The sequence below is a fragment of the Crinia signifera genome, chromosome 3 (assembly GCF_055691185.1).
Source record: "Crinia signifera chromosome 3, ASM5569118v1, whole genome shotgun sequence".
Lineage (NCBI taxonomy): Eukaryota > Metazoa > Chordata > Amphibia > Anura > Myobatrachidae > Crinia > Crinia signifera.
Genome location: NC_139219.1, coordinates 14,671,707 through 14,815,885, shown reverse-complemented (window position 1 = coordinate 14,815,885; position 144,179 = coordinate 14,671,707). Strand labels below are relative to the sequence as shown.

At 47.1% G+C, this 144,179-nt stretch overlaps 4 protein-coding genes across 11 annotated transcripts; 2 read left to right on the top strand and 2 right to left on the bottom strand.

The window, feature by feature from the left end:
• Positions 1-10,515: 10,515 nt before the first annotated feature.
• PEX6 (peroxisomal biogenesis factor 6) lies at positions 10,516-58,253 on the bottom strand. Its single transcript, XM_083175325.1, has 17 exons — positions 56,871-58,253; positions 48,458-48,609; positions 46,433-46,516; positions 44,228-44,330; positions 43,814-43,950; positions 39,349-39,460; positions 36,172-36,380; positions 34,329-34,524; positions 33,086-33,162; positions 31,050-31,173; positions 22,190-22,395; positions 21,931-21,992; positions 21,605-21,713; positions 17,574-17,690; positions 15,028-15,105; positions 13,395-13,534; positions 10,516-11,266 (listed from the first exon to the last, which is right to left on the bottom strand). Exons 1-17 carry the CDS (start codon positions 58,224-58,226, stop codon positions 11,118-11,120), a joined length of 3,411 nt encoding a protein of 1,136 aa, XP_083031451.1. The 5' UTR covers positions 58,227-58,253; the 3' UTR covers positions 10,516-11,117.
• Positions 58,254-65,406: 7,153 nt separating this feature from the next.
• On the top strand, positions 65,407-107,890 carry PPP2R5D (protein phosphatase 2 regulatory subunit B'delta). Of its 4 annotated transcripts, none has more exons than XM_083175321.1 (16): positions 65,409-65,639; positions 69,449-69,520; positions 81,944-82,115; positions 82,245-82,447; positions 82,697-82,807; positions 83,966-84,058; positions 84,659-84,789; positions 85,810-85,869; positions 86,261-86,369; positions 87,726-87,779; positions 89,935-90,105; positions 94,348-94,475; positions 100,335-100,436; positions 101,963-102,059; positions 102,274-102,390; positions 107,020-107,890. In XM_083175321.1, exons 1-16 carry the CDS (start codon positions 65,613-65,615, stop codon positions 107,155-107,157), a joined length of 1,785 nt encoding a protein of 594 aa, XP_083031447.1. In that variant the 5' UTR covers positions 65,409-65,612; the 3' UTR covers positions 107,158-107,890. The 4 variants fall into 4 exon arrangements, with proteins under 4 accessions (XP_083031450.1, XP_083031449.1, XP_083031447.1 ...); XM_083175322.1 differs by having other exon boundaries at positions 65,411-65,639; positions 101,963-102,035; XM_083175324.1 differs by lacking the exon at positions 102,274-102,390 and having other exon boundaries at positions 65,407-65,639; positions 101,963-102,035.
• A 4,066-nt stretch (positions 107,891-111,956) lies between these two features.
• Positions 111,957-124,516, bottom strand: MEA1 (male-enhanced antigen 1). 2 transcript variants are annotated; one of them, XM_083175318.1, is made up of 5 exons: positions 124,286-124,516; positions 122,754-123,029; positions 115,311-115,500; positions 114,461-114,551; positions 111,957-112,222 (listed from the first exon to the last, which is right to left on the bottom strand). In XM_083175318.1, exons 2-5 carry the CDS (start codon positions 122,807-122,809, stop codon positions 112,065-112,067), a joined length of 495 nt encoding a protein of 164 aa, XP_083031444.1. In that variant the 5' UTR covers positions 122,810-123,029; positions 124,286-124,516; the 3' UTR covers positions 111,957-112,064. The 2 variants fall into 2 exon arrangements, with proteins under 2 accessions (XP_083031444.1, XP_083031445.1); XM_083175319.1 differs by lacking the exon at positions 122,754-123,029 and having other exon boundaries at positions 124,286-124,507.
• Positions 124,517-124,662: 146 nt separating this feature from the next.
• Positions 124,663-143,934, top strand: KLHDC3 (kelch domain containing 3). 4 transcript variants are annotated; one of them, XM_083175315.1, is made up of 12 exons: positions 124,727-124,815; positions 128,886-128,989; positions 132,292-132,498; positions 132,582-132,746; positions 132,822-132,937; positions 133,621-133,692; positions 134,398-134,611; positions 134,973-135,059; positions 138,185-138,293; positions 138,541-138,614; positions 143,420-143,498; positions 143,603-143,934. In XM_083175315.1, exons 3-12 carry the CDS (start codon positions 132,345-132,347, stop codon positions 143,667-143,669), a joined length of 1,137 nt encoding a protein of 378 aa, XP_083031441.1. In that variant the 5' UTR covers positions 124,727-124,815; positions 128,886-128,989; positions 132,292-132,344; the 3' UTR covers positions 143,670-143,934. The 4 variants fall into 4 exon arrangements, with proteins under 4 accessions (XP_083031440.1, XP_083031441.1, XP_083031439.1 ...); XM_083175314.1 differs by lacking the exon at positions 128,886-128,989 and having other exon boundaries at positions 124,663-124,815; XM_083175313.1 differs by lacking the exon at positions 128,886-128,989 and having other exon boundaries at positions 124,759-124,913.
• The last annotated feature ends 245 nt before the right edge of the window (positions 143,935-144,179 follow it).

Below are 144,179 nucleotides of genomic sequence, written 5' to 3'. Positions count from 1 at the left end.
TTTTACACCGGCTGCTGGCACTAGCATCATTAGCCTATGCACTTGCATCAGCGCCATGATTAGTGCAAGAGATCCGTCCTCACTTCCCTGCAGGCCCATCCCAGAATTGCACAGAGCTTTTGATTCACACCCACTTCCATGACACTCCCACAAGTCAGGGTGGTCCCATGCCATTGCATTGCCACCTCCCAGTAGTTGCCAGGTAATGTCTATTCACAGAAAGATCTGGACAATTTTTTCCAAACGCCGAACAGAGTGGGCGTACACAAAAGTGCGCAAATTCACTTATTCCGATGCACTGTATAAAAAAAACTTGTTTGCGTCCTGGTAACTAGATCCCTATGACCCAGAATCATTCCCTACGTATTTAATACTGTTACACAGTGCTGACCTGTTTCACATTAATCTTAATTTATAAAATAGCGTAGAAATAAGCAAATAGTTGATATAGACAATGACTGATGAGGTGAGAGCTACAGCAAGCAGTAAGATAGCAATTATTGTGTTGTGGAGAAGTCAGATATAGAGGTCAATGTGAATGGGAGACCAAACCAATGAGTCATATACAGCAAATATTGCCAGCGGGACAGGTCTACCCTCGGCCTCCGATCTACTATGTGTGGATGAAGACATTATGTTTCCACTTAGTCTATAAATCAGTGATTTTCAACCTTCTTTTTTTTTTTTTTACTTGTGGCACACCAAACAAGATTTTAAAATTTCCCAAGGCACATCATCAGACCCCACAGGGAAAAATACAAAGGCTCCCACAGTAAAAAAAACAAACAAAAAACGATGAGCCCCCATATGAAAAAACAATCACACTTTTCCCCACAGGTAACAAAATAATAGACATTGGATATTACATGAAAACAAGAGACCAATGAATAACAGCTGAACTGGTGGTGGTGGCTGTAAATTGGTGTGGACATCTCTAGCTATGGTGGCACACATGAGAACAGCTCAAGGCCCACTAGTGGTTGATAAACGGCTGTTATAAATTTAAATTATGTTTTCGATTGTTAATTAAAAGTTTCATGAACTGGTCTTTTGAGTGTGTAGGTCTGTGGGTATTTTTCATCTATCTGGTATTCACTAAACATTGGGAGACAAATTAGTCGTAATAGCTTAGATTTATCAGCTTGGAAAGAAATAAAAAAGAATCAGCCAATCAACTGCTGTCATTTTCAAACATAGGGGCAGATGTATTAAGCCTGGAGAAGAGATAAACTGGAGATAAAGTGGAAGGAGAATCAGCCAATCAACTCCCAACTGTTATATTTCAAACACAGTTGATTGGCCGGTGCGTTATCTTCTTCCACTTTATTTCTTTGTCTTAATACATCTTTCAGTACTTGTATAGTTTCTTGGCGGCACTGCCCGCGGATCACATTGTATGCAAATCGCTTGTGATTTGCATATGATTTAGCACATCCCCACTATCCACATCAGCCCGAAGCATGGCGAGCACACGCGGTACGCGTCCTTTGGACCTGTTCTTACCCCCACTATCCACGTCGGCGTGGAGTTGATTATATAAAGCGTGGTGAGCGCAGCGAGCCCGAAGCGTGGCGAGCGGACGCGGAAAATGAGCCCAAAGCATGGCGAGCACAGCGAGCCCCGCTAGGGGACACGGAATACACGTCAAGTAATACACGTTAAGTAATCCACGTCCACTCGCCACGCTTCAGGCTTGTTTTCCGCGTCCGCTCGCCACGCTTGGGGCTCGGCGCACTTTATAATATCAACTCCACGCCAACGTATATAGTGGGGGTATGAACAGGTTGGGAGGACGCGTACCGCGTCCCCTCGCTGGACACGCCACTCTTTGGGCTGACATGGATAGTGGGGGTGTGCTAAATCGCATCGCATGCAATTCGTATGCAAATTTGCTATCCGTGGGCAGTGCCGCCATGAAACTACACAAGTACCCATCTTTCTAAGCTCTGATAAGTCACCGCCTTTGTTTAGTATCTAATGAGTAACGTATTCCAGTCTTGTCTGATAACACCATCTGTCTCTTCAGAGTGAGCGCCCGATCCCCCCATTTTCTGGAGGACGCGTCGGTCAGGCCTCATGGAGATGTCTGCAGCTGGCACCAGTACAGAAGAAGAGAAGACTGAAGGAAGTGGCGTGAGACAGTCTGCAGTGTGGACTGTTGTAACTGCCCGGCCTGCGTGTAAACCAACAATACAGTCCTATTCTATGTACGCACAGCCTGAGAGGAGTCATTACTGCGCCCAGAACGGGGTGGGGGGGGGGGGGGGGGGGCAACAGTGGGAGGCAATGAGGCGAATATACTGTGATATCACATGGGCGGCAAGACGAGGAATGTCTGGAGTAGGGGGGGGACTCTGGATTAGGGTAGGGAAGAGTTGAGAAGATGGAATGGTTGCATTTAATCATAGGGTGGTGGGGGCTTGAATGGGATAGGGTGTATGGCAGAATTGGAAGCACTATTATAGAAGGGTAGTCAAGACACGAACATACCTCCCAACATGAACCATTCCAGGAGGGACAAGGTGCTCTGTTCCTGGACTTCCCAGCCAGAGCTGCAGCACAGTCCAAAATTCAGATAGGGGAGCCCCACCAACTGCCACCCCAAACACCACAGTCCAGGACTCACTGGCAGGTGTGGCTCCCCTATTTGAATGTTGGACAGTGGTGCAGTCCCACCTCTGCAACTGCCACTGGCAAGGAAGTCCAGGAGCAGAGCATTTTTGTTCCTCCTGGAATGGGTCATGTTGGGGGTATGTAAGGGGTAGATTTACGAAAGCTTACAAAAAAATGTAAAAAGGGGATGTAGCCCATTGCAACCAATCAGATTCTATCTATGATTACTTTATTGCATGCTACAACAGGATAGACAGATTCTGATAGGTTGCTATGGGACAAATCAAAGGGGTAGATTCACAAAAACTTCTAAAACCGAGGAGTGGCCCCTAGCGAACAAAAACATTCTATCATTTTCACAACAGAGGCATAGAAGCTACCTTCTGATTCGGTTTCTACAGGCAAAACCACCGCTATTAATGCTGAGAATCGTTAGTAAATCTGTCTCTACTTAATGATATTAAACACCAAAACATAATCTGTCATTGAATTATTCATAAAATAAAAATGGGGTTGAAAGGCGGAACCTTTAATACTGTAACGAGAGGAGCCAGGAACTTATCCCGTCAATGGGAATGACGTTGCTAGACCAAGGCAAGAATTGGAGATTCATAAGACATCTACTGGTAGAGTGGGAAAAGTGAATTAAATTGGGGTTGGTAAATGGAATGGCCAATCCTGACAATCAATGGGAAATTATAGACGTAGGCCAACTGTAGAGTGGGTACTAGAGCAAGATGGGGGGGGGGGGGGAGAGAGTGTTGTGTGCGTGTGTAGGGAGGTCATGAATACAGTTATGAAAGAGATTATCTCCTCAGCTTTGTGATGATTCAACAAAAATTGTCTACACCGGACTGGTGAAGTAAGACTATATCAAGGTCAGGGCCAAAGAATCTACCCTGAGGAAGATACCAATTGTATACAGCAAAATGGACCATTATTCTTGGACCCAAATGAGCAACCATGGTAAATAGAGGAAGTAAAGATTAAAGAGTTTCATCAACTCAAGAAATATATCTTTAAGGATAAATGTGGTCCTGCGACAACAAGAGTTGGCCTAGAATCCTAGATACTGCTATTTTTGGTTAGTGCAAGGATGTTGCAATTAATAATAGTAATAATAATTGTATTTATATAGCGCTCTTTCTCCAATAGGACTCAAGACGCTTAACAGATAAAATGAATGTAATACAGTACAGGAACAATGAAGTACAGAAAAGCTTTTCATAAATGATACTTAAGAGAATAATGTAAATGCTTGAATAAACAGGAAAGTCTTGAGTCTGATTTTGAAGGATTCTAGAGTGGGGGTCTCTTGAACTGTGCGGGGAAGTGAGTTCCATAAAGTAGGAGCCGCATGACCAAAAGCTTAACCCCCAGATGAATTATGGGAGATCCTAGGTACTGCTAAAAGTCCTTCATCTACAGACCTCAGTAATCGGGTGGGACAGTATGGAATCAGAAGCTGCTTCAGGTGCCTTGGTCATGTAGGACTATGGTACTCAATAAGCTGATCTTGAAAATGATTTCCCATGTTATATGCAACCAGTGGAGGGAGTAGAGAATGGGAGTTATGTGGCTAGAACGGGGCTGGTTGGTTAACAGCCGGGCAGCTGTGTTTTGTACCAGCTGTAATCGGTGCAGTTCTTTTGCTGGTAGACCAAGGTAGAGAGCATTGCAGTAATCCAAACGAGATGATACAAATGCATGTATGACTTTTGCCAGATCTTCAGAGGGGATTAAGTGCTTGATTCTGGCTATGTTCCTCAGATGAAAGAATGAGGTTTTGATTGTGGCTGACACCTGATGTTTAAGTGTCAGTCCACCATCCAGTACCACGCCAAGATACCGCACATGATCAGAGTTGTGTAATTCGGTACCCCCCAATTGCAAACATTGACTGTAAGGACTCATATAAGATGAACCTGTGCACATGGTAGACCTGACACTAGGGAATTTGGAAGAGACGGACAGTAACAGATATTGAAGGTATTTTTAAGTGGCCAACATTTCAAATGAAGTGTCTGTTGTTGATGTAAAGAATTGGTCAGGAAAACAAAATGGAAGTCAATGGAAGAAAACTCCTGCACAGAAAGAATGATCCCTTACACCACTGGAATAGCCATAGAGTGGGATAGGTAAGTAAAGTGTAAACTCAGGAATCCAGTAACACAAGGTGGATGAGCCTCCTCCGCGCAATACAAAACAACCCATCAGTAACCCAAGCTTGTGTTTCTAGAAGCAAAGAAATCTATGGCTAAAGAGTTCACCTGGCTAAGATCCTATAACAGAGTAATTTCAAGATCCGGCTACAGGTCCACTCCAAGACCATGCTACAGGTCCACTCCAAGACCATGCTACAGGGCCACTCCAAGACCATGCTACAGGGCCACTCCAAGGTCCTACTACAGGGCCACTCCAAGGTCCTACTACAGGGCCACTCCAAGGTCCTACTACAGGGCCACTCCAAGGTCCTACTACAGGGCCACTCCAAGGTCCTACTACAGGGCCACTCCAAGGTCCTACTACAGGGCCACTCCAAGGTCCTACTACAGGGCCACTCCAAGGTCCTACTACAGGGCCACTCCAAGGTCCTAAAACAGGGCCACTCCAAGGTCCTAAAACAGGGCCACTCCAAGGTCCTAAAACAGGGCCACTCCAAGGTCCTACTACAGGACTACTTCAATGTGTTACTACAATAAGACCATTATATCCTACTACATAGCACAACGGTGCTCCTACAGAACCACTTCAAGATCCTACTACAGAACTACTGCAAGGTCTTACCACAAAAAGACCATGATATACAACTACATAACAACTCCAAGGTCCTCCTACGGAAACACTCCAAGGTCCTTCTACAGTACTGCTCCAAGGTCCTTCTATGGAACCCCTCCAAGGTCCTCCTACAGAAAAACTCCAAGATCCTCCTACGGAACCCCTCCAAGGTCCTACTACGGAACCCCTCCAAGGTCCTACTAAGGAACCACTACAAGGTCCTACTACAGAACCAATCCAAGGTCATACTAAAGAATGATGGCAAGGACCAACTATAAAATGACAAGGTACTACTAAAGAACAACTATAAGGATCAACTACAAAACATCTACAAATTCTTACTTCCATTGGGGATAGAACTCGCTTAATTAAGAATGACATATTATATATATATACCGCATAGGTATTAAGCCTCAGGAAATTCCCCCCCAGTCACTCTTTGTGAATTGTTGACTACTGTTGGGCTACTGAGAGTCAGAATTCTGTTGTCGGCGAAACGACCGTCACCAATAACCACGCCAAATGTAATAATGATCAGTTAACAAGTGCTAACTTTGATTTATAAAGCGTTACAAAGTACCACCGTACAGAATAGACATTGAAACAAGTAGCAGGGTATCAGAGCATAATACATTATGCAATACACAATGGCAGATCATAGTATAAGTACATAGAATACGTACCAAATATCACATCACTGGCTGGACAGGACAGATAACAGAGGAAGGAGTAGGATAACTTACTGGAGGTAATGTAATGGAGCTTAATGTCATTGAGGGTGCTAGGGTAGAATAAGAAGGCACGTGCCCGTAAGTGTTGCATACTTAAGGGAAGGGGTGAACAGTTGGAGGGTAGCTGGGAAGGATATATAGTGAGTGATGGAGTGTACACAAATCCACAGCATTGCAAGTGGTAATAGGTGGATTCATGAAACAACACAACTGGTAAAACAACAGGCTAGGAAATCATTCAACCGATTCCCGTCTTTGTCTCAGGATTTAAATCCGAGAATATCTGCATGATAATTGCCTCACAATTAAAAATCAACTGCTTTACTTTTATTGCAGTTTTATTTCCCAGGGTCTTCATTGACCTCACAGGCATCTATACCAATAAACACAAGAGGGCGTCGGTTATGTGTTCATCTCAATGGCAGTGTTGTAGTTCTGTAGGGTGTGGATCATTGGAAAGACACCAACTTGGGTAACAAGCATTAGGTCAATACCACTTAGTCGACATGCATGAAGGTCAACATGACTGAAGGTTGACATGACTGTAGGTCAACATGGGTTAGGTCGACAGAAGCATTATGTCGACATGGGAAAGGTCGGCAGTCAAATGGTCAACATGGGATTTTTGACTCCCCCTCCAAATGTCTACACCGTCGACATGGACACTGAAACGTAGCACCGCGTCCACTCGCCATGCTCCGGGCACACTATTTTATTCTCCCAAATACCACGTCAGCACATGTCGGCTCAAAAAAAGAAGTGAAAAACCCCATGTCGACCTTTTGACTGTCGAGCTTCCCCATGTCAATCTAATGCTTATGTCGACCTTCAGGCATGTCAACCTAATGACCATATCCCGTTCTGTGACACCAATAGGTCTACAAGAGTAATGCAGCAATGAGAGGCGCCTGGACAGAATAGTAAGAGACACTATAGACTGAGTTACAGTAGAACGTCGGACTGAAGGATCTGTGATGGGAGGACCTGGGTGAGGAGGAGTAACGGAACAAAGGAGGACACAGGGTTCAAAATAAGTGCAGCTGTGACACATTTAAGAGGCAGCTTAGGAAAATGTTTGGAGGAGTGGGAGGGGTCATGATCAAAGTGGGAGGAGCTGTGACAAATTCAAGAAATTAGGATGAACAGAAAAATGAGGATGCCTAGAAGCGGTACGTGGTCATTAGGTTGAACACTATTGGTCGACAAAAGTTCGACACAGGAAAAAGGTTGACATGGAAAAAGGACGACCTATTGCGTGACAACCAATAGTGGTCGACCTACGCACTGTTCACCTAACGATCCATACAAGCAAAAGATACAGGGGTACTAGTAGCAGTAGTGAGCAGTTTTTAGAGGTGGGAGGAGCTGTGATAGAAGTAGGAGGGTCTGTAATAGAAGTGGTAGGAGGTGTGATTATAAGTGGGAGGGACTGTGATAGAAGTAGGCGTGGCTGTGAGAGAAATGGAAGGGTATGTGATTATAAGTGGGTGGGGCTGTGATAGAAGTGGTAGAAAGAGGACAATAAGAATATTCCAGTGGGGGGGAATAAGCACCTTATGAGCAAGTAAAATACGCTTTTACAATGAGATTTCTGGAGGACCTCCCCTTCTCTTATTGGTTGGGTCCTAATCATTTGATTGGCTCCTCACTTGTCACATGCTTTGATCAGGGTATAATTAAGACCAACATGAGCCTGTGTCTGATTGATCAATTGCCTGTTGTGAGAAGTGGAGGTGTGACCAGTGCTGTGTGGGTGTGGCTAGTGAGGTGTGGGTGTGGCCAGCACCACCCACTAAACTATTACCCTCAATGTCTCCCAAAAATACAAAAGTAGAAATTGCATCATTTTGAGAGGAAGATAATTCAATTTAAATATCACTTATGGCCGACTGACCGACCATGTGACCAGCATGTTGTGATGTTTTAGCTGTAGACCCATTCCCCCCATTGTTAATCTGGCTGTGATGGGCTGTTTACAGAATTCCAGTATTGTGACAATACAGCTAGAGCAAGGAAAGGGAACATTCGGTCCTTCAACAGTTTTGTTATATGGCCATGGTAAAACTGTTGCAGTGCATACTGGGCTGTGCAGTTCAACAACAGCTGGAGGGCAAAATGTTCCCCATCCCTGTGCTAGAGTCTAAAAATTGCCTGTTGAGCCAGAGGCTAATATAAGTGCCCCAATAAAATAAAAGGAATTGGTACCACCACCCAATCTGCACAGACACATTTGATAAATAATACCAAAGATACTGTTCACTAACAAGATAGAACCTTCTTATATAGACAACACAGCGGCCTCCAAAACGTGGCTAGCTTCTTAAAAGAACAAACACACTTCAAAAAGTGATAACGTGGAGAGTGATAAACAGCCAGCCAATCAGCTCCCAACTGTCATTTTTCAAACCCAGCCTGTAATATGGGAATTAGGAGCGGATTGGCTGGGGGTTTATCACTCTCCAATTTATCACTTTTCAAGTACATCTGGCCCTAAAATAGAATGTACGAGGCGCCTGATTAATAACCACAGTAATGCTGCGTAGATGTCGGTGTTACGGTTACTAGGAGACACAAACACTTTACAGTTTACGTAATACAATGCAGACAGTTGTGGATGAAACCTTGTTACAAGCAGGAAAACACAGATCACACTCCAGAGAGAGAACAGACACAAAACACTGTCTTTATCCCTCCGCGAAGGGTTCCCATTCAGGTATGCAGTACCAGCATGCCCGTCAGGGGACTATCAGGGACCATCTCCAGGAAGAAAGAGCACAGACTTTCCATGAGTGGGAAACCTCCAATTACTCCATTACTTGGTAATTGGAGCCGGAATGTCTGCAGAAGATCTGTAAAGTGTAATTATACCCTTTGATAAGCAATAAACACTGCAGGAGAGATTCTGCTTTAGGTGTCTGTAATATAACATCTAACAGGTATTTTTATGACTTCCTTTAACTCCTGTTTGAACAATCAACGTTCCCACATTCCTGTTGTGATACCTTGTGGCCACATGCGGTACTGCGTTATTTGGAGTTTGGCTATCTAGTCTTGTGGTAGTCAGTAGAAATCTTTCAGTAGCTTTTGTTAGTTAAGCTGAGTACACACTAGACCTGGGGTAGCCAACCCTAGTCCTCGAGAGCTACCAACAGTGCATGTTTTGCAGGTCTCCTCACAGAATCACAAGTGAGCTAATTAGCTCCATCTGTGGATCTTTTAAAATGTGTCAGTGATTAATGAGTGCAGCAGCTAGGTTGTCTGGAAAATGTGAACTGTTGGTAGCTCTCGAGGGCTAGGGTTGGCTACCACTGCACTAGACCGTCCACGATTTCCCGTGAACTCCAGATGACGGCTGGGTGGTGTACGGGGGCTCGGGGCAGCCCAGCAGCTTACCTTGGTGCTGGGCTGCCCCCAGCATGGCGATTGGTGTATCCGGCGGGAATCACCGTGGTCCCGGCGTTTGGAGATTATGTCATCTCCAAGCGCCACCTCCATCTACACTGCGGGTGGGCACCGCAGTGTAAATGGAGTAAATCCCGGATCCTTCTTCCAAATGCCGGGTCGGATCCAGGATTTTGGTGTAAAAGGAGTATAAGATGCAACTTAGGCCAGGCATGTCCAAACTATGGCCCTCCAGCTGTTGAGAAACTACAATTCCCATCATGCCTTGCCACAGTGTTGCTATTAGGGAATGCTAAATCTATGGCAAGGCATGCTGGGATGTGTAGTTTTACCACAGCTGAAGGGCCACAGTTTGGACATGCCTGACTTAGGCAATATAGAGTTCCACAGGACTTGTCCGCTCACTCGCACCAGACATCTCGCGCTGTGCGGCATATTAAGGTTAGACGTATGAGGACACATCTGTGGATTCTAGTACGTTGGACCTGGCATTTCTGGGTCTCAGCCGTTGGGCCCAGTATTGCTGTTTCGTTTCCCTACTGAGTAAGTTATAGGGAATGGGATCATTGGGTCGACAAGCATTAGGTCGACACCACAAGGTCGACATGCATGAATGTCGACATGGGGTTAGGTCGACAGGGCCATTAGGTCTACATGGGGTTTTTCACGTTTTTTTGTACCCGAATATCGACACTGACGACATGGACACTAAGAAAGTGCACCACGTCCCCTCGCCGTATTTTATTCTCCCCACACGCCCTAGTGGATGGTAGGGCATGAAATACCGCCTGTCGGCTCCCCCCCCCCCCCAAAAGTGAAAAAACCCCATGTCGACCTTTTGACCGTGGACTTTACCCATGTCGACCTAATGACCCTGTTGACCTAACCCCATGTCAACCTTCAGTCATGTCGAACTTGTGGTTTGTCGACCTAATGCTTTTCTATCTAGTGACCGTATCCCAGTAATAGACAGATTAAGAGAAATGCAGATATCGATCTATCTATCTATATTTATTAGCAGTTTCTTATATAGCGCATACATATACCGCAGCGCTTTACAGAGTATAGTTGAACATTCACATCAGTCCCTGCCCCAGTGGAGCTTACAATCTATGTTCCCTACCACATGTACACGCACACACAGACATTCTAGGGTTAATTTTGTTTTGTGGGAGGAAACCGGAGTACCCGGAGGAAACCCACGCAAGCACGGGGAGAATATACAAACTCCGCACAGTTAGAGCCATGATGGGAATCGAACCCATGACCTCAGCGCTGTGAGGCCATAATGCTATAACCATTACACCGTCAGTTTATCTTTCTACAAAAGTGCTTCTACTGATGACATCACTTCTCACTGTATATACAGATGTTTATTACAGGTATATATACAGATATGAACGTTCGGCTAGGCAGATGCTCAGACATTGTGCCCGACATCGGCACCACAGCCATGGAATGTAAAACAACTGCAGTTCCTGCTGCTAACCAGCTGTGGTTCCGTCTTATATGTTGGCAATAACGGTTTTTCTGAAAACTATCGCTGCATGACACTAGAACCTTTCGCCATCCGGGCGCTGTACAAAGCCACTGTTATATATTGGGGGATGCTGCAGAAAACTGCTTGTGGACCTTCTCATATCGTTCCAGTTCCTGCTGCGACACGGACGGGCGAAGACGCTCCGCGGCCTGAACCAGATGTTCCATGCGGAGCAGCAATTCTGCACCGGGGTCATCCAATCCTGGGAAGACACGAGCAGACGGCATTGCATGAACAACAGTAACGTCAGCCAATGGGCACTCGTAGCTTCTGTTTGAAATACCTAGCACGTACGGGAGTGTGTGTTATTAAAGGACAGCCCCAACTGCCAGAAAGGGAGCCTAAGGTTCTCTAAAGCAGAGGTTCTCAAACATGGTCCTCAGGGACCCGCACAGGTCATGTTTTCCAGGTCTCCCTGTGGATTTTTAAAATATGGCAGTTGGCAAAACACAGTGCACCTGCCGCGAGACCTGGAAAACGTGTGGGGTCCTGAGGACCGAGTTTGAGAGTCATTGCTCTTTAGTGACGAATGAAAATTCATATTCAATGAAAATCAGAAAACACAAGTTGTGAAGATGAAGCAACACACAGGAAATTCCACAACTGTTAGGTTGCCGGCAAACTGGCCACATGGGCATTAAATGCTGAGAAAAAAGGATATGCTGGGTCATATGCTACTTGGGTAAAGAATACCATTGATGAAGCATTGCCAGTAGAACCTTAGGCAGAGGTCCAAGATAATGCCCTGTAGAAGACATTGAGGTCCCAGTGCCAGACCTAGGCGTTTAAACAGTGCCCGCATGTGAACTCTTCCCTTGAATAAACGGTAAAACGATGACGGAACATATGGTGCTGCCTTGATGGTTTAAAGAGTTGACCATTGCAATCCTGAAGATTTTATAGATCAACATGAGTTTCCAGCTCAGAACACATCGAGTCTGCGAGACAGACACTCATGGTGACCACAGGTATCCAGATGGCTGATAGACAATGGGGGTTATTCTGGTTGAGTCGTTCAGATGCGAATTCGCATCCTTGCAAACCAACCAAACTCCCGCCTTGCAAATGGTTGGCTGCCACCACCCATTTACATGCGCAACGCGCTCGCAGGACATGCGAATGGATGTTACCAAGGGGGAAACGCCCACATCTTTCGATGATTGCCGACCACTGAAAGATGTGGTGCGTGCATGAATATGTAAGGTTGCTCTGAGACAGACCGGTCTCCATAGGGATTGAATACTGAACTGACGATATTACTACTGTTGGACATATTGACAGAGACTGAATACCCTCTTAGGGGTATATTCAATCGATGTCGGATCCATTATGAAATTCTTTTGACGGAATGGATCCAACAGCCATTATTCAATGTAGGGGCCAAATCCGGATGCTCACCCGGCCGGTGCGGGGACCGGGTGAGGACAACGGCGACAGCGGAAGCCGAAACAGGGCTGAGTGAGCTGCTCTCACTCGGCCTGGCGGAGGGACAGGTGAGCGTGGCGGGTGGGTATGGGAGGCGGCGGGAGGGTACGGGAGGTGGCAGGAGGCTTCGGGAGACAGCGGACCGGAGGAAGGCGCCGTGTAAGCTGCTGCTGCCCACCCGGCGCAATCCTCCCTGCCTCAATCCGACATCTTTTCATGTCAGATTGAGATTGCCGGAAACGTGGCCAAAACCTTTTGGCTTTAGCTGTGTTTCCGTCAAAAGCAGGTGGATTTGCGGCTATTCCGCCAATCCACCTGAATTCTGGCAGGTCGGAACATAAAAAAAAAAAAAACAGCTAGCATTGAATAGGTCGGAACCCCTTCTGACCTATTAATGTCGAAAACTGCCGTCTTTTCGGCAAGACAGAGTTTCAACATCAATTGAATATATGCCTTTGTCTGTATTACCTTGTTATTCACACTGGTCTATGTACAGTACATCATGAGAACCTCTAGTACGGATGTGGCCTAACAGAGAAACTACGTGGTTAATATTTGATGACCATGTGATTTGTATGGACCGAGCTGCTGTGATTGGTCAATTGGGTAAGGTACTTAGACACTGAATGCTGAAAGCTACAAGCTAGACGTTTGTGGCTCCGTACCCTGGTCATATACCTCAAACTGGTGCTGGCTGCTTCAAATACAGCTTCCAACAAAGTCTAGTGACCTCAATGAACCAACGACACTAGAGGATATCCCAGCAACTAAGCAGGGTCTCCGGTTTGCTCCATTCCTATAATTACGGAACTCCATCCACGGAGTGACCACTTCAGGTTCCATCCTGCATCTAACCATACAGCTCGGTTCCACCTTCTACCCTTTACAGAGTCCCAGGTACTCACCTTCTTGCAGACGACTGATCTTCTCCTTAACGGCGCTCATCATCGCGTCGGCACACAGAGCGTAGAGGTCAGCACCGGTCAGGGCAGCCGGACAGTATTCTAATACCAGGGAAAGTTCCACAGCGGGGTCCAGGGAGAATCTACAAGATAAGGAGACTCTGCATTCATCTAAGGGTCACTGAAATAGTCCAAGACAGTACAGCAAGGAGCATTCAGCCCATAGGGGCAAATGTATCTGCCCCAAAATGACAAGAAGCCGGATGGAGAACATTCTATTTTGGGAACCGAGCTTACCTCTTTCTCTGTCTGCTATTAACCAATCTCCTCCATATTGTACCGCACAATGGAATATGTTGGCGCTCCGTAAGTGTTTATTAATAATAACAATAATAATGATATATCGTAGTATGTCATACAAATAATAAAGTGAAACACGACTCATATTTGGACACTTGGCCCAATACAATTTAGAACCAATGTTCACAATAGTGTCGCACCTATCGCACGTTGTGCACCCACAAATCACTACAGCATTATACAATACACCAAAAGGTGTATATATTAGTAATGATATCACAGGTGTTTCCAGGACCTGTTACATTGTAACACAAATCTTTTGTGATGCAGATATTGTTGTTCACAGTCCGATCCCTTCATCTGTACAGGTTGTAGGGTGTTGACGTTTTGATTGTAGATATTTAAAAAGTGGACAATCTGACAGCTCTCCCAGAATTCTTGCCTCCCTTACACCATGGCTGTATTATAGTGGGTACACATGGCTAGATGTGGTTTGATTTGACTTCGATTCGATATGCCGGTCGATATCTACTATATAGTCTTGCCAGGTAAGACTATTTTTGTTTTCGGGATCGAATCTGCATCAAATGTGGAAAAACCGTTCGATTCTGCTTCTATAAGCAAAATCGAATAGAAAGATAGTGTGAATCTCACCGTGTGTACCCACCATAGGCACAATGCGTCTCCAGCTGTGATAAATTGGGGTAGGTCTACACTGAAGTGACAAATCTTTTCCCAGTTGCAACCGGTAATTAGAACTTTATTAGGAATCAAGTTGGATTGTTACAGGAAATCTCCCGTAAATCCACCCGGATCCATACAGTTTCCATAGTAGTTAAATTCCTGCATCAAACTTACATTGTCCAATAGAATATAAAGGTATATACGGGAACGTGGTGCACTTTTTGGTGTCCATTTCGAGTGTGTCGACATTTGGGGGAGAAAAAAAAAGGGAAAATTCCACGTCGACCTTTTGACTGTCGACATTCCCATTGTCGACCTAATGTGTGTCGATCTTTTGACTGTTGACCTAACACCGTGTTGATTTTTTGACTGTTGGCCTTCCCAATGTTGTCCTAATGCGCATGTCAACCTTTTTTCATGTGTGGACATAAGACCAGTCGACCTTCAGTGGTCGATCTAATGATCCACACCTGAATATAATTGTGAATACGGCATTGTATTACCAATTATATTCTTGTGGACAATATATCCCGGGTTACCAGAAGCCACAACCATGGACATAAGACTAGCACAGTGCACACAACATTCCCAATCGTACAGCATTACAGCAATGGCCCGTTACAACACGCACACGCAACACGCGGATACTCACTTGCGTGTTATGGCCTCTAGGACTCTCAGCTGTGACTCGCGATCCTCATTAATCCCGACATACACCAGTTTGTCAAACCTGGGGAAACATGGAAACCACAACTGTGTCAGGAATAAAGACTGGCTGTAAATCATCGCCCAGAGGCGGCCATTCAGGGCTAGAACAGAACTGTCTGCAATCTATCATCACACATTTATAGAGGATTTCCCGAATACTACCATCAGTGTGACATTGGCACCATATACTACAGGGATGTATTACAGACTGAATGGTAGATGCATCGATTAAAGGGAAGGAGAATCTAAAGCTACCAATCAGCTGCTGTCATTTATCTAGCGTAGTACAGCCTATCACATGACAGTTAGAAGCTGATTGGCTGAAGGAGATGATGGGATAAGTGAGGGACTGGACAGCACGTAAGGGAAGAGGGCCCTGCTCATAAGTGCTGTGGATACCACGCTGAACGGGACAAATACAATCACATGTAGACCTAAAACTGCCATGGTATAGAATAGTGATTAGAACCTAAAATTGTCATATTTAATGTCTATTATTAAAGAAAAAAGATTGATATACATGTAAATACAATATTATAAAGCATATTTACTATATATGTAGAATGCAGGAGATAACCTGGGACCGGTGTATTAAAACGGTGTAAAACCGGTAAAATTAAGATGATAGGATTTTGCTTTGGCTTGTCTGTTTATAGGTGCACTAGTTAAAAGCCGGGGCAAAATTAAGACTTCTGCAAATGTACTTTTTGTTTGAGCTGTGACGTTTTTTTACTTTCACTTTGAGCGGTGACGGTTTTTTACTTTCACTTTGAACTGCAACAGTTTTTAGCCCACATACTCTCCATCCCAACCCCAGCCCGCAAAGGGCTTAGTTGCGCTCACCATGCTGTCTGAGTCCGGGCAGTCTGGATCCCGACGTCGGACTAATGACTGTGGGGGTCCCGACTGTCGGAACCCTATAACACACCCGGATAATGCAGGCAGTGCAGGATAATGCAGGCAGTGCAGGATAATGCAGGTAGTGTAAGATAATGCAGGTAGTGTAAGATAATGCATGTAGTGCAAGATAATGCAGGTAGTGAAGGATAATGAAGGGTAGTGCAGTATAATGCAGGTAGTGTAAGATAATGTGGGTAGTGCAAGATAATGCAGGTAGGGCAGGATAATGCAGGTAGGGCAGGATAATGCAGGCAGTGCAGGATAATGCAGGTAGTGTAAGATAATGCAGGTAGTGTAAGATAATGCAGGTAGTGCAGGATAATGCAGGTAGTGCAGGATAATGCAGGTAGTGCAGGATAATGTAGTTAGTGCAGGATAATGCAGGTAGTGCAGTATAATGCAGGTAGTGTAAGATAATATGGGTAGTGCAAGATAATGCAGGTAGTGCAGGATAATGCAGGTAGTGCAGGATAATGCGGGTAGTGCAGGATAATGCGGGTAGTGCAGGATAATGCGGGTAGTGCATGATAATGCAAGTAGGGCAGGATAATGCAGGTAGGGCAGGATAATGCAGGCATTGTAGGATAATGCAGGCAGTGCAGGATAATGCAGGTAGTGTAAGATAATGCAGGTAGTGCAGGATAGTGCCAGTAGTGCAGGGTAATGCCGGTAGTGCAGGGTAGTGCAGGATAATGCCGGTAGTGCAGGATAATGCCGGTAGTGTAAGATAATGTAGGTAGTGCAAGATAATGCAGGTAGTGTAAGATAATGCCGGTAGTGCAGGATAGTGCCGGTAGTGCAGGATAACGCCGGTAGTGCAGGATAATGCAGGATAATACAGGTAGTGTAGGATAATGCAGGTAGTGCAGGATAATGCAGGTAGTGTAAGATAATGCAGGTAGTGTAAGATATGCAGGAAGTGTAAGATAATGCAGGTAGTGCAGGATAGTGCAGGATAATGTAGGTAGTGCAGGATATTGCAGGTAGTGCAGTATAATGCAGGTAGTGTAAGATAATATGGGTAGCGCAAGATAATGCAGGTAGTGTAGGATAATGCAGGTAGTGCAGAATAATGCAGGTAGTGCAGGATAATGCAGGTAGTGCAGAATAATGCGGGTAGTTCAGGATAAATGCGGGTAGTGCAGGATAATATGGGTAGTGCATGATAATGCAAGTAGGGCAGGATAATGCAGGTAGGGCAGGATAATGCAGGCATTGTAGGATAATGCAGGTAGTGTAAGATAGTGCCAGTAGTGCAGGGTAGTGCAGGATAATGCTGGTAGTGCAGGATAATGCCGGTAGTGTAAGATAATGTAGGTAGTGCAGGATAATGCAGGTAGTGTAAGATAATGCCGGTAGTGCAGGATAATGCCGGTAGTGCAGGATAATGCAGCATAATACAGGTAGTGTAGGATAATGCAGGTAGTGCAGGATAATGCAGGTAGTGCAGGATAATGCTGGTAGAGCAGGATAATGCCGGTAGTGTAGGATAATGCAGGATAATGCCGGTAGTGAAGGATAATGCCGGTAGTGCAGGATAATGTTGGTAGTGTGGTAAATCTTGAACAGCTAAAGGAAAATGTCATCTACCTCCCAGGTCGTAGCAAAGCCGAATCCAACAGATCTGGGCGATTTGTGGCTCCAATCACAAAGACATCGTTTGACGAGTGTAGTCCGTCCATCTCCGCCAACAGCTGAGACACCACCCTGTATACACAAAGACAGGCATTTACCAGTGGGCAATTCTCTATACTACCCCACTAATGGAGCCATACTGGTTTACACTCCCGGAACCACCGCAACCCCTGAAGAGTAGCCACCTCTCCCGCACCCTGCCCGCTTCCTTGTGGATTGGACAGAATTGGGATATCCCCCGCAGGAATGCGAATGGAGGAACGGATGTTTCGCATAAACATCCATTTGAAGCCTTGCATGCAGGGACAAAATCATTCGATGGTCGCTGACCATCGAATGATTTTGCAAGCGCTCGCAGATTTGATTGCTCAGACCTGTAGGCGCCCTGTGCGGGAAGCGGGCGGGCAGCTGACATCCGCTGTCGTCAGCTGCCCACTCCCCTCACCATCGGGGAATTACCATGAGAACACCCAGCATTTTCAGGGGAATGCTTATGAAATGCTCGGTGTTCCCATGGGCGAATCCCCCAGTCCACCTACCCCCCCCCCCCCCCCCCATCTGTGCCATTGTTTGCGACCACCCGGCGAAATAAATTAGAATCGCCCCCCATGGTGTAAAGAGGCAGAATTGCAACGAAACGCGTAGGTTGAGTGACAGTGGGTTGAATATCCGGTACACTTGTCCGTCTCCGCAATATAAAGGGATATTCGGGGTTACATCTAACCATTTTGTGGAACCGGTGACATTAGTTATCTCGCGGTACAGAAAGATATAGAAGATACCTTTATGTGCCTGAGCGCACGTATGATCACTGGTTTCAGCATTGTTAATCACTAATTGTAATGCCGGTGTCACATTGTGCTGTCTCGCTGATTTTCCTATACGTGACCGTTTCCCACACTCTCAGACACACCTTTAGTCTCAGAATGTAATATGTCTAACAGGTTTCCTGTTGCGTTGTTGGTAGGAGAATGATACTAATGAAGGCTATGAGTGTGTAGGTGCCGGAGGATAGAACAAGAGTGACATTGATCTATAGAGGTATAGTTGCAGGGGCTGGCAGTGTCTGTATACTGAGCGGAGAATCGCCTATTGTCTCACCGCAGAGCACAGCGGAATAGTAGTGTCTCTGTATGGAAACTCAGCAATGCCACTGGTACGTCATCTAGGAACGCTCCATAAAAGGTGTGACTGTATTCCACACCTGTACCCCAACAATTAGCGATCACGTGCACTCGCACTAAACTAAAGGCCCACATACATTAACGCGACTTGTCTGAAGGGCAAGTCGCATCCAGATTCTCTTGTACTTCCCCGGCAGCTCCCTGGAAGTCCTTGTATCTGATTTGGCACATGATGTGCCATTTTTACATGCAATTTATCGCACAGCAGGACTCCCTGGGCACCACTCCTGGGGGGTTCAAGGGAAATCAGATGTGACCAATCAGATTAAGCTGCAATGCGCACTGGCGGCTGCGATTCTGAATTATCTTATGTGCAGGAGGTTCAATCTCCGGATCTGAACGCATGGATCTGATATCAATGCACATGCGATTTGGCCCCCGTTTTACCATATTTCTTGGGCTGATCCGTCTGAATCCGGTGAAATCGGCCAAAATCGCATAAGTGATAAGTGTATGTATAGCCTCCTTAAGTATGCTGATTGGGGCAGTTCCTCCAAAGGAAAGCTAGTCCATGAATCAAAAGTGGCCCTTCGTGTCGATGCCACATGTGGTTGGTTTATTTTCTGTGGAAGCTTCCAATTGGTTGCCATGGGAGATGCAGAACAACGTAGTTGCAGATGCCTGCAATTTGTGAGGATTTGTCCAGGTGGCAAATAGAGTGTGTGGTGGGGATAGGGGGCAGCCAAATTGGGCATGATGTAATTGCACTGACACCAGCGGCCATGTTCAGTGGGTTGTTCTGTCCCTCCACATTGCTGGTGCAATGTCCCTTTGTGCGTCTTTATGTATAAAAAGCGGCAGATTAGCACATTGTTCTGTCTCAGTAGGCTGGCCATTGGCTACGGCAGTGGTTCCCAAACTGTGTGCCGTGGCTCCCTGGGGTGCCTCGGGACACATGCTGGGGTGCCGCGGCTTGGTGGTCCAGGACCAACTCAAACTATTAATGGTTAATTATTTAGGAGCAAAGCCAGTGCTGGTGGCTGCCAATCATAGAATGTGTACAAACAGAAGCAAATCCTGCCCTTTACCACATAACTGCCTCTAAGAATCGCATATAAACCCAATCTAATTATTTTTTTTTGGACCTAGGGGTGCCGTGAAAAAAATTCTGATTCTCTAGGGTGCCGTGAATCAAAAAAGATTGGGAACCTCTGGGCTACGGCATTAGCATAAAGGTGCAGCAACAGCATATCAGGCACCAAGGGTGAGATGCAATAGGGTGAGAGATTCAGAAAAACAGGGTTTTTTTTTTTTTTTAAAGCGGCAATCATTTACACTGCAAAATCAAACTGATTTTGCAGTGTAAATGATTGCCGCTAAAAAAAACAAAAAAAAAACAGTAGATGTCTTACCAAATCTCTCACTTTCTGATTCTCTCATCCTATAACATTTCCCCCCTAGTCTGCTATTGTTTAGGGTTCTGTTGTATTCTGCACAATGTGGTACAGTATGTGCCTGTAGGCTTACCGTATGTTAAATGATGCCTGTGTACAAAGCCATTATATCAGGCATGTCCAAACTGTGGCCCTCCAGCTGTTGTGAAACTACACATCCCAGCATGCCTTCATATAGTTTTAGCATTCTCTAATAGCAAATCTTTGGCAAGGCATGATGGGACTTGTAGTTTCACAACAGCTGGAGGGCCATAGTTTGGACATGCTTGCATTATATGGTACAAGATATGTAAGCTAGTACTGCAGTATGCCGTAGCTACCTGGTGTTACCTAGCAACCATGTGCTTTTGATGAATGAGCGTTCCAGCCTCCTATCTAACTGCCTGAGCACTGCCTCTGACACCCCTCAACAGACTCACTCAGCAAGAGTAGGGATGGCCATAGACCATCGATGATTAGATAAGTAAAAACATCGATGGTCATTCATTACATAGCAATGCACTATCGATGGTCAGTTGCACTTTTGCCATCAATGGTAGCCATCGATGGCAAAGGTAACAATGGCCATCCGTAAGCAAGAGTATAGGGCAGTACAGGCCAACCTGTGGCTCTCCAGATGTTCTGAAACTACAAATCCCAGCATGCCTTGCCACAGTTTTAACACTCCTTCATAGCAAAACTGTGGCAAGGCATGATGGGATTTGTAGTTTGACAACATCTGAAGAGCCACATGTTGGCCCGGCCTGGTATAGGGTGTTATATTTAGCCACCACTAGAGGCATCCATTTTCTGATAAACAGAATGTTAGAACGGCCACGGGCATGGTCAGCCTATTCCTTCTGAGGAATCTATAATCCAGTTCTACACCGGTGTCCTGCATACCACCCATGTGCCTTCTCCATTGCTGGGGTATGCTTTTTTTTTTATTTTAAAAACAACTTTATTAGGAATTAACACAGCAAAGTATACCATGTAGTATGTGGGAGCCTGGGACCTCATTTACAAAGTGCGCAGGAAAGCACCCAGGTTATACATCAGTCTGTTTCCCCTGTATGATCGCCCATTCACACCACATCAGGGGACGTCTCCATAAACTGAAACACACGTGTGGAACTATCGGAGAAAAGGGCACCTCTCATTACATTAACTATGTCTGTGGGTACTGTGGCACTTTGTGGGGTGCAGATCACTGGGCCAAACATCAAGGGACAAAACACGCCACCTCCCAGCCCAATATCTGCTAATCACGCTCCATCAGTGTAAGAATGTTCCTGTAATGCATGTAATCGTTTTTCACTTCAGTCTCCTCTTAGCTGCGCGTACGGTGAGAAATGACAGCGCAGCGAGGCAGGAACATGTTAAATCTTGAGTCGCAATGTTATGTGTCTGATACGAGACATCACCTCACCTGTCCATGACGCCTCCGGAATCTCCACTCCTCCCGCGATTAGGAGCCAGCGAGTCCAGCTCATCAAAGAAGATAATGCACGGGGCAGCTGCCCGGCCGCGAGAGAAGACTGCAGGGAGAGAACAATGAGGTCGTAAATAAAACAATGACGCGCAGAGAACAGAGCAGAAAGTAACCGGACAGGAGGCGGAGTTATGAGGAAAAGGTGTGGAGTAGATGGGAAAAGAGTGTGAGGGGAGAGCAGGTACAGAACAGAATTCAGACCTGCACGTTGTGTGATAGATAGAGCAGTGCACATAGATATGTGTGTGTGTGTGGGCACATACCTTCTCTAACGTTTTCCTCACTCTGTCCCACGTACATGTTAATTAATTCCGGTCCTTTAACACTGTAAGAAAGAATATAAGCTGTCGTCACACCCCCCATGTTCCGGACTGCTCATTTCTAACGATCCCATCCCAACTTTCCAGGCCCTCATCGTATACCAGCGGTATCCACCAACCTGCGCCCCCTGCCCCCAGTCTCACGTGCCTTCCCCTATTTAAATGCATGGATATGAATGATTACTTCAAGGCAACGTGTCACCTGAGGAACGTCATGTCACATTCCGTGGCCACAGCTTTAGCGAGCAGAGTTTTTCCAGTCCCTGGGGGTCCATATAGTAAGATCCCAGACCTCCGGAGCCCTAAGGACAGCATTTCAGGATGCTCCAAGGGAAGCTGCACTGTGTCCAAGAGCTGACGCTTCGCATCCTGTAGTCCGCCAATATCCTTCCAGCGCACACAGGGCACCTGGCAACATAGAGACAGAAGAGCTGGGATAAGCGCACACACAGCGAGACCTCTGCACACGGTCATTGTGGGAGACAGAACAGAGTCCACATCTAATGAATGCCAAGGACAATGGCCCTTATTCAGATCTGATCGCAGTACAAATTTGTTCTCAAAATGGACAAAACCATGTGCACTGCAGGTGGGGCAGATGTAACATGTGCAGAGAGAGTTAGATTTTAAGTGGGGTGTGTTGAAACTGAAATCTAAATTGCAGTGGTAAAATAATACAGTCAGTATTTACCCTGCACAGAAACAAAATAACTCACCCAAATCTAACTCTCCCTGCACGTTACATCTGCCCCGTGCAGTGCAGCATGGTTTTACCCATTTTGAGAACAAATTTGTAATGCGATCAGATCTGAAAAAGGGACCTATTCTTCTATGACAATATATTATTAACACCTTTCATTAAAATCAATACATTACAGCATTCATATATTCGTGCCATCACAACACAACCACAGATAATTTAGTGGTTCGCCCTAATCAGGGGCACTGCGTGGTTGGAGCGGGGGGGTGGAGTTTATCAATGATGGGAGAAGACCCCGCCTTTTCTACACTACAACGTTATGGTTTGCTTGGTTTTTAACCCTTTGAGTGCCAAGCGAATTTGTATCCATCATAATGATCTGTAATGTCTACCTTATATGGGAAATATCTTCTGTTTTTACACAACAGTTTTTTTTATTTGAATTTATATAACAAATGTGAGCGAGGCCGGTATTTTTTTTTTTTAATATCATCTTTATTGAAAGTTTTGTAAAACAGCAATACATATTACACAAACATAGACAAAGTTACAATACATTCCACATACATATACCCGTGTGCATCTTATACAATTTAATCGCTATGCTACATTCCAAATACTCAATCTATATTTGTCCTTGCGGACTTCAGTATCTTTTGTTTTTGTTGTTATATGAAAGACAGACAGAAAATAGGTTGATTGGATTAACAATCTAATTTTATGAGACGCATGGAAGCGATAGAAAAGAGAGTATCGAAGAAGAAAAGAGTTAAGAAAAAGATATAAGGGGGGGGGACTGAGAATGGAAAAGGGGGGCTTGTATTTTTTTTTTTTTTTTTTTTAATTCTTAACTATATTTTTGTGTGTGATGACAGCTACATTTTTCACCGCCCTCACAGCTATCCATAACTTCATAGCCTACGATCTGAAGGTGCCGAAGTGCGTGACGCATTCTTTGTATTTAGCTTCAAGTGAATAGTATTATCAAGTAGGTGCAATGTAACTACTATAATACTTTTTATAAACATGCATAAAAGGTGTAAGATTATTGTGCCTAACTTCATATTCTGTCGGTGACTCATTTACGTGGGTGAGATCGTGAACCGTCAATAAATTTACGGGTGTTGTGATACTTTATTATACGTTGTGTTAACATTTCTCAGTGTGTCACAGTGTCTATAGCCATACAGAATTTCTCCAAATTCTAATTAGTGGAATTTTTAAAGTGCTAAATTTCCATCTTCTACAAAAGTTACATCTCATTCTGCCACACTGGTCATTAATCACCAGTCCATCCATAATCTTTCTCGTCTAGTTATTTGACCAGTTAGTGAATAGAGGGAGGAAGATAACATTTAATATTGTTAGTGATTATATTACTTAGTGATTATAATACTTTGAATAGTACCATGCCCCCCAAATATCATAGAATTTATCAATTGACTTATTTAAAAGATATAAATATTTCTCATGCTCCATATTACAATTGACCAGGCTAATCCATTCCTGTACCCGTGGGCCACTTTTTGCCATCCATGAGCGAGCAATTACCATTTTTGCAATGGCACAAAGGTTAATCGCCAACTGTCTGTCTCCACGAGACATATTACTGGATGGCCAAACCCCGAGAATCAGCCCCAAGGGTGATAGACTTTGACATGGGACCCCTAGTGCCACAAGTATTTTTCCAACCCCTTTCCAGAATACTTGCAATTTTTTGCACTCCCAAAGGAGATGCCAAAAGTTGCATCCTATTTCATCGCATTTCGGGCAACGGTTACGGCTACCTTGAGAAAATTTGCTAATCCTTTCTGGGGTTATATACGTTCGATATAAGATATTTAATTGTACCTGCTGGATTCTTAACGAATTTGTTGCTAAACTAGGGGCCTCAAGAACAATTCTCCAATTTCCCGCATTCACTTCTGGGATGTTAATATTCCATTTTTGGACCAAACCATCCATTTCCTCACCTTGAGTATTTGCTGAGAGAAATTTATAACATTTTGATAAGCGTTTATTATTTCCCAATGTTTTAATGAATTTTTTAATTGGGGATTCAGCAAGATTAATCTGTTTTATCCGATTGCGTTGTGTCACTGCACTCCTCAATTGCAGATATCTATAAAACATGGTTTTAGGGAGGGAAAATTCAATTTGTAGTTGGGAAAATGATTTTAAACCATTATTAACAAGAACCTGACCAATAGAGTTAATTCCAAAGTGTCCCCATATCCTCCCACCTTGGTGTAGTTTTAATTTGTCAATTGGGTTCAGCGAAAATAGGTGAGTATCTGGATCTATTTCAGCGAAGTCCATTTTTTTACTTATCCATTGCCATATTTTCCTGGCTTGTTTAAGTATTGGAGGGAGATTGTGATGGTTCTCCTTCATCAGGATTGCCTGCAATGGGGAGTGCCCGGGAATAGTTCTAGATATAAATCTGGCTATTTCCCCGATATATTTATCCCCTTTAATCCAACCTATTAAATGAACCATTTGGGCTGCGTAATAGTATAATTTAAAGTTGGGCATAGCCGCACCCCCATCTCCGCGCTCTCTCGTTAGGAAGGGCATTTTAATTCTCGGAATTTTATTCCGCCATACAAAGGATGAAATTACACCGTTGATTTTCTTGAACACCTCTTCCTTAATGAGGATGGGAGAGTGTAAGAATACATATATGAGCTTTGGTAAAATAGTCATTTTTACTAAGTTAACCCGACCAATTACTGTTAGTGGGAGTCTCAGCCAACTTTTACATCTGATTCTGATCTCATCTATTATGGGGTCAAGATTTTGTTTGACGTACTCTCCTGGGTTGTTCGATACAATAATCCCCAAATACTTGAATCTCTCAACCCTTGGGAGAAGGGAGGCCCTTTCGGGTATACCATCCCCTTCGGCTTTAGTTATGAGAAGCTGTGATTTCCCATAATTTATCGTTAGACCAGAATACTGTCCGAATACCCTCATGTTATCTATTACTACTGGCAATTGGTTGACATAATCAGCCATTCCCACCAACAGATCATCGGCATATAAGGAGATGATATTGCTATTTAGATTCTCCCTCTCATCCCCGCATCTCAGAATTGCCCTTAATTTGCACGCAATGGGCTCAATAGCCACCGCGAAGAGTAGGGGTGAGAGGGGGCACCCTTGACGGGTACCCCTAAACAGCGGAAATGAGTCAGTTATATAGCCGTTGACTGAGATCCTCGCACTTGGAGACTGGTATAACAAGAAGATCCAATTTATAAACCTAGGACCCAATCCCATTGCAGACAGTACATGCCTTAAATAAAGCCATTCGACCGAGTCGAACGCTTTATTTGCATCGAATGATGCAATTGCAATATTTTTACCTGACATATCTGCCATCTGAAGATACATAAATACTCTGCGCAGATTAATTGCTGTGGACTTTCCACTCATAAATCCGGTTTGGTCCGGGTGGACTATCTTCCTGATCACGCTGTTCAATCTGATCGCCAGAATCTTAGCGTAGATCTTGGCGTCAGTCGTGATCAGGGAGATTGGCCGGTACGAGTCTACCAGTGTGGGGTCCTTACCGCTTTTAGGAATTACAGTGATAATGGCCTCAGTCATTGATTTTGATAGATTACCTTCCTGTTCCATCTCCTGAAAATACTGTAACAATTTTGGGGCTAAAATCTCCCCAAATTTTTTATAGAGCTCACCCGGAAGCCCATCTATCCCCGGGGCTTTACCTGCTGCTAGGGACTTGATCGCCACTTCAACCTCCTCGGCAGAGAAGGGAGAGTCTAGTAATCTCCTCTCTTCCTGAGAGATGGAGGGAAGGTTGATGCTACTAAGATATCTTTCGATTTTATGGCTCGCATGAGTGAGTTTGGATTTATACACTTCGCTGAAATGATCCCGAAAAACCTCTGCAATTTCCGGAGCAGTTACCCGCATGACCCCTGTACCCGAGTAGATTTTAGTTACAATGTTCGATGGTTTATCTAGCTTAGAGAGGTAGGCGGTATACTTCCCAGCTTTGTCGATGTTCAAGTAAAATTGATGTGAATTTTTTACTAATCTATGATTCGTCATAATTTGTAGATGCTCCACCCATCCTCTCTGAGCCGCCAACCATTCTATTCTGGCTGCTTCCGTTTGTTCCCGCAAGAATCTCTGTTCCAATTCGATCGTATTGTTTTCTAATAGCAGAGCAGCTTCACGGCAATTACTTTTGGCTTGTGCTATTTTTTTCATTAATATACCTCGAGTAAAAGCCTTGAAGGTATCCCAGACCACAGTTGAGCTTGCTGAGTCGATGTTCTCCCCAAAGAAGCCGTCTACCATTACCCGCATTTCCTCCCTATCATCAATCTGGGTAAGCCATGAGGGATGAAATCTCCAATATCTAAAACCCGCTTGAGAATCTGCGTTTGTTAACATCAACACCGGTGAATGATCAGAGATCCCACGGGCCTTGTAGTCTATCATAGAAATATTCTGTAACAAATTTCTAGAAACAAAAATGATGTCGATTCTCGAGAAGGTTTTATGCGAGGGAGAATAGCATGAATATTGATTCTTACTGGGATGCCTTTCTCTCCAGACATCCCACCAGTCAACCTCGGATGTGAATTCGGCCAAACCAGTTTTATTATTTATACTTCCCCCTTTACTGTTCCACCTATCAATGCTGATATTCATTACTGCATTGAAATCACCCAGACAGACTGTATATATATCAGGGCGAGCAGCCACAAAATCTACTGCCTGCCTCAAGACGTCATATGCAAAGGGGGGGGGGATATATACCGCCATAATACAATATCTAATTGAGTTAACCCTCCCATCCAAAAAAATAAATCTGCCCCTAGGGTCAATTTCAGATGCGAGAAGTTCAAAAACAGTGTTTTTCTTAATAATTATAGAGACTCCTCGAGAGGATGAGGAAAACTGAGAGTGAAAGGACCTACCGATCCAAGGTCGCCTCAAAGCCAGTACTTTCTCTCCATATAAATGGGTTTCCTGGAGACATATTATGTCCGCCTCAGAGGACTTACAATATTTAAGTACTAGGGAGCGCTTGGTCTTCTCATTTAGGCCACGCACGTTCCATGTTAAGAATCCTACCATTCCCAAGTACCTACAATCTCTACCGGATATTCATGTTTTCCGATTGGGGGTGACATATACTGATCACCCTTTATCCAAATTTTCTTATTGCCCACCATCCGTACCGATTGCAAAGAATAGGATGAGATGCAATTTCCCTTTCCCCTAGTTCCTCCCTTTGATTGCTGATTAGATGCATAGACTACACACGGACAAACAACACACAACATATACCCCACCCCCCTCCCCCACCCTGTATCACCTACCCATCTAGGCATACCTATAGAACTACCACCCAGCCAAAATCCCAATACACTCTAGTTCCCCACTTTCGTTGGGGGCAATTAACTATCGGGCACACTATCCTAGGCGTGCCTGGCTCTCCGGCGTCTCCATTTGTCACTTATCATTTGTCCCATCCCTCCCACCCACCCACTTCCCACCTGATTAGTATATATTTAATTAGATACTATTTTTTCACACAGTTGTTACATTATATGAAGATCTACCGTCTAACTTAAAGTCACGTTGTTATAACTTTCCAGACACTACTTATAGCAAGAGAACTATTGCCACACTATGAGCATTGCAAATTTTAATTAATTTGGTGCAAGCTGTTTTTTGCTTGGATGCGTTTTATCAAGCCATGCCGCGGCTTCCCCTGGTGAAAGGAAGAACTTGACCTCATCATTGGCAACAATTCGAAGTTTTGTGGGGTATAACATAGAGTATTTAATACTCAGGTCTCTAAGTCTCGCCTTTACATCACGGAATCTGGTTCTCTCCCTCTGTACATCTTGTGGAAGATCAGGAAAGGCGGAGATTTTCTTGCCGTTATAACTTAAGTCCCCCATATTTCTTGCAAGTCTTAGAATTTTGTCCCGATCTTTAGACTGGAGTATTTTTGCTATTAAGGTACGAGGAGGACCACCGGGAATCGGGGCTCTACCGGGAACTCGATGTGCCCTTTCTACAGCGAACAAAGGGGAAAGAGCTTAATTTCCTAGGCTTTGTTTCAACCAGTCCTCAATAAATTTTTTGGGCGTGTTCCCCTCCACTTTTTCTTCAAAGCCTATGAATCGTATATTATTTCGACGCAGCCGTCCTTCCATATCGGACATTTTGCTGCGCATCTCCACTAATTGGTCCGAGATGGTTTTGACCTGGGTTTGCATAGGCCCTATAGTATCTTCGATCTCTGAGACTCGCGTTTCAACCTCCGTTACTCTTGCACGTATTTTCTGTGCATCATCACGCAGAAGCATAATATCGGATTGAACTTTGTGAATCTGTTCTGATAAGCGAGTTTCGCAAGCAGTAACTGCCTCCAGCACTTGTGACAAAGTAACCTCTTTTTGCTGTGAGCCGTTCCCACTTTTAGTAGGGGTACTCTGTGGGGTGCTTTCCCTTGAGCCACTCGGGACCTGTACCTGGGTACGGGCATATTTTTCCAACCTGGCGGCCGCAGAGTTCTGAGCTGCTTTTGGCATGATAACAATTGAGGTATTTCTCCGTCCGACTCCTGGGCAAGTTTAATACGCAAGCAAGGTATCCCAATAGGATTTGCAGTCTCTAATACTATTAGTGTATAAATAGGCAATTTTTCTTTTCCAATGTGACCTAGTCCACCACCTGTGACCATTTATCTTCACCACAAACACACTTAAGTTTTTGTCATTTATCCGATAACATGGATTTTTGTCGATTGAATCAATAGTATCTCGGTAGGTACTGTAGAGATATAGAACTCGGCTCCAAAATAACGTTAGAGTTATTCCTATTTTTAGCTGACGATGGTCGCCGAGCAATCAATTATTAACTCTAAGTGTGTGTGGACTTACCGGTCCGATGTTTTAGCCCGCCGGCCGCGGCTCCTGGATCTTTCCTCCTAGAAGAAGGATTGCTGGCATCCGCTGGGGGTCACTGCAGCCGATGTACTGTATTCCTCAGGGAAGCTGCTTATATTGAGGTCTATTATCACTTCTTCTGAATGTCCTTGTCCCCTGAGTCCAGGTATTTAGGACACCAGAAATGCACACCAACAACTCAATGGGCAGGGTCCTCTGCCTCAGCAGCAGTGCAAGGCACAAACAGTTCAACCTCCCGCACACCAGCGATAGTAAATGTCCAGCAATGGAGGTTTAATGCAGGAAACCAGTTAGTAATTACTCCTGCTTGATAGCAGCAGTATATGCCCAGCAAACGGAGATTCAGTATAGCTGGCCAGCAGGTGATTGCCTCTGCACCCTGCTTGGTAATATATGTCAGCAATGCAGATTCCGTGCAGGTGTTCAGCAGGTAGGCGCTCCTGCACGTATCTGCCCAGCAAATATGAATTGGAGGGAGGAGGATTGCAGGGGCAGAGCAGGAACCACAACGTTTCCTAACCGGGGCTTCTCCGGTCTCTGTCGAGGAGCACCGGCGATTCACTCACAGGGCAGCAATTCTCTGCCACGGACCTCTCCCCCCTGACAGAGTCTGCTGGTGCTTTCAGCAAACACTCCTTCTGCCCCCCGCTGTACAGTGACCAAAAAGCTGCTCGTGATAGAGGTCGCCAGCGGGTCGTCAGCAGGTTAGCAGCGTGTATTCAGGAGCTCCGGCAATTAGTACACGGGGCCAATAGGTCTCAGCGGCATTGATCTCCCCCGTATCAGCGTCAGCTGGGGCTCTCACGAGCGCTCCTTCCGACTCACTGTCACTCAGCTGTGACGAGGCGGCAGTTCCACAGACGGCGGCCAGCAGAGTTGTCAGCGGGTCAGGCAGCGGGTCGCAGGCAGGTCATCAGCGGGACCATCAGCCACATTCATCCGCCTGGAAGCCAGAACAGGTGGGACGGGTGGGGAAGGGTTTTACCGGCTGGAGATGGAGACGCCGGTCAGCTCAGTCATCCTCCCTCACACGCACGCCGTCGTGACCCCGCCCCCTCAACCAGCGAGGCCGGTATTATTGGCGGATATTTTGCACATATCTCTCATGGAGATGTTGGCAAAGGGTTAAAGTAAAAGTATTTAGGGGGACAAAGGATACAGGAATAAACTTCCATTAGCCCCATCATGTTTACATTGCTACTGTTAGCCCCATCAGGGGGCTATTTCCGTTACCCCCATCAGGGACACATCATTCCCGTTACCCCCATCAGGATTCCCATTACCCCCATCAGGGACACAAAATTCCAAATATTAATAAAATCCTCAGCCTAGACATTACATATAGTAGCATGGGGTATCTCCAGTGGGGCACAGATATAAGGAGACCACGGACTTACCTTGGGAGCACCAATCTCTTGAGAATGAGCCTCCTGCAATTCAGAAAGTGCATTATCCAAATCCAGGGAGGTAATAGGGAAACCAGCGGCCAAGAGTCCCTCCTCGTCTGCCTCTGTGAGAACGCTGTGGTATGGCACAATCAAACAAATATAGTACAGATAGCAGAGGCCGAGCGCAGGAGAGGGGCGAGGCCGAGCGCAGGAGAGGGGCGAGGCCGAGCGCAGGAGAGGGGCGAGGCCGAGCGCAGGAGAGGGGCGAGGCCGAGCGCAGGACAGGGGTGAGGCCGAGCTTAGAGCAGAGAAACTCTACAGGAGAGAAGAGAAGCAGGGCACAGGAAAGAACAGATGTAAAGTAGAGAAGCAGGGCACAGGAGAGGACAGAAGCAGAGAAGAGAAGCAGGGCACAGGAATGAAGAGAAGTAGAGCAGAGAAGCAGGGCACAGGAGAGGAGAGAAGTAGAGCAGAAAAGCAGAGCACAGGAGAGGAGAGAAGCAGAGCACAGGCAAGAACAGAAGTAAAGTAGAGAAGCAAGGCACAGGAGAGGACAGAATCAGAGCAGAGAAGCAAGGCACAGGAATGAAGAGAAGCAGGGCACAGGAGAGGAGAGAAGTAGAGCACAGGAGAGAAGAGAAGCAGGGCACAGGAGAGAAGAGAAGCAGGGCACAGGAGAGGAGAGAAGCAAAGCACAGGAGAGAAAAGAAGTAGGGCAGAGAAGCAGGGCACAGTAGAGGAGAGAAGCAGGGGGCACAGGAGAGAATAGAAGCAGAGCACAGGAGAGAAGAGAAGCAAAGCACAGGAGAACAGAAGTAGAGCAGAGAAGCAGGGCACAGGAGAGGACAGAAGCAGAGCAGAGAAGCAGGGCACAGGAGAGGATAGAAGCAGTGCACAGGAGAGGAGAGAACCAGAGCACAGTAGAGAACAGAAGTAGAGCAGAGAAGCAGGGTACAGTAGAGAAGAGAAGCAGAGCATAGGAGAAAACAGAAGTAGAGCAGAGAAGCAGAGCACAGGAGAGAAGAGAAGTAGAGCAGAGAAGCAGGGCACAGGAGAGGAGAGAAGTAGAGCAGAAAAGCAGAGCACAGGAGAGGAGAGAAGCAGGGCACAGGCAAGAACAGTAGTAAAGTAGAGAAGCAAGGCACAGGAGATGACAGAAGCAGGGCAAAGGAGAGGACAGAAGCAGAGCAGAGAAGCAAGGCACAGGAATGAAGAGAAGCAGGGCACGGGAGAGGAGAGAAGCAGAGCACAGGAGAGAAGAGAAGTAAAGCACAGGAGAACAGAAGTAGAGCAGAGAAGCAGGGCACAGGAGAGGACAGAGGCAGAGCAGAGAAGCAGGGCACAGGAGAGGATAGAAGCAGTGCACAGGAGAGGAGAGAACCAGAGCACAGTAGAGAACAGAAGTAGAGCAGAGAAGCAGGGTACAGGAGAGAAGAGAAGCAGAGCATAGGAGAAAACAGAAGTAGAGCAGAGAAGCAGAGCACAGGAGAGAAGAGAAGTAGAGCAGAGAAGCAGGGCACAGGAGAGAAGAGAGGTAGAGCAGAGAAGCAGGGCACAGGAGAGAACAGAAGCAGGGCAGAGTAGCAGGGCACAGTAGAAAAGAGAAGCAGAGCAGAGAAGCAGGGCACAGGAGAAAAGAGAAGCAGCGCAGAGAAGCAGGGCACAGGAGAAAAGAGAAGCAGAGAAGCAGGGCACAGGATAAAAGAGAAGCAGAGCAGAGAAGCAGGGCACAGGAGAGAAGAGAAGCAGAGTAGAGAAGCAGAGCACAGGAGAGAAGAGAAGCAGAGTAGAGAAGCAGACACAGGAGAGGAGAGAAGCAGAGCACAGGAGAGAAGTAGAGAAGCAGGGCACAGGAGAGCAGAGAAGCAGGGCACAGGAGAGGAGAGAAGCAGGGCACAGGAGAGGAGAGAAGCAGAGCACTGTATAAATGAAGATGAAGGAAGTAAACTACTCAAGAAAAGAGATTTAGGACAGGGTCCAGTAAAATGCAGACTAGATGTAAATATTGGCAGCTGTAATATGCGGAAACGAAGAGGAAATCTTACCATGAATTTCGGACTCTGGCACAAGCAAGATGCCCGGCTTTTGAAAGCAATGCGCAGAGATCCCCCACAACGAAACCCTGATACACAAAGATGCATATAAGGCATTTAAAATACTTTCCCCCTTATTACAGATATTATAATGGTGGAGAAATACTGCGTGAACAGAAATGTATTTGGATGTGTAATGTGCTGAAGAAGACACAGTCAGTAACCGGTGGATCTCGTGACTGTGGGATGAGCTAACAGGTGTCCTACGCGTTCCTGCGTTCAACCCACTGGATAAATGCAGAGATGATTCCAACGTGATTGGAAGTGAGGACAGGAAGATGTGCAGCTATGGAGATGTTTTACAACAATGTCACATAACTGGTTGATAAGTGGACACACTCAGGGGCAGATTTATTAAGCTCAGTGAAGTGATAAAATGTCTGGTTTTTATCACCAGCCAATCAGCTCCTACCTGTGAAGTTACAGGCTTGGTTTGAAAAATGACAGGTAGGAGCTGATTGGCCGGTGATAAAAACCAGACAGCTTATCACTTCACCGAGCTTAATAAATCTACCCCTCTGTTCTGCAGCCAGGCTGAAAGGTAAATCCATGGATTGAAGACTAATGGGCTCCCTGTGTAGGGGCATTGCCATAGTGATGTGTGGCCCCGCGCGTCACTATTGTCCGGTGATTAAGATCCAGCATGATGGATTATTATAGTTAATTGTTGGGGTCAGTGCCAGTGTTCGCTAGGCTGTGAACAATCGCAGCCTAAGCATACAGGTCTGAATCAGGCACATCATGCCCAATGGTGAAGAAAGTGAGCTGCACTCATTGGGAATCCATGTCGACAGGTGTCGTCATTGACACAAAGATCTGTGAAAACCTTACGTTGATCTTTTCAGGTGTCACTCCTAGATTACAACTACAAATGACACTTTATCGACGTCTATCAACATCGGGAATTCATCTGTTCCCCCAGCCCCTAGATCACTATGGGGTCTCCTCTACCCGATACAGACCCCGGTCCCGGAGCCTTGTACAGATATTACTGTCCTACAATATGGAGTCTTTAGTTGAGCCATTGGTAAGAACAGGTCTATGTACGTGTGAGTATCTACAGCACATGTTGTGTTAGTTGTCCCTGAGATCGTCAGTCCCCTCGTTCATGCTTGCTGAACGCACAGCTCTAAGTGACTCTATGACGACAGTATACAGTATGTGCAAAGCCTTTATTATACTGTCCTGTACTCACAGCGGTCCGGCGCGCAAGGTGCGTGAGGCTGACATCTCTGCTGAGTGGAAGAGGGGCGGTCAGTACTGTGAGGAGAGACACGCGCTGCTCTTCTGATGGAGCTCTCAGGGAAATCTCATGGAGAAAGCAGGAGTGCAAGTCCAGGGGAATGTCCTGCGGGCGCGATGACGTAGCTACAACGATTAGTGGCAGATCCCTGCGGATACAGACAGTGAGATCTCAGGAGAGTGTGCTCCCTTCATATACAGACAGTGTGATCTCAGGAGAGAGTGCTCCCTTCATATACAGACAGTGAGATCTCAGGAGAGAGTGCTCCCATCATATACAGACAGTGAGATCTCAGGAGAGCGTGCTCCCTTCATATACAGACAGTAAGATCTGAGGAGAGAGTGCTCCCTTCATATACAGACAGTGAGATCTCAGGAGAGAGTGCTCCCTTCATATACAGACAGTGAGATCTCAGAAGAGAGTGCTGTGCTCCCTTCATATACAGACAGTGAGATCTCAGGAGAGTGTGCTCCCTTCATATACAGGCAGTGAGATCTCAGGAGAGTGTGCTCCCTTCATATACAGACAGTGTGATCTCAGGAGAGAGTGCTCCCTTCACATACAGACAGTATGATCTCAGGAGAGAGTGCTCCCTTCATATACAGACAGCGAGATCTCAGGAGAGAGTGCACGCTTCACTTACAGACAGTGAGATCTCAGGAGAGTGCTCCCTTCATATACAGACAGTATGATCTCAGGAGAGAGTGCTCCCTTCATATACAGACAGTGAGATCTCAGGATAGAGTGCTCCGTGCATATACAGACAGTGTGATCTCAGGAGAGAGTGCTCCCTTCATGTACAGACAGTGTGATCTCAGGAGAGAGTGCTCCCTGCATATACAGACAGTGAGATCTCAGGAGAGAGTGCACGCTTCACTTACAGACAGTGTGATCTCAGGAGAGAGTGCTCCCTGCATATACAGACAGTGAGATCTCAGGAGAGAGTGCACGCTTCAATTACAGACAGTGTGATCTCAGGAGAGTGTTCCCTGCATATGGAGACAGTGTGATCTCAGGAGAGTGTTCCCTTTAGATACAGACAGTGTGACCTATATGCACCCATGTTAAACAATCACATTTAATATAAGGCACTATTTAATCTACCAAACCTCTATGATTCTGCCCACTGTAACCTATGAAGATGGCTGCCTCTCCTGGTACTGTCAAGGGGGCGAAAATGAGCAACACACTGGACAATATATTGTTCCTATAGGGCTGATTTCCATATGGTGCTTATTGTAACCAATGTAGTGCACACAACATGGCTGCCATGCCTGGTGCTCTGTGTGAAATGAAAGATGCAGAGTTTGGTTGAACTTGCAAGGATCTTGCCCAGTATGTCTATATCTCTCATTATGTGTCATACACTGTAGGCATTGCCTATCCTGCCCAGTGTTACCCTCTGCAGTGCACCCAATATGGCTGCCTCACTTGGATACAGCATGGGAAGGAGGAACTGATGACTCAAAATGGCCGCCAAACCCTTTGTCTCTGTATCTCACGCAAAGTTAAAATTCTTTCTTATGTCAATAGTTTCTGTATGTCCATCTATTAAGTGTTATTAGTTTAACACCAAACGGTTGACATGAATTAGGTCAACACATGTTCTTTAGGCCAAATCTTTTATATTTCATTTTACGTGACCCCCACACTTCGGGCAAGTTTACTCCTCCCAAAAGATGTCCACATGGATAGTAATATGAGGAGAAAATGTGTAAAAAACTAAAACACAAAAAGAAATGGTACATTTGAGTTATTATTTAGCCCTTTGTATGACAGAAATTGGATGTAATACCTGTTTGTGGATTTCATCTCTAGCAGGAGACTGCTGAGAGTGGACAGGACTCTGGTGTCCTCTCCAGAACCATCTCTCTCCCTCCCCAAAAGATCCAAATGGCAAAGCAGCAGGACACAGGGTCGGCAGTCCCAAGCACGAGAGAAAAGAGTGCGGAGACGTGTTACAGTGCCAGCACTGCTCTCCCTGCACAGCCTCGCACACTCTACCTGAAATACAAACAGAAGTGTCACACTCCCAGCACTGCTCTCCCTGCACAGCCTCACACACTCTACCTGAAATACAAACAGAAGTGTCACACTAGCAGCACTGCTCTCCCTGCACAGCCTCGCACACTCTACCTGAAATACAAACAGAAGTGTCACACTAGCAGCACTGCTCTCCCTGCACAGCCTCCCACACTCTACCTGAAATACAAACAGAAGTGTCACACTAGCAGCACTGCTCTCCCTGCACAGCCTCGCACTCTCTACCTGAAATACAAACAGAAGTGTCACACTAGCAGCACTGCTCTCCCTGCACAGCTTCGCACTCTCTACCTGAAATACAAACAGAAGTGTCACACTCCCAGCACTGCTATCCCTGCACAGCCTCGCACACTCTACCTGAAATACAAACAGAAGTGTCACACTAGCAGCACTGCTCTCCCTGCACAGCCTCGCACACTCTACCTGAAATACAAACAGAAGTGTCACACTAGCAGCACTGCTGTCCCTGCACAGCCTTGCACACTCTACCTGAAATACAAACATAAGTGTCATACTAGCAGCACTGCTCTCCCTGCACAGCTTCGCACTCTCTACCTGAAATACAAACAGAAGTGTCACACTAGCAGCACTGCTCTCCCTGCACAGGCTCGCACACTCTACCTGAAATACAAACAGAAGTGTCACACTCCCAGCACTGCTCTCACTGCACAGCCTCGCACACTCTACTTGAAATACAAACAGACGTGTCACACTAGCAGCACTGCTCTCCCTGCACAGCCTCGCACACTCTACCTGAAATACAAACAGAAGTGTCACACTAGCAGCACTGCTCTCCCTGCACAGCCTCGCACTCTCTACCTGAAATACAAACAGAAGTGTCCCACTAGCAGCACTGCTCTCCCTGCACAGCCTCGCACACTCTGCCTGAAATACAAACAGAAGTGTCACACTCCCAGCAATGCTATCCCTGCACAGCCTTGCACACTCTACCTGAAATACAAACAGAAGTGTCACACTAGCAGCACTGCTCTCTCTGCACAGCCTCGCACACTCTACCTCAAATACAAACAGAAGTGTCACACTAGCAGCACTGCTCTCCCTGCACACTCTACCTGAAATACAAACAGAAGTGTCACACTAGCAGCACTGCTCTCCCTGCACAGCCTCGCACACTCTGCCTGAAATACAAACAGAAGTGTCACACTCCCAGCACTGCTCTCCCTGCACAGCCTTGCACACTCTACCTGAAATACAAACAGAAGTATCACACTAGCAGCACTGCTCTCCCTGCACAGCCTCGCACACTCTACCTGAAATACAAACAGAAGTGTTACACTAGCAGCACTGCTCTCCCTGTACAGCCTCGCACTCTCTACCTGAAATACAAACAGAAGTGTCACACTAGCAGCACTGCTCTCCCTGCACAGCCTCGCACTCTCTACCTGAAATACAAACAGAAGTGTCACACTAGCAGCACTGCTCTCCCTGAACAGCCTCGCACACTCTACCTGAAATACAAACAGAAGTGTCACACTAGCAGCACTGCTCTCCCTGCACAGCCTTGCGCACACTACCTGAAATACAAACAGAAGTGTCACACTAGCAGCACTGCTCTCCCTGCACAGCTTCGCACTCTCTACCTGAAATACAAACAGAAGTGTCACACTAGCAGCACTGCTCTCCCTGCACAGCCTTGCACACTCTACCTGAAATACAAACGTAAGTGTCATACTAGCAGCACTGCTCTCCCTGCACAGCTTCGCACTCTCTACCTGAAATACAAACAGAAGTGTCACACTCCCAGCACTGCTCTCCCTGCACAGCCTTGCACACTCTACCTGAAATACAAACAGAAGTATCACACTAGCAGCACTGCTCTCCCTGCACAGCCTCGCACACTCTACCTGAAATAAAAACAGAAGTGTTACACTAGCAGCACTGCTCTCCCTGTACAGCCTCGCACTCTCTACCTGAAATACAAACAGAAGTGTCACACTAGCAGCACTGCTCTCCCTGCACAGCCTCGCACTCTCTACCTGAAATACAAACAGAAGTGTCACACTAGCAGCACTGCTCTCCCTGAACAGCCTCGCACACTCTACCTGAAATACAAACAGAAGTGTCACACTAGCAGCACTGCTCTCCCTGCACAGCCTTGCGCACACTACCTGAAATACAAACAGAAGTGTCACACTAGCAGCACTGCTCTCCCTGCACAGCTTCGCACTCTCTACCTGAAATACAAACAGAAGTGTCACACTAGCAGCACTGCTCTCCCTGCACAGCCTTGCACACTCTACCTGAAATACAAACAGAAGTGTCACACTCCCAGCACTGCTCTCCCTGCACAGCCTCGCACACTCTACCTGAAATACAAACAGACGTGTCACACTAGCAGCACTGCTCTCCCTGCACAGCCTCGCACACTCTACCTGAAATACAAACAGAAGTGTCACACTAGCAGCACTGTTCTCCCTGCACAGCCTCGCACTCTCTACCTGAAATACAAACAGAAGTGTCACACTAGCAGCACTGCTCTCCCTGCACAGCCTCGCACTCTCTACCTGAAATACAAACAGAAGTGTCACACTAGCAGCACTGCTCTCCCTGCACAGCCTCGCACTCTCTACCTGAAATACAAACAGAAGTGTCACACTAGTATTCAATCTGGGATTCCAGCTCCGGACCATTCTCATCCAATCCAACAGTAACTCGACAGTTGGAATTTAATGCTCCACGTAAAATCCGTGGATCGGCAAAAACAGCCACGGATTGTCGAAAAACAGCTGTAAATATATCAGCTCCGGTTTCCGACAAAACATATCCAACTTTAAAAAAGGTCGGATCTGACACCCTTCAATGCTGCGGTAATGGCAGCATTGAATATGTGAGTGTCACTATTTCCCATGTGTGCAAATATATTAAATACCCCCCCTAAACCTGCACATTACTAACACTGGACACTCACCTGGTACAGATGTAAGTTAAGCCGACTGCACACTGCACGCACCGCAGTCACTTTACCGCTTCCTTTCGGGCCGCAGAGAAGAACTCGGCCTCCCACCCCGAGCACCTCTCTCCTATGAGAACACAATGATATCACATCCAGGTGTTAGAGGCCTGCACAGTATATAACCCAACTCTAAGAACATCTCCGCTATAAACAGACTATCTCAGAGAATGGTATAGTGCTAACCTGACCTTGGACCCCCCAAGCCATCCTATAAGGCATCTCATAATTAGATAGAAGGATGGCAGAGATCAGAATTATATTGATGACATCATACGGTGCCCTAAGGTCTTGGATAATTGTATAAAGAAACCTCTGACAGAAAGGATTCACTTCAACTACTGTATATCGCAGCCAGAGACAACACAAGGAGGACAATTTATGTCCTAGAAATTATACATAAAAGGAAAACACTGGCTAAGAGCCAATCCCTTTATCCTGAAAAGGCAAAACTGCCGCCACACTGAAAGAGGATCAATAGCATACAGCATGGGCAGGGCCGTAACTAGGGGGGGGCTAGGGGGTCACGCGCACCGGGCGCTGGAGGGTGGGGGCGCTAGTTTGGTGTCCCGGCAGCGTGGTCCCTGGGATGAGCAGCGAGGGTCCGGGGACTGGTGGGTTAACGCCAGGTCCTAGCGGGGTCCCGAGGACTGGTGGGTTAACTCCGGCTCCTAGCGCTGCCGGACGGTGGGCGGGAGGCAGGTTTTGAAAAGACTTGCCGGACGCTGATTGGCTGAATTCAGCCAATCAGCGTCCGGCAAGTCTTTTCAAAGTCATCAGCGCTTCCCGCCGCCAGGCAGATAGTGCTAGGAGACAGAGTGAGTGAAGGCTGAAGCTACACCAGTCCCTGGACCCCTGGACGCTACACACAGGTATGTTGGCAGCGGGGGTCCAGGGACTGGTGTAGCGGCAGCTTTCACATACACAGCCGCTCGCTATTTGCCTGGCGGCGGGGGGGGGGGGGGGGGCGTCCAAATGACTGCCGACCCGGGCGCCGAAACACCTAGTTTCGGCCCTGGCATGGGTCTTCAAACTGCGGCCCTCCAGATGTTGTGAAACTACAAATCCCAGCATGCCTTGCCACAGTTTTGCTATAAGGAAGTGTTAAAACTGTGGCAAGGCATGCTGGGATTTGTAGTTTCACAACATCTGGAGGGTCACAGTTTGAAGACCCATGGCATACAGTATAAGGGGCCCATTTATCGTTCTATACTTGCGGCTAAATCCCTGATTTTTGGGGTTAGCCGCAAATATTAACTGTCCCCCGAATGTATCAGGAATGTATCTCCGATCCCTGCTGTGATCCCTCCTGTATCGCCCCTGGCTACCTCCCCCATAGGTTTTTATGGGGGATGCGAAGCTGCCCGATGTTTCAACATCAGGCAGCAGCGCATCGCATCCCTGGGCCATTCTGAGATGGCGATAGCAGTGCGGTCAGTGGGGGGGGGGGGGAGCGCTAACCCCCTGGCACCGGGCTCAGCACATCGCAGGGACAGGCTCCTTTCGGAGCCCTGTCCCTGTGAGGGGGGGATGATGCATCCCGCCGATAGGATGTATAATATCAGTAATATTCTGAATAGATCACATTGTGAATGCGATCATTGAGAAATGGGCCCCTAAATCTGTTTCAAATCTGATGTATTGGCCTCTTGTCCAATTGTTTGATACATGAATCACACACCAGAGATATGGCTACATCCAACGCCTGGTGGTATCATTTCAGCAAACCTACATATGATTCCTTTGGAAAAAATTGGGATATAGACAAAAAAGGCGCAAAGATGGAGATACTTAAGGATCTGAGTATCGGATTTTCTTCCTTTTCAGGGCGAAGGTGTTCTCTCAAGCCAGGTATGAGTTAGTAAACCATAATGAGACGTGAAACAAAAAATAAAGATATACAAAATTACAATAAATCTTAATGTGTGTGTCACTTATTATAAGACCCCCTATCGGGAGGTTATTTTAGTGTGTGAGATGAATTTGATTCCGCTGGGCGTACCGAAACTCACGTTGGACTGTGATGGTACTCCTCCTATCAAGGTTTCTTTTGGTATGGCATCAGGGGAACCAACTTCTGAACATCAATAGAGGTTTTCTCACATATAGAAGAGTATCACGATAAACTTGCACGTATTCCAAAAAAGAAGGAAAAATGGTGTCTAGAACTGTGAAGTAACTTTATAAAGTGCAAACAGTGGGCAGCTGGACAAAAATAGTGTATTTTGACAGCATACCTCACTTACATCTAAGATAGTGAGGGAACACATATAAGGGTTTCTTTAGTGTTGAGACAAAAGTGGGCGTACCCCTACTCACGATGCGAACTGTGGTTTTCAAACCTATCAAGGTTTCTTTTATCTCCGTGACTGTGAATTTGGAGATCTTAAGGAGTGTCCCACTGTATTCTTATAACTCTGATACACCGTGGATATAAAATATAAAAGTATATGTCTCAGTGTGATGGTTCAAATATGGACCCAAATGTTTAGAGAGCCCAACAATTGGAGGGCATACCTTACTCACCCCTTGTAATAGGGGGCAAAAGCCCGTAGCGTTTTCTTTATGGCTTCTATTGGATACTTTCCACCACAAAATGCCAGGGAACCAGTTTAAGATAAAATGGTATTCCACCAAAATATTTTTAATCCATACAAAAAAGTTTTACAGAAAATCCCATAAGTGACATAGGGACAGAGGGATTTTCAAGCAAAAAACAAGTCCAAAATTTCAAAAAACAAAAGAAGACAAAAATTTAAAAACTTGAATAAAACAATACATACATCCGGAAGTGTGGCTGTTCACTCTCCTCTGACAGAATCTACGCATTTCGGTCGGGGTTACCTTTATCAAGATGTGGTCACCCCGACCGAAACGCGTAGATTCTGTCAGAGGAGAGTGAACAGCCACACTTCCGGATGTATGTATTGTTTTATTCAAGTTTTTAAATTTTTGTCTTCTTAAATTTTTGTCTTCTTTTGTTTTTTGAAATTTTGGACTTGTTTTTTGCTTGAAAATCCCTCTGTCCCTATGTCACTTATGGGATTTTCTGTAAAACTTTTTTGTATGGATTAAAAATATTTTGGTGGAATACCATTTTATCTTAAACTGGTTCCCTGGCATTTTGTGGTGGAAAGTATCCAATAGAAGCCATAAAGAAAACGCTACGGGCTTTTGCCCCCTATTACAAGGGGTGAGTAAGGTATGCCCTCCAATTGTTGGGCTCTCTAAACATTTGGGTCCATATTTGAACCATCACACTGAGACATATACTTTTATATTTTATATCCACGGTGTATCGGAGTTATAAGAATACAGTGGGACACTCCTTAAGATCTCCAAATTCACAGTCACGGAGATAAAAGAAACCTTGATAGGTTTGAAAACCACAGTTCGCATCGTGAGTAGGGGTACGCCCACTTTTGTCTCAACACTAAAGAAACCCTTATATGTGTTCCCTCACTATCTTAGATGTAAGTGAGGTATGCTGTCAAAATACACTATTTTTGTCCAGCTGCCCACTGTTTGCACTTTATAAAGTTACTTCACAGTTCTAGACACCATTTTTCCTTCTTTTTTGGAATACGTGCAAGTTTATCGTGATACTCTTCTATATGTGAGAAAACCTCTATTGATGTTCAGAAGTTGGTTCCCCTGATGCCATACCAAAAGAAACCTTGATAGGAGGAGTACCATCACAGTCCAACGTGAGTTTCGGTACGCCCAGCGGAATCAAATTCATCTCACACACTAAAATAACCTCCCGATAGGGGGTCTTATAATAAGTGACACACACATTAAGATTTATTGTAATTTTGTATATCTTTATTTTTTGTTTCACGTCTCATTATGGTTTACTAACTCATACCTGGCTTGAGAGAACACCTTCGCCCTGAAAAGGAAGAAAATCCGATACTCAGATCCTTAAGTATCTCCATCTTTGCGCCTTTTTTGTCTATATCCCAATTTTTTCCAAATGTTCATATTGTTGAAGTAAGGGTGTATCTTCAGGGATTGTGATTTTTTTGGCAGCATTGCGCCACGTATCTCCTGTCATCTTTTCTACATACTACATATGATTCCAGCTGAGGAACTACACATTCCAGCATGACCGGCCGTATTGTCACTATTCGGGCATGCTAGGATGAATAGTTCTACGGCAGCTGCATTACCATTTGTACAAGTTTCTTTTTGTTTTTACTCTTTCCTGTGCAACAACACAGTCAAGAGTATAAACATTTGGCATTTACCTGTCGCTAGGCTGCGAACATACATCTGAATCGGGCCCCATGTAGCCAATATACAATGACCCCCTTGCTTGCCAATACATAGTACCCCCAGGGTCCTATATAAAAGGTCGCGGTTGATAACATGTTGGAAATATAGTATACACATACAAATCAGGTGAATCCTTAACCCTTACATGGTCTGCAGATGAGGCTGGAGTACCCGGCACATGTCATCCACTACATGCGACAGACCCGCTGGTGACAGACTGCTCCAGAACACGTGGCCGTCGCGGGAAGGAAAGGAAGGGACAAAGCTGTGTGTGCTGCCCACCTGTTTATAGACAGCAGCATGAGCAATTTCCATGCATTATAACACACACATATACATTAGCCCCATACATGTCCTGGTCAATGACTCCCATCTCACTATTCCACAACATTTCAGGTACTGTCCGAGCCAATCGCAACAGCGCCTCCATGTGTACAATCTGTGTAGCTCATGTTATTTAAGGGGTTTCAGAAAAGTCTGTGCAACCCCCTCAACTATATGAACAGCAGCATTATATGTGGCTCTGAATGAGGCCCATTGTACCCACGGCTAACATCACCTGATAGAGAGTGGTGTGAGTGGTGTCCGCCATGTATCCAGGACGTGTCTCCTCTCCATCTTGCCCTTCTATTCTCCGGACCTTAAAGTAGAGGTCAGGGCACCTAGAAGGGAATAATCATGGGCTTAGTATCTGTAGGAAAACAAGAGACATTTAACCACACATATAACGCTGGCTTAGCAGTGCCATCGGAGCTTGTGGTCGCAGGTAGACAGAGGGTCACCCCCCCAGTGAGGACGGAACGTATGCACAAACCCTACACTCCGTATCACTTCAGGCTAAAGTCTCCACACAGCCAGGATAGAACACCAATGCATAATAGATACAGAGATGTATATATCGGATACCCCTTTCACACTGCACTTGTTAAACGGTATATTGCCGTTTTTTTCACATTTCAAAACGTTTAAGGCTGCAGTGTGAAACCGCCAGAGTTGATTTACTGGTTAGAGATAACCGGTATTTCAAAACGTTTAAAAAGCAGAGTCCTACACGTTTCAGAGCCGTTTTTTATGCAGTGAGAATGGCTCTGAAACGGTATTTAGTAAAAACAACAGATTCCAGACCTGTGATAGGCTGTCCCTTGCATTCTGCCTTAAAACATGATCAGGGGATTAAACGGGTTGACTGATGTGAATGGTACTTAAACAGTATTTAAAACGGTAATCTACTGCAATGTGAAGGCTCGGACCCGTTTTAAATACCGTTTAAAAATACCGGTTTTTGAAACATTTTGACAGTGTGAAAGCGGTATTACTAATGTACAGCAACTGTGATTGGATACTAATTCAACATTAACATTTATGTCTATAGAAGGTAACTAATGTCTGGCCTTGGCAGCTGGACATTCTGGCCCCCACACACTAGAAAGATTTTTTTAGCCGATTGTCCGATTTCCGACCGATCGGCCGGTTATTGCTGATTATCGGTAGAAATCGGCCGATCTGTCGGAAATCGGACAAAAAATCGTTCTAGTGTGTGGGGGCCTTTAGGGTAGCACAGATGTCTGATGCACTAGGTACACTAGTGGTGGATCACACAAATATACATACACCCTAGAGGTGAGATGAACGCACACATACATGTACACTAGTGGTGGATCACACATATATACATACACCCTAGAGGTGAGATGAACGCACACATACATGTACACTAGTGGTGGATCACACATATATACATACACCCTAGAGGTGAGATGAACGCACACATACATGTACACTAGTGGTGGATCACACAAATATACATACAACCTAGAGGTGAGATGAACGCGCACATACATGTACACTAGTGGTGGATCACACAAATATACATACACCCTAAAGGTGAGATGAACGCACACATACATGTACACTAGTGGTGGATCACACAAATATACATACACCCTAGAGGTGAGATGAACGCACACATACATGTACACCAGTGGTGGATCACACAAATATACATACACACTAGAGGTGAGATGAACGCACACATACATGTACACTAGTGGTGGATCACACAAATATACATACACCGTTGAGGTGAGATGAACGCATACATACATGTACACTAGTGGTGGATCACACAAATATACATACACCGTAGAGGTGAGATGAACGCACACATACATGTACACTAGTGGTGGATCACACAAATATACATACACCGTTGAGGTGAGATGAACGCATACATACATGTACACTAGTGGTGGATCACACAAATATACATACACCCTAAAGGTGAGATGAACTCACACATACATGTACACTAGTAGTGGATCACACAAATATACATACACCCTAGAGGTGAGATGAACGCACACATACATGTACACTAGTGGTGGATCACACATATATACATACACACTAGATCAGTGGTTCCCAACCGTGGTCCTCAAGTACCCCCAACAGTGCACGTTTTCCAGGTCTCCACACAGAATAAGAAGTGCTATAATTAGCTCCACCTGTGGATCTTTTAAAATGTGTCTGAATAATGAGTGCACCTGCCGGGTGACCTGGAAAACGTGCACTGTTGGGGGTACTTGAGGACCAGGGTTGGGAACCACTGCCCTAGAGGTGAGATGAACGCACACATACATGCACACTAGTGGTGGATCACACATATAAAGACACACTATAGGTGAGATGAACGCACACATACATGTACATCAGTAGGAGTATACAGGTGTGGTATATTCATAGTATCCATTATCATATTACAAACCTAACCGGGATCTGGGATTTGTTGTTCAGAAACTCAGCATGTGAGAGACAAGACACACACAGGATATCATCCACCTGAACGGATCTGTAATACAGAGAGATTCTGTGTTATTCCCAGCAGTGTCCCTAACAATTCCCTGCAGGTGAAGCTTTGCAGAACACAGACAGTGCATCAGACCTCCGCAAAGTCAGACAGGACACGGGAGAATGGACCTCTCACTATGACCCTCCAGCTCCTCCTCAGCAAGTATACAACCAAAGGAGCAGAGGGGGGTGGGACCCCTACAGAGAATTTTAAGTACACATTTTCTCCCTTTGCCAATCCAACCTCAATACCACCACTTTTAGCATAATTAAAAAGGCAGCAGGGGATTAAACCAACCAGTCCATGGGCATCTTATGACGGTCCGCTCATGGCCACATTAACTGACTAAGTTGAAGCCTGAGGGGTAGGAACAGTGTCAGCAGACTTTATTTCAACTAAAGCCCCATACACACTACACCTATATCATTAATGAGGTAAGTCCAGGCAAAGGGCAGGGTTCCCTGGGAGAGGCATATTGCAGGGCAGGGTTCCCCGGGAGAGGCAGAATGCACGGCAGGGTTCCCCGGGAGAGGCAGAATGGAGGGCAGGGTTCCCCGGGAGAGGCATATTGCAGGGCAGGGTTCCCCAGGAGAGGCAGAATGGAGGGCAGGGTTCCCCAGGAGAGGCAGAATGGAGGGCAGGGTTCCCCGGGAGAGGCAGAATGGAGGGCAGGGTTCCCCGGGAGAGGCAGAATGGAGGGCAGGGTTCCCCGGGAGAGGCAGAATGGAGGGCAGGGTTCCCCGGGAGAGGCAGAATGGAGGGCAGGGTTCCCCGGGAGAGGCAGAATGGAGGGCAGGGTTCCCCGGGAGAGGCAGAATGGAGGGCAGGGTTCCCCGGGAGAGGCAGAATGGAGGGCAGGGTTCCCCGGGAGAGGCAGAATGGAGGGCAGGGTTCCCCGGGAGAGGCAGAATGGAGGGCAGGGTTCCCCGGGAGAGGCAGAATGGAGGGCAGGGTTCCCCGGGAGAGGCAGAATGGAGGGCAGGGTTCCCCGGGAGAGGCAGAATGGAGGGCAGGGTTCCCCGGGAGAGGCAGAATGGAGGGCAGGGTTCCCCGGGAGAGGCAGAATGGAGGGCAGGGTTCCCCGGGAGAGGCAGAATGGAGGGCAGGGTTCCCCGGGAGAGGCAGAATGGAGGGCAGGGTTCCCCGGGAGAGGCAGAATGGAGGGCAGGGTTCTCCGGGAGAGGCAGAATGGAGGGCAGGGTTCTCCGGGAGAGGCAGAATGGAGGGCAGGGTTCTCCGGGAGAGGCAGAATGGAGGGCAGGGTTCTCCGGGAGAGGCAGAATGGAGGGCAGGGTTCTCCGGGAGAGGCAGAATGGAGGGCAGGGTTCTCCGGGAGAGGCAGAATGGAGGGCAGGGTTCTCCGGGAGAGGCAGAATGGAGGGCAGGGTTCTCCGGGAGAGGCAGAATGGAGGTCAGGGTTCTCCGGGAGAGGCAGAATGGAGGGCAGGGTTCCCTGGGAGAGGCAGAATGGAGGGCAGGGTTCCCCGGGAGAGGCAGAATGGAGAGCAGGGTTCCCTGGGAGAGGCAGAATGGAGGGCAGGGTTCCCTGGGAGAGGCAGAATGGAGGGCAGGGTTCCCTGGGAGAGGCAGAATGGAGGGCAGGGTTCCCTGGGAGAGGCAGAATGGAGGGCAGGGTTCCCTGGGAGAGGCAGAATGGAGGGCAGGGTTCCCTGGGAGAGGCAGAATGGAGGGCAGGGTTCCCTGGGAGAGGCAGAATGGAGGGCAGGGTTCCCTGGGAGAGGCAGAATGGAGGGCAGGGTTCCCTGGGAGAGGCAGAATGGAGGGCAGGGTTCTCCGGGAGAGGCAGAATGGAGGGCAGGGTTCCCTGGGAGAGGCAGAATGGAGGTCAGGGTTCCCTGGGAGAGGCAGAATGGAGAGCAGGGTTCTCTGGGAGGGGCTTATTACAGGGCAGGGACAATATAAAACATGGAGAGATCTAACCTGGGTGTTTTGAAGTGCTGGTACAGAGCGTTGTTGAATGAGTCCTCAGTGCTGTAACATGGAGACTTCACCACCTCTATATAAAGCGCCTTTGCATATGGGGGCTCAATAAGAGCAGATTGACTTCCCTCTGTGAGCTCGTTGCTGTAGCGCTGTGTACAGGACACAAAGGAGAGGACGTATTTGCTGGCTGATTACTACAATACATACAATTACTGTACATAGACCATATACAGGCATTACTATTTCTTCCATTGTAGAATTCATTTAATATATTTAAAAAAATCAAATAAAGGAGCAGGGGTGCCACGAAGAAAAAAATCTGATACTATAGGACACCATGATTCAAAAAAGTTTGGGGACCACTTGCTTAGAGTGTTGTCTCCCACATTTGTACTGTTCTCTGAGGGTACAAAGGGACCAAACGGCAAACAGACTTCCTCCCCAATCTGGACATGGACCATCGACTGTAGGATGTCACACGCAGCTGCTGTGAGCCAAAACATGGCGACTCTTCAACGCGATATTGCAAATATTTTGTCATTTCAGAAAGCGACCTGTCATGCTGGGAGGCCTAGTCCTGGGTTGGGTGGCCCCCAGCATGTTAGAGAAAGCAGTCGCGGCCTTGTGTTTTTTCAGAAAACTGCAACTGATGTGCACATTTCCGTGTACATATCCTATGTGGCCAGGCCACCCACTCTGTGTACACTTGGTTTCACAGCCAACCCTTCTCTCGAAAATAGAGACGCAACTGAGATGTACGACATGGCTCATAAGAGGCGACATTCTATTATCGAAAAACAAATTAAAAGGAAGCGCTTGGATTTGAGGGATAAATTTAAACCAGTCTATGTTATTAATTAGGACATTTATAGATACAGACAAAAATTAAATATTAGAAAGAATTTAATAATCAATTACAAAGGTTCCGGCCGATACCAAACATGTATAATGACACTAGAAATAGAAAAAAATACACAATAAAAATCAGGATTATCCTGAGAAGAAATAGAAAAATAAGCTAAAAATGTGCAAGTAGAAGATAAACAGTCCCCCTTTGGATATATTAGGAAAAATCCACATTAGCCAGCCTCAAGTTTGTGGAAGGTTAGAAAACAGTCCAATATTGTTAATGAGAATTAGTGGTTGTATGTTAACAGTCCAGTGTTAGTGGTGTTAATTTGGAGTTTAATATAGTTACCACATTCCTGTTTATAGGCTGGAAGGCATCAGGGAGGTACTGCTAGCATCAGTCCACAGAAAAAAACACTCGAGTGCACGGTTGGAGACACAGCACAATTGCGGTATAACGCTCCAATAAGCCGGCCGGCGCTCATTGGAGCATTATACCGCAATCTATTTTGTCATTAGCGCTACTATCCCCCTTTTTTTCTATTATCGAAGCGTGTACAGTAAAAGTCGTCATGGCACACCCTGCAAACTAGCATATTTTCCTGTATGTAAATTAGGGTTGCTACACTACTGTATATAGCCGCTTGAGTAAGCATCCTGCTAAACAGCTCCTGTTCGACTGCCTCCTGCTAGAACGCAATGGAGGTCATTCTGATTGAATCGCAAAGCTGCGAAAGTCGCAGCTTTGCGAGTTAAGTAAATACCGACTATCAAATTATTTCTAAGGGCACCCACGTCACTGGCAAATTACCATGGGAACGCCCATGAAATGCTGGTTGTTTGCATGGGCGCAACCCATGTCTGCCGCCCCACGCCCACACTGATCTGTGCAAACGGGGAGGTGACTAAACAAGTCGCCGCGTCCGCTTACACAGCCTATACGCGCAGCCCATAAACATCGCTCACCGCTGCAAATTCACAATGGTGAGAACAGACCAGAATGACCTCCAAAGTGTAGACACAGCCATAGGCTTAAGAGTGCAGACACCTTCCTGCCAAAAAGGACCCTTTAAAATGGACCTGTCAAACTGCAATATGTAGACGTAATCTGATAGAACTTCCTGGATAGGTCACCTGACACTGCAACAAGCAACACCCCCTCAAGTGAGGCAGATTCAAGGTAGTTATACTGCATCAGCAAGGTCTCTCCCAGGCATAGATTTCAAAGCAGGCTGGGGTTTCAATATGTGCTGTTCAAGCTCTTTTGAAGAAGCACAAAGAATCGGGCAACGATGATGATGACCATGAAAATTAGGTGCATCAGATGAAAACAGATCATGCTTCACTTTCATAAACCAATGGAACCCAGGTACATACTTCTACTGTTCAAAAAGTCTGTCCAGAAGAGGATTCACGGAAGAATTGCCATATTTTCAACAAGGCCAAGTGACTATTCACAAAAACATAGACATTTTGGTGCAGAAAAATGGCAGCAGGTGCTCTGGACTGTGAAATGTTTGGCTATAAACTAGGAATGTTGGCTATAACTAGGAATCCCAGGGCATTATTAGAATCCTGGGATTCGGGATTGAAAAATGCTCAATCCCGGGTTTTGCCTCCCTATGTATTACAAAAATAAATTGGAAAGCATAGTGGAGGTTCCTTGCACGTTTGGGGCTGCATTTCAGCAACTAGGATTGAGTATATTGACAGGAATAATGGTATCCTCAGTGCTGAGAAATAGAGGTGGGTATTACCCATCATGCAATACAATCAGGAAGGCGTTTGATTGGCTCCAAATTTATTCTGCAGCAGGACAACCACTACAAAAATACAGCCAACATCATTAAGAACGATCAAGTCCTAGAAGTGGTGATATGGCCCTTACAGTTCCCTGATCTCAACATCATTGAGTCGGTCTGGGATTACAGAGACAGAAGGATCTCAGCAAGCCTACATCCATAGAAGATCTGTGGTTAGTTCTCCAAGATGTTTGGAGCATCCGCCAAGCCAAGCTCTTTCAAACCCTGTGTACCTAGAAGAAATTACGCTGTTTTGAAGGCAAAAGGATGGTCACACCAAATACTGATTTCTCCTCTGTTCATTCACTTTGTATTTCTGGACCCAAGCAAGTGGATCTCCCGTCCTCGGATCTCCCATCCTCAGCCCCCGGAGACTATTGGCCTGAGGACTCCCCGGATGATGGATCGTGGGTGCAGAGTGGTGGACGGTGGAGGACGGAGCGCGGGTGCCGACTCCCCCCGACGAAGGATGCGACATCCCCCGGCCTGGAAGAGACGGGCGGCGCCACAGCCGGCTTCACCTTCAGCCGTGCCCCCCCCAGCAGTGGAATGCAGGGGATCTCCAACCAGGACCCATCCCAGCCAGCAGGAGCCGCAGCTGAGACACTCGGCAGCAGATGCTGTGAAAGACCCCTGGCCAAACGATCCCCTGCAGAAGAGATTCCCGGCCTGTAGGCCCCGGCCAAGACCACCAGTGGGCTGAGAGGGCCTGTCCGCCCCCACAGGATGTCCCAGCGTAGAGCCCCAGGGGAGGAAGTATGGCTCCTACATTGGGGAGGCAGCAAGGTTGGCCTCACTGACTGACCCCCCCCCACACACACACACACACACTCACTGTCTCTCCCTGCCCCACAGCAGCCGCGGCTCCAACCAGGGCCCCTCCCTGACCACCTCCAGCCTCACAATGGGACAGCCGTAGGATCCATCTACACTGGCTGACCCCTGTGGTGTGCTGAAGGCGAGAGGTGGAGCCTTTCTACTGCTGCCCTGTGAGTAGCAATAATCAAGATGGCGCTGCTGATGGCTGCCTAGGAGCTGTGCTGCTCAGCCTAAACAAGTTCCCCGTGTCTCCCCTGTCCAGCACCCTCCCAGGGTACCTACCTGGCTGTTGCAATGACCAAGTGGCTGCCGCTGATGGCTGCCTAGGCGCTGTGTAGCTCAGCAAGTATATGTTCCCATTGTCTCCCCTGTACTTGTCCATCACCCTCCCCGGGTACATCTAGGGGGTTATTCTAGTTCATTCAGTTCAATGTTTTGTGTCTGCGCATTTCTGCAGATGTGCAGACGCAGGGTACGAGCGGGCATGGTGAACTACATGTTCGCTGTCCCACATGCACCTAGCAGTGCGGGTGTCCTCGCACAGGCCGCCCACAGAACAGAGACACCATAGAAGTGTCTCTGATCTGCGAGCGCTGGAGAAATCATTTGACGGTCGCCGAATGATCTCTCCCCGGCTGCGAATGGATGATTATGCAAATCATCCATTCGCAGCCTTGCGAGTCAACCAGAATAATGTCCCTAGTGTATATCTGTACATAATTATATACAGTATATATATATATATATGTGTGTGTACGGTCACTGTCACTGTTTACTTGTTATCTACATGGCTTTTGTACAGTATACCTGGCCCAATAAAGTGGATTCTGATTTTGTTAATTGATAAAAATCACCTATTAGCACTTCTATTTCTGACAGCATTCTAAAGGTGCCCATATACTGCCTGCGACGTCTCGCAGCAGTGTACGGACACACGAAGGACTGCAAGCCGCCGGGACCTTCTGGCAGGGACACATGCGATCCGTTGTGATGGATCGCATGCGTCACTGCTTTGCGCCCGTCCCAGAACGGGTGGTCGGACGGCCAGCCGGTCCGACCACCTAGTCGACCCGACTACATGTCAGGGAGAGGCGATTTGGTCCGATTTAACGGGCCGATGGGTCGCAATCGGTTGAAATCGGACCAAATCGCCTTGATGTATGCCCAGCTTTACTTTTGCAGCATTTTTTTCCCACATCTGCCTAAAACTTTTGTACAGTACTGTATATGGGGGAGATTCTCTAAATTAAAAATGCGGTAAAAACCCTGTTATCTGGGTTTTTACCGTATTTTGGGATGCTCTAAGCATCCCCTGCCGGGTTACCGCGATGGGGGCATCGCCAGAAAAATCTGTTGATGCCCCATAGAAGCCTATGGGTTTCTAACGCGATCCCCCGCCGCCCCGCACTGACCCCCCCTCACCTGTGCAGGGAAGAGGAGGAGAGCCAGCCCCCCCTGCAGCAGCAAAATTAGCCAGGTAAAAGAGGGAGGGGGGAGCCGCGCCGTGACCCACCGCTCATCACCGGGTCACAGCAAAAGACAGCTCTAAACGCAAGAACTGTCTTTGGTCATAATTATCGCATATGTTAGATCATATGCAATAATTATGCTAGCGGTAGCCGACGATGGGCGGCGGTAAGGGGGCGTGGATGTTGGAGCACCCCCCCCCCCTATATCTTCTATGTATTATTCCAAGGGAAATTATAGTCAAATCTGTGGAGTAAACTGAAATATGACCCCTGAGTGCACGTCACTGACTGCCACCTAGTGGATTACTACAGTTACAACATCTCTTATATATTTGGCTACATCTGTCACTCAAAGTGTGTCTGGAGCTGTAACGCTGGGTGGAGCCTCTGACTCACATGACTGACTCACATGACAGAGAACCAGCCCAGTGAGCCCACAGACAGTGCCAGACACCCTCTGCCTCTCCATGTTACACAGCAAAGACACAGCTACTCACCAGACACACCAGGTGAGCTCCCCACACCTCCATACCTCCCAACATGACCCTCTCCAGGAGGGACAGAATGCTCTGTTTGTGGACTTCCATCTTAATTTATGATTGTCATCACCTGTTTTAAACAGGGTAATTGATAAGAAAGGTGTTTAAGCACAGGTGATGGTAATCCATAAATTAAGAAGTCCAGAAACAGAGCAATGTGTCCCTCCTGAAGGATCATGTTGGGAGGTATGCACCTCCCTCCCTCCCCCCCCCCTCCCCATTCACGGCATCCCCACGATTAAATGGCACATGCAAAACACTGACATGGCTATGGTCGACAATGAAAAAGGTTGACAAGATTTATTTTTCACTCTTTCAATGTTTTCATATTCATTCTCATGTGTCGACATGGACACCAATGAAGTGCCACACTTATGTCAACATTTACATGTGTTGACCTTTCTGTGTTGATTTTTTCTTGTGGCGATTCGCGGCACCCCCCGTGACCCCCCTCCCGCAATTTGTAGCACAGCCCCCGCAATTCGCGGCACCCCCGGTGACTCCCGCGATTCGTGGCCCCACCCCCTCCTGCGATTCGCGGCACCCCGCGACCCCCCCTCCCACGATTCGCGCCAACCCCCTAGGCCCCCCTTCCCGCGGTTCACGGTGCCCCCCACGACCCCCCCTACCGCGATTCCCCACCCCTGACCCCCCTCCTGTCATTGCGGCAACCCCCCGCCCCCGCGACCCACCCTCCCGCGATTCACTGCAACCCCCCCTCCCACGATCCGCGGCACCCCCCCCCCCCCCCCGCGACCCCCCCTCCCGCAATTCACGGCATCCACCCACGACCCCTCACCCCGTGATTCGCAGACACCCCTCACCTCCTCCCTCCACCCCCGCGCGCGATTCACGGCAACCCCAGGATTAAATGGCACATGCAAAACACTGGCACGGCTATGGTCGACAATGAAAAAGGTTGACATGAGTTTTTGAAGATTTATTTTTCTTTTTTGGAATGTTTTCATATTCATTCTCATGTGTCGACATGGACACCGATGAAGTGCCACACTTATGTCAACATTTACATGTGTTGAACTTTCTGTGTTGATTTTTTCTTGTAGCTATTTTTTTCCAGTGACAACTATGAACTATGTGCACGTCAACCTACACATCATCAACCAATTCTTTGTATAATATATAACACCTGTTCTGTTTTACTGTAGGTGTTTTAAGTCAGATCTTTTACTGCTACTATTACTGTTTATGTAAATGCATTCTGAATGACAGCAACATCCTACCATCCTTCTACAAGAATATATAACCAACTAGGTGATTCATCGCGCCCCGTGCCGCCCCCCCCTCCCGCAATTCACGGACCCCTGCGTACCCCCCTCCCGCGATTCGCAACCCCGCCTCGCGCAATTCACAACCCCTCCCACGCTTTGCGGACCACCGCCCTCTCCCGCGATTCGCCGACACCTGCGCCCCCTCCCTCCCTTGATTCACGGCACCCCCGCGCCCCTCCCGCAATTCACGGCACCCCTAAGCCCCTCTTTAGTCCCCCGTATACTAACACACCCCTATCACTACCCAGCTTCCTGCTCTCCTGAACCGTAACTTCCACCACTGGGGAGTCGCTGACGCTGTTTTGCCCACATGCCCCTATCATGCCTCATAGCCCAGTCTCCTGCTCTCATGCACCCGAACTCCCACCCAGTAGGAGGAGACACTGATTAAGGGCCACCATCCTGTTCTGCCACGCTGGACCCTCACCCACTGGCAGAAGCTGCACAGTATCTCCCACCCTCCTCTTTAGTCCCCCTTATGCCCACACACCCCTATTACTACCCAGCCTCCTGTTTTCCTGTGTCGTGACCTCCGCCAGTGGGGAGCCGCTGACTCAGAAACACCCTACTATACTATTGCACACACACACCTAAACAACATGCACACACAGCCCCCACACCCACACCCACAAATGTCACTGTACCATCAATGTACATGTTACTCTGTAACCGCTTTTTAATTAAACAAAACAATACAATACACACCCCCTTCCACATCATATGCTCTCTATTTAACACATTTCACCTATAACTCAAGTTGCAATACAGGCATCTTTCATACAATTCTAACCATCTTTCTCATATACAAATGTTCACAAATTAAGGGGGCGCAGCCCCTTACGACGGTGTGAAGAGCGCCCGTAGGGCGCGATGAATCACCTAGTTCATTAATATACCTCCTATTTGTGTAGGACTAAAACATCAAATAATATGTGAAAATATGGAGATCCTGCAGATATTTACTACCAGTTATTCACATAGCGCACACATATTCCTCAGTGCTTTACAGAGACTATTTGTACATTCACATTAGATATCACATTAAACTATCTTATCCGTGTGCATAACACTAACACACATTGTTGCTTCATTAAAATGGCAATTCTACCCATTGGCATCGAGATGGGGGGCGAGTACTTTCTGCTCAGGTCCCGATCCCCCCTACCGCGTTGCAGGGAGACGGGAAGTGGGGTTAGAGGGGACTGGCTGCCGCTGCACAGCCTCTCTCCCCGGCTCTGCACATGCTGCTCAGTGCTGAGCTGGAAAGATACAGCAGCAGCAGCCTGTCCTCTTTAGACACCTTTTTTCATGGGGGTGTGGCCACAACTCCTCCTAGGGGCTCCGCCCAGTGGCCACTTTATTTTAGCAGGGCCCAGCTGACCTTTCAGTGCCCCTGACTGTACCCTCACGAGGCAATTCAAAATGTGCACTTGATTTGTCGGGCTATTTCATTTCTTATATAGCGCAGCATATTCTGTTGAGCGTTACAATTGCATGCAGGTCTCCTGCCTCTTCCCGCTGTGATGATATTCTGTAGGTTTCATTACGTAATATTGGAACTAGTAAAAAACCATTACAGCAGAGATGGGCAACTACATTTCCTGATTTCCTTTAATAAATTCAACTCTGAGATATGGTCTCACCTCTATAAGAACTTCGTTAACGGAACTTGTTCCGGCTGTCAAGTTAAAACTGAGAACAGCAGAGATGACTGAGGTGCATCCTGTCGTACTGCCCGAATATGTGGGAGCACTTCTTCCCACCATGCTTGGGGTACTCAGAAGATGGCTGTATTTGTGAGGGTGACCCAACCACAGCTCAGCAGCCAATATCATGGCTAGATGTTTTCTCCCTCCAGCCAAGCAGTCCACTGGAGACGGCTCTTTCTTTGCGACTTTTGTGCTTCTGTCCACCTCTGGTAAGGATACCCACACCCACTCACGGTGAAATAGACCCAGCTCCCGCAATTGGTTCTTGCTCACCCACAATGCAGAACCCCGATCCGAAGGGCCACCCACCTCCTGTAGCCTCCCTGCTCGAACCAATGATTCGGCATCAACAGGAGCCACACGGAGTCTTAAGGGGCCTGTTCCTCGAGCAAAGCTGGAGACCACTGGAGTGTGGATATCCAACCCAAGCACACTAAAATCCAGGAAATGTGTTTCACCAGAACTCACCGCACCTGCTGACCCAATGACCACTCCACCTAAATGCCGCCCGTTATGAATAGAGTCTTCCTGTGGGCACTTTACCAATGTCCCCTGTCCTCCCTGGCATCTTGTGTCTCCATTTCCCCATCTCATGCTCCTTTCCTGAACCACCGGTGTTATCCCCTTTTTCTGCCTCGCCTCCAGTCTCCCCTCTTGCTGCCCACCCTGGAGGACCTCTTCTTCTTGTTGTCCCCAGAGGCTCTCCTCTTCCAGTCCTCCTGGTGGTCTCACGCTTTCCAGCGCTCTATGGGGTTCAATGTCCTCCTGCACATCACCAGGTCTCCCCTCCTCCTGCAGACCAAGGGGACTTCCATCATCAAGCCCACCATGGAGTCTCAATTCTTCCTGTGCTCCCCCTTCTTCCTGCAGCCCCAGGAGCCTCACCTCTCCCTGCTCCCCCAAAGGTCTCCCATCTCCCCCAATCCCACTGCTGTCCCCCCTCAGCTCGATAACACTAAGACGAGTTTGTGGCCCCAAAATGCCCTGCAAGGTGGGTCTGGTATCCACAATTAGGGCCCCACTATCAGACAGCACCTCTCCCCTCCGAACAAGTAGTGGGCCCCGCGGTAATGGCGCCCTCCTACTCCGGACCCCCAGGAGCGCCCAGTCCAACAACGGTGGGGAACTGAGCAGGAGTCTCCTCGGAGTCAGGGGCCCCCGTGTCCGCACGAAAAGCAGTGGCCCCCCGGTGCTCTGATCTGCAGGCATGTTCAGCAGGCACAATCTTCCGGGAGCAAAGAGCAGAGAGGGGATGTACGCTATCGCTTCCTGTCTTACAACGGCGGCCATTTTCCCGGAGACCAACTGCGGTATTCAGTTTTGGCTGTAAGCTGTAACGTATTAGGAATCACTATCATTTGTAATGAGAACCAAAAGCCCAAAGCTGGGCATCTGTCAGTAAATACATGTATTTTCCACATGACTGTCATGTGATCAGAGGGATTTGTGGATCAGTATGTAATGTTTGATGAAATACTTTATTAATATGCATACATAAAATGTAATGCAGTGGAGTCAAACTCATGGCCCTCCAGCTGTTGTGGAACTACACATCCCAGCATGCCCTGCCACAAATTTAGCAATCCATTATATAAAATCTGTGGCAGGTAATGCTGGGATTTGTAGTTCCACAACAGCTGGAGGAACATGACCACGAGATCCGGAGATCGGCTTGAATCGGGTGCAGTTGTCGGCGGTCAAAAGCTGTGGGAATGGCACCTCACACCGTTCGCAAGTCCATCTAAGAAGGATTTTGTCAGAAAGAATGAACTAGAATAACCCCCATAGTACTGCTTACCCACACAATTCCTGCAGAAGTAGTGCTGCTTACAGAAAAATGCTCACAGTAGTGATGCTTACACAGATAGCGGTACATTTACTAAGATGGTAGTTCTATCGAAGATAGGATGTTGCCATAAAACTCCCATCTTAGTAAATAAGACCCAGAGTGCCCAAAGTAGCAGCACCAATTATACATACTGCCCACAGTGGTGCCTGCAGGGGGTGTCAGCATATCTCCCAGCTTTCTCAGGTCCCCAGTCGTGGGTGTTGTCTGTGGGTGTGAAGCCACACCCCATTTTACCTTTGGGGGGGTGTGGCCAGCAGATCACACAGCTTCTATCTCATGTGAATAGATGCTTTTTGCATCCACGCAGCATTTATTCACCACTGATCTGCTGGGCAGAGAAGCGTTTGGCAGAGGAACTCCCTACTACCCCCTCATTGTGTGTACACTGTCGGCTGTGCTACCATACCAAAAAACACAGGACAGTCTCACAAATTTAGGAAAGTCAGGAGGTATGATGTCGGCACTGTGGTGCTGCAGGGGTGTGAACACGGAGCTGCGGCATTCGCAGTCCAGACAACACAGGCCTGTCTGGCCCAATTGTGGGACAGGCCACGGCAGCTGCGTGACATCACACACAGCTGACCCAGAAGATGGCAGTCCGGCAATTGGCCTTGCAGATTGGCTGTGGAGCTGTATACCATAGCATTTGCATAATAGAGATGTGATTGCAACATTTCACAGGGAGGGACCCAGCATGTGGGACGGCCTTGCCCTGTACTGAGCAGCCACCCCGCATCCTGGCACCGGGATTAGGACTACAATATAAACTGATATCCCAGTGCATGTATCAAAAGCCACTTCTGGTGAAATGTGGTGTTCACTATTTTAATATATATGTTTAAAACCTTCATTTTCCTACTTATTTGCACTTTTATTTTGCCCTTGAAGCTGTAAGTCTTCATCTTGGTTTTCAGTTGAATATTATCACTGCCACATGGAATACAAAAAAAAAGGGAAAATATAACTATCTGTTAAGGTGCGTACACACTGGCCAATATATAACAATACACCATCGGGCAGTGTGTACGAGCGATATATCTGTGAACGTCTTCGTTGCATTAGCCGCGGGTTTTGCTGTTTGGGGGAATCCTCACCGTTCTGTGACAGCGAGGATTCCCCCAGAATGTTGAATAGGGCGAGCGGCCGGCGAGGGGGTTAAACAGCGAAGATTGCCAGTTTTCTGCGATCCTCGCTGTTTAATCCACTTGCCGGCCGCGGCGAGCGGCATTGAATACGACCTATTTGTGCAGGATATCACACCTAAAGGTTTAACATGTGCTTGTTGTTGTCACAAACCGCAGATCTTACCATCGGAAACATCGCTCATTACCATCTCGATGGTCGGTACTGCGTGAGAGGCCTGTCATCCGCATGGCTTCTGATGTGTGGCGCGATGTCCCCTGTGTCCCCGCGGTCAGTTGCCATAGTTCCCTGCCAAGCGCACGCCGTTCCCGGGCAGCATGGGTGCCGCCATGACACTCTCAAGTCAGCTGATTCCCCAGACCAATCCCCGCTGTCCATCCACGTCACCTCTGACCCACACACCTGTACATGGATCAAGGTGTGTGCTCCTTTCCCAGCATTGATTGGTGCTACAGCTGGCAGCCAATCACAGACAAGCAAGGGGGATAAAGCCGGCCTGCGGCCTTCCTTCCTTGTCTTGAACAATTGCTTACCTGCTCTCAGTATTCTCCTGTGACAGAGAAGTTCCCAAGACTCCGAGATCTCCAGGCTCCCCTGTGATTCTCTCCAGCGTTACCTGCACCCGCTATACCTTCCTGGGTTATCCATCTCCAGAAGACTCCTGCCTTTCCACCTCTGCAGTCGAGTACAGGTGCCTCGCCATTACCACCATTGGCTTCCAAGCCTTTCAGCGACATTCTCCATCTTGTCCTGAACTAGCGACTGGCTCCGTCGACACCAGCGTCGACATTCAGCTGCTGTGCTCTATAGAGACTTTACCACCTACGTCCTATTTCTCCAGCATATACCTGAGCCATCTACCAGCCGTCGGCACCATTGTCGGCACCACAGTCTACCTCAGCTGTCGACATCCTGTGCAGTCCTCCGCAGTTTCCAGATTGCCTTTCCTCCTCCAGTATCATCTCCCTTGCCTGCGTCCAGAGGACCAGGGCAGGGGGCCGCGACCTGCCTGTCAGACGCAGCTAAGTCCAAAGTTCCTTGCGGGGCTCCCTGGTGAATACCGCTGGCAGGTTAGACTCCGCGCCCCTGTCCCTGGTCTCCGTCAACTCTCTGGTTCGCTGTGCCCTGATCTCCCCGTGTATGTCCTACATCAAACCTTCTGCCTTTGGCTCTCCAGCGCCCTCCACTGGTCCACCACGGTCACAGCCGGGAACACAAAACCCGCCTGCGCTGACAGTTGTGGAGGTAATGAATGGCTTGGACTCCTCTTGTGATTCTCATTGTATATATTTATTTTCTGTATGTTTTCTCTTTCATTTGACAAACAACTTGTTTCAATGAACTGTGTATTTACTTATGTATACAATGTGCTTATATTATGCTGATTTGTAATGCTTTAATTAAAGAAAATTGATTAAAAAAAATTTGTCTTTAATTCTCCAGCTTAGTTAATGAAGTAGAGTCCTCCTCATACTGTATATAGCTGCAAGAACACCTCCCTTCCCCAATTCAATCCTTTTTAAAAATAGGTTTAATATATCATTGCAATTAGAATATACAGAAGTAAATAAGCATTGATCAAATCTCTAAAGTGGCAAACTGTAACGGAAGGTGAACGCTGATGTCCTTGATGTTACCCGGTATCTCCCCTGGATCCTACACTCTTCAGAGGAGGTCCACCAGCATCAGCAGCCAATTCACTTAATGAATAAAGCCACACTTAACACGTTTCAGACCCACAAGTTTCTTCATCAGAAGCCTGCCGTGCTGGACATGGCTCTAGAAATATGGCATTGGTGCATTTTTCCTGTGGAATTCATACGCTGTACGCGCTGACTTCAATTTTCAATTTTCTCAGATGCAGTCACGTCCGGGAGGGTAGGAAGTGTGCTGCAAGGTAAGTATATTAAATGGGTACAGGGTGCACCTCCCTTTGAGTCAGGGGCTCATGTGTCCAGCTCACTGAATCCATAATATGCCAGTTTTCACACATTTCTTGGCTTATACAATCTGGTTGTTGATTATGATTGTGTGATTTTTAGGACCCTACATGTGTGAAGATTTGCTGAGCGTTGCTAGATCGCTCAGCACACAGCGATGTATCAGCACTGTGTGCTGAGCAATCTGTCAGGGCCAGTGTTCTCCGATGAGAACACTGGCCCTGACTGGCAGTTAGCTCAGGGTTGCCTACTTTAAAGGTCTCTTCTCCAGGAGAAGTCCGGAGAGGAGACTGCCAAAAGCACTTTGGGGGTGGGGCCTGATGTAAATGTCATCAAGCCCTGCCCCCCAGTGCTGCAAATCCCACAATCCGAGGGTCTTCAAGGACGGAACGGTGCCAAATGACACAATTTGCATCTTTAGCCACGCCCGTATCCGGGAGGGTTGTCCACCTTTCTGGGGGAATGGGAGGGGGACCAGATTTACGGGAGCCTCCCGGCCATTCCGGGAGGGTAGGTAACCCTGGGTTAACTAGATTTATCCAGCATGCTGGATATTAATCCTCGGGCGATATCGCCGTGCGGGGGAGCTCATTGCTGTTTCCCCTACACACGGAGCAATGTAGGGACATTTTTTAAGCGATCTAGTTAGAACACTTAGAAAAATCCCTGAACTCGCCCCATGTGTAGGCCCAATTAGTTGTATAGTATCCTCTCTCCCATTATTAGCATTCCAGATAATTTAGAGATAAGATTATAGGGGCAGAACAGATTCACAACTATATCAACATCCTGCCAAGCTCAGTGTAGTCCATTGTACAGAGGTTCAAGTATGACACTACAGCCACACTGCCTAGAGCAGCCCACCCCCATAAACGGATACCCCTTTCGCTAAAGCCAGATGGAGTGGAGTGTGTGCGGTGTGAGCCCTCTGTGGGACCCAACCATTAGAGATACCCCACTGATTGATGTATAGATGACTTTAGCATTTTCTACAAAATTCTCAGCCTAAGGGGGGTATTCAATCCCTGCTGCTATTTCCAACGGGGGGAAATAGCATCCGGCACCTATTCAATGCTGTCTTTCCTGAAAGCATTGAGGAGGCATCTCAGAAGAACGGACCCGACTTTAAAAGCAATTGGGCCTGTTTTGCCTAGAACGGCCCAGGATTGTCTACTCTAGATCAAGGCCGTTTCTCAACAATACACATCCGTTTCTTGCAGACACGCCCCCTTTTCGTGGTTCAGCAGGCAGGACCTTGAATCCTGGCTGTCGAATAACAGGCTAGTGGGCTGAGAACGGTCAGGGTCATGACTGTCGGGATGTCCCGACAGTCGTGACCCAGATTGAATTCCCCCATTACCTTATTCTCACTTTGTCTTTCTTCAAGATAAAAGGGGGTTAATCTGGCCCATTCGCAAGGACCGTACATTCACACGGTAACCGATGTTTTGCATATGTGCAGCCCCATCTTTGTGCATGTGCATACGCCGGGTACGTGCGGCCACAGCGAACAGACTGTGGCCAGGGGGTGTGGGGCGGCGGCGCATAGTCGCGCCCATGGAAATCGCCCGGTGACATCACTAGATGTCAGACTCTGGATTGAAAAAAGAATGTGGAGTGCGGTTTTGTCCATGTTAAGCTTCAGAGAGCACTTAGACATCCAGAAGGAGATGGCACAGAGGCAGCTGGATACCCAGCAGAGGTCAGAGGGGAAAGGTATAGTTGCGTGTTGTTGGCATAGAGGTGGTATTGGAGGCCTTAGGAGGGTGACATCACTGAATGATATCGTTTCACCTTCGATTACCACCTGTATTGTTAGCAATATCGGCTAGGATGTATGGGGCTGTACTCTTCGAGGATCTCCAACGCTGGCGCTTGACCTTGATTTGAGTGTTCCCCAACGCTGCATCCTGGCATCCGGATGGCTCATAGACAATACCTAAATATATAGTCAATAGGTCTTCATTGACAAAAGACTGACAATGACAAAAGGTCAACAATCAAAGAAAATACATGAGGTTTACATCTTTTTTTTTGACAATTGCTTGACCATCCACATGGACTCGAAATGGGAGCGGTAAAGTGTGCTGAGAAGCATTGCGAGCGGATTGGGGTTCCACGACCTATCAACTATCGAACGTTTGGTGTCCACCTATTGCCTAACTATTATATCCACACCCCTGTACCCTAACCACTGCCCGTGGGAATGCTACTCTGGTGGCCCCTAACCCATACCTCCCAACATGACCCTCTCCAGGAGGGACACAGTGCTCTGTTTCTGGGCTTTCCTCTAAATTTATGATTACCATCACCTGTGCCTCCGCCTCCCCCCTCTGTCTATCTCTTCACTGGCTCCCCATTCCTTTCCGAGTTCTCTTTAAACTCCTCACCACCACCTACAAGGCTCTCTCCTCCTCCACCGCTCCTTACTTCTCTTCACTGATCTCTATCCACACTCCCTCCCGTCCTCTTCGCTCCATCGCTGACCGCCAACTGACCTCTCACCTAATCACCTCCTCCCACTCCCGTGTCCAAGACTTCTCTCGCGCTGCCCCCCTGCACTGGAACAACCTCCCGCCACCCATCAGGCTTTTTGATTCCCTTACCTCCTTCAATCGCTCCCTCAAAACCCACTTTTTTCGACTAGCCTATCCCTCCTCCTAACCTCTTTTGATCCTCCTATCCTGCCTCCGTTCCCCTCCGTTCCTACTTATCCTATTGTTTTTCGTTCGTCCACCCACCTATTTTTAGTATGTTAACTCTTAGTAGGGTCCTCCTGCCTCACGTACTCACCCTACCTCATTACCTCACCTGTGCTCCTGTCCTGTTCTTCCCTTCCTCTACTTCATCTTCAGTCTCTTCGACAATTTTGACACCTACTTCTGAACTGATGCTGATTTTAGCTCTACCAGCTATACCCCTATTCATACTGTATTTTTCAACACACCCTGTACGTTACCTTGTCATTTGTTTTTTGGTTTGCTATGTACGGCGCTGCAGACACTTTGCGGCGCCTTATAAATAAACGTACTACTACCTGTGGTGAAATGCGTTTCTTGTCCATTAACCTGTTTAAAACAGGTGATGGCAGTCATTAATTAAGAGGAAAGTCCAGAAACAGAGCATTGTGTCCCTCCTGAGGTCATGTTGGGAGGTATGCCCTAACCACTGTTCACAGGACCTACACTATGGCCCCTGATCATGTGACCTCCACTCTGGCTGGCCCCTATACTATGGCCCCCTGACCACTGCTCATGGGACAGGCACTATAGTCCCTGGTCACGTGACCTCCAGCGCTCACTGTTCATGTGACCTCCACAGGCCCGGGCCTGACCACAACCCACGTCATTTCCACTCTGGCCCTTTTTACTGCCCGTTGGACACCCTCTGTCCCCTAAACATGCGCTACACGCAGGCAGCTCTCTCAGCACAGTGAGGCGCCAGGGCCTGTGATAGTGTGAGGGTCGGGGAGAGTGAGACTGGTCGCTGGCAGCGGCGGACCCGGATAGGAGCGGCTCGGGTGCAGCAAGATGGCGGCCATGTCAGGCCAATGTGGGTGGAGCAACATGGAGAGCTGGCGCTGACTGACATCCCCGCCTAGTGCTTCCAGAGCGGTAAACGGCTTGTTACCATGGCAACACGTACGCTGCACCGTCACACCACTGATTTAATGACGTCATACGTCAGACGCGAGCCGAAAATCTGCAGAGAGACCTCCCGAGAGGACAAGAGACAGCGAGAGACATGCCAAATAAAGCCAAGAAAGAAAAGGTGAGACAGCTCCTCCCTCTGTGGATTTATATAGAGACAGCTCCCACCTACACTGGGTATCCAGAGAAAGAGAGACAGCTCCCACCCACAGTGTGTATCCAGAGAGAGAGACAGCTCCCACCCACAGTGTGTATCCAGAGAAAGAGAGACAGCTCCCACCCACAGTGTGTATCCAGGGAGAGAGAGAGACAGCTCCCACCCACAGTGTGTATCCAGAGAGAGAGAGACAGCTCCCACCCACAGTGTGTATCCAGAGAAAGAGAGACAGCTCCCACCCACAGTGTGTATCCAGAGAAAGAGAGACAGCTCCCACCCACAGTGTGTATCCAGAGAAAGAGAGACAGCTCCCACCCACAGTGTGTATCCAGAGAAAAAGAGACAGCTCCCACCCACAGTGTGTATCCAGAGAAAGAGTCAGCTCCCACCCACAGTGTGTATCCAGAGAAAGAGAGTCAGCTCCCACCCACAGTGTGTATCCAGAGAAAGAGAGACAGCTCCCACCCACAGTGTGTATCCAGAGAAAGAGAGACAGCTCCCACCCACAGTGTGTATCCAGAGAAAGAGAGACAGCTCCCACCCACAGTGTGTATCCAGAGAAAGAGAGACAGCTCCCACCCACAGTGTGTATCCAGAGAAAGAGAGACAGCTCCCACCCACAGTGTGTATCCAGAGAGAGAGAGACAGCTCCCACCCACAGTGTGTATCCAGAGAGAGAGAGACAGCTCCCACCCACAGTGTGTATCCAGAGAGAGAGACAGCTCCCACCCACAGTGTGTATCCAGAGACAGCTCCCACCCACAGTGTGTATCCAGAGACAGCTCCCACCCACAGTGTGTATCCAGAGACAGCTCCCACCCACAGTGTGTATCCAGAGACAGCTCCCACCCACAGTGTGTATCCAGAGACAGCTCCCACCCACAGTGTGTATCCAGAGACAGCTCCCACCCACAGTGTGTATCCAGAGACAGCTCCCACCCACAGTGTGTATCCGGAGAGAGACAGCTCCCACCCACAGTGTGTATCCGGAGAGAGACAGCTCCCACCCACAGTGTGTATCCGGAGAGAGACAGCTCCCACCCACAGTGTGTATCCGGAGAGAGACAGCTCCCACCCACAGTGTGTATCCGGAGAGAGACAGCTCCCACCCACAGTGTGTATCCGGAGAGAGACAGCTCCCACCCACAGTGTGTATCCGGAGAGAGACAGCTCCCACCCACAGTGTGTATCCGGAGAGGGACAGCTCCCACCCACATTGTGTATCCGGAGAGGGACAGCTCCCACCCACAGTGTGTATCCGGAGAGGGACAGCTCCCACCCACAGTGTGTATCCGGAGAGGGACAGCTCCCACCCACAGTGTGTATCCGGAGAGGGACAGCTCCCACCCACAGTGTGTATCCGGAGAGGGACAGCTCCCACCCACAGTGTGTATCCGGAGAGGGACAGCTCCCACCCACAGTGTGTATCCGGAGAGGGACAGCTCCCACCCACAGTGTGTATCCGGAGAGGGACAGCTCCCACCCACAGTGTGTATCCGGAGAGGGACAGCTCCCACCCACAGTGTGTATCCGGAGAGGGACAGCTCCCACCCACAGTGTGTATCCGGAGAGGGACAGCTCCCACCCACAGTGTGTATCCGGAGAGGGACAGCTCCCACCCACAGTGTGTATCCGGAGAGGGACAGCTCCCACCCACAGTGTGTATCCGGAGAGGGACAGCTCCCACCCACAGTGTGTGTCCAGAGAAAGAGAGAGAGACAGCTCCCACCCGCAGTGTGTATCCGGAGAGAGACAGCTCCCACCCGCAGTGTGTATCCGGAGAGAGACAGCTCCCACCCACAGTGTGTGTCCAGAGAAAGAGAGAGAGAGAGAGACAGCTCCCACCCGCAGTGTGTATCCGGAGAGAGACAGCTCCCACCCGCAGTGTGTATCTAAAGAGAGACAGCTCCCACCCACAGTGTGTATCTAAAGAGAGACAGCTCCCACCCACAGTGTGTATCTAGAGAGAGAGACAGCTCCCACCCACAGTGTGTATCTAGAGAGAGAGACAGCTCCCACCCACAGTGTGTATCTAGAGAGAGAGACAGCTCCCACCCACAGTGTGTATCTAGAGAGAGAGACAGCTCCCACCCACAGTGTGTATCTAGAGAGAGAGACAGCGCCCACCCACAGTGTGTATCTAGTGAGAGACAGCGCCCACCCACAGTGTGTATCTAGTGAGAGACAGCGCCCACCCACAGTGTGTATCTAGTGAGAGACAGCGCCCACCCACAGTGTGTATCTAGAGAGAGTGACAGCGCCCACCCACAGTGTGTATCTAGAGAGAGTGACAGCGCCCACCCACAGTGTGTATCTAGAGAGACAGCTCCCACCCACAGTGTGTATCTAGAGAGAGAGACAGCGCCCACCCACAGTGTGTATCTAGTGAGAGACAGCACCCACCCACAGTGTGTATCTAGTGAGAGACAGCGCCCACCCACAGTGTGTATCTAGAGAGAGTGACAGCGCCCTCCCACAGTGTGTATCTAGAGAGAGACAGCGCCCACCCACAGTGTGTATCTAGAGAGAGAGACAGCGCCCACCCACAGTGTGTATCTAGAGAGAGAGACAGCGCCCACCCACAGTGTGTATCTAGAGAGAGACAGCGCCCACCCACAGTGTGTATCTAGAGAGAGAGACAGCGCCCACCCACAGTGTGTATCTAGAGAGAGAGACAGCGCCCACCCACAGTGTGTATCTAGAGAGAGACAGCGCCCACCCACAGTGTGTATCTAGAGAGAGAGACAGCGCCCACCCACAGTGTGTATCTAGAGAGAGAGACAGCGCCCACCCACAGCGTGTATCTAGAGAGAGAGACAGCGCCCACCCACAGTGTGTATCTAGAGAGACAGCTCCCACCCACAGTGTGTATCTAGAGAGAGACAGCTCCCACCCACAGTGTGTATCTAGAGAGAGACAGCTCCCACCCACAGTGTGTATCTAGAGAGAGAGACAGCTCCCACCCACAGTGTGTATCTAGAGAGAGACAGCTCCCACCCACAGTGTGTATCTAGAGAGAGAGACAGCGCCCACCCACAGTGTGTATCTAGAGAGAGAGACAGCGCCCACCCACAGTGTGTATCTAGAGAGAGACAGCGCCCACCCACAGTGTGTATCTAGAGAGAGAGACAGCGCCCACCCACAGTGTGTATCTAGAGAGAGAGACAGCGCCCACCCACAGTGTGTATCTAGAGAGAGAGACAGCGCCCACCCACAGTGTGTATCTAGAGAGAGAGACAGCGCCCACCCACAGTGTGTATCTAGAGAGAGAGACAGCGCCCACCCACAGTGTGTATCTAGAGAGAGAGACAGCGCCCACCCACAGTGTGTATCTAGAGAGAGAGACAGCGCCCACCCACAGTGTGTATCTAGAGAGAGAGAGACAGCGCCCACCCACAGTGTGTATCTAGAGACAGCTCCCACGTACTCGCAGTGTGTATCCAGAGTGCGAGAGGCAGCTCCCCCCCACAGTGTGTATCCAGAGTGCGAGAGACAGCTCCCACCCACAGTGTGTATCCAGAGTGCGAGAGAGACAGCTCCCACCCACAGTGTGTATCCAGAGTGCGAGAGAGACAGCGCCCACCCACAGTGTGTATCCAGAGTGCGAGAGAGACAGCTCCCACCCACAGTGTGTATCTAGAGAGAGAGACGGCGCCCACCCACAGTGTGTATCTAGAGAGAGAGACAGCGCCCACCCACAGTGTGTATCCAGAGTTTCTCTGTATAATGGGCAATAGCTGATCTTTCTCTTACTTTATGATGTTGCTGTTTAGGAGCCTGTGAAGGTGGCAGCTGGGAGACCGGCAGTGAAGGGCAGTAAAGATGGAGGAGGGACGCCTGAGGAGGTGAGTGCTGGTGCTTCGGCTGATACCAAGTTGGGGCTGCAGCAGTGGAAAACACACAGGTGTCACTGAGCCTGTACGTTTTCTGGAGGAGATGTGTCAGAGTCTTCTATCAGATGATCTAATTTGGTTAATAATTCAGCTCCTGATTTTGGGGGGTAATTTCACCCCCCCTCCCACTGTGATTTGTGTGATGGATTGTTGTGAGATGGTTAGTAGGCATTGATGCAACTAAACCTGGTTGGCAGAAAAGCTGTAATGTTGGTGGATTGCAAAGTAAAGACCTTGCATCGAATAGACTATAGATTGTCATGTTTCTGCAGCACGTCTTAAGAGTTTTGGAGGTATACTGCAAGGGGGAGTGAGTCGCCTTTAAAACGGTGTGGAAATGCCACCCACAACATTGCAATGTTTCCTTCAGCTTTTGGAATGTGTTTCAAATTTAACAATGACATGGCGGACTCTGGCATTGCCCAATGCGCACTGAACTCAAAGCCGGGACGCATTGGGACACCTAGTCCCCTTCCACCAGATCACCCTCTAGGGAAGTACGGGGCAAACTGTGGCTGTTGTGAATCTAGACTGACCTAACGTTTAACATATAGATGTGTATCCATCTGCATTCACATGGCCGATCCAGGAAATACAGCTTTTGCACTTAATTAAGAGATCCATTTCTGTTTGGGCACTGAGAACAGATGACTTCGTATTACAGAAGCTCGGATATTTCATAGGTGATGCGTCCAGCATGTTGGTGATCGGGATGCCGGAATTCACTATAGTGATGCCGAACCTAAGTATACCGGGGAGCAAGAAGGTCTGGCTTGGGGAGGGGGTTAGGGTCAGGCTGCAGGGGGTGGTTGTAGGGTTATGGTAAGGCTGCTGGGGAGAGGGCGGATTGGAGGTTTAGGGTCAGGCTCCTGCAAGGGAGGGTTAGGAGGGGGGTGGCAGGGGGAAGGCAAGTTTGGATTCCTTCCATCACAAAGCGGGCGTCAGTATTCTGATCACTGGCATCCCAATCGCTGATCATCTATATATCTATCTAGTGTCTGTGAGTCTCCGAAACACTGCCATCTGCTGACCAAGAGTGAAGCTACATCTTTCTTGCACATGCACACAGAAGGTAGCAGACTAGCTTTCGAAGCTTTTGCTTTGAGCAGGCCTGCTAATCGTCCATATGTACCTATTTGATAGAGGAGTTAAGCCAGCCGTTGAAAGTCAGCAGGTAAAATGTGACAGCCTTCGATTTACAACGGTTAATTCTGTTCCCAGAAACTGTGCCCCCCTTCTTGATCGGAAAACTATAAAGGTGCCCATACACTAGTAAGATTTATCTGCAGATATGGCTGGTTGGAACAAAAACATGGTTATGGATGAGTGACAGTTTGGCCGTTTTCCAGCATTTCCAAGCAAATGGTACAATTGTGCTGCGGGCTCCCGTGGGCATCTCATCACCCAGTACAAAACATATGTGCCGCACATATGTTTATACTGCCTTCTGATCGCATCGAACGCAAATCCTAGATCAAAACGCACAGGAAGAACCATATGTGGGCACCTCCACTTTTAATTTACTGGTCACGTCACCCAAAAAATTCTGGTTCCTTTAAACTTTGAACCAGCTAAATAATCCACATTGGGCCTGGGTCAGAGTTGATCGCTGATCAGTGAATCCGCAGATCGAGCAATTACACGAGCCCATACAGTGACAGAAAATGCACATCTTCAACGCGTTCTGGTTGGAGATTGGTTGACAAGATGCTGGCGTTTGGGGGCGGAAGCGAAAACGAACAATCGAAGACGTGCCCATGCATTTTCAGGGAGTGTCTGTGACGTTGGGGCTGGCCTCGATCAGTTTGTCTTGGTCACAGATGGCCTGAAGGGTCAGACTTACATTTGCCCAGACTGGATAAATCATTTGATCATTTACGGGTGGATAGCGATTTACGATGGTTTCGCAATTTATTTTCAGATTTGCACGGGGCGTTTTCTCTTTCTGTCTGGGCGGAGACTGTCTGCTTGCAGTCATCTACCATCTGCTGTGACAGAATGGCTTGTGTAGGGACATATATAAGGTTTAGGAACTGAGAAGAGGAGAGTTACCGTACCTTTGTGGAGTTTGTATATTCTCCTGATGCTTGCTTGGGTTTTTTTCTTTGGGTGCTCAATTTTCTTGCAAAGTCCAATAATATACTGATATGTTAATTGGCTCCCAACAAACATGAACCCTAGTGTGTAATTGTGTGTGTATATGTTCAGACTACATGGCTCCTGCCCAGTGTGGGGCTCCAACCCTGTGTGGGACTCCCACCCTGCAAGGGTTATGGGGCTCCTCACCGGTGTGGGGCGAGTGGGGCTCCTGCCCGGTGTGGGAGGAGTGGGGTGTGGGGCTCCTGCCCGGTGTGGGGTGTGGGGCTCCTGCCCGGTGTGGGAGGAGTGGGGTGTGGGGCTCCTGCCCGGTGTGGGGCTCCTGCCCGGTGTGGGAGTAGTGGGGTGTGGGGCTCCTGCCCGGTGTGGGAGGAGTGGGGTGTGGGGCTCCTGCTCGGTGTGGGAGGAGTGGGGTGTGGGGCTCCTGCCCGGTGTGGGAGGAGTGGGGTGTGGGGCTCCTGCCCGGTGTGGGGCTCCTGCCCGGTGTGGGAGGAGTGGGGTGTGGGGCTCCTGCCCGGTGTGGGAGGAGTGGGGTGTGGGGCTCCTGCCCGGAGTGGGGTGTGGGGCTCCTGCCCGGTGTGGGAGGAGTGGGTTGTGGGGCTCCTGACCGGTGTGGGAGGAGTGGGGTGTGGGGCTCCTGCCCAGTGTGGGAGGAGTGGGGTGTGGGGCTCCTGCCCGGCGTGGGAGGAGTGGGGTGTAGGGCTCCTATAAATTGACATGACTGTACCGTAATGGTGCCCACAAACTGATAGATTTCACATCCAGTCCGATGTCTATCCAATTTCCCTTAAATTCCGATTGAGTAAAATAATCAGAGGGTAGATGGGTCATACACTGGCTGGGGATAGATGTGGAGGGGGCGGGAGACGCCCCTGCTGGGAGCCAGGTAATTGGCTAGAGCCGGACCCGGGGGTGGAGGGGGAGTTGAGCTCCCGGGAGCTGGGTCATGACCACATCATAATGCCAACACATGGAGCGATGTGGACAAATCCTGCTTGGCGGGTTGTTCACCTTTCTGATCTTTCTCATCTGCTCTGTTATAGAGAACAGTGTTCCCTACCCATAATCCTCTGAATGAATACATTTGTGGTCCTGTTCTAAAGGACAGCAATCTCCAATGTGTGCATTATGCCCCCATAATCCTCTATTATCCTGTATCCCTTAGTAACATATAGAAGGTGGCATTGGGGTATATTCATGAACAGTGATCAGAGTGGAGAAGTAACCTCTACGTATAATTTGATAGAATGCAGTTGATACATTTTACTTCAAAGGCTATTGTTTGGCACATTCCCCACTATATACAGGGAATCCTCTATTTCTATTAAACTGATTTTTGTTAATGTAGCCCACATTGAGCAAGGTTCAGAAGGGAGTAAAGCGCACTGTCAAGCATAGCAATGGAAACAAAGCAGATCTGATGTACACGTGAGACCTCACCGTGTAATATCCACAGCATCTTGCCATTATTGATCCAGCGTTCTTCACAAGGTCACATACGAGAGGAAACAGAGATCAGCTGTCAGCAACTACATAGATCACCCATTCATCTGTATAATACACAGCTATCTTTTTCCTGTCTCATTTTTCCTGTCATGCACAGTAGGAGCACCCCCCCCCCCCCCCTCAACCCCAACCCTCCTCACCCAACGGCACAGGGAGCACAATGACAGGGGAGTCCCAGGAAAACAGCAGTCAGGGTGTGTGTGTGTGTGTGTGTGTGTGTGTGTGTGTGTGTGTGGATGTAGAACCACTGACCTGCCTGTCATGCCTACGTTCTACAGAAGACTGTATTATGTACCAGAGGGCTTTACCCCAGTAATTACTTTATTACTGTCTTAGGGTTTGGAAGTCTGAGTGATCAGAATACTGCCACCTTAGTTCACTACCATGTGTTCCAAATTGTGCCTGGGGAACTACAGCCGCGTGACAAGATTATGGCTGTATTCTGTTATGGGCCTGTGAAAAAGATGCAATGTCGGCGTATAAACTATGGAGCCATTTTTCGTTATTCTTCTACACCAGTGGTTCCCAACCCTGGTCCTCAAGTACCCCCAACAGTGCATGTGTTGCAGGTCTCCACACAGAATCACAAGTGCTATAATTATCTCCACCTGTGGATCTTTTCAAATGTGCCTGAATAATGAGCGCACCTGCCGGGTGACCTGGAAAACATGCACTGTTGGGGGTACTTGAGGACCAGGGTTGGGAACCATTGTTCTACATGGAGCATGCTGTCAGGATTCCGATAGTCATTACAGAGACATCGGAATCACGACTGTTAAAACCCTGACAGTTGGGATCCCGACTGATGAGCTGTTCTCCAGGACCCCCATAGAGAAAGAATAGAATAGATGGACCACGTTACGCTCGCCCTGCTGCCTGAGTCCCAGCAGTTGGGATCCCGACTGATGAGCTGTTCTCCAGGACCCCCATAGAGGAAGAATAGAATAGATGGACCACGTTACGCTCGCCCTGCTGCCTGAGTCCCGGCAGTTGGGATCCCCACTGATGAGCTGTTCTCCAGGACCCCCATAGAGGAAGAATAGAATAGATGGACCACGTTACGCTCGCCCTGCTGCCTGAGTCCCGGCAGTTGGGATCCCGACTGATGAGCTTTCTCCAGGACCCCCATAGAGGAAGAATAGAATAGATGGACCACGTTACGCACGCCCTGCTGCCTGAGTCCCGGCAGTTGGGATCCCGACTGATGAGCTGTTCTCCAGGACCCCCATGGAGGAAGAATAGAATAGAGGGACCACGTTACGCTCGCCCTGCTGCCTGAGTCCCGGCAGTTGGGATCCCGACTGATGAGCTGTTCTCCAGGTCCCCCATAGAGGAAGAATAGAATAGATGGACCACGTTACGCTCGCTCTGCTGCCTGAGTCCTGGCAGTTGGGATCCCGACTGATGAGCTGTTCTCCAGGACCCCTTATAGAGGAAGAATAGAATAGATGGACCACGTTACGCTCGCCCTGCTGCCTGAGTCCCGGCAGTTGGGATCCCGACTGATGAGCTGTTCTCCATGACCCCCATAGAGGAAGAATAGAATAGATGGACCACGTTACGCTCGCCTTGCTGCCTGAGTCCCGGTAGTTGGGATCCCGACTGATGAGCTGTTCTCCAGGACCCCCATAGAGGAAGAATAGAATAGATGGACCACGTTACGCTCGCTCTGCTGCCTGAGTCCTGGCAGTTGGGATCCCGACTGATGAGCTGTTCTCCAGGACCCCCATAGAGGAAGAATAGAATAGGTGGACCACGTTACGCTCGCCCTGCTGCCTGAGTCCCGGCAGTTGGGATCCCGACTGATGAGCTGTTCTCCAGGACCCCCATAGAGGAAGAATAGAATAGATGGACCACGTTACGCTCGCCCTGTTGCCTGAGTCCCGGCAGTTGGGATCCCGACTGATGAGCTGTTCTCCAGGACCCCCATAGAGGAAGAATAGAATAGATGGACCACGTTACGCTCGCCCTGTTGCCTGAGTCCCGGCAGTTGGGATCCCGACTGATGAGCTGTTCTCCAGGACCCCCATGGAGGAAGAATAGAATAGATGGACCACGTTACGCTCGCCCTGCTGCCTGAGTCCCGGCAGTTGGGATCCCGACTGATGAGCTGTTCTCCAGGACCCCCATGGAGGAAGAATAGAATAGATGGACCACGTTACGCTCGCCCTGCTGCCTGAGTCCCCGCAGTTGGGATCCCGACTGATGAGCTGTTCTCCAGGACCCCCATAGAGGAAGAATAGAATAGATGGACCACGTTACGCTCGCCCTGCTGCCTGAGTCCCGGCAGTTGGGATCCCGACCTTGGCCTAATGACTGTCAGAATCCTGATTGTCGGCGCGCTATACCCCACCCTTGCGGTGGCAGTTGCAGTTTGCATTATTCACAGAGAGCAGCTACATCCTGTGGCCAAGCTGTTCAGCCATAGGATTACTCAGAAGGCCGATTACCAACTGACTTGCGTCATGATATCTTCGCATTTAAGTGGTGAATCTTAGCCTTCTCCAGTGGATGTCTCTGTACCGTTCCCGGCGGCTGCAACACCATAGCTGCGCACTGAATTGCAGCTGCCAAGGCATTTGTGTACATCTCCGAATCAGGTCTTATGTGAAGGAGGTTACATAATGGGCCCAATGCGGACCTGATCGCTGGTCTGCGAGTGTCCAGAGCTCCGTGATCAGGTAAACACCACCCCAAATCCCCAAATGGTGAGGTGTTTCGGTACAACGCGTGGTCTATTGTTCCTTCTAGGAACCAAATGGGGCAGGGTGCTGGTGTATTTGGGGCAGCATAGAAAGGCGGACCGGGCACGCCGACGTCACTCATGTTGGCGTGCCCGGGCCGCCGCGTCACTCATGGGGGCGTGCCCGGGCCGCCGCGTCACTCAAGGGGGCTTGCCCAGCCGTGACTAGGTCCCTGAGCTGTCGGGATCGTCTTCTTCCATCTTCGGCGGAGCTGGGCTTCACCGGTGCACTCCGGCGGGACAGGCAGCAGGCTGTTTTAGCGGGGCGCTGCTAGGGGGCAGGGCGCATTTTGCCCTTTAAAAATCGGGCAGGGCGCAGCGCCCAGCTAAAACATCCTAGCGGGAACACTAGTGGTCCCACAGGTCGTAAAATCTGAAGACGCTGCTAACGACCAGTATGCTGGAAATTGCAGATCTTATGATAGATCTTATGTGAAATTACACAAATCATTCGTGGTTACATCGTTCAGTGTGTAGGCCCCACATCTTTCCTCCAAGACACTGGGGATGTTCAAGGGAAATTGGTCACCAATGTCTTTCAGTGCATATGTAGTCCAGTGTGTATGCGCCATTACTCAGCACTGCGAAGGCCGTGGGGAAAAGGAGGCTGCTGATGACCTCAGCGACCCTCCCTTCCATCGGCTGGGCACTGACCTATTGATCTACGAAGTGGACACGGAGTTCCTGCTCTTGCATTAGATAATACCAGAAGCAATAAAATAAATATCTATAAATTGTATTGCTTCTGGTATTATCCAAATGCACCGAAAGCTAGTCTGCTACCTTGTGGTTGCCTCTGTGTTTATGCATGTAGTTTCACTCGCCGCCAACAGATTGTTCCAAGTGGGCTCACTAGTATCATTACTTTGAGTTCAGAAAGAACCCCATCACTTTCTTAGGAATTCTGTGGAATATTTTATTTCTAATGAAAAAACGCTGTTTCTGGAACTGCTGAAACATAGGGGGTCTCAGTCTGGAAGGTATCTGGGATGGGAGAATAGCCAGCTTGACACAGGAAATCGATTACTTTGGTCTGATGGGAAATCGTTCTAGAGCTATATGTATGCAGTAAATGTAATTGCTTCTGCTCCGGATCGCCCGTCTTTTTAGATGGGGGCAATATTCCGTTGATGGTACCGGTGGGGGCGAGTAATGGAAATCAAATTCCCTACTTTCAATTTCCTGACCGGCAGGGTTGCTCTTCCTGTGGGCAAAATGGGGATCAAAGCAATGAATGAATGTTTTGGATTTTGGTGGTTTGGACTGTGGGACAGGATTCTGGGCCCGTACTAAGCGGAGCAGGTATTTGGAAGCTAGGTGAATCGCTACGGCCTGATTCAGACCTGTTTGCCACGCTGTGTATACTTGTAGTCTAGCAAATGGGTAAATGCCAGGTGAAGTCAGTCAGCTGCCCCAACAGGCATCGAACCCGCCTGCGTTCGCAGGGGAACTCTCAGCGTTTTCATACCAGTTTTGTGGGCACGCCCATGAAACACAGGTTGTACCCCTGTCTGCCCACGGCCCCTCCCTTCCTGGAGCGAACAGCCCAGTGAGTGAATTTACCAAAGCCGCCAGCTCCCGGGGTTTGCGAATGCACAAACCTAGAACATCTGGGACGAATTCGGACCCTAACGGACGGGTCTCAGTGACCATTCACTCTCCCAGACAACCCCGATAATAGACTTGTGGGGCATTATGGGTATTCCGGATAGGTCCTGCCTGCCTGCTGTTACTGGGAACACAGATACCGTTCTTTTTGCATAACTTTCCTGTTCCCGGGTAATTTAATCTTAATTATGGGCACAATCCGGACTATGTCGATAGTCAATAGATTGACCACTATTGATCGACATGTTGTTGTTTTTTTTCCTCCTCCCCTCGGAGAAGTTGCCCTAGTGCATGGCCACATTAAAGGTCAAAATTGAGAAAAGGTTAACATTGCAATGATCGACACATCAAAGGTTGACATAACCCAATTCTTCCCATTTTATTATTTTGACTTTATCATGCTCACCATTCATACCCTGTGAGGGGACGCGCTCAAGTATCAACATTGACATGAAAAACGCATGTCCTTATTTTTATGTGTTGACATTTTCCATGTCGACCTTTGGTCTCTGTTGACCTAATGACTTTACCTAGTCATTGTCTGTGAGCTAATCCACACCCAAGCTGGACAGCATGATAACACCCACGTTGATGACGATATCCGCCTGGCCTGAATGAAGAGGCGGATGGGGAACAGTATGTAAAGGGCAGCATAGCGCCATGTGCGAGTGTACCGGCGTGTGCGTCTGGATTATTCATCACTGAAGTGCACTTGTCAGTACTATGTATGAGCAATAAACACCATTCTGCTTACACGGCCAGGCATGGTCGCCTGCTGTAACATAGGATTGCACGGATGTCCTTTGTTGAACCCAGCGTCTGGATTTAGCAATCCTGCAGTCCTGATCCTAAGTAAGCAGGAAGAACCAGCCATAGTCTCTGTCTGTCTGCTATGGCTAAAAAGGATTTAGGTCTAAGAGCCGGTTTAATTTGGTTCTTGACTCTGCCCCCTCACTTGAGTTAAATGCACTTGTGTAATAAAGTGGGGAGGGGGTGTTACAGTGCTGAGACTGAGCTGTGTGTGCTCCGTCTCCCAGGGAATGTCTGTCCTGTCCCCTGAATGAATGAGTGTCCCCTCCTCCAGGTGTGCGGTTTGGGAAACACCTTATGAGCTCGCACTTGTGACAAGACAATCCGGTTTATTAGCATGGCCATGAATGTTATTGTGTGGGAGCAGGAGAGGACACGTGTCGCTCTTTATTTATATGGGAGTATCTGGCCTCTTCCACCATTCTCCAGCTCGCACTCACTTTGGGGCTGATTCACATCCGTTCATTCGGCCCTGTTTTCGCTGGTGGGGGCCTGTGCGTTCATACTGTGAGGGGAGGGAAGGGGGCTCTGGAGCAGGGGAACGGCTAGCATTTTATGGTCAGTGTCTGCCCCCAATTTGACTATCTGTTGGCACCTGAGAAGTAAGTATGGACTTACTTTTCAGAGCGGAGGCTGAAGAAATCAGTAAGTGGTCAGCAAACAGGTCTGAATCAGGCCCTTTGTCTTCTGTCCACCCTAATGATCCATTTATAGGCGACCCACAGCCGCTACGATTCGGCCTCCAGTGTTTGGTTGGACGTAGAAAGGGAATTGAGGTCAGACCTTATGACAGATTCTCTGTCATGGTGTACGTCACGGATGAGGAACCTTCGGCGCTGCAGCTGTTGTTGAACTACACATCCCAGCATGTACTAAAAAAAAAGAGCGACAATTCCAATGAGCTCTCGGAAGGGAATACTCAACCCTTACATCATGTGCACAGCGGTTTAGAAAAATAAGACGGCGCTGTAGGAATTACCCTAAATAAAAGGAAAAAATGAAAGAAAATTCGTAGCAATAATTAAGAATCGCATATACAACGGCCGGCCGGACATCGTTCCAATCCATAATAATTCTAAAACTTAGAAATAATGTAGCAGCATCAGTATACAGGTAAAAAAAACCTGATTGTTCTCTAACGCTACAAAGTAACAGCAGCCGTTCAGTTGCAAAATGATTCCCTTTCTATAATACTGGAAATGTACATTTTATGGAACTACTAAACGCACAAGACTGCTTATAATAAAAATAATAATACATATTTTGCTTCAATAAGCATCTAATACCGCTTTCACACTACCAAAACGTTTAAAAAACTAGTATTTTTAAACGGTATTTAAAACGGGTCTGAGCCTTCACATTGCAGTAGATTACCGTTTTAATACCGTTTAAGTACCATTCACATCAGTCAACCCGTTTAATCCCCTGAACACGTTACAAGGCAGAATGCAGGGGACAGCCTATCACAGGTCTGTAGTCTGTTGTTTTTACTAAATACCGTTTCTGAGCCATTCTCACTGCATAAAACACGGCTCTGAAACGTGTAGGACTCTGCTTTTTAAACGTGTTGAAATACGGGTTATCTTTAACCTGTAAATCAACTCTGGCGCTTTCCCACTGCAGCCTTAAATGTTTTAAAATGGAAAAAAAATGGCAATATACCGTTTAACAAGTGCGGTGTGAAAGGGGTATTATACTAACTGAATTGGGAGTAAGGCTGTGAGAGAGACTGAATGTACTACAGTAATTCACAAGTGAAACCAAATACGTTTCCGTTCTTATAGAAAAGGACACTGTTTGCAACTGAACTGCTGCTGTGACTGTTACTTTGTAGCGTTAGATAACAATCAGGGGTTTCTTCCAGCTGTATATTGATGTCTACCGCTACATTCGATCTACGTTTTAAACTGATTATGGATTTGAATTAATTGTGCACGCCCGGCCGTTTTATGTGTGAATCCTAATTATTGCTACAAATTTTCTTTTAATACATTGGTTTTGGGTAATTCCAACAGAGCTGATTTATTTTTCGGAACATCCCAGCATGCTCTGCAACCGTTTTAGCATGGCCAAATAGAAAAACTGTAGCAGGATATGCTGGGATGTGTAGTTCAACAACAGCTGGAGGGAAGTTACCCATCCCTGGTCTAGATAAATCTGTTGACACACCAACAGTAGTAGTAGTTTGTTTATTTATAAGGCACCACAAAGTGTCCGCAGCGCCGTACATAGCAAACAAAAAACAAATTACAAGGTAACGTACAGGGTGTGTTGATAAAATACAGCATAAATAGGGGTATAGCTGGTAGAACTAAAATCAGTGGTTCCTGGGTTGGGAGGGAATAAACACCTTGGGTGCAATGGGGGAAGCTCTGTACTATGGCTCTGATTCTGGTTGACTGGGTAAGCTGGGAAGCTCGCAGCTTACGGAGCCCTAGAGGGCCTGCCCTGCCGCCCCCCACCACCACCGTATCCATGTGTCAGGAATTCCCTCGCACGTGCCCACAGCAGGAGAAATAATTTGATGGTTGGGGAATTCCATAAACCTAAATGGTCCTATGGACCACATGTCCTATCCTGGGTACATGCAATAACAATAGCTTCAATGAAATATCTCAACGTATATTTGTGCTATGGTGGGCTATACTTCAATGAAAGTCTGCGGCACCACCGCAGATGACTTTTTATGGCAAAGTCCCAAGATAAAGTGCAAGTGCGTCCAATAAAGTGTCCAAATGCCTTAAGGTGCTCAGTTTTTAAAGTGCATGGACATGGAAAGAACTTTATTGGACACACTTGCACTTTATCGTGGGACTTTGCCGTAAAAAGCCATCTGCGGTGGTGCCGCAGACTTTCATTGTATAGCCCACCGTAGCACCAATATATAGCGAGATATTTCATTGAAGCTATTGTCCTTGAATGTACCCAGGATAGGACGTGTGGCCCATAGGAAATTTGGGTACTTATGTATTATCTGGGCTCCCATGTTAAATGCACCCCATTTTTTCATACCCCTACTATCCAACTACGCATGGAGTTGATTTTATATAGTGTGGCGAGCGCAGCGAGCCACCGTGCCCGAAGCGTGGCGAGGGGACGCGGTCTCATAAGAAAAACGGGAGCCCAGATATTGCATAAGTACCGAAATTTGTTTTACGTTTGTGTTTGAATGTTTTCAATAAATTCATGCAATTTGGGCCTTGAACGTCATTTAAGAAGGTTGCGCCCAACTAAACATTATTACTGTACATGTACATATAGGAGGGGGTGTACCCCCTTTTATTTTTTAGTAGGGTGCACCTTAATTTACTGCGCTTCTATTTTCACAACCCCTGTTTTTGTCGTCTCTAAACACTGACCGCTTGTCAATCACTTTGCGAATAAATCCTCTGTGCATCCGCAATCTTTATTATTCACATGCGTATTGCGGCTTCGGTGCTTACACAGTGAGAAAACATTGCTCCTGGACACTACGTGCACTTCTGTCAATGTACTACACGTGGGTCGTGTTGCTGATGAGGATTGTGTGACACTTGTGCAATACTGTAAAGAAACTTATCTCCCTTCTTGTTTTTCTGCGCTGCAATGTCTTGTTCTTGTTCTCAATGCAGGAGAAACAGGGGGTAAACAAACGCCCCAGCCCCAGCGCACCACCCCCTACCCAGTTAAACAAGATCCAGTATGGCGGTGGGGGGCAGGTGGTGAAGAAAGAGCGCAGGCAAAGTTCATCCAGATTCAGCCTCAGCAAGAACCGAGAACTCCACAAACTGCCCCCTCTGAAAGGTAAGCCGCGAATGCGTGTCTCCACGCCGACCTCTCACCAGGAAGCTGCCGCCGATTCTGCTGCTAACAATCGCTTCCCATGGCTCCATAATACTCATTGGTACGATGGTCTTGCCTCTTTCTTTTCAGATTGTCCCCCAGGTGAGGAACGGGAAACCCTCTTTGTTCAGAAGATTCGGCAATGCTGCGTGCTCTTTGACTTTGTGTCCGATCCTCTGAGTGATCTGAAATACAAGGAGGTGAAGAGGGCGGCGCTCAGCGAGATGGTAGAATTCATTACACACAGCCGCGACGTGCTGACGGACTGCATCTATCCCGAGGCTGTGCATATGGTGAGAGCGTAGTATATATAAATACTGTAAGTGTAATGGACAGGTAACGTCGCTGACAGATCTTGGGGTACATCACTGCTAGAGCTAGTATTCAGTGCAAGGGCCCCTAATGTTCTGCAGGACATAGGATTCTGTCCAGCACACTTACTCATACTGGTAATGTCTGTCGCACACCTTTTCCTCTGTCTGTCTTCTCTCTCCCTCTCCTCCAACTCTAATGTGTTCTCCCTTTTTCTGATTTCTTTTCAGTTCTCAGTAAATTTATTCCGGCCGCTTCCTCCCTCTTCGAATCCAAGTGGAGCAGAGTTTGACCCAGAGGAGGATGAGCCAACACTAGAGGCTGCGTGGCCCCATTTACAGGTAGAACACAGTGCTATGCACTTGCTGATGATGATTTGGTGACCAGGACACAGAGTGGAGGCGGCGGTTGTCCTGAGCAAGCAGTGGCGGTTCTGCAGTGGGAGACAGGACAAACGGTTTATCTGCGACAGGCAGCGGCTGATTTGCACGGATACCTGCGAGAGAGGACAACCCGTTGTGGGGGTTTATAAGAACTGGGAGTTATCTGCTTGACCAGACCTGGCCAACCTTTGGCTCTCCAGCTGTTGTGAAACTGCAAGTCCCAGCATGCCTTGCCACCGTTTTGCTATTAGAGAATGCTAAAACGGTGGCAATGCATGCTGGGATGGGTAGTTGGAGAGCCACAGGTTGGCCAGGATGTTCTAGACATTGAGGCCTCTCTGCATTCTAGTAATGTTTCACATGTCTCTGTATAATATTTTTCTTTATTGAGAACATAGGGAGTTATTCTGGTTCACTCGGAAAGGCACAATCACTCTCTAATGGACAAAACCATGTGCCCTGCGGGTTGGGCAGATGTAACTTGTGCAGAGAGAATTAGATTTGGGTGCGGTTTGTACTTCAAACTGAGATCTATATTGCAGTGTAAAAATAAAGCAGTCCGTATTTACACTGCACAGAAACAATAAAACACCCAAATCTAACGCTCTCTGCACATGTTACATCTGCCCCACCTGCAGTGCATACGAGTTTGTCCATTAAAGAGTGATTGTGCCTTTCTGAGTGAACCAGAATAACCCCCATAGTTTATTCAGCACTGGCCGCAATCTAATTTGGTGCTGTGTATACAAGGTCTAAAGAATTTCAGCCGTCTGTCAGTCTTGGGAGAGATTCGGTTCAGCGCGATGACCTCAAAGTGTCTCCGGCGCCGCTGCAGACAGTAAATTTTACCCCCCTCTATAAGAGTTGCAAGGTTATGTTAGATTTTGGGGTTAGTGTTTGATTGCTTATAGCTCCCTTCCTTCCATTATCTGCCAGTTCTCTGCACTTACCGATGCCCCCTGTGGCTTTAAGTGCTGAAGGACGCTAGCCTACATTACCCACAATCCCCTGCTGGCTTTAGTATACATACACTGTATTTTCTCCTAGCCTCTGACCGATTAGGTTTGATGTGATGAATGGGAGACACTGACCTCTTCTGCCTCTGTCTTTCTACAGTTGGTATATGAATTTTTTCTCCGGTTTCTGGAATCGCCAGATTTTCAACCCAATGTGGCCAAGAAATTCATAGATCAGAAGTTTGTTCTGTCGGTAAGACCCGTGTCATGTGTCGTGTCTATCTTGTGGTCCATGCACGTGTGACTGGAGGGATGTGACGTGTACCGTGTGGTCCATGTGTGTGACACGTCTAGTGTGTGGTTTGTGCATCTATAAATGTGTGATGGGAGGGTCGTGGCATGTCTAGTGTACGGTCTGTGCATCAATAAGTGTGTGACGACAATGGCAAGTCTAGTGTGCATGTCTTGTGCATTTATAGGCCGCATGTCTAGTGTGTATTCCATGTGTCTGTGTGTAACAGTAGTGGTGAGTAACACACACTGGGGCAGATGTAAATGTCCAGCCAATCACCTGCTAACTGCCATGTTACAGGCTGTGTTTGAAAAGAGTCAGTAAGGAGCTGATTGGCTGGACGTTTATCTCTCCTTATCACCCTTGCATTTATCTCTTGTTAAGGCTTAATACATCTGCCCCAGTCTGTGGTCCTTGTGTCTATATATGTGTGACTGGAAGGATGTTCTGTGGTCAGTGTGTGCTCCTTGCGTCTGTTCTGTACATGTGTGACGTGTACTGGGGCGGAGGGGACATTTATATCTGTATATGTCTGACCTCTGCATGTTCCCTCCTGGGAAGCTCCTGGATCTGTTTGACAGTGAAGATCCCAGGGAGCGAGATTTCCTGAAGACCATCCTCCACCGAATCTATGGAAAGTTCCTGGGGTTACGGGCCTACATGAGAAGGCACATGAACAACATCTTTTACAGGTGCGCACACCCTAGCTGTAGAGATGTACAGGGAAATGCCTCCGCCATGGCTTATACAGTTCTGGGAAGTGGAAGATGTATCCGCCTAGTAATGGTCTGGGGTTTGGGTGCTATTGCAGGGGTGGGGGTGCGGAACAATAATAGTGGTGGCTCTGTTATTAATGGGGACAAGTAATATCTCTAGGTTATCTATCAATAGTGGGTCTGATCATCATAGCTTGGTATGGGTTATTAGGTCAAAAATGTAAAAAAAAAAACTCATGGGACTATTTTTTTTTCCTCCATGGCAACCTTTTGACCGTGTCAATTTTTTTTTATTGGTCGACCTTTTTTTGACTGTTGACGCTGTTGACCTAATGACCGCGCATTGGTTGGACCACTGAAGGTCAACATTGTTTATGTCGACACATAAAATAGGTTGACATGGCTATGGTCGACATTCAAAAAGTCGACATGAGTTTTTTTTTTAGTTTGTTTTTTAGCCAACATGTGCCAACAGACGTCCCTACCATCCACTAGGGCGTTGGGGGAGGATAGAATATCCCGAAGCATGGAGAGCGCAGCGGTACGCTATGCCGGTGTCCATGTCGACTATGTCGTCATTCGGACAGAAACATGAAAATCTAATGTCGACCTTAGTCATGTCGGCCTTCTGTGCATGCCAATCTAATATGCGTCAACCCAATGACCCATACCCACAGGGGTAGACATGAGAGGTGTTCCGTTAAGTGAGGTCACAATGCCAGATGGAAAAAATGTTTTCTGCCGTGTTCTACACAGGGGATGGGGGCAAACCAGCTCCTAGTCCCATTATTCCAGACTGGACTCGTGTCCTTACATTAGGGATGAGGAGTATTGACCCCACTGTCCCCCAATGCTCATTAAAGCGTAAAACGAATTGTAATATTAGGATAAGGGTCACCCGTGAGCGGCGTCCCTCTAGCACCCTCAGTACGGGTTAGGTGGCGGGTGCTAGAGGGACGCTGCTGAGGATTTCTATATTCTGTGTCCTCGCTGCAGGTTTATATATGAGACAGAACATCATAACGGGATTGCGGAACTCCTGGAAATACTCGGCAGGTAAATATAGGAAAGCCGAAAACGACTTTATTAGAGTGTACTGTGGGTGGTTTGAGTCCTAGATTATACTTCCCTGCATTCTTCCTTCCAAATACCCTCCAGATCCCCTCACATGAACATACCCAAGCTAACTGTTAAATAGAATGTCTGTACCATACATACATACATACATACTGTACATACCTCTAATCTCCAGCCCAGGTAATAATGCTCCAGCCCATCAGCTCCTAACTGTTAATTTACATATTGGCGCCGATTGGCTGGTGCATTATCACCTTGCACATAGTGTTCTATATGGGGATAGATATCACTTCTCCAAGCTTCATACATTTACCCCTGAGCATCTGTATAAACGTTCCTCTCGCATTCACTTTGTTCTGTCTCCTTACAGTATTATTAATGGCTTTGCACTTCCTCTGAAAGAAGAACACAAGATGTTTTTAATCCGTGTCCTGTTACCTCTGCACAAAGCCAAATCTCTGAGTGTCTATCACCCGCAGGTAATGTATCCATTTGAGCATTAAGCATTTCAATGGTCCTCTCGCTGTCACTATTCTGGACCCTGCTGGCAGGAGCAGAACCTTCCGCAACCTCTGAACCTTCCGTAACCTCTGAACTTCTGTCATCACTCACAAATGTGCTTTGTTCTGTTTTTACCTGTGATTTGTATCCTGTAGGATGGTGCATCTATGGCACTGCAGTGTGTGTGTGTGTGTGTGTGTGTGTGTGTGTGTGTGTGTGTGTGTGTGTGTGTGTGTGTGTGGCACCCCACAAATATACAGTGGTGATGGTGACTGAGGGAGTTTGAGAATGGAGTGTGTCCTGTGTATTCACAACAGAAGATCTAGAATGGAGTGTGTCCTGTGTATTCACAACAGAAGATCTAGAATGGAGTGTGTCCTGTGTATTCACAACAGAAGATCTAGAATGGAGTGTGTCCTGTGTATTCACAACAGAAGATCTAGAATGGAGTGTGTCCTGTGTATACACAACAGAAGATCTAGAATGGAGTGTGTCCTATGTATTCACAACAGAAGATCTAGAATGGAGTGTGTCCTGTGTATTCACAACAGAAGATCTAGAATGGAGTGTGTCCTGTGTATTCACAACAGAAGATCTAGAATGGAGTGTGTCCTGTGTATTTAGGAAAGTAGATCTAGAATGGAGTGTGTCCTGTGTATTTAGGAGAGTAGATCTAGAATGGAGTGTGTCCTGTGAATTCAGAATGTAAGATCTAGAATGGAGTATGTCGTGTGTGTGTGTGTGTGTGTGTGTGTGTGTGTGTGTGTGTGTGTGTGTGTTAAGGACAGTAGATCGAGAAGGGAGCAGAACCTTTGTATACAGGACAGTGGATTTAGAAGGGAGTGTGTCCTATGTGTTCAGGATAGTAGATCCAGAAGAGTCTGTATTTGTATTTAGAAGAGCAGAGCCAGAAGGGAGTAAGTTGAATGCCTTGAGGACAGTAGCTACAGACGGGAGTGGGTAATATCGCTTTCACAGTGCAAACCTGGGTTGGACCCAGGATTTTGAACCCAAATCACACGTTCTCACTCTGAAACTGGGTTGCCCTGCGTATCATAGGCAACACGGTTTCAGTGTGAAAAGGTGTGATAGTCCAGCCTATGTTTGCACTGTGAAAGCAGAATTGCCGGGTTGCCCGACCGGGTTATTCCCTTTGGTGCTTTCACACTGCACCGCAACCTGGTAATAACCCAGGTTTTAAGTGCGATATGAAAGGGGTGTAAATAGACCTGAGAACAAATGCTATGTTTCTACTGCAGTCCGTGATCAGACCGTGCATGCCTTCCCTTTAATATGGTAATATTTGCTGACCTGTGTCTGTTCTCTCCTACTAGCTGGCTTACTGTGTGGTGCAGTTCCTGGAGAAGGACAGTACCCTCACTGATCCCGTAAGTGCATGCCTCTGTGCCTCACTCACACTAGCAAGGATAGCGAGCTGCGGAGCCATGTGAAGGGGGCAGGAATATTTGAATGTGTTCTGTCTCAGTGTCTCCCATTCAGAGGAGTAAAGTGTAGAACAGCGACAGGCCATGTCTGACACTACAGCTATGAGGAACTGCACACCCCAGCATGCTCTGGCAGTTTGAGCTTGCTAACAGCAAAAATGAGGCAGTGCTTGCTGGGACATATAGTGCCACACATTGCCTAATCATGGTGTAAGCATAGGGAAACCGTACACAGGCAGTTAATACAGTACATATGCTTACACAAGATTCTGATATAATTTACAAAGTAATATGATGCATGTATGGATCAAAGATGGATTGGAAGTGGCGCATTCTTGCCTTCCATAATCCTGAATGTTGCTATGTCTCCTGCCCCTCTGGAGGATGCTGGCAGAGCATTAATCCCCCCCACAAGTTAATGCTGCAAGTTACAGGCTATTAATATAGACTGCAGTCATAAGAACCTTGGCACTCCAGCTTTTGAACTACACATCCCAGCATGCCCTGCAACAGTTTTGCTATTTGGTCATGCTAAAACTGTTGCAGGACATGCTGGGATGTGTAGTTCAACAACAGCTGGCGCGCCAAGGTTCCCCATCACAGAGATTACACGAGATAGTTATATACTCTACTGTGCGTATAAACAGATTTCTGGATAATGCAGAGGCCAATAAGCAATTCTTCCACACTAGGGATTGGCGGGATCTCAGGATTTGGCCCCAAAAACACCCGGATTTCAATCCCGGGATTGGAGTTTCCGATCCCAGGATTTCAGTATTGGACTGCGCATGCGCAGTCTAATGACGGACAACGTCTGAGCACTCACTCAGATGCTGCCCGACTGTTCCCAATGCCCAGCCTGTGGCTCTGCGCAGCATGCCGGTCAGTGGTCACACGGCACAGACCAACCAGCAGCACTGCTGAAGGCCAAACAGCCGCTCCTACATCGCTCGCCGGCCCAGCTCCCAGCTACCCGGTGCTGTGCTTCAACTCAGCAGCACAGCTTCCCGGCCTGGCACTCAGCCTCCTGCCCACCTGCACAGCTCTTGGCTGCTCCCGCCCGCACCCTGCCATGAAGGTAAATATGAGGGGCAGCCGGGGCATTTTTTTTTTTTTAATTCGGAAAGCCGATCCTGGGAATTTCGGGATTGGGCATTTTTTCAATCACGAATTCCAGGATTAAAAAAAATTCCCTGGGATTGGCATCCCTATTTACCTTTTGTGGCAGTGGACCCAATTCTGTTGTCTTTTCTTTATTTCGGGAAAGGGGGAGCGACCTGTCTAGTAGTATCTAGCTATCAAAGGATAAAGAACAAAGAAGATCTGTCGGTGCACTCTGGAAACTAATGTAATGTTTGGCTCTGCTGATACTGAATGTTTTTATTTTAATTTTTTTATTAAAATGTAACTTTGACTCAGATGACCATAATCTGTTATGTCATTTAAAAAAACAACAACAATGGGGTGTATTCAATCGGTTCCGTTTTTTTGGCATAGTAAAGGGACAAATTGGACCCTTTCATTTGAATTGGTTCATTTTTAAATCCTTTCTGACTGAATCCTTTTGCTGGTTTTTCTTTTTTTTATTGAAAAAAATGCCTAAAAACCAGGGCAAAAACGCCCACAATTTTGCCGAAAACACGTAAATTGTTGATGCACATGTTTTTGGACTGTGCCAAATTTTTTTTCTAGCTGAAAAATCTGCACCAATTGAATACCCCTCAATATATCAAACAAAACGTATATGTAAAATATAACAAAAAATCTCCTCCAAAACAAACTTGACAAAAGATAATAATGGTACAGGGAACAGCCATTTTAAATCACTTTTTTTTTTTTTTTTTTACACTTCTATATCTTTAATTATAAATGAGTTAAACAAAAATACAAAAAAATATAAATGGAAATTAAGTGATCTAAATATATTAAAAATTAAAGTGTAAGAATAAGGACATTCAGTGTCTCCGCCGAGCCAAGCATTAGATTTGGTTTCCGGAGTGCACCGACAGATCTCGTTGTCTGATACTTTGATGACCCGTGGTGACAGCCGCGGAGTATCTGAAAGGAAGACGTAATGGAACTCATTGGACTTTTCCAGGTGATATCTGGGCTCCTGAGGTTCTGGCCGCGGACTCACAGCCCCAAGGAAGTGATGTTCCTGAACGAACTGGAAGAGATCTTAGATGTGATGGAGCCGGCAGAGTTCACCAAAATCATGGAGCCCTTGTTTCGGCAGCTCGCCCAGTGTGTGTCCAGCCCTCATTTCCAGGTAATAACTAGAACTGAAGCAAGGAAACGGCGGAATACCCGTTCTGTACTAAGGAGACAGCGGGTCACTATAGGTGCTGTCCTGGCTTATTGTACATTATACATATTCGTATATACCCCAGAGTACCTATCCCTGCACTACCCAATATAACTCTGTTACCTTGCACTACTACATCCCACCCAATATGACGCTACCTTATACTCCCCCCCCCCCCCCCCCCGTACCATGCGATGTAACCGTACCTTATACTGCCCCCCCCGTACCATGCGATGTAACAGTACCTTATACTCCCCCCCCCCCCCCCCCCGTACCATGCGATGTAACCGTACCTTATACTCCCCCCATACCATGCGATGTAACCGTACCTTATACTCCCCCCGTACCATGCGATGTAACCGTACCTTATACTCCCCCCCCCCCCCTGTACCATGCGATGTAACCGTACCTTATACTCCCCCCGTACCATGCGATGTAACCGTACCTTATACTCCCCCCCCCCCCCTGTACCATGCGATGTAACCGTACCTTATACTCCCCCCGTACCATGCGATGTAACCGTACCTTATACTCCCCCCCCCCCCCTGTACCATGCGATGTAACCGTACCTTATACTCCCCCCATACCATGCGATGTAACCGTACCTTATACTCCCCCCGTACCATGCGATGTAACCGTACCTTATACTCCCCCCCCCCCCCCCCCTGTACCATGCGATGTAACCGTACCTTATACTCCCCCCATACCATGCGATGTAACCGTACCTTATACTCCCCCCGTACCATGCGATGTAACCGTACCTTATACTCCCCCCGTACCATGCGATGGAACCTGTACCTTATACTCCCCCCCCCCCCCGTACCATGCGATGTAACCGTACCTTATACTCCCCCCGTACCATGCGATGTAACCGTACCTTATACTCCCCCCCCCCCCCCCCCGTACCATGCGATGTAACAGTACCTTATACTACTCCCCCCGTACCATGCGATGTAACCGTACCTTATACTCCCCCCCCCCCCCCCCCCTGTACCATGCGATGTAACCGTACCTTATACTGCCCCCCCCCCGTACCATGCGATGTACACGTACCTTATACTCCCCCCGTACCATGCGATGTACACGTACCTTATACTCCCCCCCCCCCCCCGTACCATGCGATGTAACCGTACCTTATACTCCCCCCCCCCCCCCCCGTACCATGCGATGTAACCGTACCTTATACTCCCCCCGTACCATGCGATGTAACCGTACCTTATACTCCCCCCCCCCCCCCCCCCCGTACCATGCGATGTAACCGTACCTTATACTCCCCCCGTACCATGCGATGTAACCGTACCTTATAGTCCCCCCGTACCATGCGATGTAACCGTACCTTATACTCCCCCCGTACCATGCGATGTAACCGTACCTTATACTCCCCCCGTACCATGCGATGTACACGTACCTTATACTCCCACCGTACCATGCGATGTAACCGTACCTTATACTCCCCCCCCCCTGTACCATGCGATGTAACCGTACCTTATACTGCCCCCCCCCCGTACCATGCGATGTACACGTACCTTATACTCCCCCCCGTACCATGCGATGTACACGTACCTTATACTCCCTCCGTACCATGCGATGTACACGTACCTTATACTCCCCCCGTACCATGCGATGTAACCGTACCTTATACTCCCCCCGTACCATGCGATGTAACCGTACCTTATACTCCCCCCGTACCATGCGATGTAACCGTACCTTATACTCCCCCCCGTACCATGCGATGTAACAGTACCTTATACTACTCCCCCCGTACCATGCGATGGAACCTGTACCTTATACTCCCCCTCCCCCCCCGTACCATGCGATGTAACCGTACCTTATACTCCCCCCCGTACCATGCGATGGAACCTGTACCTTATACTCTCTCCCCCCCCCCCCCCCCCGTACCATGCGATGTAACCGTACCTTATACTCCCCCCGTACCATGCGATGTAACCGTACCTTATACTCCCCCCCCCCCCCCCTGTACCATGCGATGTAACCGTACCTTATACTCCCCTCGTACCATGCGATGTAACCGTACCTTATACTCCCCCCCCCCCCCCCCTGTACCATGCGATGTAACCGTACCTTATACTGCCCCCCCCCGTACCATGCGATGTACACGTACCTTATACTCCCCCCGTACCATGCGATGTACACGTACCTTATACTCCCCCCCCCCCCCCCCCGTACCATGCGATGTAACCGTACCTTATACTCCCCCCCCCCCCCCCCCCCGTACCATGCGATGTAACCGTACCTTATACTCCCCCCGTACCATGCGATGTAACCGTACCTTATACTCCCCCCCCCCCGTACCATGCGATGTAACCGTACCTTATACTCCCCCCGTACCATGTGATGTAACCGTACCTTATACTCCCCCCGTACCATGCGATGTAACCGTACCTTATACTCCCACCGTACCATGCGATGTAACCGTACCTTATACTCCCCCCCCCCCCCCTGTACCATGCGATGTAACCGTACCTTATAATGCCCCCCCCGTACCATGCGATGTACACGTACCTTATACTCCCCCCCCCGTACCATGCGATGTACACGTACCTTATACTCCCTCCGTACCATGCGATGTACACGTACCTTATACTCCCCCCGTACCATGCGATGTAACCGTACCTTATACTCCCCCCGTACCATGCGATGTAACCGTACCTTATACTCCCCCCGTACCATGCGATGTAACCGTACCTTATACCCCCCCCGTACCATGCGATGTAACCGTACCTTATACTCCCCCCCCCCCCCCCCCCGTACCATGCGATGTAACCGTACCTTATACTGCCCCCCCCCGTACCATGCGATGTAACCGTACCTTATACTGCCCCCCCCGTACCATGCGATGTACACGTACCTTATACTCCCCCCGTACCATGCGATGTAACCGTACCTTATACTCCCCCTGTACCATGCGATGTGACCGTAACTTATACTCCCCCCCCCCCCCCGTACTATGCGATGTAACCGTACCTTATACTCCCCCCGTACCATGCGATGTACACGTACCTTATACTCCCCCCGTACCATGCGATGTACACGTACCTTACACTCCCCCCGTACCATGCAATGTACACGTACCTTACACTCCCCCCGTCCCATGCGATGTAACCGTACCTTATACTCCCCCCGTACCATGCGATGTAACCGTACCTTATACTCCCCCCCCCCCCCCCCCGTACTATGCGATGTAACCGTACCTTATACTCCCCCCCCCCCGTACTATGCGATGTAACCGTACCTTATACTCCCCCCGTACCATGCGATGTAACCGTACCTTCTACTCCCCCCCCGTACTATGCGATGTAACCGTACCTTATACTCCCCCCGTACCATGCGATGTAACCGTACCTTATACTCCCCCCGTACCATGCGATGTAACCGTACCTTATACTCCCCCCGTACCATGCGATGTAACCGTACCTTATACTCCACCCCCCCCCCGTACTATGCGATGTAACTGTACCTTATACTCCCCCCGTACCATGCGATGTACACGTACCTTATACTCCCCCCGTACCATGCGATGTAACCGTACCTTATACTCCCCCGTACCATGCGATGTAACCGTACCTTATAATCTCCCCCGTACCATGCAATGTAACCGTACCTTACACTCCCCCGTACCATGCGATGTAACCGTACCTTATACTCCCCCCGTACCATGCGTTGTAACCGTACCTTATACTCCCCCCGTACCATGCGATGTACACGTACCATGCGATGTAACCGTACCTTATACTCCCCCCGTACCATGCGATGTACACGTACCTTATAATCCCCCCGTACCATGCGATGTACACGTACCTTATACTCCCCCCGTACCATGCGATGTACACGTACCTTATACTCCCCCCGTACCATGCGATGTACACGTACCTTATACTCCCCCCGTACCATGCGATGTAACCGTACCTTATACTCCCCCCGTACCATGCGTTGTAACTGTACCTTATACTCCCCCCCCACCCCGTACTATGCGATGTAACTATCCCTCTCACTGCCCTTACCAGCATCATCATTTGTGCACTGATTCCCTCTTAGCACAACATGGGTCGCTGATCCTTGGCATTGTGTACTGGCCAGTCACAGCAGCGTGCCCCCCCCCCCCCAGCACTGGAATTGCTCCTCTCTCCTTAAACTGTTCTGCATAATAGAACACAAACTAAATTGTATTTTTCTTGTATGCTACAGGTAGCGGAGCGGGCCCTCTATTACTGGAATAATGAGTACATTCTGAGCCTGATGAGCGACAATGCAGCACAGATTCTGCCAATTATGTTCCCATCTCTGTACCGCAACTCCAAGAACCACTGGAATAAGTAAGTGGCTGTTTCTCAGCACAGGGATAATAAAGGTGCTGCTCTACAAGCAGCAGCACAATGTGGGGCCAAATCATTGGACCCACTGCAGTTGTAGCACAGGACCGCTTGTCACTGGGAAGCCCCCTCTCCCCTGACTGACTGCCACGTGTATGATGGTTGCTGCGATGAAGTATATAGTTCTGTGCATAGATTTGGCCTAAAAGTGATTGCTATAGTAACAGACCATTAAATGTTAGTAAGAGCTCGCTCTCTCCAGAACACTGTCCTACACCGAAGTCTCTCCATGCTCAGCTCGCAGATCACCCAGAAGGGGGTGATCACTGAAAGCAATAAACTCATTATTAGCCGTGTATGATGTTAGTCTGGTATTCAGCACCTCATTATTATTATCCCGTGTATGATGTTAGTCTGGTATTCAGCACCTCATTATTAGCCCGTGTATGATGTTAGTCTGGTATTCAGCGCCTCATTATTATCCCGTGTATGATGTTAGTCTCGTATTCTGCACCTCATTATTATTATCCCATGTAGGATGTTAGTCTGGTATTCTGCACCTCATTACTAGCCCATGTATGATGTTAGTCTGGTATTCTGCGCCTCATTATTATTATCCCGTGTATGATGATAGTCTCGTATTCTGCGCCTCATTATTATTATCCCATGTATGATGTTAGTCTGGTATTCTGCACCTCATTACTAGCCCATGTATGATGTTAGTCTGGTGTTCTGCGCCTCATTATTATTATCCCGTGTATGATGTTAGTCTGGTATTCTGCACCTCATTACTAGCCCATGTATGATGTTAGTCTGGTGTTCTGCGCCTCATTATTATTATCATCCCGTGTATGATGTTAGTCTGGTATTCAGCACCTCATTATTATTATTATCATCACATGTATGATGTTAGTCTGGTATTCAGAACCTCATTATTATTATCCCTTGTATGATGTTAGTCTGGTATTCAGCGCCTCATTATTATTATCCCGTGTATGATGTTAGTCTGGTATTCAGCACCTCATTATTATTATTATTATTATTATCCTGTGTATGATGTTAGTCTGGTATTCAGAACCTCATTATTATTATCCCTTGTATGATGTTAGTCTGGTATTCAGCGCCTCATTATTATTATCCCGTGTATGATGTTAGTCTGGTATTCAGCACCTCATTATTATTATTATTATTATCCTGTGTATGATGTTAGTCTGGTATTCAGCGCCTCATTATTATTATTATTATTATTATTATTATTATCCCTTGTATGATGTTAGTCTGGTATTCAGCGCCTCATTATTATTATTATTATTATTATTATTATCCCTTGTATGATGTTAGTCTGGTATTCAGCGCCTCATTATTATTATCCCGTGTATGATGTTAGTCTGGTATTCAGCTCCTCATTATTACCCCATGTATGATGTTAGTCTGGTATTCTGTGCCTCATTATTATTATTATTATTATCCCGTGTATGATGTTAGTCTGCTATTCAGCGCCTCATTATTATTATCCCTTGTATGATGTTAGTCTGGTATTCAGCGCCTCATTATTATTATTATTATTATCCCTTGTATGATGATAGTCTGGTATTCAGCACCTCATTATTATTATCCCGTGTATGATGTTAGTCTGGTATTCAGCGCCTCATTATTATTATTATTATCCCGTGTATGATGTTAGTCTGGTATTCAGCACCTCATTATTATTATCCCGTGTATGATGTTAGTCTGGTATTCAGCACCTCATTATTATCCCATTTATGATGATAGCACTAGTTGGCAGCTTACATTGATATATGTGTAATATTACAGGACTATGGCCCTTATTTAGATCTGATCGCAGTACAAATTTGTTCTCAAAATGGTCAAAACCATGTGCACTGCAGGTGGGGCAGATGTAACATGTGCAGAGAGAGTTAAATTTGGGTGGAGTGTGTTGAAAAATAAATGCAGCCAGTATTAACCCTGCACAGAAACAAAATAATTTACACACCTCTAACTCTCTCTTCACATGTTACATCTGCCCCACCTGCAGTGCACATGGTTTTGTCCATTTTGAGAACAAATTTGTACTGCGATCAGATCTGTATAAGGGCCTGTATGTGGACTGATTAAATGTATATACATGTTATTTTGCAGGATTATACTTGGGTTGAGCTATATACAGTGATCGGTGTTATTACATGGCTATACATTGGCTGGTACACTTGTCATATTGCAGGACTGTACATGTACTGATATATATGTTATGTTGCAGGACTATACATGGACTGATATATATGTTATGTTGCAGGACTATACATGGACTGATATATATGTTATGTTGCAGGACTATACATGGACTGATATATATATGTTATGTTGCAGGACTATACATGGACTGATATATATATGTTATGTTGCAGGACTATACATGGACTGATATATATATATATATATATATATATGTTATGTTGCAGGACTACATGGACTGATATATATATATATGTTATGTTGCAGGACTATACATGGACTGATATATATGTTATGTTGCAGGACTATACATGGACTGATATATATATATATATGTTATGTTGCAGGACTATACATGGACTGATATATATGTTATGTTGCAGGACTATACATGGACTGATATATATGTTATGTTGCAGGACTATACATGGACTGATATATATGTTATGTTGCAGGACTATACATGGACTGATATATATGTTATGTTGCAGGACTATACATGGACTGATATATATGTTATGTTGCAGGACTATACATGGACTGATATATATGTTATGTTGCAGGACTATACATGGACTGATATATATGTTATGTTGCAGGACTATACATGGACTGATATATATGTTATGTTGCAGGACTATACATGGACTGATATATATATATATGTTATGTTGCAGGACTATACATGGACTGATATATATATATATATATATATGTTATGTTGCAGGACTATACATGGACTGATATATATGTTATGTTGCAGGACTATACATGGACTGATATATATGTTATGTTGCAGGACTATACATGGACTGATATATATATGTTATGTTGCAGGACTATACATGGACTGATATATATATATGTTATGTTGCAGGACTATACATGGACTGATATATATATGTTATGTTGCAGGACTATACATGGACTGATATATATATGTTATGTTGCAGGACTATACATGGACTGATATATATGTTATGTTGCAGGACTATACATGGACTGATATATATGTTATGTTGCAGGACTATACATGGACTGATATATATATGTTATGTTGCAGGACTATACATGGACTGATATATATGTCATGTTGCAGGACTATACATGGACTGATATATATATGTTATGTTGCAGGACTATACATGGACTGATATATATGTTATGTTGCAGGACTATACATGGACTGATATATATGTTATGTTGCAGGACTATACATGGACTGATATATATGTTATGTTGCAGGACTATACATGGACTGATATATATGTTATGTTGCAGGACTATACATGGACTGATATATATATGTTATGTTGCAGGACTATACATGGACTGATATATATATGTTATGTTGCAGGACTATACATGGACTGATATATATATGTCATGTTGCAGGACTATACATGGACTGATATATATGTCATGTTGCAGGACTATACATGGACTGATATATATATGTTATGTTGCAGGACTATACATGGACTGATATATATGTTGTGTTGCAGGACTATACATGGACTGATATATATGTTGTGTTGCAGGACTATACATGGACTGATATATATGTTATGTTGCAGGACTATACATGGACTGATATATATGTTATGTTGCAGGACTATACATGGACTGATATATATGTTATGTTGCAGGACTATACATGGACTGATATATATGTTATGTTGCAGGACTATACATGGACTGATATATATGTTATGTTGCAGGACTATACATGGACTGATATATATGTTATGTTGCAGGACTATACATGGACTGATATATATATGTTATGTTGCAGGACTATACATGGACTGATATATATATGTTATGTTGCAGGACTATACATGGACTGATATATATATGTTATGTTGCAGGACTATACATGGACTGATATATATATGTCATGTTGCAGGACTATACATGGACTGATATATATGTCATGTTGCAGGACTATACATGGACTGATATATATATGTTATGTTGCAGGACTATACATGGACTGATATATATATGTTATGTTGCAGGACTATACATGGACTGATATATATATGTTATGTTGCAGGACTATACATGGACTGATATATATGTTATGTTGCAGGACTATACATGGACTGATATATATGTTATGTTGCAGGACTATACATGGACTGATATATATGTTATGTTGCAGGACTATACATGGACTGATATATATATGTTATGTTGCAGGACTATACATGGACTGATATATATATGTTATGTTGCAGGACTATACATGGACTGATATATATATGTCATGTTGCAGGACTATACATGGACTGATATATATATATATATGTTATGTTGCAGGACTATACATGGACTGATATATATATATATGTTATGTTGCAGGACTATACATGGACTGATATATATATATATATATATGTTATGTTGCAGGACTATACATGGACTGATATATATATATGTTATGTTGCAGGACTATACATGGACTGATATATATATGTTATGTTGCAGGACTATACATGGACTGATATATATATATGTTATGTTGCAGGACTATACATGGACTGATATATATGTTATGTTGCAGGACTATACATGGACTGATATATATGTTATGTTGCAGGACTATACATGGACTGATATATATGTTATGTTGCAGGACTATACATGGACTGATATATATGTTATGTTGCAGGACTATACATGGACTGATATATATGTTGTGTTGCAGGACTATACATGGACTGATATATATGTTGTGTTGCAGGACTATACATGGACTGATATATATGTTATGTTGCAGGACTATACATGGACTGATATATATGTTATGTTGCAGGACTATACATGGACTGATATATATGTTATGCTGCAGGACTATACATGGACTGATATATATGTTATGTTGCAGGACTATACATGGACTGATATATATGTTATGTTGCAGGACTATACATGGACTGATATATCTGTTATGTTGCAGGACTATACATGGACTGATATATGTTATGTTGCAGGACTATACATGGACTGATATATATGTTATGTTGCAGGACTATACATGGACTGATATATATGTTATGTTGCAGGACTATACATGGACTGATATATATGTTATGTTGCAGGACTATACATGGACTGATATATATGTTATGTTGCAGGACTATACATGGACTGATATATATGTTATGTTGCAGGACTATACATGGACTGATATATATGTTATGTTGCAGGACTGTACATGGACTGATATATATATGTTATGTTGCAGGACTGTACATGGACTGATATATATATGTTATGTTGCAGGACTGTACATGGACTGATATATATATGTTATGTTGCAGGACTATACATGGACTGATATATATGTTATGTTGCAGGACTATACATGGACTGATATATATGTTATGTTGCAGGACTATACATGGACTGATATATATATATGTTATGTTGCAGGACTATACATGGACTGATATATATGTTATGTTGCAGGACTATACATGGACTGATATATATGTTATGTTGCAGGACTATACATGGACTGATATATATGTTATGTTGCAGGACTATACATGGACTGATATATATGTTATGTTGCAGGACTATACATGGACTGATATATATATATATGTTATGTTGCAGGACTATACATGGACTGATATATAATGCTTTGAAGCTGTTCATGGAGATGAACCAGAAGTTATTTGATGACTGTACACAGCAATATAAAGCGGAGAAGCAGAGGTTTGTGTAATGAGTGAATGATTGCACAGTGTGTAAGTCAGGCCGGAGAAAACCGCGGTCGCGTTACAGATAATGAACCAAAGCCGCTGGACTTCTGCAGCGTACCTGAAAGAACGTGTCCGTTATCTTGTTTACAATAGAATTATACAATCGTTAAATAGCCATGGGCCCAGCAATATAGAAGCTGTAGTGGGGTGCCGTACGTGTTCCTGACAGTCGGGATCCCGACAGTCATTTACCTGATGTCGGGATCCCGACTGTCAAACCGCTGACAGCCGGGTGCCCGACGGCCACCCACCTGCAGCGTGGTGAGCGCAGCGAGCCCGCAAGGGGCTTTTTTACGCTCGCCATGCTGTCTGAGTCCGGGCAGTCGGGATCCAGACGTCGGGCTAATGACTGTCGGGATCCCGACTGTCGGAACCCCATACCACACCCGCTGTAGTGTTCATCATTACAAAGCATACACATCACATAGAATAGTGCATTTAATGTGTCAGATCAGTCCTGATGCATTAAAAATATATATATATATATATATATATATCCAAGAAAATACACACTATTGTAGACCACCAGGCAATACATTTGTCCTACGTTCACCAGCATCAAGTCCCTGAGTGCCCTTCTTTCCTCATTTATATATATATATATATATAATTACACTTAACATCGGCACTCACCTTTCCTAGTTTTGGGGTGCCCTATGGCTTGTGACCACATTGTTTAAACAGACATTGGATGGGCTCTGCACACACTAAATTAACTGATAATAAATAGTGGAGATTTGGTTCATGAATTGATCAATGCATTTAAGCCTGCAGCCCCCTTCACGGGACCCCACTGTTCTGCAGGTCCTACCACTATTGCTGAAAATGGCTGCAATACACATAGCTATCACATCAATGCTATCACATCAAATCTCCACTATTTATTATCAGTTAATTTAGTGTGTGCAGAGCCCATCCAATGTCTGTTTAAACAATGTGGTCACAAGCCATAGGGCACCCCAAAACTAGGAAAGGTGAGTGCCGATGTTAAGTGTATATATTGTTTATTAGATTCTTATTGTGGTCACATTCTCTCATGCACCCTGTTTTTAACTAAGATTCCATAGCTTGTGTTAGCCATTTCCCTAGATGATTAGTGACAGGTGTGTTGGTAGCTGCTCACCTATAAAAGCAAAGTCTGCTGTGAGCTTCGGACCTGATAGCATGCCTGGAATCAAACATTGATGTGATAGCTATGTGTATTGCAGCCATTTTCAGCAATAGTAGTAGGACCTGCAGAACAGTGGGGTCCCTTGACAGGGGCTGCAGGCTTAAATGCATTGATCAATTCATGAACCAAATCTCCACTATTTATTATCAGTTAATTTAGTGTGTGCAGAGCCCATCCAATGTCTATATATATATATATATATATAATCATTATCTCCACCACCAGCTGGTGTAGTATACAGTGATCGGAGGACGGGCCGGCCTAGTGTCGTCACAGTTATTGCACACTCTTAGTCTCTTCTCTTCCAGGGGAAAGATCCGAGGGAGGGAGCGAGCAGAGATGTGGAATCGGATTGAGGAAATGGCGCGATTAAACCCACAGGTGGGAATTTACGGGCGATTTGCTGTAAGTTCATAGGACGTCCATTGTAAATGTGCTACTTGTGAGTATAAGTGTGATATAATGCCCAGCCGCAGTGTATTAAGGAGCGTGTGTAATTCCTGTAGAAGCCGGTTCCTGCAGCTTGTTTAGTATTCCATCGATGTATAATGTTCCCGACCCCCTGCGACCTCTCTCTTACAGTTTCTTTCTTTCTCTCTGTAATCCACACCCTCCACAGTACACCATGTTTAATGCTCCTCCTGCTCTCAGCCTGATCTGCTCCATGGAGACAGACACTCCAACTGCCGAGGATATTCAGATCCTGAAGAAGACTATGGAAGCTGAGGCTGTGCAGGTGACCAGTGGCCACCCTCTCCTGACCTCCTCCTGCAGCTCACTCATTCCCACTCATTCTCCTCTCTGCACCTTGCACACTCATTCTGAGCCCATTGTACATGTATTCACAGTGGTCCCTGCCCAGTCCCCAAACACAAGGTGTCCTAGAGGGTCGGACACTGCTATAGTGCTCCCATGTAACTGTACCGTATCACCCCCCCTGTCAGAAGCGCTCCCCCTTGGCTGCCTCCTTTGTTCCGACTTGTATGTCTTCACTTTAGAAAAGACGTCCTCACTCCGCTTCCTTCCATAACTTGCCACCACACTGCTTCTGGGCCATTCCATAAAAAGGAGTAAAATCGTCCCCAAATGTGTCACTGTAAAAGATGTAGAGGTGTACTGTAGCTCTTGAGTTTGCAACATAGATTGACCATTTAATTCTAGCTACTTCTCATAGGTTTATAATCTAATAATAACCCCGGAAATATATTGTGCAGTCCGCACACACTGCACGAGCTGGTGATTATATCCAATAGTGTCATCACGTGCAAGGCTCGTGGACCAATCAGCCACAGTCATTGGCTGCCAGGCAGCGAGCTCCGATTGGCTCGAGCCTCCACTATATTTGAAATGGCTGGGTGGGAGGGGTAGGAAACGCCTGTGCGTCACTCTCCACTTCTCAGAGGCCAGACCGGGGTGAGTGAGCACTATTGGTATTGGTGGAACAAATATGTATAAGTGGCACTACAGGGCACATTCTGTATAAGCAGCACTGCAGGGGGCATTAGGTGTGTAAGCGGCACTACGTCATGGCATATATGGAATTTACTTTACCTGCCCCAGCGAGAGCAGTGAACAGGTTTCACTGAAACTGTGTGTTTTCGGCTGAAGTGTGACTTTTTATTGGGCGATCCAATACAATATCTCAGCAAAAAGAAGACTATGAAAATTTTCATTTTTCACTCCATAGGGGGAGGGGGGGGGGTGCGTGTGCTCGTGACACCACGAGTTACCACATCGGGTGACACCGACCCTAGTACCGCCATGCTCCGACCGAATCCAAAAGTCACAGATGATACAGAGGGTGGGCACATAGATGGCAAATCGTTTCAAATATCATCTGGTGTGGCCCCAGCTATCACGTGGGATAAATGACCGAAGTTGAGTGGTTGGTACTTATATCTAGACTCAGTCCATTTATATCTCTCATAGATTTGATAAATTGCCCTTCCCAACCCCTGCTCTCCTCCCCCAGTCTTGTCCAGTAACATTAATAATAAGGGTTGGTTGGCTGCCTCCCCATCAGCCTGGGATTGGTTGACTGTTGAGAGCCCTCTCCCTCTTAAGCCCCATACACACTAGATCAGGGGCACCGTCAATATAGTTAACTGTATCGGCCATGGGTCCTCAAACTGCGGCCCTCCAGATGTTGTGAAACTACAAATCCCAGCATGCCTTGACACAGTTTTAACACTCCCTTATAGCAAAACTGTGGCAAGGCATGCTGGGATTTGTAGTTTCACAACATCTGGAGGGCCGCAGTTTGAGGACCCATGGTATCGGCGGTGCTGCTGGTCAAAGGATATTGAGTGTACACGATAAACAATATCGTTTAGTGATGTCATCGAGACCTGCTGAACATGTGTGGTTCTTGGGCTATGTAACCGAAGTCGACTTGCATATTCAGCTGACGGGTGGGGGGGGGATGCGGTGGTAACTGTGTGGGGCCGTGCAACTTTAACGATATTGAGTGATATCTAATTTCTCGACTAGTGTGTATGGGGCATTTGTCTCGTTGACGGGGTGGCTGACTCCCTACCTAGAATTCGAAGACTGTTGGTGACTGCCTCCTTGCCTAGAACTGGTTGACTGACTGTGATTGCCTTCCCTAACCAGAAATGAGTTGGCTGTCTGTGATTGCTTCCCTGTCTAAGACTAGTTGACTATTGGTGGCTACCACCAAGCTTGGGGTGTTTGCCTCCTAGTGGCTGATTCCCTACCTAGAATTTGTTTACTGTTGGTAGATGTCTTCCTAACTGGAGCTAATTGAATGTTTATTAGTAGTTTCCTTAACTAGAACTGGTTGACTGTATGTGGCAGCCTCCGTATTTGCGTTCCTCTTTGAGGCACCAGGTTCACACATGGCTGTGTTACTACTGGAGAAAACAGTGTGGCGCGTGTGTCAGGGTTGCTTCCGAGGGGGAGGGGGAGTACAGAGGCACATGTACCTGGGTTGCTCCCATTGGGGGGCGGCGATGGGGACTGGAGCATATTTTCCTGGGTCGCTCCTGGAGGGGACAGTAGTATAGGTGCATGGTTTACTCTTGGCTTAAACATTAGTATACTGTATATGCCATTGTGACCAATTCTACCTGAGTTCCTGTATGTCCATGTTTTTGACTGGTGGTGTGGAGGAACTAACACCAGTAAAATGATTTTGTTACATAAAAATAATGTGAACCTTTTCTTACCCAGTATTTGCTTGATGTTCTGTACCATGTCTTTGTTACTGTCCAGCTCACAACCCCCCTCAGCTTGAGAGTACAGCTAAACATTTTTTATAAAACTCCCATGCCAGAAACGGGTCTACACATATGAACATATGATAACTTATAAAAGAATCATGACCTCATCTTACTGGGAGCCTCTATAACAGGCTTTCCCAACCACGGTCCTCAAGGCACACCAACAGTGCAGGTTTTAGTGATATCCAGGCTTCAGCACAGATGGATTAATCAGAATCACTCAGGTACTAATTAAGTCACCTGTGCTCAAGCCTGGATATCACTAAAACCTGCACTGTTGGTGTGCCTTAAGGACCGTGGTTGGAAAAGCCTGTATACTCATGGAGGAATAACCGCATACTAATCTGAATAACTTGCTACCCTTGTGATCTAGTGTGCCAAATGAACAATCCGTATTCTAGATTGTTAGTTACTGTATGTTTGAGTGAGGAAATAGTCAAAAATAGATTACAAAACCTAAATAGTAACAAATCTCCTGGCCCAGACGAAATACGACCTAGGATACTAAAATAATTGAGTTCTGTCATAGCACTACCATTATACCTGATATTTGAGGAATCCATAAACTCGGGGACGGTACCAAGGGACTGGCGCATAGCTAATGTTGTACCAATATGGACGAAAGGTAGCAAAACTAACCCTGAACATTATAGACCGATCATCCTTACATCCATTGTGGGGAAAATATTAGTAGAAATAGTAATAGATAGTATCCAAAATGTCTTAGAACAGGAGAAGGTGATAAGTAAGGCTCAGCATGGGTTCATCAAAAAGATCATGTCAGACTAATTTAATTAGCTTCTATGAGGAAGTCAGTAGGGGGCTGGACTTAGGGAAATCTGTTGATGTAATACTGCTTGATTTCGCTAAAGCTTTTGACACGGTTCCTCATAAAAGGTTAATAATAAAACTAGGTAATTTAGGGTTAGGTGATAACATTTGTAATTGGATTAAAGAGAGTGTGGTGGTAAATGGCATACATTCCAGCCGGTGTAAGGTCCAAAGTGGAGTCCCTCAAGGTTCAATATTGGGACCCACTTTGTTTAATATAGTCATTAATGACATTGGAAGTGACATAGTGAGCAAAATTGCAATATTTGCGGACGACATGAACTTGAGTAAGGAAATGAACTCTGGAGAGGATGTGGATACACTACAAAGTGATTTAATTAAATTGGAAAGGTGGGCGTAAAGTAATTCATTATTGGAACAAAAATGAACACGCCTTTTCAAGGCATTGGTGAGACCACACTTGGAATACTGTGTTCAGTTCTGGTCACCGCACCTTAAAAAGGACATAAATTAATTGGAACAGGAACAGAGAAGGGCGACTAAACTAGAAAAAGGTCTTGAATCACTAGAATACAAAGATAGTTAACCAGGCTGAATATGTGTTTACTGGAGAAACGGAGGTTGAGAAGTGATATGATTAGTATGTTCAAATACAGGATTGGGAATCATATGGAACTGGGAGATGATTTGGTCACTAACAGGCCTATACTTAGGACACGAGGGCATGTACTGAGGCTCGATGAAAATAAATTCCATACTGAATTAAGAAGAGGATTCTTCACCATTAGAGCAGTAACATTCTGGACCTCATTGCCGGTGGGGTGGTTACAGCAACTACTGTTAATGAATTTAAATCAAAACTGGCCACTAAGGGAATCCTATAGATAGGACTTACTCAAGTCAGTAGTTACAAGTCAGATAGGTTGAACTCAATGGACTAATGTCTTTTTTTCAACCTTAATTACTATATAGAGAGAGTACACATCCAGAACTTTCACAGATATATGGAACTGTGCAGCAAGACATTCTTGAACAGGGATACTGTAGTTAGCACAGTATAATACAGGTCACTCCTCTTTGTTTTCAGCATATGTTCCGCAAACGTTACCAGTGACAACTGTTACAGAACCATACTTCTTACATAACACTGAAACAGACCAATCATTTCTCTTCTTCCTGTACGTAGAATACACCAGTCCCTATTTCAGTCTTGGATACTGTGTTATTCTTTACTTTTAACCCCTGCTTTCCTGTGCTGCTTCTGTACACCGGCAGCCCAGCCCTGCCCTGGGGGAAAAACTGCCGTAAAGTAACTGTCTCCTCTTCTCCAGGTTCTCCGTAATTCCCCCCAGGAGCAGATGATTCTCTGCAAGAAATCGGAACTTCCACAGGATATCTATACCATTCGAGCTCTGGAGTCCCACAGGCGAGCAGAGGAATATTTGACTAGCAGCAAGGAGACCCTCTGACGGACTGCGATGAGGACTAACAATCTGCTAACTGTCCTGCCACCCTCTGCAAGAGAGGCCGATGTACCTTTACTGGACACTCGACATACCACCAGGAGGTGCTCTAGCACCGTCTAACTTATCCTGGACTTAGAGATAGAGGGTCCCTTACTTTTTTTTTTATTCCGAATATAGAGCCAATTTCACTCACCCGGGAGAATGTTTAGCCAACAGCTGAAGAAACTAGGACACCAGAGATTTTACTGATCCACCTGCCATCCCAGTCACCACCAGAATCCTGGCTCAGAACTACTACAAGTATGCACTTAGACTCCTCCTGTAGTGAACGGCCAGTACCATAGACTTGTATATCACTCCCAAATAACACAGGTACTGCTCTGACCTCCTCTGCAACAATAAAGAACAAGTAAAACCACTTTCGGACGTTGATACAATCGTGATTGAAACTAAATAATAGAACGAAAAACCGTTCCAGTGTTTTGACTTTGTTATGGCATGTTATTCGCCCCATTCCTTTGCTAACAGGCTAAATGTTCATCTGAAGTTCCCCTCAGTCATATGTCACTCTGGTGAGTTTCATAGTGACCTATAGCTGAATTGACTTGCGGTCTCCTAGGTAACAACACAAATGGTCTTAAAAAAAAAAAAAAAAATTCCAAAGCTTAAGTCTTTACGATTGACTTATTTATTAAATAAAGGAATAAAAACACGTCATTACGATGGAATATCTAGACGGCGGTCAGCACAAAACTTGTTTTCAATGAATTATAGGTCGTTATGATGTAGTCTTCAACTCCATAGGGACAGTGTCTGTGCTTAAACGGGTAGATTTATTAAGCTCGATGAAGTGATAAAGTGCCTGTTTTTTTTATCACCGGCCAATCAGTTCCTACCTGTCATTTTTCAAACCAAGCCGGTAACTTCACAGTTAGGAGCTGATTGTTCAGTGATAAAAACCAGATACTTTATCACTTCACCGAGCTTAATAATCTGCCCCACATTCTTCCTTATACACTTTGTCCTCTTTAGACAGGTTCTTCTGTGTGAGGGTCTCCATGTTTCTGTCACATTCCTCCCAATTTCAGAATGACATGAACATTGCATGTAGAAGACGATAAACTGGCCGGGTCACCCGCTTTGGTGGTATAATGTTATAACGGTTTTTTAAACTTGTATGTATTTTAGTGAATATGGAGGATATTTTGAAAAATGTAAATGAGAAAAATTGAAAAAATGTAAATGAGAAAAATTGATCTAAATGGTGAATCGGAGCAATAAGAATCATTGGCTATAAAAGAAAAAAAAAAATTCAATGTAATCGGACCAAACGTGTGGTAAAGGGAAATGAAGCGCTGATTAAATGGTTTTAAGGAATATTTTTTACTAAAGACTTTACAATTAGTTTTGTCTAATTTAGGAAATGTTCTACCTGGCGATTGCTCATTACGCACTCACTCGGCCTGAATCGGATGCAGACAGAGGCGCTATTGCTGCGGGTTCCGTGGCAGCGCTGTATGGTGACGCAGCAGGAGCTGCCTATTACAAGCAGATGCCTCCTGCTGCAGTGTAATCCTAGCATCTGATCACTCCCCATAGGGGCCGCTTGCTATGGTGCTGTGGAAGCTGGCTCTCGCAGGGGCCATGGTATCACCATCCAATAATGGAGAGCCCTGGACTCTTTCCTCCCCCAAAACGCCAGCAACGTGCCACTGTTTGGAGATAATAAAGGTTATTGTCACACCTTTCCCAAACAGCATTAGACTGTTAGTAACTGACAGTCTGATACCAACTGCGTCCTGTGTCTATAATCCGCACCCCCCCCCCCCTCCCCGTGCACATCTGACTTCGCCCCATTGGTCAGCAGAAATTACGCTGACATATACATTCTTGCTGCAGTCATGCCCAACAGACCCTCTTTGCACCCCACATCCATCAGGCATTTTGTTGGAAATACGTCTTAATCACAAGGCCACTAGGACGCAGATGGAGATTGTGCTGTATATCTCTGTATGACTGAGTTTCTTAGGTAAATTTACTAAAGTTCTAATGAAGATGAGATGTTGGCCGTAGCAACCAGTCCGATTCTTGAAGCAGTGATAAGGGAGAAGTGATAAATTGCCTGGTATTTTATCACCGGCCAATCAGCTCCTGACTGTCTGTTTTAAACCCAGCCTGTAACTTAACATTCAGCAGCTGATTGGCCAGGGATAAAGTACCAGACACTGTATCACTTCTTCTCCCTTATCACTGCTTCATACATCTACCCCTTTATTTCTTATTTAGCACCTTATAGAGCAGTGGTCCTCCGTCCTCGGGACCCCCACACAGTGCACGTTTTCCAAGTCTCTGCACAGAATCACAGGTGAAATAATTAGCTCCACCTGTGATCTTTTAAAAATGTGTCAGTGAGTAATGAGTGCACCTTCCGGGTGACCTGACCTGTGAAACGTGCACTGTTGGGGGGGAGGGGTGGCATGCTGGGACGTGAAGTTCAACAACAGCTGGAGGGCCAAAGGTTCCCCCCATCCCTACACCACAGTGTGGAGGGAGAATATAATAGTGGGCTGGGCACAAAGCATGGCGAACCATGCGAGGGGAAGCGGTACACTAAGACGGTGTCCATACCGACCTATGTCGACAGACACCATGAAAAACTCATGTCAACCTTTTTACCCTGTCGGCCTTATGAATGTAGACCTAAAATACCAGAACTGGCAAACAGCCTGTTTAGTTCAGGTGCTTTTCTAGAATGCCCAGGCTTGATAAAGAAATCCTCGTTAACCATCTCTGTTTTGTGGATACAACACCAATAGGAAATGGTGGGTTCTCCAGAGGTGGCTCGTGGGAAATAATGACCAATTACATGATCGCTGGCTACAAGACCCAGCACATATTCTGTGTGGTGTGATAACATCCTGTAGGCAGGGCAATCATAGAAAAAAAGACAGTTCAGCCGGGGTGTGGATCGATAGTCAAGTTATATCATCAGGTCAACACGAATGTCAACATTCACCATGTCTATGTGGTTGATATATCGTGATGATAATCTGTTAACAAAACATCCCTGTGGAAGTGGGGACTCCAGTGTTTCTTCCAAGTCCCAGTGCTCATGTGTGGAGCAGTCCTGGTAGCGAAATTCCAACTGTGGTTTTCCTCACCCCTCCAGTATCACCTATCCAGCGGCATTTCACGTGGCTACATTTGTGAACAGGTTAAAATTCTGAGGATGTCAAAGTGGTGAATGCTGAAATGTGGAACCACGTTCCTAATGCGCACATCGTGGTGTTGCTATAAATGTTGTTACCCTTCAGCAGTTGTTGAATTCATAATACCCATTGTAAGTGTGACAAAAGTTTAAGGGGGTATTCAATGTGTAGGTCACGGCGGTCGAGCTTGCTCGACCGCTGTGACCCCGCCCCGTTCTCGGTCAGCTCGACCGAGAACATGGAGGCGGGATTCAATGTCCCGCCTACAGTGGGATGAGAAGGGGGTGTGGCCGCGAGTTGCTGTCGGGAAGAGGTGAGCTGCAGCCGGCAGCTTGTCACTTCCCGGCAGAACGAGCCCGACAGCTTGTAAAGTTGGGCTTGTTCTGCTGAGCTCCCCTGTTCAATGCTGTTGGGGATGACAGCATTGAATAGGGCCCAGCGGCCATCTCCCCCGTGGGGAGATGGTCGCCGGCGATTGAATACCCCCCCCTAAGCGTATAAGAGGCTGTAATGCTAACCATTACAAAGTCTGTGACTTAACAATACATATGTAATTATATTTGCTTTGTTGCATGTATAAAGTTCTCAATTATAACAAGCAGGCTCAGGAGCATAAGTTCATCCCAGTCGCTCCGTGGGAAATTCTAGCTCAGGACTGGACCTCGGATGAAAAGTGGCCAAATCGCAGGTGTTTGACGTCTTATCGGATGCCATGCGCGCTCCCTTGCACATCGCATCTGAGTCGGAAGTTGGACCTGCAGAACTTCAGCTGAATCAGACCCATTAGCGGTACATTGCGTGGGCTTTATAGCACCTGCGATATATTGAATAAGATTCCCCTAAACTCCTCTGGCAGCTCCCGGGAGTCCTGTACATGTGATAAATCCCATGTACACATCAAGTGCCGCCAAATCAGATGTGAACCTCTCAGGGAAGCTGAAAGGAAATCCGCTCCGACTTCAGACAAGTCTGACTCGTGTATAGGGGAAATTGGTTTGGGTCACATTAGCACTAGAAATGTCTATATACACCCTGTGTCCCAAATTTACTCACACAATGGTGGCCCAGTGTCTAGATTAGATCAGTGGTTCTCATATTCAGTCCTCAAGACCCCACAAAGTTCACCGTTTCCAGGTGCACTCATTACGGACTGACATTTTAAAAGACCCAGAGGTGGAGCTGATTATTTGACTTGTGATTCTGTGAGGAGACCTGCAAAACATGCACTGTGTGGGGTCCTAAGGACCGAGTTTGAGAACCTGTGCTCTAGATCAGTGGTCCTCAACCTCGGTCCTCAGGACCCCCCAACAGTTCACGTTTTCCACCCTGCAGGTGCACTTATTACTCACTGACAGATTTTAAAAGATCCCCAGGTGGGGCTAATTACTTCACTTGTGATTCTGTGAGGAGACCTGGAAAACATGAACTGTTGGGGGTCCTGAGGACCGTGGTTGGGAACCTGTGCTATAGATCACTCTTCTGTGCAGGGAACCATCCATGGGACAAGTCTTCCTCGTCGCATTAGTAACTACCGGAGTTGAGGTGGCCCAGTCTCTGCCTTTATCACCAAGGGTTAATAAATCACCTCACCAGTAACGGTTTAAGATCTTTATCCAGATCTGCATTATATTTACATACACATATACTGTACATACACAAAACAGGTATAAAGTCCAGGCATTCAGCCATACTCCTGTGTCCTCATTTCTTGTATGGTGGGGGCCCAGATGTGCGGGACTGAATGGTCTGATTGACAAGGTGTTCCCAATCTGCATCCGAAATCTGCTGAGCCCAGGTAGGAACGGCCAGGGACGGCAACTTCACTCCAGCCATGGCGCGTTTCACCAACTCCACATGATCTGTACAGATAAACAACATGATCAATATCCGCTTATCATTCCTAGTGATGAGAACAGACGACAGGTGTGTAGCTCCTCCCACACCTGTACCCCATGGAGTCCCATCATTACATAGCGTCAATTTCAGATTTATAGATGTGTATTATGGGTACTTGTTTCCCAGAACGGCGCCCACTATCCACGTCCAGTCGATTTTATATAGTGTGGATTTCGTTACGTGTCCGCTCGCCACGCTTCAGGCTCGGTGGCGAGCCACACTATATAAAATCAACTCCACGCCGACGCGGATAGTGGGGGTATGAAAAGGCCGGGAGGACGCGTTCTGCCGCCGCTCGCCACGCTTCGGGGTGGTGTGGGGGGGGGGGGCGTAAAACATATTAATAAATTACATTGTATGCATCTAATTGTATAGCACATAAAATGCCATTGCACCCTATAAAATCGGATCCAATATCAGATGCGATGTACAGATGGGGCACTTCCCATCCTGGCTGGCGGATCGCCAGAACGTCCCCGCTGGCGATCCGCCAGCAGCCTCGCCATCCAGTATACTGAGACGCCGTGGCAACGGAAACCCTGTCCTTCTCCACCTCAGGGAGACGGACAGGGTTAGGGGGGGGGGGTGCGGGCAGGCATCGGGGACCCCGGGTTACCGCCGGCGGGGACCCGGATGAAAGCGCCGTTGGAAGGGGAGGTGCGCGCGTCTCCTTCTCGCCATCGATATGGCGATGGCGGGGGATGGCGGCTGGCGTCGCCAGCACCATCCCTTGCCAAGATGGGAAGTGCCCCATATGTATGTAATTTATTCACTGCCAGAGAGCAGTGAATAAATGACATAGGAAAATCGCATCGCATGCCACGCAAAAACCGCATGTGATTTCACTACTGTACCGTACGTAGTGAAATCGGGCGTCGTTCTAGGAAACAAGTACCGTATTATGTTATCTGCAAACACACGCTTCTACCCTGGTACTTCATCAGTGACTGACGTGTGTAACAATGTAAAATAAATTATAAAAAACAACAACTTATAGGACGTGAACTTCTGCATAAAAAGTGACTTTAGTTGTCCTTTGAGTGACAACATCTGTGACACCACCGTCGCTCACATTTGTTATATAAATTCAAATCAGAAATGTGTAAAAAAAATTAAAAATTCCTATAAAAAAGTTACAGGTCATTATGATGAATAAATACATTTTGACATTCACTTGGCTCTCAAAGGGTTAAGGTCAGACCCCATATAGTCTCTGGAAAACATCACAACACTATGAACAGTAGAATTATCCCACAACGGAATATAGTGGAGAGGGAACATTATGGTGCTGTAGAATGGGTCGCCACCTAGTGTTCATTCTAGGACATTGCCCCTGTCACAACCCGTGTATCCTACCTGATGTGTCACTATCTGCTCTGCTGCTTCTAGAACACTCTGGGGGATGATTCAGGTTGGCTCGCAGAATCCCCTCTGTACCATGCGAGGGGATGTACGTGAACACATCACCTCGTATGAGGCCGAAGGGGAGAGAAATCATTCGATGGTCACTGACCATCGAATAACTTCTTTCCCCTTTGGATATAAAAGTCAGTCTAGAATTACTTATTTCCGTTGGAGTCCGCGGGAGAGGGTGTGGTCACGTGACGCTAGCTGACCAGCAGTTTTATAGGGACGCCCATAAAAGGCGGGCATTGCCTGCAGCCTCCCCGACTGTGTAATTCGCCAAAGCTGGTCTGTGCCGTGGTTTGCACATGCGCAAACCACGACTTTGGGGCTGGGGCCGAAATTCGGATAGCGACGTGCGATCCTTAATCAGCACATCTGTTCTATATTTCACTGAGATACAGACCAGTCTGTGACAGGTGCAGGGTGTTAGAATGAACAGTATAATGTCTAAATTACAAATTTTAATTTCCAATGTGCCACTTTCAGAGAACTACGGTCCCGGTGTGAGGATGAAGACAATATATAATAATAAGAGGTGATGACAACAGTGATAAAATCATTCTGCACATAGGAGCAAGAGGCCATGATGTACCACAGCAAAGGTGGGGATTACATAACTATATCCGGACCTTCCCCAGGGACAGAATGGGAGAATGCTGTACTACAGGAAAAACCGTTTCTAAAGTAAAAGTATTTAAAGTCTCCTAATATAGAAAGTGTTTTCTCCGCTAGTCAGTGAGGTAGAAAGTGGCCCCTTGGCCCTTGTGAAACATTCATCCATGTATAAGTCATACCTGGGTCCATTGGAATAGAGCTTTGTGCAGCTTCCCCATCATCCTCATCCTCACTGTCTAGAGGAGGAGCAGGTAGGTGTAGACGCATCGCCTGAAATAGGAAATGGGTCACACGTCATGCTAGAAATCATTTGTAAATCCCCAAGGATAATAGAGGCTGTTCCTAGAGAATGGGCAATGGGAGGGGTCTGGGAGATCTCCCCTGTATTGCCTAACGAATGGGTGGGGTCTGGCAGTGCAGAGTTGCATTTCATGACTGACAAACTCGGTCCTCAGGGCCCCACACAGTTCACGTTTTCCAGGTCACCTGACGTGCATTCATTACTCATTGACACATTTTAAAAGATCCACAGGCGGAGCTGATTATTTCACTTGCGTTTCTGTGAGGAGACCTGGAAAACATGCGCTGTGTGGGCTCCTGAGGACCGAGCTCTGTTATATATCCTGGCTAATGAAAAGGGTATATCAGTGCAGAGCTTAATTTCCTGGGTGGTTGGAGGAGCCTATCAGAGCTCCACTGCATTTCCGGGCTGCTGGGAGTGGCCTAGCAAAGCTCCACTGCATTTCCTGGCTGGTGGGCTGGGTATAAAAAGTCTCGGCTACATTTCCTAGCTGGTAGGAGGGGCCTAACAGAGCTCCACTGCATTTCCTGCTGGTGGGCAGGGTCTAACAAAGGTCAACTACATTTTCAAGCTGGTAGGAGGGGCCTAGCCGCACGCTACTGCATTTTCTGGCTGGTGGGCAGGGTCTAACAAGGTTCAAATACATTTTACAGCTGGTAGGAGGGGTCTAGCAGATCTCTATTGCTTTTCCTGGCTTGTGGGACGGGTTTGTCAGAATGCTCTCATACCTGTAGCCTCTCCTGTAAGTCATTCTCTGTCTGAGCTCCATCCTCTGGGTCCTGGTTAAGTGGTTGATACTGGTAACCACCATGTGCATCTTCCTCCTCTTCTTCTTCACCTCCACTCCAGTCTACGTGGGGATCCTGTGGGTCACCTAGATCCTCACTTTGGTTTGGGAAGATTCTCTCAGGACCCATCCTGCGTAGGGAATAGAATTCATGTAATCTTACAAACAATTGAGAAAGTGCAAAGAGCCTCATCAGCGGCTAAGGAAACAAGACACATTCAGTGTCCAAATATCCCTATCCAATGAGATGTATAATGCTGTAAATCACCTATCTCTAGCCTTGCAAGTAAACACAAGCAGGTGCTATGAGGTGGGGAAGAGAACAGTATACTGAGACAGGAGGCAGGTTCCAAAATCTCCAACGGTCCTTCAATAAAGCATCCTTTGTACAAAATGATTATCATTATTAGAAAAAATCATTATGGTAAAATTCATAAGTAAATGTTTGATGCTAAACTATGAATACCAACATAGCCCATCATTTCCTTCATTAGATTGAGGAGACATCTTGATAATAATAATAATAATAAATGTTCTCTCCAATATTGTATTTATTACCAGTTTCTTATATGGCGCACACATATTCCGCAGCGCTTTACAGAGAATATTTGAACATTCACATCAGTCCCTGCCCCAGTGGAGCTTACAATCAATGGCACAGATGTATTAAGCCTGGCGAAGAGATAAATTTGTGATAAAGTGTATATAAATTGGAAAGAGATAACGCACCAACCAATCAACTTCCAACAGTCATATTTCAAACACAGCTGATTGGCTGGTGCATTCTCTCTTTTCAATTTATCTCAAGTTTATCTCTTCGCCAGGTTTAATACACCTACCCCTATATTCCCTACAAAATATACATGCACAAACAAACATACATTTTAGGGTTAATTTTTGTTGAAAGCCAACTAACCTACCAGTATATTTTTGGATTTTGGCAGTAAACCGGAGTTCCCGGAGGAAACCCACGCAAGCACGGGGAGAATATACAAACTCCACACAGTTAGGGCCATGGTGGGAATCAAACCCATGACCTCAGCGCTGTGAGGCAGTTATGCTAACCATTACACCATCCATACTGCCACAGACGTCCGTGAGGCCCAGGTTACCTACCCACAGTACTGACTGTTGAACTAGGAGGCTCATTTAAAGAATATGTATTCACAGATTGTTCATGTTTATACACTAAAAGGTTTTGTTCTTCTCCCTGGTAACACAGTCGCTGATACATAAATGCACAATAATCCTGTCCGTACTGTAATAATATGACACTGATTCTGGCTGATGGTAAATAAGAAGCTTTATCCTCATATAACATCTGTGTGTACTGGAGACCCAGCGCATGCTGTTCTATTGCAGCATGTCTCTTTCACAAGCAGCAATGTGGAGGTCCTGAAATAGACCAGGGGGAAGGCGCTCTCTGTGCTATTTTAGGTGTGGAGAGAACAGTGGGGGGAGACATCAGAATCCAGCTGGGAGGTAAGATCCTGTCTCTGTGTATACATAGGAGTGTGTGTCCTTACAGCCACCCCTGGCTGGGTGCTAGTAACAAATGTATATTAGACTTGTCCCAACAAGGATTTTCTCTGCATGTCCATGGGGGAATGGATCACACCATCAGCATAAGGGTAGGGAGCATATTCCACCTGTATCTACAACCAGGTGAGTGAGAATGTTGTGCATGGGTTTCTCAGGTAGGAGCTAATCAAATAATTAGTGTTCATTCTAGCACCCGCCATCTTTGAAAACTCATGCAGTTCCTCTTCCTTGCCTAGGGTGTCACTGTCTGCTGTAGTGCTTCTAGCACAGTGTGGTCTGTATATCAGCACTGATATGCAAACCAGACCTGTAAACAGATCCCTAAACTTTATCCGAGCTGTGATGTCACAACTTATATTCTTGCTTCCCTCTAGGCTGTGATGTCATGTGATGTCACTTGGGATCCTTCCTTTAATACAGGCTATGGTATCATCCCATAAAATCCCCCCTTGTAGCCTGGATGTGATGTCATCCCTATATTTCATCCAAGCTGTGATGTCATTAACCGAGACCTTTCCTTTAATCCAGAAAAGCGCATCATTCCATAAAATCCTGCCCATTATCCAGGCAGTGACATCATTTCCATATCTTAAGGCATTAGAGGATTTGGGCTTCCATAATGGAAGATGGACGAATGTTCAACACAGCTTTCCTTTTCTGTAAGTGACATGTGACATGTGTGGGCTGCTTCCTTCTGGCTTCACTTTGGGTTCATGTACTTCTACGGCCTCAACAGACGATGACTTCCAATTGGAAGTCCTGTAGCCTTTTTAATGGGGAATCTGCTGCTTCCAGGGTAGTGCAGTGTGTCTCCACTATGTTCAAAAATCCACAAGCAAATAAGATCTCCTGGACTATAAAGACACCATACACGAAATACCACATAAAACAGGTTACAAGATGGTCAATGCAAATCTTATTTGGAATACATAAGTAACAGGGTTAAAGCGATGCTTTGTATTGTACCTCCTTCCACAATCTTTAATATTCTGTATAAATAGACAGACTCCTAAGCATCTCAAAAAGTTCCAAAGAAGCTTGGACCGTGCCCACCATATGTTCTTTTCGCTGTTTGACAGTATATAGTTGGTACATGTAGAAGGCTCCAGCAGAGGTGGTCTGGGATGCGTATAAGGCAGTCCTTAGAGGAAGTCTCTTGAAAAAAATAGCAATAGTAAAAAGAAAAACTCGAGAAATTGCTTTAACATTGGAAACTAAAATGGTAGAGACGGAACAAAGATACCTATCGGAAAAAACTGAACCAATAAGACTAGAATGGCTGGCGGCACAGCAAGGGTGGGTTGAGCACCTCCAAATCATGGCCAATCAAAGATTACTAAAACAGTCACATCAGTTCTATGGGAATATTGACAGAGCAGGTAGATATATGGCCTACCTATCCAAAATAGATAAATCTTCAAATACCGTAGCAAAAATATATTCAGACAATGGAGAACTGCGGATAACCCCATCCGAAATAGCTGAGACATTCAAGACCCATTTCAGTGAAGTATATCAATCGAGATTAATTCATGGGAGTAATGACATTGGGAACTATTTAGGTAATATCGACCTGCCCACGTTGTCACCAGAAGATAGTAGTATATTAGACTCTCCATTCACCATTCAGGAGGTGGAGGATGTGATTAAGTCACTTCCGTCGAATAAAGCCCCAGGGATAGATGGGATACCGGGAGAGATATATAAACAATCGGGAGGGACCCTGGCCCCAAGGCTAATACATCTTTTTCAGGCAATGGAAATCGAGGGTAAATTAACAAACTCAATGTCGGAAGCCATCATTACTGTCATTCCTAGAAGTGGTAAGGACCCTGCACTGGTCGACTCATACAGGCCAATTTCGCTGATTACTGTAGATGCCAAGATCTACGCTAAGGTCTTGGCAAACAGACTCAATAGTGTAATCAGTAAAATTGTACATCCGGACCAAAACGGATTTATGAGTGGAAAATCCACTTCTATTAATCTGCACTGAGTTTATACATATCTCCAGATGGCAGAGATGTCTGGTAGGAACGTAGCGTTGGCATCATTCGATGCCAATAAGGCCTTCGACTCGGTGGAATGGCCTTATCTGAGACAGGTTTTGATGGCTTTCGGGTTGGGTCCTAAATTCATAGACCGGGTATTTCTGTTATATAAATCTCCCACGGCAAGAATTCTCGTCAACGGGTATATCTCCGACTCGTTTCCTCTGCTACGTGGTACCCGTCAAGGGTGTCCCCTCTCACCTTTACTGTTCGCTGTTGCGATAGAACCAATTGCTTGTAAATTAAGAGCAACATTAGGAGAGGTGGGAATTGGTGGCAATATCATCTCCCTGTATGCAGATGAGTTACTGATAGGAATGGCCGATTATGTAAATCAACTTCCTAGTGCTATTGAAAGTATTCAGGAATTCGGGCAGTACTCTGGCCTAACAATAAATTATAATAAATCACATCTTCTGTTAACTAATGAGGTCGGGAGCGGGGGGACAGTATATTCATCGGGCCTTCATCAGACAGATAAATTCAAGTATCTCGGTATTATTATATCTAAAAACTCCACCGACTTTATTACGGATAATCTTGACCCCATAATAGAGGAAATTAAAATCAAGTGTAAAAGTTGGCAGAGACTCCCATTAACAGTAATCGGACAGGTGAATTTGGTCAAAATGTCAATATTGCCAAAACTTCTCTATGTATTTTTGCACTCACCTACCCCCATTCGGGACAATGTCTTTGGGAGGATTAACTGTGTTATATCGTCCTTCATCTGGAGGAATAAAACTCCCAGAATAAAAATGTCCTCTCTAACTAGAGAGTGGCATAGAGGCGGTGTAGCTATGCCCAACTTCAAACTTTACTACTATGCGGCCCAAATGACCCACTTGGTGAGTTGGGTCAGGGAGGACGAGCGGTCATAAGACCTTTCTAAATTCATGTATAAAGCGGCCTTGCGTCAATCTCCCCTGCAGGCAATCCTGATGAAGGAGGGAAGTCGAAGATCTCCTCCCTTGCTTAAACAAGCCAGAAATATATGGAAATGGGTTTGTAGGAGAATGAATTATGACGAAAATCGACCCTGATGTGTATATCTTCTCCCTCCCCCAACTCAAGAAATTGTATTTACAACAGGGGGGCAAGATATGGGGGCAATATGGGATTCAATTTGTGGGACAGATATTTGTAAAGAACACTCTTAAATCTTTCTCCCAATTACAGAGTGAATTTGATCTCCCCAAAGAAATGTTCTATAGATATCTCCAGTTGAGGAGTGCAACAGCTCAAAATAACAGGGATAAACCTATTAATATAAGCGAGTCCCAGATTAAAAAATGTATTAAAAAATTGAGTTGTAATAAACGATTATCAAACTGCTACAGTTGTTAGAAAACTCTCAAAGTGAAGAGCTGGGTGGTTTAATCTGTAGATGGTCCAACGATATACCCAAACTGAATGAAAATAACTGGAGGCTAGCACTGTCGGCTCCTGGGCAGGCCACAAGCTCGGCCAGAATCCAACAGATACAATTAAATATCTTATATAGAACATATTTCACGCTGGAAAGGATGTGCAAATTCTCCCAAAATGCTTGTGACAGATGCCCAAAGTGTAAGAACGGGGGGTGCAATTTTTGGCATCTTATATGGGACTGTCAAAAGTTGCAAGCATATTGGTTAGAAATAGGGAAAATATGGGGATCCCAAGGCAATGCATACAACCCTTAGCGCTCATTACGGGGTTCTGGCCTACTAATATAATTACGCTAGAGCTTAGAAAGCTTGCAACAAATATCTGTGCAATAGCTAAAGTGGTGATTGCCCGCTCATGGATGGCCCAAAAGGGCCCGAGAATCCAAGATTGCATTAGCCTAGTAAATAGCACTATGGAGCACGAGAAGAACATGTCCCTATCAAGGAAATCAATTACTAAATTCTATGGGGTTTGGGGGAATTGGTACTACTCAAAATACAATACTGCACCTGAACACATTTCAATGTATATTTCTTTGAGGATCTGATATTGTAAGAATAGGCACTATAGAATAGATCCGCTCTTTATTATAAATTAGTTTTTTTTGTTTTTGTTTTTTAATGTGCGGCTCATTTTTGGTAATGTGTTTGGTACTCTTTACCTAGAACGGCGCCAGCGATTGAAATCGCGGTCGTCGGGGGTAAAAATCGCGGTCATCGCGGGCATCGCGGGTAAATCGGGATGGCCGCGATGCCCGCGATCACCGCGATTTTCCCATAGGGAACAATGTTAAAACGGCAGATTGACCGCGATTTTACTGTTAAATGCCTCAATGGACCCGATTTGGGGCCAAATAGGCCAAATTAACCCTTAAATGTCCCCCCAAATTTTTAACGCCACCCCACGATCCACGCCAACCCGAAGCGTGGCGAGCGCAGCGAGCCCGCGAGGGGCGGCGGTACGCGTCCTCCGACCTTTTCATGCCCTACTATCCACTAGGGCGTGGTGTGAGAATATAATAGTGTGGCGAGCGCAGCGAGCCACCGAGCCCGAAGCGTGGCGAGCGCAGCGAGCCCCGCGAGGGGACGCGGATACCTTCACAGGTAGACGCGTCCCCTCGCGGGCTTCACAGGTGTCCGCCTCGCCACGGACACCTGTGAAGCCCGTGAGGGGACGCGCATAACTGTGAAGGTATCCGCGTCCGCTCGCCACGCTTCGGGCTCGGTGGCTCGCCACGCTTCGGGCTCGGTGGCTCGCTGCGCTCGCCACACTATTATATTCTCACACCACGCCCTAGTGGATAGTAGGGCATGAAAAGGTTGGAGGACGCGTACCGCTGCGCTCGCCACGCTTCGGGTTGGCGTGGATCGTGGGGTGGCGTTAAAAATTTGGGGGGACATTTAAGGGTTAATGGGCTCTGTGGCCCATTTAACATTGATTCCTATGGCCAAATCGGGTGGATTGAGCCATTTAACAGTAAAATCGGGTCCATCGCGCCTTTTAACATTGATTCCTATGGGAAATCGGGGTACATTTATGGCCGGCCGCGACCGACACGATTTCCATGTTTAACATTGGTTTCAATGGGAAATCGCGGGCATCGCGTCGGTCGCGTCGCGGCCATACATAAATGTACCCGCGATGCCCGCGACGGGCGCCCTTCTAGGTAAAGAGTACCATGTGTTTTTTGTGATATGAGTTATTTAACAGTAGTTGTTCTGCACCTCTAAAGAAGATTAATCACGGAATTTAATTTGAGGTGAAAATCACAGGGCGGTGACACTAGAGTCACCTCACACCGTCCAAAGAAGAGTAATCACTAAATTGTTATGATAAGAAGAGATATACTGTATACACAATACTTAGATTTTGATTCACGAAACTCTTGAGATGATAAACCGATATATTTAAAGTAAAGAAATAGGGGTCTAGGTGTAGGCCTAAGCCCTTTTAAACACAAATATAAATTAGGATTAAAAGGGTATGGTAACACTTAACTAATATATAACTTGTAGGAGGGTTATACCGCTCCCCCCCCCCTCCCCCAAGAAAACATATAATAGGAGGAATTTATAAGAATATATGGTACCATGGAGGACAATGTTCAGAAGTAAATTTTAAAAATCGAAAAGTCCACAATAGGAATATGGCTGCTGCTTTAATGTATATGTATGTAGGTAGGTTTGTTAGGTATGTCATATATTGTGAGTGTATGTCAAAGTTCTGTGTAATTTTATATGAAATGTCAATAAAGATGATGTAAAAAAAAAAAAAAAAAAAGAAGGAAGAAGAAGGCTCCAGCAGATTCCCAGACTCAAAAAACTGGAACCAATTTTACAACGCTGTTAAAACATCAATACCTTTCTGTGAGGGATTCGCAGTCATGTTCATCAAGACCAAGACCAAGCTTAGACATATCATGACTCTAGGAGTGCTGTGGGGCCACGGGTTGCCCAGGCCTGGTATAGACAATAGCTAAGAATTCCTCGTATACAGTAGAACTGCCTGCATCACTATGATCTATGCTCTTCAGTTGTCTTGTCGTCCTTTTTCGGGATGGCTCCAATGCAGTAGATGGAATTTTCAATAGGGCGTCTTTCTAGGAATTCATCTCTGCGTCACATTTTGACTTCTACCTGGACAGTGGAGAGTCATAAACAGGAATACATACTGCTGCTCTCACCCATACAGACTTCATGCACTCAGGGTTCTGATGTTGTTTGGTGACAAGAAGTCCAAGGAAGAGTGGTGTCACCACTACACGGGAGGACCATGGACTTGGAGTCCCTTCTCTCTCACTGCCTCATTTCTGTCCTCAGGGATTCTTTTTATGAAAAGATTTAGGGGTGTTCATGTTACTTCCCCAGATTACAGATAACTGTAAACAAGCCACAAACTATCATGTTCAGTGGCTGTGGCACCATCAAATATTCAGGGCCTCTTCATTTATCTGTATGCACTCATTCTCCCCTCCAGGATTAGCAACTCACTGTCGTCTCATTTAAAGAAGCCGATTTCTCAGTAAAAACTTGCAGGAGGTGGATCACACATCCAAAGAATTGCAAAGAAGGCAATCGATAGCATTTACTAGATTGGTGGATCTCAGTTATGTTGAAACGGCCTATTCCTTGGAAGCCCTTTGCCGTTATGTTCCCCCCAACTAAGATATGTGTAATGAATATAACTGTTATTAGATAAAATCAATAAACAAAAGTCAATGACATCACCAGCCCCATCCCGTACATGCAGCCTCTAAAGGTATTGTCAGATTGGGCTGCATGTACAGACGACATCCAGTGTGTCCCCAGATTTACAGTGAGATCCCCAGGACACGGATTTCCCTGGGGTTATTGGTACCCCAGATTAACCATCGCTAGAGACAAATTATAGAAAAAAAGCTGGTTGGTTGCTATGGGCAACTTCTCTACTTGTCCTCTTTAGAAGGGTTGATACTTATCCTCTAACCACCAGGTTCCATGTCATTTTTCCAGTAGGTTCCAAGGACAGATCCTGATTGATCGGTCAGTTTTGGGGCCTCTTGGAAAGCGTGTGGCACTGCGATGCACTGTGTCAGAAGTCAGGGTGACCCAGTATCCTCTATGGGAGGTAACGCGCTCGCTGGCACCATGCAGATGTGCACCATCACCTCCTTACTGTTATGGTCACCACTGTGTGCAGTGCTCCTGGCAGGGTCTTCTCCAGTGCCACTTACTCTGTACTCTGCCATGGAGCCTCTACTACTGCCAAGGCAGCACAGAACATAGCAGACACCTCAGCATGGAGGCATCATACAGTGAGACTGAGTAGACACTGAGAGCAGCCACCTGGGTCCTAGAGTCCTCTAACAGCACACCCAGGCCTGCAGCCTTCTCCACCACGGCTCTGCACTCACCTGCTGCTGGGACTGGAGCACTAACACTGCAGTATTAGCAGATCCTGGGGTCTCCGGAAGTGCTGCAGAAAAACAATAACGATTCCACTTCCGCCGTTCGCAGATAACAATTTCCGGGTGTGATTGTTGTTGTTTCTGTCTCCAGGTTAGGGAGGATAGAGTCAGAGTAAGGACCTTACAGGCTCCGGTATAATGGCGGCCACGTTTTGTAAGAGTCGCTTCCGGCAGAGTGTGGCATTTGGTCTAAGTTACTTCCGGTAGAGTGTGGCATGTGGTCTAAGTCACTTCCGGCAGAGTGTGGCATTTGGTCTAAGTCACTTCCGGTAGAGTGTGGCATTTGGTGAGAATCACTGCCGGAAGATTGTGTCATTCGGTCTTACTTCCGGCTTACTGAGGAAGTGGGTATAGGCTGCTTCCGGGAGAGAAGGACAGAGCAGAAGGAGAGAGTCACTTCCGGCAGAGTGTGGCGGAAGAGGAGCTCTGCGGATGGAGGTGGCATAGCAGCCGGCGCTGGGAGCAGAGGCCGCCAGGTGATATCTGAGTGACCCGTGGCCGTCCCGATCAGAGTCAGATGCTCAACCGCCGTGTCCTTGTGCTTGGGCTCTGCCACGTTACATGTCTGTGTTATGTATGTTCCCTGTGCTGTATGTACTGTGTATGTGTGTAGTGCAGGTGTTTTCTGTGTGTATATTATACATGTCATATGTGCTGTAGGTGTAGGCTTACCATATTATCCCTTTAAACCGCAACACTTATGAATTACACAGGTTCTGTGGCTGGCTGGCTTCAAGCCTGCATGTTACTTGCTATAAGCAGCCACATAACCTGTGTAGTCCATGGTCTTCCTGGTTTAACGTCATATAGTATGGTAAGTCTATGTACTGTATGTGTTACACATGGCCCAGTCAGGTGAAGTAGTAAGTACACCGCCCTGATCCCATATACAGAAAATGTGGGTGACTGGGTTGGAGGCATCCCGAGAACATTTCTTGAAATCTGGGAGAGTTTTGCAGAGGTCCTAGCGCTCAGTACTGGAGAAGCAATTTGTAATTGTTTTTGTAGCACCCTGTGGAATGCATAACGCATGTTTCCCAATGATTCCCCCAATAACACTTGATTTTGCGTACTACTGATTTTCATTTATCATTTTATTTTATTGTATCTAAGGAATGTTGTTGCTGTGACTCTTTTTGGTTCTATTGCAGTTTTTGATGACTACTTGTATTGTGCGTCTATTGATAATGTTATCACTTGCTGAAGCCACCCTGCATCCTGGTGTCGACTTGCCCACATCTGCACCTTCTGTTCCTCTATTAGGGGCCACTTTCTACATCCTATTTTTGGGGTCACGTCATTAATCTGCAGAAGGCAGATAATGATGGGACCCCTTTACTAATTCCCCCACTACCTTTGTGGTAATGGGAATACTTTAATTATTTTCTCCACTATATATTTGTATCGAGGGTCCCTCATATCTGCCCACCTCCATGCTTGTAATGAGGTCCCTTCATTTTGTGCCTATGTTCCTCCTGGCAAATGTGTCCACTCTACACCAGGACTAAGCCTTCATTCATTATATGCCCCTGCTCCATCACGGTATTAGGGTCCCCTGATTACAGGCACCCCTTCATCACAGTAACAGTGTTCCCTCATTACCTGAACATACACTTATTTATTCTTTACATTTGGACTACACTGCAGTCAGTCACTGACCTTCTCAGGAGAGGTGTCCTGACAGAAGCCAATAGACCAGGCCACATAGAGGTATTACAGAAATCCAGGGATCCCCACGCCTTTGTAAGATTGGTGTCATCTGACCTTCCACTGTTAATTGATGCTGCTGTTTTGTGGGGTAGAATATAAAGTGGTCAAAGGTTTTGATTCTGAGTTGACACAGATGCTTTTGTGTAAACCAGGCCCAGTGAGAGAAGGCCAAGATGTATCTACAACAGATATCTGGAGTTAAGCCAAGGATGTGCCTGGTTTGCACAGTGGGTTTTCTTGGCCTGTTGACTGTGGAAGTACACCTGTCAAACAGAGGCACGGGTGTCTTAGGACTAGTTTAGGGAGGACCCAAACCTCTCTCAGGTCTCTGTGTGATGGATCTCCAGATATAGTCTTTCACCTTGCATGACCATTCTTAATCTTCTCTGAAAGTGCTGCTGCAGTAGAGGAGTCCTCATTGATCTCAGGGGACTAGTGGTGTTGAAATGAGTCTGAGGTCTGAAAGTGCTGCTGCAGTAGAGGAGTCCTCATTGATCTCAGGGGACTAGTGGTGTTGAAATGAGTCTGAGGTTAACCTAGTTTTATGTCTGCATGTGGTCTGAGACTTTTTGTCATTGACTATTCAGTCTCTGTCTAGCACCAGATGCTTATTTATATTTTGAAGCAGGGGAAGCTGAAATAGTTCCAATGGGTAACCATGTGAAGAATAGTTATGTCACATCGGCTGCAGAGGAACAAACCATATAGTGATCAGACCAAACACTTTCTTCTGGTCGTGATGCAGCTGACCACAGGATGCTGATAGACTTGTTTCCTTTCTGACCGGAATAACTGTTTAATTACTCGTCCGATAGAACATCAGTGAAGCACATGGGGGGTTAATCAGAGCTGATCGCGGCAGTGCGAATTTGCACAGCGATTGATTATCGAAACATGCGTGTGGATCGCAGTATGCATGTGCAAGGCCACGAATCAGCGATTAATCTATTCGCAAGCCATTTGCAAGTTGATTGACCGGAAGCCGCTATTTGTGGTCATCACCTGAGCACATATTTCTAGGAGTGTCAAAAAAATTTAGCTATTTTCATGGAGGTCCTGTGACGTCGGCTCCGGCCCTCGATCAGCCTGTGTATGTCGCACACTTGTGGAAGGGTCAGAGTTACACACAGACGGCACACACTGGAATAATCATTGGATGGTGAGTGAGTTGAGTATAGATTTGCAGCTGGGCGCCGATCTACAGACGGCTGTATGACCTCAGGGCTCTACAAAATTCTGCATCCATGATCCGGTCTGAATTGGGCCATTAGTTTCTTCAGCTATTTTCCCGCTTGAGCATTTGGCCCGCATTGAAAATGTCCATATGCATTTGCTGGATAACATGAGAGCTTCCTGCTTTGTCATCGATGTGTACTTGTAAAGTAATTATGAGCAAGAAGCAATGAGTTGAGTCTTTACTTCTGTTAGAAAGTGCAGGAACAACCCTTTCTTCTTCCATGGAGCCAAGCTTTCCCTTCCTTCTGATGGTATTTCAAGCATAGCATATTCTTGTTACACAAATACAGATACCATATGAAACCTTTACCATAGGGCGCAGAGGCACAGTGGTCAGCATTTCTGCCTCATCGCACTAATATCATGGTTTCAGTAACACCCCCTTTTATGTGTCATGCTTTAATGTTCATTCTTGCACCTTGCAAATTCCTTGCAGTTCCTCCTTCCTGCCTGTGGTGTCACTGTCTGCTGTGGTTCTTAAAAAAAAGTCTGGTTGGCACCTCAATGCTGAGATACAAACCAGTCTATGGTAGAAACACCACAGCAGAGAGCGACACCCTAGGCAGGAAGGAGGAACTGCAAGGCGCAGGGTGCTAGAATGAACACGACTTGATAATTAGCGGGCGGTTGGGAGTGGGTTTCGAGGTGCACGGTGCCTCCAGGCAAGTGCACCTCCTCCTTAGCACACAGCAGATGGGTGGGCGGAGGAGAGTGGAAGGGGGCGGGCACAGGAGCAGAGGCTGAATCAGAGTGGGCGGTGACGGTGTAGCGTGCGCAGCGTGACCTCTACTGTCGCGCTACGCAGGCCGCACGCCAGGGTCGGGATTCAGAAACAGCCGGGCAGCGTCTGAGCGGGTGCTCAGATGCTGCCCGGCATAAGATTGCGCATGCGCAGTCTAATCCCGAAATCCCGGACTTTTTGATTGGCCACCCTAATTAGAAGGAACGATGATGCCTATGGCTAAATGTATATTCAATAAGATTCTCATTGCCAGTATATGTGCCAAACTATGGAAGAGCTGCATGTACAGTAAATGTTTCACGTGTAGGCATGATGAACGTTGTGGCAGCGGCATCTCCTTCAACCCCTCCTCCCTCCATCCCTGCCTGCGGGTCCGGCTCTTGTCCGCGGCATCTCCCGCTCCGCCCATCTACCTTCTGATTCTATTACTCAATCGTTCTGTGTGTGGGCATGGTCAGGGGTGTGCTGGATGTCGTGGGAAATAGCTGGACCTCAGATTTGACATGAAATTTATCCATGAGTGGGCAACATACGCCAGCTATGACACGGCTCTCAGACTCTGCTGCAAACGTTTTACTTCAGCGCTCAGAATCTCTGAAAAGCTTTTTTTGAAATTAGGCGAATATGATGTATGCGTTTTATGGAATGTTCTCAGCGTGCGCGTGTCTTTCCTCCCACATTCCCTCCCAAAAAAGACATTCTGTTGGGTCGCATGAATTGTGACAAACAATGAAGCCTACTGTGTATATGCTGTGCATTTACATGGTAGTTATGACTTATGTTGTGTGGCTTGCAGTACCTCTGTGTGCTACCAGAGGGGCTGCTGTGATGTTTGGACATTTTCCTCCTCACTTGCAGGAGTTAAGCTCCAAATGGGATACGGTTGTTCAACACGAAGATTGACCCATGAAATAGTTCAACACAAGCATTCGGTCGATAATGGGAAGGTCAACAGTCAAAAGGTTCACATGAGACTTTCACGTTTTTCTTTTTACAAAATAGGCGTGATTTCATCCACTAGGGCTATTTTCCCTCTTCTGAACAACATCGTATAAAATATCACTTATAGAACATACAGGTTTGTATAAATAGTAATGAGACCAAATCCGGGTATTTTTATTTATTGAAGATATCGCTACAAACCATTAAAGTACTTCAAAATAAGACCCTTGTGCGTTGCCACACTTCTGCCAACGAGTTGTCCACGCTTGGAAGGCGCCCTGGAATCCTCTTCCGGAATGTCCTTCAAGCAGCGCGTCTAAGCCACTTTGACGTCTACTACGGTCCCATGGCGGTGTCCTTTGAGGGCTGTCTTCACTCGGGGGTGGGGAACAGTAAAAAGTCAGCCGGGGCCCGATCGGGACTGTATCGATGCAATGCCGTTCTGGGCCAGCTAGTCGTGGACTACGAAGCTGGTGTGGCTTGGCGCATGGTCATGAAACTGCAGCTTTTGATAGGCTTTCACTCCCGAACACTTCCTGGATCATGGCTAACGTCTCTAGAGCCGATTTTCCAAGTCTCACACAGAATTTGATGGCGTATCGCTGTTCGATAAAACGTTGCATTTTTAAGCTTCAACCGAGCCTAGGGTCAGGGGTCCACTAAAACCACCATACGAACCGCAGGGAAGCTCGTAGGCCACTGACGCTCGGTGCGTGTTGCAGCTGACTCCCCCCCCCCCCCCCCCCCCCCCCCCCTCCATCGAACCCGCATCAGAAAAAAAAATAGGTCTCATTACTTTTTTTATACAAACTCTGTTAGATGTCGTCTATTTTTCTATGATTAACTATCTATGCATCATTAACAAGGGCCAGTGTGGCCCCGCTGCATCGGCAAGTGTGTATGCACAGGGACCCTACCGCTGCCAATATCGCCAGGTACACAAATCACTTAGTGTATACCCATCTGTATCCCCCTGTGATAACAGCCACCTGCTCTGTACCGTGCACATTATGCTGTGTACACACCTATAGGTATATCTGCAGATGGAACTGCTCCAGTCCTGTTAATCACCTGTACACACAGCATGATCTTTAGATGGCATCCGGACTCATGATAGAATTACCGTCGACCACTATTGGTCGGCAGAGTCCAAAGGTTGGCATGTGCCGACAGGCGGTAATTCATACCCTACCAACCACTACAGCATGGAGGGAGAATATAATAGTGTGGCAATGAGCCCGAAGCATTGCGAGTGTAGTGAGCCATGCGTGGGGACTGTGCTTATGTTGACCTCTGTCTACATAGACACCACATGAAATACTCATGTCGACCTTTTGAATGTCGACATTTGGACCCTGTCAATATTATGACTGTAGACCTAGAACATTAATGCTGCCTGCACAAGTGGCGTATTCTACCTGTATTTCCTAGGACGTTTTCTGCACTCCTCCAAGTTTTCCCATCTCAGTACCGCTGTAGTTCATAAACAGCTGACTGAAAACTACACCCCTTGGACTCTCTCATCTGCTCCGTGTGTCATGGCAGCCCGTAATGCTGCACAACCAGTTAATGAGTGTATTAGGAGGTCCTCATGCTCCGCCTACTGAGGCAGAGCAAGCATTTCATTGATTATATCCTCGTAGAATTTATACCATCATGTCTGCAGAAGAGGTGGCCAACGGCAAGAAGTCTCACTGGGACAAATTGGAATTGGAGAGGAACATGTTTTGTTCCTCTGCCCTTGTTACAGGCTTCAAATTGATATAGGAAATTTATAGTCTGAAATTGCTCTCTGCCGGTCCCAGGGAGGGACTTCCTGTCTCTGTCTGCCGGTCCCAGGGAGGGACTTCCTGTCTCTGTCTGCCGGTCCCAGGGAGGGACTTCCTGTCTCTGTCTGCCGGTCCCAGGGAGGGACTTCCTGTCTCTGTCTGCCGGTCCCAGGGAGGGACTTCCTGTCTCTGTCTGCCGGTCCCAGGGAGGGACTTCCTGTCTCTGTCTGCCGGTCCCAGGGAGGGACTTCCTGTCTCTGTCTGCCGGTCCCAGGGAGGGACTTCCTGTCTCTGTCTGCCGGTCCCAGGGAGGGACTTCCTGTCTTCCGAGAGCTGCCTAGCCACAGCTACCTTGCAGAGATGCCATTTACCCAGGAGGGTCTCCAAGCATTCTGCCCCAGGAGGGAGCTTTGAGTGCCTTGCGGAGGATACTGTCCCAGGAGGGGTCTTTGTGTATCTTCCCTTTTTATATGAAGGTGTCTCCCCATCACTTAACTGGCCATTCAGAATGATTTCTTCTCAGGCCCAAGGACTAAACTGCCCTGGGTACTTATGATCATCTTTGCAAGGACCTGTACCCTGGGGTGTCTCTCTCTGCTGTGGGGCAGGCCATACCTGTGCTAGAAGCACCATGCCAGGCAGAGAGGAGGAGCTGCACATGTTTTGAAAGACGCAGGGCGCCTCATTACTCGCTTAATAGATTTCTTGAGGTTTGCTGTATACCAGGCATATCCATACTGTGTCCCTCCAGCTGTTGTGAAACTACACATCCCAGCATGCATTGCCATAGTTTTAGCATTCCCTGATAGCAAAACTGTGGCAAGGCATGATGGGACTTGAAGTTTCACAACAGCTGGAGGGTGACAGTTTGGACATGCCTGGTGTAGACCTGTCCTATATGTATGACCGCCGACTGACCTCTCACCTAATCACCTCCTCCCACTCCCGTGTCCAAGATTTCTCTCGCGCTGCCCCCCTGCACTGGAACAACCTCCCGCCACCCATCAGGCTATCTGATTCCCTTACCTCCTTCAAGCGCTCCCTCAAAACCCACTTTTTTCGACTAGCCTATCCCTCCTCCTAACCTCTTTTGATCCTCCTATCCTGCCTCCGTTCCTACTTATCCTATTGTATTTCGTTCGTCCACCCACCTATTTTTAGTATGTTAACTCTTATGAGCAGGGCCCTCCTTCCTCACGTACTCACCCTACCTCATTACCTCACCTGTGCTCCTGTCCTGTTCTTCCCTTCCTCTACTTCATCTTCGGTCTCCTTGACTATTTTGACACCTACTTCTGAACTGATGCTGATTTTAGTTCTACCAGCTATACCCCTATTTATACTGTATCTTTCTACACACCCTGTACGTTACCTTGTAATTTTTTTTTTTTTTTTGCTATGTACGGCGCTGCGGACACTTTGTGGCGCCTTATAAATAAACGTACTACTACTACTACTACTATGATGATTGTGAAGGACAGATAAACCCGGATTTATATTACCACTTTTTTTTTTATCATCTGTTTTAACCCCTTTGCTTTTTCCTCCACCAGGCTGTAATGTGTTGACACAGATCCCCCGTCGTGTTTCGGCATGCAGTGGGGGGATGCCTCGCTGGACGGTGCACCTAGAGGGGGGTCCAAGACGGGTGAATCATGCTGCGGTAGCTGTGGGACATCGAGTGTTCTCCTTCGGAGGTTACTGCTCTGGAGAAGACTACGAGACGTTGAGGAAAATCGATGTGCATGTGTTCAATGCGGGTAAGAGAAGCGCGGTCATCTGGCGCCCCCCGGGTCTAGGCAGGCAAGACACTCACCGGGATATTCTGTTGTCTTCCTTGCAGTATCACTACGGTGGAGAAAGCTCCCTCCTGCGAACTGCGCTCTCTCCACGGTCCCCTATATGAGGTACGGACACACAGCGGTACTCATCGATGATGTTATCTTCATCTGGGGTGGACGGAACGATACTGACGGGGCCTGCAACAAGCTGTACACCTTCCACACAGGTAGACCCTATACCCTGTGCTTTGTGCAGGCCTTCGGGTGACTCTCCTAATGACTCGCTCTCGTCTCTATTGCAGGCACTGAGCAGTGGGCAACTCCCCTTGTGGGTGGTCAGATTCCAGGGGCTCGAGATGGGCACTCTGCCTGTGTTTTGGAGAGGACCATGTACATTTTTGGTGGATACGAACAGCAGGTAACATGGGGGTACTTTTTTTATTTTATCCACTGGCCCTGATTGTGTGTGAGAGTCTGTTAATGTCTACTAGCCCCTGCCAGTATGTTTGTGTGTCAGTCAATTAATCTATTTCCCGTGTGTGACTGTCTGTTGCTGTCCGCCGGGCGCTGCCTTTGTGTAGCAGTCTGTGACTGTCCATTGGCGTCTGCCGGGCAATGCCTTTTTGTAGCAGTCTGACTGTCCGTTGCTGTCCGCCGGGCGCTGCCTTTGTGCAGCAGTCTGTGACTGTCCGCCCGGCACTACCTTTGTGCAGCAGTCTGTGACTGGGTGCGCGGCACTACCTTTGTGCAGCAGTCTGTGACTGGGTGCGCGGCACTACCTTTGTGCAGCAGTCTGTGACTGGGTGCGCGGCACTACCTTTGTGCAGCAGTCTGTGACTGGCCGCCGGGCACTACCTTTGTGCAGCAGTCTGTGACTGACCACCGGGCACTACCTTTGTGCCGCAGTCTGTGACTGTCCTCCTGGCACTACCTTTGTGCCGCAGTCTGTGACTGTGCTCCGGGCACTACTGTCAGCCAGGCGCTGCCTTTGTGCAGCAGTCTGTGCATCTGTGAATGTCTGCTGGCAATAAGTGCGGTCTATAAATGTCCACTTCCTCCTGAGTGTCTGTCATACGATGTCTTCTCTTCTCTGTTTGGCAGGCTGATTGCTTCTCTAATGATATTCACAAGCTGGATAACAAATCCATGAGCTGGACTCTGGTGAATGCAAAAGTGAGTACGTGATTACATACCAGGGAACTCCTTCATAGCAATGTGTATTACAGCCTGGTGTCTCTGTGGACAAGGGACAATAGGTTTACATTAAATTGGATATAACTTTCAGTATACTCTTCATCACATAGTATTGTTATTTGCCACAAAGTCCGCAGCCCTGTACATGTGGATAAAAACATGTAACAATAACCGACTGCCAGACCATAAATACAATACACAACCATAGGAATAGATTTAGGATGAGGGGAATGGATAAGGCGTTGGCCAGAAAGGAGGAGGTTACAGTAGTCTAGGCGTGGATGAGCTTTGTGTCAGGGATAAAGAAGGGCTGGATTTATAACATGTTCTAGAGTTAGAAACGAGATTGAGAGATGGCCTAGACTAGAGTGTGGGGTCAATGATGAGACAGGCAGAAGATAAGGTGTAACAATAGTTAGAAGGTGCAGTGGGCAGAAGTCAGATTGAATAGGGTCAAAAGTAAGTAATAAAATCACTCTTGCATTGCAACCCATCCTTGCACCTGTCTACCCCAAATTCCCCAGTGTATCCCCTCGAGAACATCTACTCCTTATTACCTAGTGGGAGGCCTCCACAGACCTGTCCTCTACCCCGGATTAACTATACGAGGTCCCCATAGGCTTCCTTTCCACATACCCCTAGGCTTTTTGTAACTAGGAAACCTAAAGTGTAATTTATCCACAGGGCACCCCAGCTCGCTGGAGAGACTTCCACTCTGCCACAGTGATCGGTAGTAAAATGTTTGTATTTGGTGGCCGAGCTGATCGTTCTGGACCCTTTCATTCTAACAATGAGATTTACTGCAACCGAATCAGAGTGTTTGATCTAATGACAGAAAGCTGGCTGGAACCGCCTCAGTCCACACCCCCACCTGAGGGAAGGAGGAGCCACTCTGCATGTAAGCATACCCCATGTTACTGTAGCCTGTACAGGACACGCCTGTCACTATATGCCATGTTACTGTAGCCTGTACAAGACACGCCTGTCACCACACGCCATGTTACTGTAGCCTGTACAAGACACGCCTGTCACCACACGCCATGTTACTGTAGCCTGTACAGGACACGCCTGTCGCCACACGCCATGTTACTGTAGCCTGTACAGGACACGCCTGTCGCCACACGCCATGTTACTGTAGCCTGTACAGGACACGCCTGTCGCCACACGCCATGTTACTGTAGCCTGTACAGGACACGCCTGTCACCAGACGCCAGCTACAGCACCCCACTATGTATCGCAATGTTGTGTTTTTGCTGCAGTTGCATATCGAGGAGAGCTGTATGTGTTTGGTGGATACAATGCACGGCTTAACCGCCACTTTCAGGACCTGTGGAAATACACACCTGGTAAGTGTGATACCTGATGTCTTCTCACGCTAGCACTGTGTAGCTGCTTTTCTGCACACCCTCTTGAAACCTCCATTGTAGATGCTTTAAAAAAAAAATTATCTATTGTTTTCTAGACCATGTAAGACATAGGCCAGTATTCAATGCCTCAGATTCGCCGTTTTTTTTCAGTGAATCTGGCAATTCGCTGGGTTTACGGCGAATTTTCTGTTAGTAGAAACAATTCTCCCTATTCAATGGAGGCAATTCGCCACAAATGAACAGCGAATGTCTGCCGATTCGCCGTAAATTATTCTCCACAATTCGCCTGTGATTTTCAATGGGGTTTTTAGTGGAATTCGCCGACAGTGTATTCAATGCTCAAATGGAGAACTGCTTTCTCCATTGATTTTCGCCATGATTCTCCGTTTAGCATTCGTCATCTTTTTTAGGTGAACTGTAATGTGATCTTTTAAATTAAAGCGTGTTTAATTTTTTTTTTGGTGTTAAAAAATCAGAATATTTTTCCTATGAAGGGGCATGCTATTTTTATTCATATACTTGCAGCACATGAATATATTTTATATATATATATATATTTTTTTTTTTTTTACACATTCGCCAGCAGGGGACCGGGAGCCAGAGCCGCTCATTAATATTCATATATTCACTGAACACTGATCCCGATGATCGGGACCAGTGAGTGCAGCGGCTCCGACCCCAGCAGCACCCTGCAAGCCCTTCTGCTGGGGGTGAGGTGAGGGGACGGGAGGGGGGAGAGATATGCGGGGGACAAGCTGACAGGGACGGCTCCAGCAGTAGCAGACCTCTGACTCCGGCAGCCACAGCACGGTGATGTCAGCGCTGGGACTGCTTGAGCCGGAGGCTCTGCTGCTGCTGGACCTGTCCCCAGACTGTGCGGAGGCTCCCGCCTGCATCAGCGCGCTCCCCCGCCGCGACACCAGTCCCTCCCATCCCCCTGCAGACTCCAGACAGGCATGGAGCATCTGCGCAGGGGGATTTGTCACTCTTCACACTATTCGCCGTCAGGGGCAGCGAGCCCCTGACGCATTGAATAGTGTGGGCTGGCGTCTGGCAGCGAATTGAAGGGGAGTGAAAAATCATGGCGAGCGCACTGCGAATCAAAAACAGGATTCGCTGCCATGCGCTCGCCATGGCATTGAATACTCCCCAAAATCTTATTTGTTATATGTTGGCAACATCACATCTTTTCATTTTTAGAAGCTTTAGTATATGTACCCTTCGGTCTCTATCTTGTGCCACTCCTCCTGTTTCCCTTACTCCCCGGTGCCATACTGGCATGATACTGTATGTTTATTTCCACACCAATGGCGGCTTATTTTTCCTGTTGCCAGAGATGTCTGAGATGCTAAGTATTAGTATATGGAGAAATAGGGTTTCTCTAGTATTTAGACATGAAGGTGCCTGTCCGTGGTTTTGGGGCAGTGTGTTAAGTTGACGTGTGTGGCTTGTGATTCTCACTCCTCAAGGCAGTCCAGGTTTTACAGTGTGATGAGTTCTTCAGTTAGTTGTCCTGCACTGTTAGTGTGCCTTGAGGAATGAGGTTGGGAATACCTGCTCTAGACAGTTTGCAGAGACTGAGGTGGGAAGTATAGGAGGACAGCAGTGGAGCTGGATATAATATATGGGAATGTGAGGAGACTGAGGTGGGAAGTATAGGAGGACCGCAGTGGAGCTGGATATAATATATGGGAATGTGAGGAGACTGAGGTGGGAAGTATAGGAGGACAGCAGTGGAGCTGGATATAATATATGGGAATGTGAGGAGACTGAGGTGGGAAGTATAGGAGGACAGCAGTGGAGATGGGGATATTATATGGAGCTCTCTGGGAATGTGAGCAGACTGTGGTGGGAAGTATAGGAGGACAGCAGTGGAGCTGGGGATGATATATGGAGCTCTCTGGGAATGTGAGGAGACTGAGGTGGGAAGTATAGGAGGACAGCAGTGGAGCTGGGTACAATATATGGAGCTCTCTGGGAATGTGCAGAGACTGAGGTGGGAAGTATAGGAGGACAGCAGTGGAGCTGGGTATAATATATATGGAGCTCTCTGGGAATGTGAGGAGACTGAGGTGGGAAGTATAGGAGGACAGCAGTGGAGCTGGATATAATATATGGGAATGTGAGGAGACTGAGGTGGGAAGTATAGGAGGACAGCAGTGGAGCTGGGGATAATATATGGAGCTCTCTGGGAATGTGAGCAGACTGAGGTGGGAAGTATAGGAGGACAGCAGTGGAGCTGGGTACAATATATGGAGCTCTCTGGGAATGTACAGAGACTGAGGTGGGAAGTATAGGAGGACAGCAGTGGAGCTGGGGATGATATATGGAGCTCTCTGGGAATGTGAGGAGACTGAGGTGGGAAGTATAGGAGGACAGCAGTGGAGATGGGGATATTATATGGAGCTCTCTGGGAATGGGAGCAGACTGAAGTGGGAAGTATAGGAGGACAGCCGTGGAGCTGGGGATGATATATGGAGCTCTCCGGGAATGTGAGCAGACTGAGGTGGGAAGTATAGGAGGACAGCAGTGGAGCTGGGGATGATATATGGAGCTCTCTGGGAATGTGAGGAGACTGATGTGGGAAGTATAGGAGGACAGCAGTGGAGCTGGGGATAATATATGGAGCTCTCTGGGAATGTGAGCAGACTGAGGTGGGAAGTATAGGAGGACAGCAGTGGAGCTGGGGATAATATATGGGAATGTGAGGAGACTGATGTGGGAAATATAGGAGGACAGCATTGGAGCTGGGTATAATATATGGGAATGTGAGGAGACTGAGGTGGGAAGTATAGGAGGACAGCCGTGGAGCTGGGTATAATATATGGAGCTCTCTGGGAATGTGAGGAGACTGAGGTGGGAAGTATAGGAGGACAGCCGTGGAGCTGGGTATAATATATATGGAGCTCTCTGGGAATGTGAGGAGACTGAGGTGGGAAGTATTGGAGGACAGCAGTGGAGCTCTCTGGGAATGTGAGCAGACTGAGGTGGGAAGTATAGGAGGACAGCAGTCTGTGATTGATATATGGAGCTCCTCGGGAATGTGAGAAGCCGATTTCTATGCAGCTAAGGCGGTAATTACAATTTTATTTGTCCTTTCCCAGAATTGGGGCGTTGGCAGCGTGTTGAAGTCCAAGGAAAAGGACCCTGTGCTCGTCGCAGGCAGTGTTGCTGCATTGTGGGTGACAAAATCCTGCTTTTTGGGGGCACCAGGTGAGAATAGGGAAAGGACATATGTAATAATCAAAGATTACATGTATGTTATATATTGAGGAGTGGTTCCAGAGAATAACTATATATACTACTATGGGCAAGAGGCCCGAGAATATCCTTCTATAATGTGGAGAGAGGAGACTGAGGATAGGGGTCCTAAGTATAGGCTGATGGTTGTGGTGATAAGATTGGGCCTAATAAACGACTCTCTGTAAGGGACCTTCCCTCTCTGTTTCTCCTACTGCAGCCCTTCTCAGGACCAGGACCTACAAGATGAATTCTATCTAATGGATCATTCAGACCTGTACATCCTGGACTTTAGTAAGTAGTGTTACTGTGTAATTCGATCGACCCCCCCCCTAAGTCTGGTCTGGGGCGGGTGCTGGTGCTCAGAGTTTCTCTGACAGACCAAGACAGAAGTTCTTTGTGTCTCCTGGCAGACTCTTACAGTGTCTTAGAGAATCTCAAGACAGACCCAAACAGATGCAAGCAAAGAGGTTGGGAGAAAAAAAGCTCCTGGGGGCAGTTAAAAATAAACATACATTTTTGGAATCGATTGCCTTACATTGTCCTGTTAGCAGCTTCTGAGATTATGCCAAATAGAAGGGGGGGGGGGGAGTGTATGTAAAGCAGCTGCAACGTTCGACCAGTAACCCCTTCACTGCCAGGATGTCAGAAGGTGATAACTCGAAAGAAACCTTCTGTTGTAGCATGCAATTCTCTAGAGAGTTTAAAAAGAAAACCGTACTTCCAGATCCAACGATAAAGCAGCAGCTAAGAGGTTAACATGTGTCCACTTCAATAGGCAAATAGACAGTGGGTTTACACAGGTGATTTATTAACTGAATAACATGTAAGTGTTAAACCACTGAAAGGTACATTGAAAAACTGACAGATGTATTACAAAACACGCAAGGATTCTGCTGAGGGGTGAAGACAAAGTATCTGGTTTATGAGGTCAATAGATAAAGAGAGATCTAAAACAGTGTCCCTTAAAAAGAATGGCCCGCACTATAGGACACTGATGAATTTTGTATTGAATTATTATTATTAATCTGTGTGGATGGTGGCCAATATGGACCATAAAAGTTATGGTGAGCTCTGACTAGGTGCTGCTTCCACCCTGCTCCTTGAAGAGATAACAATCCTTGTTCTTAAGTCATAATACATGATGTCACACGAAACCGTTCAGCCTTTCAAATAATACCCAAGTCAAATCCACATGGAGTTTTTCTTAGCCCAGTGACGGTATGTGGATGACCGTGTTATAGTAGATGCCGCACCTCAACTGGGTTGTAGTGTCCTCTCTGTGGGGGTTATTCTGGTTGAGTCGGATGGCTCCGAATGCGGACGGACGGCCGATGGTTGGTGTTTGCGCATGTGCAGAGGCGTATCTGCGCATGTGCAAACACCGCGCACGTCCGAATACGGCGTGACATCCGTGCAGAAAATGATCGTACAGAACAATTCGAGCAGGGAGTGGAGAGGGGCGTGAAGGGCTGTTTGGGCTCATTAACCTATGCGTACTTACCCGCATTTCATGGGCGTTCCCATGAGAACTCTGGGCGTACGTATGGTAATCTGGCCGTGACGAACGTGTGGGGGGCGGACATATGACCTAGCCGGATGCCAGCTGCCCACCCATATCCCTGCTTTTGCACAGAGAAATGCCCGAGTGGTCTGGAGCACTCAGAGCTGCCTGACCACTCGGTCCAGCATTCGATGGTTGGCGACCATCGAATGATGGGGGAGGTTCCCACAGATGGAGGAGGTGTTCGTATGAAAAATGCATACGTTCGGTCGGCATCTTACCGCATTCGGACGGTGTGAGCGATCCGTACAGAAGGCGGGGCTAAAAACGCTCGGTTCCTGTCCGAAAATACGCATCTGACCGATTCAACCAGAATAAGGCCCAATATGACAGAGGATCATGTCCTGTCAAGTGCAAATGCCATAACCATCACAGTGGCAATTTGTTAGCTAAGCTGTTTGTAACAAAGCCATGTTCTTTCATTGGATATGTTTATGTGTTTTTTTTTGTGTTTATACTGCAGTAATGTCAAACATATGTAGAACCACACATGCCAGGGTGTATGTACTATGAGAGAGGATGGTGTGCCGGAGGTCTGCGTATTGTGTGAGAGGACTGTGTGCCGGGTTCTGTGTATTGTGTGAGAGGACGGTGTGCCTGGTTCTGCGTATTGTGTGAGAGGACTGTGTGCCTGGTTCTGCGTATTGTGTGAGAGGACTGTGTGCTGGGTTCTGCGTATTGTGTGAGAGGACTGTGTGCTGGGTTCTGCGTATTGTGTGAGAGGACTGTGTGCCGGGTTCTGTGTATGTGTGTGAGAGAGGACTGTGTGCCGGGTTCTGTGTATGTGTGTGAGGACTGTGTGCCGGAGGTCTGCGTATTGTGTGAGAGGACTGTGTGCCGGGTTCTGTGTATTGTGTGAGAGGACTGTGTGCCGGGTTCTGTGTATGTGTGTGAGAGAGGACTGTGTGCCGGAGGTCTGCGTATTGTGTGAGAGGACTGTGTGCCGGGTTCTGTGTATTGTGTGAGAGGACTGTGTGCCGGGTTCTGTGTATGTGTGTGAGAGAGGACTGTGTGCCGGAGGTCTGCGTATTGTGTGAGAGGACTGTGTGCCGGGTTCTGCGTATTGTGTGAGAGAGGAGTGTGTGCCGGAGGTCAGCGTATTGTGTGAGAGGACGGTGTGCCGGAGGTCTGCGTATTGTGTGAGAGGACGGTGTGCCGGAGGTCTGCGTATTGTGTGAGAGGACGGTGTGCCGGAGGTCTGCGTATTGTGTGAGAGAGGACTGTGTGCCGGGTTCTGCGTATTGTGTGAGAGGACGGTGTGCCGGAGGTCTGCGTATTGTGTGAGAGGACTGTGTGCCGGGTTCTGCGTATTGTGTGAGAGGACTGTGTGCCGGAGGTCTGCGTATTGTGTGAGAGGACTGTGTGCCAGGTGCTGTGTATGTGTGTGAGGACTGTGTGCCGGAGGTCTGCGTATTGTGTGAGAGGACTGTGTGCTGGAGGTCTGCGTATTGTGTGAGAGGACTGTGTGCCGGGTTCTGCGTATTGTGTGAGAGAGGACTGTGTGCCGGGTTCTGCGTATTGTGTGAGAGAGGACTGTGTGCCGGGTTCTGAGTATTGTGTGAGAGAGGACTGGGTGCCGGGTTCTGTGTATGTGTGTGAGAGAGGACTGTGTGCCGGGTTCTATGTATGTGTGTGAGAGGACTGTGTGCTGGGTTCTGTGTATGTGTGTGAGAGAGGACTGTGTGCCGGGTTCTGTGTATGTGTGAGAGAGAGGACTGTTTGCCGGGTTCTGTGTATGTGTGTGAGAGAGGACTGTGTGCCGGGTTCTGCGTATCGTGTGAGAGAGGACTGTGTGCCGGGTTCTGCGTATCGTGTGAGAGAGGACTGTGTGCCGGGTTCTGAGTATTGTGTGAGAGAGGACTGTGTGCCGGGTTCTGCGTATTGTGTGGAAGGACTGTGTGTGCCAGGTTCTGCGTATGTGTGTGAGAGAGGACTGTGTGCCGGGTTCTGTGTATGTGTGGAGAGGACTGTGTGCCGGGTTCTGTGTATGTGTGTGAGAGAGGACTGTGTGCCGGGTTCTGTGTATGTGTGTGAGAGAGGACTGTGTGCCGGGTTCTGTGTATGTGTGTGAGAGGACTGTGTGCCGGGTTCTGTGTATGTGTGTGAGAGAGGACTGTGTGTCGGGTTCTGTGTATGTGTGTGAGGACTGTGTGCCGGGTTCTGCGTATGTGTGTGAGAGAGGACTGTGTGCCGGGTTCTGCGTATGTGTGTGAGAGAGGACTGTGTGCCGGGTTCTGCGTATCGTGTGAGAGAGGACTGTGTGCCGGGTTCTGTGTATGTGTGTGAGGACTGTGTGCCGGGTTCTGTGTATGTGTGTGAGGACTGTGTGCCGGGTTCTGTGTATCGTGTGAGAGAGGACTGTGTGCCGGGTTCTGTGTATCGTGTGAGAGAGGACTGTGTGCCGGGTTCTGCGTATCGTGTGAGAGAGGACTGTGTGCCGGGTTCTGCGTATCGTGTGAGAGAGGACTGTGTGCCGGGTTCTGTGTATGTGTGTGAGAGCGGACTGTGTGCCGGGTTCTGTGTATGTGTGTGAGAGAGGACTGTGTGCCGGGTTCTGTGTATGTGTGTGAGCACAGTGTGCCGGGTTCTGTGTATGTGTGTGAGAGCGGACTGTGTGCCGGGTTCTGTGTATGTGTGTGAGAGAGGACTGTGTGCCGGGTTCTGTGTATGTGTGTGAGAGAGGACTGTGTGCCGGGTTCTGCGTATGTGTGTGAGAGAGGACTGTGTGCCGGGTTCTGCGTATGTGTGTGAGGACTGTGTGCCGGGTTCTGTGTATGTGTGTGAGGACTGTGTGCCGGGTTCTGCGTATTGTGTGAGGACTGTGTGCCGGGTTCTGCGTATTGTGTGAGGACTGTGTGCCGGGTTCTGCGTATTGTGTGAGGACTGTGTGCCGGGTTCTGCGTATTGTGTGTGAGGACTGTGTGCTGGGTTTTGTGTATGTGTGTGAGGACTGTGTGCCGGGTTCTGCGTATCGTGTGAGAGAGGACTGTGTGCCGGGTTCTGCGTATTGTGTGGAAGGACTGTGTGCCGGGTTCTGCGTATCGTGTGAGAGAGGACTGTGTGCCGGGTTCTGCGTATCGTGTGAGAGAGGACTGTGTGCCGGGTTCTGTGTATGTGTGTGAGGACTGTGTGCCGGGTTCTGTGTATGTGTGTGAGGACTGTGTGCCGGGTTCTGTGTATGTGTGTGAGGACTGTGTGCCGGGTTCTGTGTATGTGTGTGAGGACTGTGTGCCGGGTTCTGTGTATTGTGTGGAAGGACTGTGTGCCGGGTTCTGTGTATGTGTGTGAGGACTGTGTGCCGGGTTCTACGTATGTGTGTGAGAGGACTGTGTGCCGGGTTCTGCGTAGTGTGTGTGTGTGTGTGTGTGTGTGTGTGTGTGTGTGTGTGTGTGTGTGTGTGTGTGTGTGTGTAAGGACTGTGTGCCGAGTTCTGTGTATGTGTGTGAGGACTGTGTGCCGGGTTCTGTGTATGTGTGTGAAGACTGTGTGCCGGGTTCTGTAGGTGTGCATGTTTGACAGTCTGTGTTTTTTCCAGGTCCTAGTTTAAAGACTCTGTGCAAATTGGCCGTTTTACATTATAATCTGGACCAGTCTTGTCTGCCTCATGACATCAGGTGAGAAGCGGCTGTCAGTGGATGTACTCCCATCATGTTGTTGAGTTGCAGCGAGCCCTTTCCTCCCTGACCCTCGCTTACTCGCTCCTTTCTTTTTCTTACAGGTGGGAGCTGTCTGCAATGACCACAAATAGCAACATAAGCCGTCCCCTGCTATCGTCCCACGGATAGGTCTAACGCTATGCAGCGGTTACCACACTCAGTGTTACTGTGCACTCACAGGCTGTCACAAGACTGTATCCCGACCCCTCCCGATTTTTCTATGTGTAACACTGAACTAACACGCGCTCCCGCACCAGCTGCCTTTTTTTTATGTCTGCACTTTTTATTTACCCCCCTTTCTGCGTCTCTAGAGACTTGTTTTATAAATGTTCTTCTCCTTATCACCTGGGGGCTAAAGTTATATAATTTCAATAAAAAATTCCCTTGGAATGTGTTCTTGTTTGACGAGTGTGTCAGTCTATTGCAAGTAGCATTTTCCTATTCTTTACATTATAATGTACTTAAGAGAGGAGGAGCAAGCACCAACTTCATGGATTGGTCCCGTTGTGCCCAAGGGAACCCGTCTGCCTTGGAACTGCTACGAAGCCGAAAATTCACCATAGCTCGTCGGTGACTGCGGACGCAGCCATCCAGAATATTCCGCAGTATGGGATTTATGAAGAGGAGGCAAGGGTGGCT

Excerpts from the sequence above, each read along its gene's own strand:
- PEX6 (XM_083175325.1), bottom strand. The coding sequence starts at position 58,226 with ATGGCCGCCGTTGTAAGACAGGAAGCGATAGCGTACATCCCCTCTCTG. Across the intron at positions 36,381-39,348 it reads TTAACTTACATCTGTACCAG|GTAGAGTGTGCGAGGCTGTG; the intron begins GTGAGTGTCCAG and ends TTTGTATTTCAG. Across the intron at positions 22,396-31,049 it reads AAGAGATTGGTGCTCCCAAG|GTGCCCTGTGTGCGCTGGAA; the intron begins GTAAGTCCGTGG and ends CTATGTTGCCAG.
- PPP2R5D (XM_083175321.1), top strand. The coding sequence starts at position 65,613 with ATGCCAAATAAAGCCAAGAAAGAAAAG. Across the intron at positions 84,790-85,809 it reads ATGAACAACATCTTTTACAG|GTTTATATATGAGACAGAAC; the intron begins GTGCGCACACCC and ends TCCTCGCTGCAG. Across the intron at positions 102,391-107,019 it reads TGGAAGCTGAGGCTGTGCAG|GTTCTCCGTAATTCCCCCCA; the intron begins GTGACCAGTGGC and ends CCTCTTCTCCAG.
- MEA1 (XM_083175318.1), bottom strand. The coding sequence starts at position 122,809 with ATGTCTAAGCTTGGTCTTGGTCTTGATGAACATGACTGCGAATCCCTC. Across the intron at positions 115,501-122,753 it reads TGCGAATCCCTCACAGAAAG|GATGGGTCCTGAGAGAATCT; the intron begins GTATTGATGTTT and ends TTCCCTACGCAG. Across the intron at positions 114,552-115,310 it reads ACTTACAGGAGAGGCTACAG|GCGATGCGTCTACACCTACC; the intron begins GTATGAGAGCAT and ends TTCCTATTTCAG.
- KLHDC3 (XM_083175312.1), top strand. The coding sequence starts at position 124,857 with ATGCTCAACCGCCGTGTCCTTGTGCTTGGGCTCTGCCACGTTACAT. Across the intron at positions 132,747-132,821 it reads GCTGTACACCTTCCACACAG|GCACTGAGCAGTGGGCAACT; the intron begins GTAGACCCTATA and ends TCTCTATTGCAG. Across the intron at positions 138,294-138,540 it reads CTGCTTTTTGGGGGCACCAG|CCCTTCTCAGGACCAGGACC; the intron begins GTGAGAATAGGG and ends CTCCTACTGCAG.